Below are 121896 nucleotides of genomic sequence, written 5' to 3'. Positions count from 1 at the left end.
TTTATACCATAATGATCTCCACAGCCTCCTGAGAAATATGCGTAGTATATAGTTTTACAGTAAAAGTGAATTTGTACAGGATTTTTAACCCATTAGAGGAAGCAATTAACCTAACCTCTCTAGGACTGAATGTTTGAATTGATTTTGGCAAAAATGCATGTGTGTACTAAAAATAAAACAAGTTTGGATACAGATAATTACCAATTTTTCAGGACATTTTAGTTTTATTTGGTTGCTCTTACAATAATGTTGTTGCTTTTAATTTTGTTTAGTATATATTTAGAAGAAAAACAACAATCAAAAGCAATTAATTGTCAATATTCTATTACTTTCTTTGTTTATCTGTTTCAATAATTTTTCTTCAAAACAGCACAATGTTTTCTACATGGAAAACCAGTTTTTATTGGATCACTTAAGTATAAAGTATAATAACAAAGCAATCAAAATTCACTTATATTTTTTTCACTTTTTTGATGATTTATTACAAGCTCCTGAATTAGTTGTCTGGGAGATGAGATAAAACTCTTTGTTACATTCAATTGTAATTATTAAAATGATAATGAAAATAAACTATTTAGCCTACATTACATACAATGACCATTCATTTACTTTTTATAATTCACTCTTGTGCATTTGATACCTCAATATCACTATCGAAGTATTTGTCTACTTATGAAGTACGCAAATTGTCTTGTTCCATTAGTAGCGGAAGAACTAAAATCTCATTCAACAACTATAAACAGTTGAACACTAAACATTGAGAACACGATACGTAGAATGTAAATAGAACATTGAAGTGATGAAAATTGTGCATATGGCAAAATGTGAACAATAACAAAACAAGCTATTAGTTGTGGTTCCAGTGTGCAAATGTAACGAATCAAAACAGAATGATTGTTCATAAGGATGCAGGAGGGCACAAAACTGCGATCTAGTTGTAAACAAACAAATACATTATCGTTAGCATCTAGAAAGAGTACAAGTGATGCTCGGGCAAGTTTTCCAATGAGTTAAAACATTTAAAAATGACCTGACATATGAGGTAAGAATGTCCGCCAGTTCCAGGATTAAAGCAATAAGCAGAATGAAAAACATCAGGTAAATTATGAGTTACTTGTGGAGGAAAGTGTTTACTTTGCGAGTTGCCTTAAAGATATGGGAGTAAGTTAAAGGATGGATACTTTTCATCACGATGAAAAAAAATCATATGAAATCTTTTAAAAGATTAATTGACATTTCATAGACTATTAATAATTATTTTTAAGGGAAATGTAACACAACTCTAGATTTGTTTTTGTATTGAAACAGCTGCTTGAACATAGGACTGTCAAAAGAAATAATGGAATGTTTGTAATAAAAATAAAATCTGTGAATCAAAGTTCAATTAAACAAAATTTGCTGCTTCTCATCATTTTATGGCACAAATCATTAAGGGCTCTTGTTGGCCAAATAGGGAATTTTAATTAATTATACAGGGAAAGAAATGTTTAGGAGTGGAAAACAATGTCTGTTGCAGATCTCAGCTGTATTGTTATTCAAGATAAAGTATTTTAAATCGTATAAATATTCTAACTTAATAAAGAAGTTAAACTTAATATTGTTACTACACAGTTCAGTACAAATAACTGACAACTAAAAGAAGGCTTGTTTTGTGGAAGGTAACTTCAACAGGATGAACGAAATCTTGATCCTTCAGAAAAAAGCTATTAGAGAAATGGACATGTTGAGATCCATTGGAACACTATAAACCTCATTTTTAGACCTTGGTATTCGGACGTTATTTTAATGAGTATAGGACCTTTACACCTCCCTTACTTGTTATTTAAAATAACCTTCAAATCTGAGGCTACAAGAACCAATTAGATTATTTGTGGATTACTGTTCTCTAATGTCCTTTGGACTCAAGAGATAAGCTCTCAGATAAGTTTTACTGTCTATATTAAGCAGGATAGTTCAGCCATTGTGCTTTAATGACTCTTCTGCCTCTCCTCAGGGTCTGCATTCATCAGTCTTAAACCCCACCTTCATCAGATGTTTGCAAAGAGTACCATGTTCTGTTACCATCCCAAGTACTGGTCGTACAAGGTGTGGCTGGAAAGAAACAGGATTAATATTGTAACCACATAATGGATGCAATAAGACTAAATCGTATGGCTTCCGCACTCATTCTGCGTATATCGCTAATTGTAATAGGTTAATTTGTGCCTGCTTTGGAAAAATGCCTAGTATCCAGTAATCATCAAAATTCTTTAAAACTTGGAAAATCTACAAGTGAAACATTTTAAATGTTACAAGTGATGATCGTTTACCACAAACAAAAGTTTAAGTGGTTTAAATGATTTAAAGACGACCGAGAAGATAAGAGGAGTGATGTCATAGTGCGTACTGGAATTATTTAATAAAATCCCAAATTCTTTAAAAAGTCTCCTTGGGACAAAGTCATCAAGAAACTGCTTTTGGAACAATCCTACAGATTGTATGACATTGTGTGTGTGTGTGTATATATGTATAATTATTTTTTTAATGTAATTATGACAATTCACAAATTTGTGGTTGCTTTGTGGCATCTGTATACAGGTGTTATGTGCAAATAAATCATTTAAATTTGAATTTGGAAGACCATTGTCAGCAAACATTGAAAAAATGTTTAACCTGATTCAACAAGATGCATTTAACAGGAATGTCCAAGTTTAACAGGATTTAACAAGGAAAGTGTAAGGTAGATTTTTCATGAGTTTCAACTAGAACAAAGTAAAAAATGGTTCCAAAGTGTCTCACACCTGAATAGAAGGGGATGATTTGTTCTAACATCCTAGAAAACTTACTTGTGATAAATAGTGGTCGTTTACTTATGATCCCGAAATGAATCATCCATCGATGCATTAGAAACCACCTGGTTCTCCACAGTAAAAATATCAGAAATGACAAAATCAAAATTCATGGCAATGATCTTTTTTTATAACAGGGATTACGCACATTCATTAGAGGGGCTCACAGTGAATCAGTATTACTACATTAGCGTCCTGACTACCTCACGTTAGTGTTTACAGAGAAAACTGAATAATTTATTGAAAACAAGTGGTGTTCCCAATGTTTTGTCTGTAAAGAGGATTTTGGCCAAACAACATTCCCGACTTAAACCATCCACCCTACTTACCTGACTTGAACCCCATTATTACTTATTCCTTAAAGTCGTCAGCTTTTAAAGGAATAAGATTTGAGACTCTTGAATCAGTGGCGGAAGTCAATACAGGAAGTTATCTGCAAGCATTGCTACGCACATTGGAAAATTTGCATGAAGCACTGTACAGACTGAGGGGAGAACATTGAAGGAAATAATATCAAATTGCAAAATTTGTAACACCTTGTATATCCTCCTTGCTTAGATATAGGAGTCCAGACCAACCTGTAACATAAGGAGGGGCAAAACATTTTTTATTACCTGAAATCTTTCTTTAAGTCTTGAATTTATTTTCCCAGGCCTTTATTGAAAGAGAAGGCCTGAACCACAGCACAGATCTGGTTCTACAAAAAGGTGATCAGAACGTTATGTACATAATAAGGTCTTTTCCAAAAGTACCCAGATTGGTATCATATCTCCGCCGATTGCTGAACAATAAAACATGATAGAGTTGATTTTTTTACTCTACCTGGACAAGATTTGTATGTAAAACACAGGTTAGCTCTCTCAAAAATCCCCATAATAATGGACTGAATTTTGAGTTTGGTTCAAGAGTGGAATAATGGACTGTCAGATTGAACGTTCACATGACCTGGATTGGTATGTACTGTGCAACTTGATGTTGAGGCCTAAACCTTCCCAACCTGCCCTCTTACATCTGGATCTCGAAGTGAAATAAGAATATATCAAATTTAGCAAGTAGTTTGCAAACAACTGCGTAATTTCTTTCCACCACATAAATCAATATATTTCCTGCCACTTACTCAAGCAACCCAAGTAAAATTGTCTGCCTGCCCAACCTAAAACATAGGGACACACCAATGTTTTCATCCAAGGGTTGAAAAAGTAACACCCTTCTCCGTAAACATTGTGGTGAGTAAATAAAAGAGTGTGCTTTATAGAAAGAATGTTCATTACACTCTTTAAAGTTTGTAGGTTTTCTAATTTTGACCCCTTTCTAAAATGAAAGAAACAGCGTTTGGTTAAAAATTATATATTTGCAAATCAAATATATTCTTTCTTCTGGTTTAGAAACGACACATAATATTTTTATAAGTTTTTCCAATTGCTCCAAGAGTCTTCAATATTTATGTATATTGACTGTTATAAAAAAAATCCTAATACCTACCTGTTTACTGTTACATATGAATGTATAATAATGATAACATCCTAACTATTTACTTTTTTAATTTTAATTTTGTTTTTATATAATTTTACTTTGTCTCTTTCACAAAATGGACAGGTGGTGAACAACTCAAAATTTTAAAAAATCCTCACAACAGATTAAAACTGCTTAATGTTGTTTATTAGGTTTTTACACACATAAAATAGCATTGATTAAAAAAATTATTTTCCCTGTATTTTGTATTTTAAAATAAACTAGGAAGGTAAACATTATAATATAGTAAAAATTTAGTTTTGTGTGTATTGTTCAAATTATTCATTTAAAATGTTAATACTGGAAGAGGACTGTTTATAATTTCAATCAAAATATAACATCACAAGTTAACAATTATTAACTATATTAATTATTAACAATGGTATTTTTGTGAAGAAGCGAGAACTTTTACAATTTTTCACCACTAAAAAAATTAAAGACGGTACACTTTATGGCCACTCCATTTTTTTTGTAGTTTATAAGGAGCTAAAGCTTACAATGATTTTATTTTTCAAACACCTACTGTCATACTGAGACCAGAAAAAAATCTGTTAATTGTGTCACAAACAAATTGTTGAATGATGTGTATTGTGCCAAATCTCAAGAGATTAAAAGAGAAGTAGTTAATATATAGACAGCCAGTCACGTTCCATAACAGTCAAGAAATTTAGGGCTAATATTTTGCACATTCTGATGTTTAGATTCATTAGATTAGTTTTACTCCTGATTAATAATAGTAACTAGTTTTTTCAGGATTTACTAAATAAGGTAAGGTTACAATTCAAACAACTTGCGATCAAATGCAGCATTTTTATTGGCTAATGTTTGTAATTGGTTCACTAATAACAAACAACACTATCATGTAAAATTATACATTTTTGTACTGCATGTTTATGACACACTTAAAATGTTATCAACTTAAGATAGAATAAGTTTTCACAAAATGTTACATGATATACAATTGTAAATATTACAATTTTACCACTGTACAGGAAATTTTACTATATCACAGCATTATTACTAATAAATAGTAAAATGTACAAAATTATATGAGTAAGAATACTCAAAATGGTAAAAACAACGTAAAGACTTAATCAATAAAATATACAAGAAATCTGCATAAAAATGCTTCTAGTAATATAAGCAAGAAAAATTAATAAAATAATACATCTACGTAGTGTATAAAAACAACTCAAAATAAAAGATTAACATGACATATGTGACACGTTTAAATTTAAAAAAATAGTTATAAATATGCAAGAAAAATAAATACAATCATGAATTCTGTACAAACATTGATATTTTATGATTCTCCACCATCATCCTCTTCACCACCATCACTAGAAACATCAGAGTCACTACTTCGGACAATAGTAGGAGTCGACGCCTTTTCTTGCTGCTCTGCAGATCTCACAATTTGCTGTAAATTCATTTTCTTTTCAAGTTCCAACCAAGGATCTTCCAATGCATCTTTACACACATACGCGGAGATGGGCGAGTTGTTGGAGTTATTAAAACTACCTCTTCTCTGAAAAATTAGATTAAACAATTAATATTTTGTAGTAATGAGTACTTACAACATGTTGTAAATTTTACATTTTAATTGGTCATAAAGCAAGCGTAACATATCAAAAAGTTCATAATCAATCAACAAGGGATTCTATTGGGAAGTTTCATATGTTTCTATCTATTAAAAAATTACATACAAAGAACTTAGTCTGACGTTTGAAATTTATTATTTATTACGGCCTCAATACCAGGTTATTTCTCGAGCAAACCTTATTACAAATTAAAAAATCGCTATTAGGATTTTATATTGATACATGATTATAACACTTAAAGAACTATATTTTTATATTTAATTTGTCATTAATCAATAAGGAATTCTACTGAGATGTTTCACATGTTCTTTTCTATAAAAAAATTACATAAAAAGAGACTTGGTGTGATGTTTGAGATTTATTATATTAACCCTTAACCCTCTAACTGCCGTTCAACGGATATCCATTGTTCATTTTCATTCCTTACATGTCAATCAACGGATATCCGTTGATTTGGACCGAACCCTTAATTTCATTTGTTGATACGTAAACACTCAAGTATTAACGTAATTCATATACCGTTGGAAAAGTAAAGAGTTGCAGAATACAGCACTGGTTTTTTAATTGTTCTATGACAGTGGAATAAGTTTATAATGACGTTGCTGTTTTCTTCTAGGCACAAAAAAGTTTCACCCACTTTTTGTTTTATTTTTTATCTAATTTTAAACAAAATATTACTATGCTAAATTTGTGGGTTAATGTAAAATTTTACAAAACCCAAAAACGTTAAAATAACTGTTTTTATCACGTAATTCTCCATTTTATTGGAAATGCAAATTAAAAATTTTCATATCTACTAACCATAAAAATTATGGTTCATAAATATGAATTGTAATGAAAACCTTAGGTTTTATCACAATATTTATTAATATACTGTTCTCTAAGTTTATTTTAAATAAAGTTATACCAAATACAGTTAGGTTTACAGTATAACAATTTATAAACATTTGTACAAATCTGTGTTTTTGATCAAGAAAACCACGCTTCTTGTACTACTTTCAGTTTTTGCACTAAAACTAATTTATTTGTGACTTTAGGCTATCTTGGAGTTTGAAATTTATAAACTGAATTAATTACATTTTCCAGGCACACCCTCCCTCTCTTTTACAAAAAATAACATGTTTTAAAGCTTTTCAACATTTTTCAGATAATAATATTCAATGCAAACTAATTGATAGAGACAATATTATTCAAATCATCAGCAATCTGAAAAGTAGTTAGGAATTACTAACTAACCCACTGCTTCATACATAGTTAATTTAACTTTTCTTTCTAGACTTCTTCCTGAAAAATAAGAATAAATTGGCTATCTCAGATTCTAATATTTATAAAATATAACAAAAATTTGTTGATTTCTTAAAAAAAAATTGATTCAAAATTGTCAGCATGGGTTTCGAAAGGGAAAATCTGTTATCTTCACAGTAACAAAATTCATTGAATCTGTGATCAATTCTTTAGATGAAAAAAATAATGGGTATAATTATGGATCGTAAATGATAGTAAATATTTCAAAAACTTAAAACAGATCCTGTATGGAAACAATTAAATATGGGGTACCTCAAGGCTCGATTCTGGGTCAAATTTGCTTATATGCGGATGATACAAGTATAAATAATATAAATGCTCCTTCTAGGGTAGAAATTGAAATTAGACTAAATAATAATTTATACATCTCTGACAATATTTTACTCAAAATAATCTACTTATAAATTTAGACAAAACTATCTGTATGACTTTCATGCGAAAGATTGTAAGTATATAACAATTTTATTTTTTTTTTTAACTCAATATGTAGGAATTATATTTTATAACAAAATACCAAAAATTATCTAGGTTCAAAAATAGATTTAAACAATACTAAATATATAAAACGCTTTATTCATTCACTGATCTTTGAATACAAAAAATGCATGTACTGTTTATATAAAATCTTTGATTAATTTAATATTCCAATATTGGTATGAAAATAATGTATTAATTGAAGATTAAAATTGTGTTTTAGTTCTGTAATGTAGAGGCTTTTGTTATTTTAAGACTGGACACCATTCAATGTATTCTTGTAATACTGATGAATGAAGAATATTTTGATTGATTAATTAAATATTACCACACTTTACCGGAGGAAATTTTTATAGTTTATGCATAATGGTTTTATACCACAATTATGTCCAAATTTTCTTGTAAACAGCAATGTATTACACATATAGATTTGTTATAAAAATATAATTTTTCAAAACGTTCAAAGTGCGGATACAAAACACTAAAATATGGCCTGCCATCTGTGGAAAAATTACTGCCAGGCCAAAAAACTTGAAGTTGATACAGTAATTGTAAAAAATTATCTGCCCTTATTCAAACTATAACTCTTCCTGAATTTGGACACACTTTCTTCCTGTATTTTGACAAAAAAACATTAAAACTATTAGCAGAAAAGAGTGTTAATTAAAATCACTCACTTTGTCACCAGTAATGCATTCAGCCAACAATGTTAATATTGGAATTAAGGATCTTTTATTTTGTCTCTCAATGCCATCTACAAGAGACAATAGTATGCATCAAGATTCAAAATCAAACTGGCAATTGCATTAGATTAATTTTCTTACAAAATAGAAGTTTTCTAATCGTACATAATTTTTAAGTCGAATTGTAATGAAAAATAAAAAAAATTATCTTAACTAATTGAAGTCTGCTAAGGTGTTAACTTTTATTTATGTATCCTTTTTATGACTTAATTTGAGACTGACTATTTAGTAATCACAGGAAACAGTACATAATCTATATTAACGTAAATATTATATTTTGTTTATATTCAAATAATAAAAAACTTGTTATTATTTATACAAACTCATTTAAAAAGTAACAAACTTAGGTAATTACCTAATACCTTTAATTTTGTAATTATTTATTTTTATTTTTGGGTGCTTTTTAGATAAAACAAATACTGTTATCTTTGTTTTCCGCAAGCAATTGTACATGCAAATAAGTAAAAAATAAATGACCTTTTCTACAAGAGCCAAGCGTTTCATAGGCTATACCAAATACTATTAACCTATTTTGTTCATGAAGCTCATGAAAACTTAGCTAACTTCATGCCTATCTGAGGGTCTATCACATTAACTAAAAGCTTATAACAGCACCCTACTTTTAATTTTCGGCTTTACAAAAAAAAAAGTATATCTTTGGTAATTTTTATTTATTTTGTAAGTATTTTTTTCTTTCGAAAAAGAAAAAGCAACAGGCTGCAGTATAATAAGTGTCAAATACACCGATAATTGATAATATCAAATCATCGATATTCATGAGTAAAGAATCCTAGCTACAGCTACTTAAACCAAATTACGTTTATATTTTAATAACATTGTATTTCAAGTTACAGTATAAAAGTAATAATGTTATGGTGAATAAAAAAAACAGTCTGTATTTATAAAATATAACAAACAAAACAGTATAACATTTACTATTTTGAAGAATAAATGTGTCTGACAAAAATAAAACATGTCCATAACCACTGCTCTTGCTGCCATACACAGCTTTCTTCCAAAAAACATCTCCGTTACAATGCAATTGATCTGTTTACCAAACTCCCTATTATGCACCTTAAAACAGAGTCAAACCATAAAAAATTTACAAAAAGGCATAAGTTATTTCTCCTTGATAAATGTTTTTACAGCGTCCGTGAATTCCTGACTGACGGCTAATTGGACAACCTGGTAGTTTTATAATATCTTAAAGAGTTCAAGTCGTTTCAGTTATTTTATTGACGATTGTATTCTGTTGTAAGAAGTTATCCAATGAATGTAATTGTGTTACTTTGGTTGAACACACGAGTTATTGCCATTACAGAGATCTGCAATATTAGTGTCAGTAACAGGTAATTCGGTGGTAACCTATTACCGGGATACTGTTGTGTCAGCAACAGCTGGGTTGAATGATATGTTCGCATAGCAATTTTTTTGTTTTAGGTTAACTGACTGTAAAATAAAAAAATGTTTCACGCATGTACTATTCTCAATGAATACGTAAATAAAGATTATTGTCTATTGTATTGTCTATTGTCTACTTCGTAACCAGAGCAGCCCAGGCCATTTCGTGCAATCAATGAGGTATATATTAGCAATGGAAATATCTCTACACTATGCAATGTTATTATGTGATAAAATTTGGTTTAGATTAGGTTATCGTAATTATGTTACTAGTAGTACCTAAGTTAAAAATAACCTTTACAAATGCTTAACTTATATGATCTGAGCTTGAATTTGAGTAGCCTACTGTCTTGAGGGATGATTTTCTTATTTCACCAAAAGTACGGGGTGGCAGTGAAGCTATAGTTTTAAAGTATAAAGGAAATATATGAATTTTAGATTATAAAAAATAATACAACTTTCTTCATACGAAGTTTGGCCAGCTACAATTGCTTAACAGGTTAAACAAATATGTCTGACAACATTCAAACAGTTTTAACCCTCCAACTGTTAATCCACAAAATGTTGTTGGTCATTGCCGCTTCTGTAGTGTTCAGCTCAAATTTAATTGCTCAAACATTTCCTTGTATAATTACTTTTTACAATATACTCCGCCAACTTATCGATTTAATTCATGCAACTTTGGATTTGGGAAGAAAAATGCTAAGGAACAGATACGTTTTTTGGTATTAAAAGAGAGATAAGCTAATTTAGTAACACTGTGTATTTTATTGTAGATTTGCATTTTCTCTGACTGGTGCGCTTTATTACACCTAAATCATATTTCCCATTACTTATAAACCATAAATTTATAAATTTTATATAGTACAAGCTTTCAAACCCATTTTATATTTTGCTGAATGAAAATTAGCCTATTACAAAACTTTTTGAATAATGGTAAAATGTAACTTTTTTACGTTTCAAAAAATAATTTATGGAAATTATTTCATTGGTTCTGTACAGTTTATGTCAATCTGAGTAAGAAAATATGCAATATAAAATGTATTCATGGACAATTGTATTAGCAAAACTTGTTTTACCAAAGTCTCACGTATACAGCCGATTTTCAGAATTTATGCACATCGCTTTTTGTTGTATAGCTTTATGATGCTTTCATAAATATGTATAATGTTTATGTTTTTCTGAAACCAGATAAAATTTGACACAGAATGGCTATCTCACTTTTAAATATTTCTCACTATAACTTCATTTGCTAGGTATATTCCCCCCCCCCAAATTTAAGAAATATTTTTTGTGAATTGTATATTTGATTTAAAAAAGTTTTTAGTAAAGAATTTTGAATGGTCAATTTTACAATTTAATGTAATTCTATGTTTCATCCTTCACAAAAATGTATACTTATATATATATATATATATATATATATATATATATATATATATTGCTTTTATTTTATATTTTTAATAAATTTTTTTTAACCCTTGCGCGAAGCTCTAAAACAGCCCGACACTACAGGATGAAATGACTGCCAGTTCTAAGGTTAAATGATGGTTCAATATTATCGCTCACTTGAGTATTAGATGTTTATTATAATGCAGCCAAGTAAAAAATTAGCCTACACCAAGTGGCTAAAACAAATAATTACTTACAAAATAGAAAATTGTTAGGCTTAGTTAAGAGAGATGCCAAACTAGGCTTAGACTACAAACTCACCCTGAAATTTCCTCTGGAACCATGCTTGTTGTAGGGGCTGAAATTGAGACTGGAATTTGAGCTTGGAGGTGAGCTCCAACCAGAAAGACTAGAATTGTTGCTGTGATTTCTTTGATTCCAACTCTGTCTGGCTCTGTTGACAGGGCTACTGACACCCAAGGGTATAAAATCTGGACTTGCAGAATTGTTCCTAGGACTGGACATTCGGCCTCCTCGGGGAGTCATGTAGTTACAGTTTGGTTGTAAATATAATGGTTGTCTGGCCCCATAACTATGACTTCTTGTTGGTGTTCCACCTGAAAATCTTGCTCTCTGAAAGTTTGGCGACCCTCCGTTCATTCTGCTTTGTTTAGATACCAAAGCGTTTGTCCACAACAATCAAAGTTTGATATTTATAGTTCAATCTTGATCACAACTCATAACCTCAAAATGGTCAGGTTACAATAGTCTGCAGCTATACACAGTGTTATACGCACTAACAAATGAAAAAATAATGTAAGATTAGTTTTTAAACTAAACACTTAATTGGATTTTTGTTCAGTCACCTATAACACAAATACGTAAACTACGATAGGCCAAAAATCATTTACACTAAACTAAACAAAACAAGAGGAACTCACCAAATTACCAAACCAAAGGAGATACATGCTAAAAGTAAAAATTAAAAAACCTTTTGTTTTAGTTGAGATTGAGTCCCGCTGAAAACAGAGTTGCCAATACCAACTGCCAACACGTAAACTTAAAATTACCGTAAGATGCTACGGTGATATAACAATGCCCACCAATAACAACGTATATAAACAAATGTATAACAACAATGAATTATGATGATAAATATGTACAAATAAATAATAGTTAAATTGGTTGTATGTACGAAAAATATAAACAAAACATATTCCCAAAAATATATTATAATTTTTAAGTAAAACTCTTATACATATTTTAATTATTTTTTATTAAATTTATCTTTGTTATATTTACAGTTATATGCACATTATTAAAATCATAATTAATTGTTATTATACATCTTATTATTTATGAAATTTTTTATTGACTGACATTGGTATACCACGGTGATACATTACAGTAATTTTAAGTTCACGTATTGGCAACCCTGTTTTCGGCGGGACACTCAACTATTTAGCGTCGTTGGTCCCGCCATTGTTTAGTTTGGTACGTTCCTTGGTTGGGAGTAAGTGATCTTTGGTGTTTTGTAGTTTACGTATTTGTGTTATAAGTGACTACACAAAACTCAAATTATTAAGTGTTCAGTTGAAATATTAACCATACATTATTTATTCATTTCACAATGTATACACATAACCAGAACAGAATGACCGGAGGGTCGCCAAACTTTCAGAGATCAAGATTTTCAGGCGGAACACCAACAAGAAGTCATAGTCATGGGTCCAGACAGCCATTACATTTACAACAAAACTGTAACTACATGACACCCAGAGGAGGTCGAATGTTCAATCCAAGGAACAATTCTGCAAGTCCAGACTTTATACCGTTGGGTATCAGTAGCCCTATAAGAAGAGACAGGCAGAGCTGGGGCAAAAACAATCACAGCAACAATTCTAGTCTTTCTGGTTGGAGCTCACCTTCAAGTTCAAATTCCAGTCCCCGTTTCAGCCCCTACAATAACCATGGTTCCAGAGGAAATTTCAGGGTGAGTAAGAAGTCTAGGCCTAGTCTGGTATTTTCCCTAACACTTTTCTAATATTTTGTATGTAAATATTTATTTTGCTCGCTTGTTTTAGGCTATTTTTGTTTTTTCTTGTCCAATGAAAAAATTGCTTAAAGGTGAATTAAAAACAGCTAAATGTATTTAGCATTTGAAAAGCCCAAAATCAAAAAGTAGGCCTAATAGGTTTGATTACAAGGCCTACTTTGTATTTCTTTCTGATTTGTTGGAATGGAAGGTACTAGTAAGTGGTTAAAACATGACAATATAAATTTAATAAAAATGGATGAAAGGCTGAGAAAACTAAGAGAAAGCATTTTTGCTTGAATGGAATGGTAAACTTGGGTAGGGTATTGTCATAAACTTTCATTTAGGGTTCATAGACCTTCAGATAGACATGAATTTAGGTAGATTTTTGTTGAATAAAATAGGCTAACGGTATTAGGTGTAGCTTATGTTAAACACTTGGTCTGCACTATCTCGACAAAATTAAGAAGTTGAGCAGTTACTAGATAAACTTTCCGTCTATCAACAAGGTTTTTAACCTAAAACATTACAAGTTATTACTAATATGAGGTAGCCTACCGTAGAATAACCTGTTTACCCTATGGTCCTGAAAAACACGGAAATATTGTGACTTAAAAGGTAAAAGTTCAAAACTCGAAAACACTCTATTCTGTTTAAAAACTGGCATTCAAGTATGCTTGTATTTTAATTTGATAATTTCTTAGCGATTTTTTAATTTGTAATAAGGTTTGCTCGAGAAATAACCTGGTATTGGGGCCGTAATAAATAATAAATTCCAAACGTCACACTAAGTTCTTTGTACGTAATTTTTTAATAGATAGAAACATATGAAACTTCCCAATAGAATCCCTTGTTGATTGATTATGAACTTTTTGATATGTTACGCTTGCTTTATGACCAATTAAATGTAAAATTTACAACATGTTGTAAGTACTCATTACTACAAAATATTAATTGTTTAATCTAATTTTTCAGAGAAGAGGTAGTTTTAATAACTCCAACAACTCGCCCATCTCCGCGTATGTGTGTAAAGATGCATTGGAAGATCCTTGGTTGGAACTTGAAAAGAAAATGAACTTTACAGCAAATTTGTGAGATCTGCAGAGCAACAAGAAAAGGCGTCACCTCCTATTATTGTCCGAAGTAGTGACTCTGATGTTTCTAGTGATAATGGTGAAGATGATGATGGTGGAGAATCATAAAATATCAATGTTTGTACAGAATTCATTATTGTATATATTTTTCCTGCATATTTAAAATCTATTTAAAAAATGTAAACGTGTCACCTATGTACTGTTATTATTTTATTTTGACTTTTATATGCTTTCAGTTGTTTTATTTTATTAATTTCTCTGGTTTATATTAAAATTAGAAGCATTTTTATGCAGATTTCTTGTATATTCTATTGAATAAGTCTTTAAGTAGTTTTAACCATTTTGAGTATTCTTACTCATATAATTTTGTACAGTCTACTATTTATTAGTAATAATGCTGTGATGTAGTAAAATTTCCTGTACAGTTGTAAAATTGAAATATTTACATTTTATGCCATATGACATTTGTGAAAAACTTATTCTATCTTAAGTTGATAAAATTTTAATTTTGTAATAAATATGCAGTACAAAATTGTATAATTTTACATGATAGTGTTGTTTGTTATTAGAGAACCGATTTTAAACATTAGCCAATAAAAAAATGTTGCAATTTCATATTTAGTTGTTTTAATTATAGCATTACCTTATTAAGTGTATCCTGATAATGTTTTGTATCTTTATCTGTTGTTAAAGATATATTATTCCTTTGATTTATATTAAAATTAAAAGAATGTTTATGTTTATTTCTCGTATATTGTATTAAATGTCTTTAGATTGTTTTTACCGTTTTGAGTATTCTTACTCGTATAATTTTGTACAGTTATTATTAGTAGTATTGCTGTGATAATAAGATTTCTTGTACAATGGTTACATTGTAATATTTACAGTTATAAATTACATTACTTTTGTAAAATCTTATTGTATCTAAGTCGATAAACTTTTAAGTTTAAGTAATAAAAATGTATAATTTTACGTGATAACATTATTCGTTGTTGGAAAAGCAATAATTAAAAACAATGTCAATAAAATGTTGCATTCAAACAGTCGTTTTATTACCTTATTCTTATTCAGTTTACTTTGTATTATATATTTTTGGGAACACACACACATCATATATATTATGTGTGGGCCCGCACGTTGTGTTGATATATTCCCACACTGGTATTGGTCGATTTCGGTAGATAAAGAAATGGCCAAGATTTTGCTGAGTATTAATTTGGCATAACATTATTTATGAAATTAATAACACAATATTTATGAAATATTTGTAAATTAGAACGAGATTGATGTTGATCATCTTTCTTTATTCAATAATAATATGAATTACTATTGAATATGATTCCAAAGATAACCTCTCTTGTACTCTAAACTGTACATGGATTGCAGTTCGCGGGACTTGGGTGTCGCAAGGCCGTTTGTCCGCATTGTATTGCCTTTGTACGTTACGTCTATCATTGCGCCCTACGTTGTTGACAACTATTCAACGGATTATATTGTGAAATCGTCTAAGATAAATATAAAAAAACACTTCTGCCATTCTTCACTAAACAAAATAAAGACATAAGTGATCAAAGTGAAGTATCTGCTTTAGAGATGACTTCTACTCCCGTGCCTTGAAAGTGGTTCGCGGCAATAACAGTTAAGTTCAAATAATTCATCATCGCTAGTAATACCCGATACAGAAAATGTATCGAAATGGCCTTAGACCATATCTCAGGACAATATTTGAGCGCAAAAAAAAGAGGCGTTTTCGTGGTTAGATTTCAAGATGGTTTATTAGGTTGTACATGATGTAAATTTCTCATCTTAATACTTCCAAAAAAGGAACAATACTTCAATTTCTAAGTAATTGTGTGCCTTTATTGTTACCTGTAATGGGTCTAATAAGTCTGCCCAACTAACTTCTTTAAGAAAAAGAGAATTTTCTTCATATACAATTAGCAGGCTATTTGACAGCTGAGACCATATCTGCTAAGGCAGAGAAGGAAACCATCGAAAATTTATGTGATGAACTGAACGTATCAAACCTAGAATCTATCATTAAAATATTTAGATCAGCTTACTATTTGGAAAAAAAAAAAAATTATAGGCCTTTTTCTGACCACTGTGAACTGTTTGGAACTTGGAATGGTGTGGACATTGGTGTAGGGTTACACAGTAGATTTAGTGCTACTGAAGTCACTGATCACATCTTTGATGAGATGAAAACAGGAATTGTTCAACAGATTAAACGCATTTCCAGTAAAATTTCAATGTTTTATTGATTAATCTATAAGCCTAAGCGATAAATATACTTTTAATTGTTTATTTAAAATGTGAAACTAGCAAAGATCTTCCACCATGTTTTATTCTTGAACCTGATTGAATAGCCTAATCAAACTTCTGATTTTAGGCTCTTTTAGGGTTCTTTGAAAATGTATGAGTTTTATTACACTTATTTGAAAAAGAATTTAGTTATATTTGCCTGTGATGGTGCTAGTGAACGTCCAATGCTAGGAAAAAAATGTGGTGTCGTAGAAATGCTACAACAGCAATTTCCAAACATTATTCCTTGGCACTGCATGAATCATAAAATAGAGTTGGCTGTGAGTGATTCAATAAATGAAATAGGAGCTGTTAGCAACTCTCAAATTTTTTTTGGATAAGCTATACACGCTTTTATATATACACTCTTTATAGCAAAATAACTTAAAAACCCAAGAGAATTAGCAGAGTGTGCTAAACTTGATTTGTAGATAAATAAAATTAGTCGTATTTTGGGTACAAGTTAGGTATTCAGTTCCTTGAAAACAGTAGCGGCCTTTTGGTATGGCTATCAAGCATTGCATTCCCATTGGAACAGAACCACTACTAAAAACGAGTGATGTATAGAGGATAAATCCAACGCCTGACATCAACTCAATTTCTTTCAGATTTTGGCATTCATGTATGACATATTAGGACGTGTAGATAGTTATAGAATATCTTCAAAGAGGGCTACAGCTAGTCTATGCAGAAAAAAATCAAATGACGGGTAATTACGTTTTTTGGTTGTAAATATAATGGTTGTCTGGTCCCATAACTATGACTTCTTGTTGGTGTTCCACCTGAAAATCTTGCTCTCTGAAAGTTTGGCGACCCTCCGTTCATTCTGGTTTTTTTTAGATACCGAAGCGTTTGTCCACAACAATCAAAGTTTGATATTTATAGTTCAATCTTGATCACAACTCATAACCTCAAAATGGTCAGGTTACAATAGTCTGCAGCTATACACAGTGTTTATACGCACTAACAAATGAAAAAATAATGTAAGATTAGTTTTTAAACTAAACACTCAATTGGATTTTTGTTCAGTCACCTATAACACAAAATACGTAAACTACGATAGGCCAAAAATCATTTACACTAAACTAAACAAAACAAGAGGAACTCACCAAATTACCAAACCAAAGGAGATACATGCTAAAAAACCTTTTGTTTTAGTTGAGATTGAGTCCCGCTGAAAACAGAGTTGCCGATACCAACTGCCAACACGTAAACTTAAAATTACCGTAAGATGCTACGGTGATATAACAATGCCCACCAATAACAACGTATATAAACAAATGTATAACAACAATGAATTATGATGATAAATATGTACAAATAAATAATAGTTTAAATTGGTTGTATGTACGAAAAATATAAACAAAACATATTCCCAAAAATATATTATAATTTTTAAGTAAAACTCTTATACATATTTTATTTATTTTTTATTAAATTTATCTTTGTTATATTTACAGTTATATGCACAATATTAAAATCATAATTAATTGTTATTATACATCTTATTATTTATGAATTTTTTTATTGACTGACATTGGTATACCACGGTGATACATTACAGTAATTTTAAGTTCACGTATTGGCAACCCTGTTTTCGGCGGGACACTCAACTATTTAGCGTCGTTGGTCCCGCCATTGTTTAGTTTGGTACGTTCCTTGGTTGGGAGTAAGTGATCTTTGGTGTTTTGTAGTTTACGTATTTGTGTTATAAGTGACTACACAAAACTCAAATTATTAAGTGTTCAGTTGAAATATTAACCATACATTATTTATTCATTTCACAATGTATACACATACGCATAACCAGAACAGAATGACCGGAGGGTCGCCAAACTTTCAGAGATCAAGATTTTCAGGCGGAACACCAACAAGAAGTCATAGTCATGGGTCCAGACAGCCACTACATTTACAACAAAACTGTAACTACATGACACCCAGAGGAGGTCGAATGTTCAATCCAAGGAACAATTCTGCAAGTCCAGACTTTATACCGTTGGGTATCAGTAGCCCTATAAGAAGAGACAGGCAAAGCTGGGGCAAAAACAATCACAGCAACAATTCTAGTCTTTCTGGTTGGAGCTCACCTTCAAGTTCAAATTCCAGTCCCCGTTTCAGCCCCTACAATAACCATGGTTCCAGAGGAAATTTCAGGGTGAGTAAGAAGTCTAGGCCTAGTCTGGCATTTTCCCTAACACTTTTCTAATATTTTGTAAGTAAATATTTATTTTGCTCGCTTGTTTTAGGCTATTTTTGTTTTTTCTTGTCCAATGAAAAAATTGCTTAAAGGTGAATTAAAAACAGCTAAATGTATTTAGCATTTAAAAAGCCCAAAATCAAAAAGTAGGCCTAATAGGTTTGATTACAAGGCCTACTTTGTATTTTTTTCTGATTTGTTGTAATGGAAGGTACTAGTAAGTGATTAAGATGACAATATAAATTTAATAAAAATGAATGAAAGGCTGAGAAAACTAAGAGAAAGCATTTTTGCTTGAATGGAATGGTAAACTTGGGTAGGGTATTGTCATAAACTTTCATTTAGGGTTCATAGACCTTCAGATAGACATGAATTTAGGTAGATTTTTGTTGAATAAAATAGGCTAACAGTATTAGGTGTAGCTTATGTTAAACACTTGGTCTGCACTATCTCAACAAAATTAAGAAGTTGAGCAGTTACTAACTAGATAAACTTTCCGTCTATCAACAAGGTTTTTAACCTAAAAAATTACAAGTTATTACTAATATGAGGTAGCCTACCGTAGAATAACCTGTTTACCCTATGGTCCTGAAAAACACGGAAATATTGTGACTTAAAAGGTAAAAGTTCAAAACTCGAAAACACTCTATTCTGTTTAAAAACTGGCATTCAAGAATGCTTGTATTTTAATTTTATAATTTCTTAGCGATTTTTTAATTTGTAATAAGGTTTGCTCGAGAAATAACCTGGTATTGGGGCCGTAATAAATAATAAATTCCAAACGTCAGACTAAGTTCTTTGTACGTAATTTTTTAATAGATAGAAACATATGAAACTTCCCAATAGAATCCCTTGTTGATTGTTTATGAACTTTTTGATATGTTACGCTTGCTTTATGACCAATTATATATAAAAAAAATTACAACATGTTGTAAGTACTCATTACTACAAAATATTAATTGTTTAATCTAATTTTTCAGAGAAGAGGTAGTTTTAATAACTCCAACAACTCGCCCATCTCCGCGTATGTGTGTAAAGATGCATTGGAAGATCCTTGGTTGGAACTTGAAAAGAAAATGAATTTACAGCAAATTGTGAGATCTGCAGAGCAACAAGAAAAGGCGTCACCTCCTATTATTGTCCGAAGTAGTGACTCTGATGTTTCTAGTGATAATGGTGAAGAGGATGATGGTGGAGAATCATAAAATATCAATGTTTGTACAGAATTCATGATTGTATATATTTTCCCTGCATATTTAAAATCTATTTAAAAAATGTAAACGTGTCACCTATGTACTGTTATTATTTTATTTTGACTTTTATATGCTTTCAGTTGTTTAATTTTATTAATTTCTCTGGTTTATATTAAAATTAGAAGCATTTTTATGCAGATTTCTTGTATATTTTATTGAATAAGTCTTTAAGTAGTTTTAACCATTTTGAGTATTCTTACTCATATAATTTTGTACAGTCTACTATTTATTAGTAATAATGCTGTGATGTAGTAAAATTTCCTGTACAGTTGTAAAATTGAAATAGTTACATTTTATGCCATATGACGTTTGTGAAAAACTTATTCTATCTTAAGTTGATAAAATTTTAATTTTGTAATAAACATGCAGTACAAAAATGTATAATTTTACATGATAGTGTTGTTTGTTATTAGAGAACCGATTTTAAACATTAGCCAATAAAAAAATGTTGCAATTTCATAGCAAGTTGTTTGAATTATAGCATTACCTTATTTAGTGTATACTGATAATGTTTTGTATCTTTATCTGTTGTTAAAGATATATTATTCCTTGGATTTATATTAAAATTAAAAGAATGTTTATGTTTATTTCTTGTATATTGTATTAAATGTCTTTAGATTGTTTTTACCGTTTTGAGTATTCTTACTCGTATAATTTTGTACAGTTATTATTAGTAGTATTGCTGTGATAACAAGATTTCTTGTACAATGGTTACATTGTAATATTTACAGTTTTAAATTACATTACTTTTGTAAAATCTTATTGTATCTAAGTCGATAAACTTTTAAGTTTAAGTAATAAAAATGTATAATTTTACGTGATAACATTATTCGTTGTTGGAAAAGCAATAATTAAAAACAATGTCAATAAAATGTTGCATTCAAACAGTCGTTTTATTACCTTATTCAGTTTACTTAGTATTATATATTTTTGGGAACACACACACATCATATATATTATGTGTGGGCCCGCACGTTGTGTTGATATATTCCCACACTGGTATTGGTCGATTTCGGTAGATAAAGAAATGGCCAAGATTTTGCTGAGTATTAATTTGGCATAACATTATTTATGAAATTAATGACTCAATATTTATTAAATATTTGTAAATTAGAACGAGAATGATGTTGATCATCTTTCTTTATTCAAGAATAATATGAATTACTATTGAATACGATTCCAAAGATAACCTCTCTTGTACTCTAAACTGTACATGGATTACAGATCGCGGGACTTGGGTGTCGCAAGGCCGTTTGTCCGCATTGTATTGCCTTTGTACGTTACGTCTATCATTGCGCCCTACGTTGTTGACAACTATTCAACGGATTATATTGTGAAATCGTCTAAGATAAAATATAAAAAAACACTTCTGCCATTCTTCACTAAACAAAATAAAGACATAAGTGATCAAAGTGAAGTATCTGCTTTAGAGATGACTTCTACTCCCGTGCCTTGAAAGTGGTTCGCCGGCAATAACAGTAAGTTCAAATAATTCATCATCGCTAGTAATACCGATACAGAAAATGTATCGAAATGGCCTTAGACCATATCTCAGGACATATTTGAGCGCAAAAAAGAGGCGTTTTCGTGGTTTTAGATTTCAAGATGGTTTATTAGGTTGTACATGATGTAAATTTCTCATCTTAATACTTCCAAAAAAGGAACATACTTCAATTTCTAAAGTAATTGTGTGCCTTTATTGTTACCTGTAATGGGTCTAATAAAGTCTGCCCAACTAACTTCTTTAAGAAAAAGAGAATTTTCTTCATATACAATTAGCAGGCTATTTGACAGCTGAGACCATATCTGCTAAGGCAGAGAAGGAAAACCATCGAAAATTTATGTGATGAACTGAACGTATCAAACCTAGAATCTATCATTAAAATATTTAGATCAGCTTACTATTTGGAAAAAAAAAATTATAGGCCTTTTTCTGACCACTGTGAACTGTTGGAACTTGGAATGGTGTGGACATTGGTGTAGGGTTACACAGTAGATTTAGTGCTACTGAAGTCACTGATCACATCTTTGATGAGATGAAAACAGGAATTGTTCAACAGATTAAACGCATTTCCAGTAAAATTTCAATGTTTATTGATTAATCTATAAGCCTAAGCGATAAATATACTTTTAATTGTTTATTTAAAATGTGAAACTAGCAAAGATCTTCCACCATGTTTTATTCTTGAACCTGATTGAATAGCCTAATCAAACTTCTGATTTTAGGCTCTTTTAGGGTTCTTTGAAAATGTATGAGTTTTATTACACTTATTTGAAAAAGAATTTAGTTATATTTGCCTGTGATGGTGCTAGTGAACGTCATGCTAGGAAAAAAATGTGGTGTCGTAGAATGCTACAACAGCAATTTTCCAAACATTATTCCTTGGCACTGCATGAATCATAAAATAGAGTTGGCTGTGAGTGATTCAATAAATGAAATAGGAGCTGTTAGCAACTCTCAAATTTTTTTGGATAAGCTATACACGCTTTTATATATACACTCTTTATAGCAAATAACTTAAAAACCCAAGAGAATTAGCAGAGTGTGCTAAACTTGATTTGTAGATAAATAAAATTAGTCCGTATTTTGGGTACAAGTTAGGTATTCAGTTCCTTGAAAACAGTAGCGGCCTTTTGGTATGGCTATCAAGCATTGCATTCCCATTGGAACAGAACCACTACTAAAACGAGTGATGTATAGAGGATAAATCCAACGCCTGACATCAACTCAATTTCTTTCAGATTTTGGCATTCATGTATGACATATTAGGACGTGTAGATAGTTATAGAATATCTTCAAAGAGGGCTACAGCTAGTCTATGCAGAAAAAAATCAAATGACGGGTAATTACGTTTTTGGTTGTAAATATAATGGTTGTCTGGTCCCATAACTATGACTTCTTGTTGGTGTTCCACCTGAAAAATCTTGCTCTCTGAAAGTTTTGGCGACCCTCCGTTCATTCTGGTTTTTTTAGATACCGAAGCGTTTGTCCACAACAATCAAAGTTTGATATTTATAGTTCAATCTTGATCACAACTCATAACCTCAAAATGGTCAGGTTACAATAGTCTGCAGCTATACACAGTGTTATACGCACTAACAAATGAAAAAATAATGTAAGATTAGTTTTTAAACTAAACACTTAATTGGATTTTTGTTCAGTCACCTATAACACAAATACGTAAACTACGATAGGCCAAAAATCATTTACACTAAACTAAACAAAACAAGAGGAACTCACCAAATTACCAAACCAAAGGAGATACATGCTAAAAAACCTTTTGTTTTAGTTGAGATTGAGTCCCGCTGAAAACAGAGTTTGCCGATACCAACTGCCAACACGTAAACTTAAAATTACCGTAAGATGCTACGGTGATATAACAATGCCCACCAATAACAACGTATATAAACAAATGTATAAACAACAATGAATTATGATGATAAATATGTACAAATAAATAATAGTTAAATTGGTTGTATGTACGAAAAATATAAACAAAACATATTCCCAAAAATATATTATAATTTTTAAGTAAAACTCTTATACATATTTTATTTATTTTTTATTAAATTCATCCTTGTTATATTTACAGTTATATGCACAATATTAAAATCATAATTAATTGTTATTATACATCTTATTGTTTATGAATTTTGTTATTGACTGACATTGGTATACCACGGTGATACATTACAGTAATTTTAAGTTCACGTATTGGCAACCCTGTTTTCGGCGGGACACTCAATTATTTAGCGTCGTTGGTCCCGCCATTGTTTAGTTTGGTACGTTCCTTGGTTGGGAGTAAGTGATCTTTGGTGTTTTGTAGTTTACGTATTTGTGTTATAAGTGACTACACAAAACTCAAATTATTAAGTGTTCAGTTGAAATATTAACCATACATTATTTATTCATTTCACAATGTATACACATAACCAGAACAGAATGACCGGAGGGTCGCCAAACTTTCAGAGATCAAGATTTTCAGGCGGAACACCAACAAGAAGTCATAGTTATGGGTCCAGACAGCCATTACATTTACAACAAAACTGTAACTACATGACACCCAGAGGAGGTCGAATGTTCAATCCAAGGAACAATTCTGCAAGTCCAGACTTTATACCGTTGGGTATCAGTAGCCCTATAAGAAGAGACAGGCAAAGTTGGGGCAAAAACAATCACAGCAACAATTCTAGTCTTTCTGGTTGGAGCTCACCTTCAAGTTCAAATTCCAGTCCCCGTTTCAGCCCCTACAATAACCATGGTTCCAGAGGAAATTTCAGGGTGAGTAAGAAGTCTAGGCCTAGTCTGGCATTTTCCCTAACACTTTTCTAATATTTTGTATGTAAATATTTATTTTGCTCGCTTGTTTTAGGCTATTTTTGTTTTTTCTTGTCCAATGAAAAAATTGCTTAAAGGTGAATTAAAAACAGCTAAATGTATTTAGCATTTGAAAAGCCCAAAATCAAAAAGTAGGCCTAATAGGTTTGATTACAAGGCCTACTTTGTATTTTTTTCTGATTTGTTGGAATGGAAGGTACTAGTAAGTGATTAAAACATGACAATATAAATTTAATAAAAATGAATGAAAGGCTGAGAAAATTAAGAGAAAGCATTTTTGCTTGAATGGAATGGTAAACTTGGGTAGGGTATTGTCATAAACTTTCATTTAGGGTTCATAGACCTTCAGATAGACATGAATTTAGGTAGATTTTTGTTGAATAAAATAGGCTAACAGTATTAGGTGTAGCTTATGTTAAACACTTGGTCTGCACTATCTCAACAAAATTTAGAAGTTGAGCAGTTACTAACTAGATAAACTTTCCGTCTATCAACAAGGTTTTTAACCTAAAACATTACAAGTTATTACTAATATGAGGTAGCCTACCGTAGAATAACCTGTTTACCCTATGGTCCTGAAAAACACGGAAATATTGTGACTTAAAAGGTAAAAGTTCAAAACTCGAAAACACTCTATTCTGTTTAAAAACTGGCATTCAAGTATGCTTGTATTTTAATTTTATAATTTCTTAGCGATTTTTTAATTTGTAATAAGGTTTGCTCGAGAAATAACCTGGTATTGGGGCCGTAATAAATAATAAATTCCAAACGTCACACTAAGTTCTTTGTACGTAATTTTTCAATAGATAGAAACATATGAAACTTCCCAATAGAATCCCTTGTTGATTGTTTATGAACTTTTTGATATGTTACGCTTGCTTTATGACCAATTAAATATAAAATTTACAACATGTTGTAAGTACTCATTACTACAAAATATTAATTGTTTAATCTAATTTTTCAGAGAAGAGGTAGTTTTAATAACTCCAACAACTCGCCCATCTCCGCGTATGTGTGTAAAGATGCATTGGAAGATCCTTGGTTGGAACTTGAAAAGAAAATGAACTTACAGCAAATTGTGAGATCTGCAGAGCAACAAGAAAAGGCGTCGACTCCTACAACTATTGTCCGAAGTAGTGACTCTGATGTTTCTAGTGATAATGGTGAAGAGGATGATGGTGGAGAATCATAAAATATCAATGTTTGTACAGAATTCATTATTGTATATATTTTTCCTGCATATTTAAAATCTATTTAAAAAATGTAAACGTGTCACCTATGTACTGTTATTATTTTATTTTGACTTTTATATGCTTTCAGTTGTTTAATTTTATTAATTTCTCTGGTTTATATTAAAATTAGAAGCATTTTTATGCAGATTTCTTGTATATTTTATTGAATAAGTCTTTAAGTAGTTTTAACCATTTTGAGTATTCTTACTCATATAATTTTGTACAGTCTACTATTTATTAGTAATAATGCTGTGATATAGTAAAATTTCCTGTACAGTTGTAAAATTGAAATATTTACATTTTATGCCATATGACGTTTGTGAAAAACTTATTCTATCTTAAGTTGATAAAATTTTAATTTTGTAATAAATATGCAGTACAAAATTGTATAATTTTACATGATAGTGTTGTTTGTTATTAGAGAACCGATTTTAAACATTAGCCAATAAAAAATGTTGCAATTTCATAGCAAGTTGTTTTAATTATAGCATTACCTTATTAAGTGTATACTGATAATGTTTTGTATCTTTATCTGTTGTTAAAGATATATTATTCCTTTGATTTATATTAAAATTAAAAGAATGTTTATGTTTATTTCTTGTATATTGTATTAAATGTCTTTAGATTGTTTTTACCATTTTGAGTATTCTTACTCGTATAATTTTGTACAGTTATTATTAGTAGTATTGCTGTGATAATAAGATTTCTTGTACAATGGTTACATTGTAATATTTACAGTTATAAATTACATTACTTTTGTAAAATCTTATTGTATCTAAGTCGATAAACTTTTAAGTTTAAGTAATAAAAATGTATAATTTTACGTGATAACATTATTCGTTGTTGGAAAAGCAATAATTAAAAACAATGTCAATAAAATGTTGCATTCAAACAGTCGTTTTATTACCTTATTCAGTTTGCTTAGTATTTTATATTTTTGGGAACATGCACACACATCATATATATTATGTGTGGGCCCGCACGTTGTGTTGATATATTCCCACACTGGTATTGGTCGATTTCGGTAGATAAAGAAATGGCCAAGATTTTGCTGAGTATTAATTTGGCATAACATTATTTATGAAATTAATAACACAATATTTATGAAATATTTGTAATTTAGAACGAGATTGATGTTGATCATCTTTCTTTATTCAATAATAATATGAATTACTATTGAATACGATTCCAAAGATAACCTCTCTTGTACTCTAAACTGTACATGGATTGCAGTTCGCGGGACTTGGGTGTCGCAAGGCCGTTTGTCCGCATTGTATTGCCTTTGTACGTTTACGTCTATCATTGCGCCCTACGTTGTTGACAACTATTCAACGGATTATATTGTGAAATCGTCTAAGATAAATATAAAAAAACACTTCTGCCATTCTTCACTAAACAAAATAAAGACATAAGTGATCAAAGTGAAGTATCTGCTTTAGAGATGACTTCTACTCCCGTGCCTTGAAAGTGGTTCGCCGGCAATAACAGTAAGTTCAAATAATTCATCATCGCTAGTAATACCCGATACAGAAAATGTATCGAAATGGCCTTAGACCATATCTCAGGACATATTTGAGCGCAAAAAAGAGGCGTTTTCGTGGTTAGATTTCAAGATGGTTTTATTAGGTTGTACATGATGTAAATTTCTCATCTTAATACTTCCAAAAAAGGAACATACTTCAATTTCTAAGTAATTGTGTGCCTTTATTGTTACCTGTAATGGGTCTAATAAGTCTGCCCAACTAACTTCTTTAAGAAAAAGAGAATTTTCTTCATATACAATTAGCAGGCTATTTGACAGCTGAGACCATATCTGCTAAGGCAGAGAAGGAAACCATCGAAAAATTTATGTGATGAACTGAACGTATCAAACCTAGAATCTATCATTAAAATATTTAGATCAGCTTACTATTTGGAAAAAAAAAAATTATAGGCCTTTTTCTGACCACTGTGAACTGTTGGAACTTGGAATGGTGTGGACATTGGTGTAGGGTTTTACACAGTAGATTTAGTGCTACTGAAGTCACTGATCACATCTTTGATGAGATGAAAACAGGAATTGTTCAACAGATTAAACGCATTTCAGTAAAATTTCAATGTTTATTGATTAATCTATAAGCCTAAGCGATAAATATACTTTTAATTGTTTTATTTAAAATGTGAAACTAGCAAAGATCTTCCACAATGTTTTATTCTTGAACCTGATTGAATAGCCTAATCAAACTTCTGATTTTAGGCTCTTTTAGGGTTCTTTGAAAATGTAATGAGTTTTATTACACTTATTTGAAAAAGAATTTAGTTATATTTGCCTGTGATGGTGCTAGTGAAACGTCATGCTAGGAAAAAAATGTGGTGTCGTAGAAATTGCTACAACAGCAATTTCCAAACATTATTCCTTGGCACTGCATGAATCATAAAATAGAGTTGGCTGTGAGTGATTCAATAAATGAAATAGGAGCTGTTAGCAACTCTCAAATTTTTTTGGATAAGCTATATACACGCTTTTATATATACACTCTTTATAGCAAATAACTTAAAAAACCCAAGAGAATTAGCAGAGTGTGCTAAACTTGATTTGTAGATAAATAAAATTGTCGTATTTTGGGTACAAGTTAGGTATTCAGTTCCTTGAAAACAGTAGCGGGCCTTTTGGTATGGCTATCAAGCATTGCATTCCCATTGGAACAGAACCACTACTAAACGAGTGATGTATAGAGGATAAATCCAACGCCTGACATCAACTCAATTTCTTTCAGATTTTGGCATTCATGTATGACATATTAGGACGTGTAGATAAGTTATAGAATATCTTCAAAGAGGGCTACAGCTAGTCTATGCAGAAAAAAAATCAAATGACGGGTAATTACGTTTTTGGTTGTAAATATAATGGTTGTCTGGTCCCATAACTATGACTTCTTGTTGGTGTTCCACCTGAAAATCTTGCTCTCTGAAAGTTTGGCGACCCTCCGTTCATTCTGGTTTTTTTAGATACCGAAGCGTTTGTCCACAAAACAATCAAAGTTTGGATATTTATAGTTCAATCTTGATCACAACTCATAACCTCAAAATGGTCAGGTTACAATAGTCTGCAGCTATACACAGTGTTATACGCACTAACAAATGAAAAAATAATGTAAGATTAGTTTTTTAAACTCTAAACACTTAATTGGATTTTTTGTTCAGTCAACCTATAACACAAATACGTAAACTACGATAGGCCAAAAATCATTTACACTAAACTAAACAAAACAAGAGGAACTCACCAAATTACCAAACCAAAGGAGATACATGCTAAAAAAACCTTTTGTTTTAGTTGAGATTGAGTCCCGCTGAAAACAGAGTTGCCGATACCAACTGCCAACACGTAAACTTAAAATTACCATAAGATGCTACGGTGATATTACAATGCCCACCAATAACAACGTATATAAACAAATGTATAAAACAACAATGAATTATGATGATAAATATGTACAAATAAATAATAGTTAAATTGGTTGTATGTACGAAAAATATAAACAAAAACATATTCCCAAAAATATATTATAATTTTTAAGTAAAACTCTTATACATATTTTAATTATTTTTTATTAAATTTATCTTTGTTATATTTACAGTTATATGCACATTATTAAAATCATAATTAATTGTTATTATACATCTTATTATTTATGAATTTTGTTATTGACTGACATTGGTATACCACGGTGATACATTACAGTAATTTTAAGTTCACGTATTGGCAACCCTGTTTTCGGCGGGACACTCAACTATTTAGCGTCGTTGGTCCCGCCATTGTTTAGTTTGGTACGTTCCTTGGTTGGGAGTAAGTGATCTTTGGTGTTTTGTAGTTTACGTATTTGTGTTATAAGTGACTACACAAAACTCAAATTATTAAGTGTTCAGTTGAAATATTAACCATACATTATTTATTCATTTCACAATGTACTCGTATACACATAACCAGAACAGAATGACCGGAGGGTCGCCAAACTTTCAGAGATCAAGATTTTTCAGGCGGAACACCAACAAGAAGTCATAGTTATGGGTCCAGACAGCCATTACATTTACAACAAAACTGTAACTACATGACACCCAGAGGAGGTCGAATGTTCAATCCAAGGAACAATTCTGCAAGTCCAGACTTTATACCGTTGGGTATCAGTAGCCCTATAAGAAGAGACAGGCAGAGTTGGGGCAAAAACAATCACAGCAACAATTCTAGTCTTTCTGGTTGGAGCTCACCTTCAAGTTCAAATTCCAGTCCCCGTTTCAGCCCCTACAATAAGCATGGTTCCAGAGGAAATTTCAGGGTGAGTAAGAAGTCTAGGCCTAGTCTGGTATTTTCCCTAACACTTTTCTAATATTTTGTATGTAAATATTTATTTTGCTCGCTTGTTTTAGGCTATTTTTGTTTTTTCTTGTCCAATGAAAAAATTGCTTAAAGGTGAATTAAAAACAGCTAAATGTATTTAGCATTTAAAAAGCCCAAAATCAAAAAGTAGGCCTAATAGGTTTGATTACAAGGCCTACTTTGTATTTTTTTCTGATTTGTTGTAATGGAAGGTACTAGTAAGTGATTAAGATGACAATATAAATTTAATAAAAATGAATGAAAGGCTGAGAAAACTAAGAGAAAGCATTTTTGCTTGAATGGAATGGTAAACTTGGGTAGGGTATTGTCATAAACTTTCATTTAGGGTTCATAGACCTTCAGATAGACATGAATTTAGGTAGATTTTTGTTGAATAAAATAGGCTAACAGTATTAGGTGTAGCTTATGTTAAACACTTGGTCTGCACTATCTCAACAAAATTAAGAAGTTGAGCAGTTACTAACTAGATAAACTTTCCGTCTATCAACAAGGTTTTTAACCTACAAAATTACAAGTTATTACTAATATGAGGTAGCCTACCGTAGAATAACCTGTTTACCCTATGGTCCTGAAAAACACGGAAATATTGTGACTTAAAAGGTAAAAGTTCAAAACTCGAAAACACTCTATTCTGTTTAAAAACTGGCATTCAAGAATGCTTGTATTTTAATTTTATAATTTCTTAGCGATTTTTTAATTTGTAATAAGGTTTGCTCGAGAAATAACCTGGTATTGGGGCCGTAATAAATAATAAATTCCAAACGTCAGACTAAGTTCTTTGTACGTAATTTTTTAATAGATAGAAACATATGAAACTTCCCAATAGAATCCCTTTTTGATTGTTTATGAACTTTTTGATATGTTACGCTTGCTTTATGACCAATTATATATAAAAAAAATTACAACATGTTGTAAGTACTCATTACTACAAAATATTAATTGTTTAATCTAATTTTTCAGAGAAGAGGTAGTTTTAATAACTCCAACAACTCGCCCATCTCCGCGTATGTGTGTAAAGATGCATTGGAAGATCCTTGGTTGGAACTTGAAAAGAAAATGAATTTACAGCAAATTGTGAGATCTGCAGAGCAACAAGAAAAGGCGTCGACTCCTACTATTGTCCGAAGTAGTGACTCTGATGTTTCTAGTGATAATGGTGAAGAGGATGATGGTGGAGAATCATAAAATATCAATGTTTGTACAGAATTCATGATTGTATATATTTTTCCTGCATATTTAAAATCTATATAAAAAAATGTAAACGTGTCACCTATGTACTGTTATTCTTTTATTTTGACTTTTATACGCTTTTAGTTGTTTAATTTTATTAATTTCTCTGGTTTATATTAAAATTAGAAGCATTTTTATGCCGATTTCTTGTATATTTTATTGAATAAGTCTTTAAGTAGTTTTAACCATTTTGAGTATTCTTACTCATATAATTTTGTACAGTCTACTATTTATTAGTAATAATGCTGTGATATAGTAAAATTTCCTGTACAGTGATAAAATTTAAATATTTACATTTTATATCATATGACGTTTGTGAAAAACTTATTCTATCCTAAGTTGATAAAATTTTAAGTTTGTAATAAATATGCAGTACAAAATTGTATAATTTTACATGATAGTGTTGTTTGTTATTAGAGAACCGATTTTAAACATTAGCCAATAAAAAATGTTGCATTTCATAGCAAGTTGTTTTAATTATAGCATTGCCTTATTTAGTGTATACTGATAATGTTTTGTATCTTTATCTGTTGTTAAAGATACTTCATTCCTTGGATTTATATTAAAATTAAAAGAATGTTTATGTTTATTTCTCGTATATTGTATAGAATGTCTTTAGGTTGTTTTTACCATTTTGAGTATTCTTACTCGTATAATTTTGTACAGTTATTATTAGTAGTATTGCTGTGATAACAAGATTTCTTGTACAATGGTTACATTGTAATATTTACAGTTTTACATTACATTACTTTTGTAAAATCTTATTGTATCTAAGTCGATAAACTTTTAAGTTTAAGTAATAAAAATGTATAATTTTACGTGATAACATTATTCGTTGTTGGAAAAGCAATAATTAAAAACAATGTCAATAAAATGTTGCATTCAAACAGTCGTTTTATTACCTTATTCAGTTTACTTTGTATTTTATATTTTTGGGAACACACACACATCATATATATTATGTGTGGGCCCGCACGTTGTGTTGATATATTCCCACACTGGTATTGGTCGATTTCGGTAGATAAAGAAATGGCCAAGATTTTGCTGAGTATTAATTTGGCATAACATTATTTATGAAATTAATAACACAATATTTATGAAATATTTGTAAATTAGAACGAGATTGATGTTGATCATCTTTCTTTATTCAATAATAATATGAATTACTATTGAATATGATTCCAAAGATAACCTCTCTTGTACTCTAAACTGTACATGGATTGCAGTTCGCGGGACTTGGGTGTCGCAAGGCCGTTTGTCCGCATTGTATTGCCTTTGTACGTTACGTCTATCATTGCGCCCTACGTTGTTGACAACTATTCAACGGATTATATTGTGAAATCGTCTAAGATAAATATAAAAAAACACTTCTGCCATTCTTCACTAAACAAAATAAAGACATAAGTGATCAAAGTGAAGTATCTGCTTTAGAGATGACTTCTACTCCCGTGCCTTGAAAGTGGTTCGCCGGCAATAACAGTAAGTTCAAATAATTCATCATCGCTAGTAATACCCGATACAGAAAATGTATCGAAATGGCCTTAGACCATATCTCAGGACATATTTGAGCGCAAAAAAGAGGCGTTTTCGTGGTTAGATTTCAAGATGGTTTATTAGGTTGTACATGATGTAAATTTCTCATCTTAATACTTCCAAAAAAGGAACATACTTCAATTTCTAAGTAATTGTGTGCCTTTATTGTTACCTGTAATGGGTCTAATAAGTCTGCCCAACTAACTTCTTTAAGAAAAAGAGAATTTTCTTCATATACAATTAGCAGGCTATTTGACAGCTGAGACCATATCTGCTAAGGCAGAGAAGGAAACCATCGAAAATTTATGTGATGAACTGAACGTATCAAACCTAGAATCTATCATTAAAATATTTAGAATCAGCTTACTATTTGGAAAAAAAAAAATTATAGGCCTTTTTCTGACCACTGTGAACTGTTGGAACTTGGAATGGTGTGGGACATTGGTGTAGGGTTACACAGTAGATTTAGTGCTACTGAAGTCACTGATCACATCTTTGATGAGATGAAAACAGGAATTGTTCAACAGATTAAACGCATTTCCAGTAAAATTTCAATGTTTATTGATTAATCTATAAAGCCTAAGCGATAAATATACTTTTAATTTGTTTATTTTAAAATGTGATGAAACTAGCAAAGATCTTCCACCATGTTTTATTCTTGAACCTGATTGAATAGCCTAATCAAACTTCTGATTTTAGGCTCTTTTAGGGTTCTTTGAAAATGTATGAGTTTTATTACACTTATTTGAAAAAGAATTTAGTTATATTTGCCTGTGATGGTGCTAGTGAACGTCATGCTAGGAAAAAAATGTGGTGTCGTAGAAATGCTACAACAGCAATTTCCAAACATTATTCCTTGGCACTGCATGAATCATAAAATAGAGTTGGCTGTGAGTGATTCAATAAATGAAATAGGAGCTGTTAGCAACTCTCAAATTTTTTTATGGATAAGCTATACACGCTTTTATATATACACTCTTTATAGCAAATAACTTAAAAACCCAAGAGAATTAGCAGAGTGTGCTAAACTTGATTTGTAGATAAATAAAATTAGTCGTATTTTGGGTACAAGTTAGGTATTCAGTTCCTTGAAAACAGTAGCGGCCTTTTGGTATGGCTATCAAGCATTGCATTCCCATTGGAACAGAACCACTACTAAACGAGTGATGTATAGAGGATAAATCCAAACGCCTGACATCAACTCAATTTCTTTCAGATTTTGGCATTCATGTATGACATATTAGGACGTGTAGATAGTTATAGAATATCTTCAAAGAGGGCTACAGCTAGTCTATGCAGAAAAAAAATCAAATGACGGGTAATTACGTTTTTTGGTTGTAAATATAATGGTTGTCTGGTCCCATAACTATGACTTCTTGTTGGTGTTCCACCTGAAAATCTTGCTCTCTGAAAGTTTTGGCGACCCTCCGTTTCATTCTGGTTTTTTTAGATACCGAAGCGTTTGTCCACAAACAATCAAAGTTTGATATTTATAGTTCAATCTTGATCACAACTCATAACCTCAAAATGGTCAGGTTACAATAGTCTGCAGCTATACACAGTGGTTATACGCACTAACAAATGAAAAAATAATGTAAGATTAGTTTTTAAACTAAAACACTTAATTGGATTTTTGTTCAGTCACCTATAACACAAATACGTAAACTACGATAGGCCAAAAATCATTTACACTAAACTAAACAAAACAAGAGGAACTCACCAAATTTACCAAACCCAAAGGAGATACATGCTAAAAAACCTTTTGTTTTAGTTGAGATTGAGTCCCCGCTGAAAACAGAGTTGCCGATACCAACTGCCAACACGTAAACTTAAAATTACCATAAGATGCTACGGTGATATTACAATGCCCACCAATAACAACGTATATAAACAAATGTATAACAACAATGAATTATGATGATAAATATGTACAAATAAATAATAGTTAAATTGGTTGTATGTACGAAAAATATAAACAAAAACATATTCCCAAAAATATATTATAATTTTTAAGTAAAACTCTTATACATATTTTAATTATTTTTTATTAAATTTATCTTTGTTATATTTACAGTTATATGCACATTATTAAAATCATAATTAATTGTTATTATACATCTTATTATTTATGAAATTTTTTATTGACTGACATTGGTATACCACGGTGATACATTACAGTAATTTTAAGTTCACGTATTGGCAACCCTGTTTTCGGCGGGACACTCAACTATTTAGCGTCGTTGGTCCCGCCATTGTTTAGTTTGGTACGTTCCTTGGTTGGGAGTAAGTGATCTTTGGTGTTTTGTAGTTTACGTATTTGTGTTATAAGTGACTACACAAAACTCAAATTATTAAGTGTTCAGTTGAAATATTAACCATACATTATTTATTCATTTCACAATGTAGTATACGCATAACCAGAACAGAATGACCGGAGGGTCGCCAAACTTTCAGAGATCAAGATTTTCAGGCGGAACACCAACAAGAAGTCATAGTCATGGGTCCAGACAGCCATTACATGTACAACAAAACTGTAACTACATGACACCCAGAGGAGGTCGAATGTTCAATCCAAGGAACAATTCTGCAAGTCCAGACTTTATACCGTTGGGTATCAGTAGCCCTATAAGAAGAGACAGGCAGAGCTGGGGCAAAAACAATCACAGCAACAATTCTAGTCTTTCTGGTTGGAGCTCACCTTCAAGTTCAAATTCCAGTCCCCGTTTCAGCCCCTACAATAAGCATGGTTCCAGAGGAAATTTCAGGGTGAGTAAGAAGTCTAGGCCTAGTCTGGTATTTTCCCTAACACTTTTCTAATATTTTGTATGTAAATATTTATTTTGCTCGCTTGTTTTAGGCTATTTTTGTTTTTTCTTGTCCAATGAAAAAATTGCTTAAAGGTGAATTAAAAACAGCTAAATGTATTTAGCATTTAAAAAGCCCAAAATCAAAAAGTAGGCCTAATAGGTTTGATTACAAGGCCTACTTTGTATTTTTTTCTGATTTGTTGTAATGGAAGGTACTAGTAAGTGATTAAGATGACAATATAAATTTAATAAAAATGAATGAAAGGCTGAGAAAACTAAGAGAAAGCATTTTTGCTTGAATGGAATGGTAAACTTGGGTAGGGTATTGTCATAAACTTTCATTTAGGGTTCATAGACCTTCAGATAGACATGAATTTAGGTAGATTTTTGTTGAATAAAATAGGCTAACAGTATTAGGTGTAGCTTATGTTAAACACTTGGTCTGCACTATCTCAACAAAATTAAGAAGTTGAGCAGTTACTAACTAGATAAACTTTCCGTCTATCAACAAGGTTTTTAACCTACAAAATTACAAGTTATTACTAATATGAGGTAGCCTACCGTAGAATAACCTGTTTACCCTATGGTCCTGAAAAACACGGAAATATTGTGACTTAAAAGGTAAAAGTTCAAAACTCGAAAACACTCTATTCTGTTTAAAAACTGGCATTCAAGAATGCTTGTATTTTAATTTTATAATTTCTTAGCGATTTTTTAATTTGTAATAAGGTTTGCTCGAGAAATAACCTGGTATTGGGGCCGTAATAAATAATAAATTCCAAACGTCAGACTAAGTTCTTTGTACGTAATTTTTTAATAGATAGAAACATATGAAACTTCCCAATAGAATCCCTTTTTGATTGTTTATGAACTTTTTGATATGTTACGCTTGCTTTATGACCAATTATATATAAAATTTACAACATGTTGTAAGTACTCATTACTACAAAATATTAATTGTTTAATCTAATTTTTCAGAGAAGAGGTAGTTTTAATAACTCCAACAACTCGCCCATCTCCGCGTATGTGTGTAAAGATGCATTGGAAGATCCTTGGTTGGAACTTGAAAAGAAAATGAATTTACAGCAAATTGTGAGATCTGCAGAGCAACAAGAAAAGGCGTCGACTCCTACTATTGTCCGAAGTAGTGACTCTGATGTTTCTAGTGATAATGGTGAAGAGGATGATGGTGGAGAATCATAAAATATCAATGTTTGTACAGAATTCATGATTGTATATATTTTTCCTGCATATTTAAAATCTATTTAAAAAATGTAAACGTGTCACCTATGTACTGTTATTATTTTATTTTGACTTTTATACGCTTTCAGTTGTTTTATTTTATTAATTTCTCTGGTTTATATTAAAATTAGAAGCATTTTTATGCAGATTTCTTGTATATTTTATTGAATAAGTCTTTAAGTAGTTTTAACCATTTTGAGTATTCTTACTCATATAATTTTGTACAGTCTACTATTTATTAGTAATAATGCTGTGATATAGTAAAATTTCCTGTACAGTGATAAAATTTAAATATTTACATTTTATATCATATGACGTTTGTGAAAAACTTATTCTATCCTAAGTTGATAAAATTTTAATTTTGTAATAAACATGCAGTACAAAATTGTATAATTTTACATGATAGTGTTGTTTGTTATTAGAGAACCGATTTTAAACATTAGCCAATAAAAAAATGTTGCATTTCATAGCAAGTTGTTTTAATTATAGCATTGCCTTATTTAGTGTATACTGATAATGTTTTGTATCTTTATCTGTTGTTAAAGATACTTATTCCTTGGATTTATATTAAAATTAAAAGAATGTTTATGTTTATTTCTCGTATATTGTATTAAATGTCTTTAGGTTGTTTTTACCATTTTGAGTATTCTTACTCGTATAATTTTGTACAGTTATTATTAGTAGTATTGCTGTGATAACAAGATTTCTTGTACAATGGTTACATTGTAATATTTACAGTTTTACATTACATTACTTTTGTAAAATCTTATTGTATCTAAGTCGATAAACTTTTAAGTTTAAGTAATAAAAATGTATAATTTTACGTGATAACATTATTCGTTGTTGGAAAAGCAATAATTAAAAACAATGTCAATAAAATGTTGCATTCAAACAGTCGTTTTATTACCTTATTCTTATTCAGTTTACTTTGTATTTTATATTTTTGGGAACACACACACATCATATATATTATGTGTGGGCCCGCACGTTGTGTTGATATATTCCCACACTGGTATTGGTCGATTTCGGTAGATAAAGAAATGGCCAAGATTTTGCTGAGTATTAATTTGGCATAACATTATTTATGAAATTAATAACACAATATTTATGAAATATTTGTAAATTAGAACGAGATTGATGTTGATCATCTTTCTTTATTCAATAATAATATGAATTACTATTGAATATGATTCCAAAGATAACCTCTCTTGTACTCTAAACTGTACATGGATTGCAGTTCGCGGGACTTGGGTGTCGCAAGCCAGTAAAACTCTTATACATATTTTAATTATTTTTTATTAAATTTATCTTTGTTATATTTACAGTTATATGCACATTATTAAAATCATAATTAATTGTTATTATACATCTTATTATTTATGAATTTTTTTATTGACTGACATTGGTATACCACGGTGATACATTACAGTAATTTTAAGTTCACGTATTGGCAACCCTGTTTTCGGCGGGACACTCAACTATTTAGCGTCGTTGGTCCCGCCATTGTTTAGTTTGGTACGTTCCTTGGTTGGGAGTAAGTGATCTTTGGTGTTTTGTAGTTTACGTATTTGTGTTATAAGTGACTACACAAAACTCAAATTATTAAGTGTTCAGTTGAAATATTAACCATACATTATTTATTCATTTCACAATGTATACACATAACCAGAACCGAATGACCGGAGGGTCGCCAAACTTTCAGAGATCAAGATTTTCAGGCGGAACACCAACAAGAAGTCATAGTCATGGGTCCAGACAGCCATTACATTTACAACAAAACTGTAACTACATGACACCCAGAGGAGGTCGAATGTTCAATCCAAGGAACAATTCTGCAAGTCCAGACTTTATACCGTTGGGTATCAGTAGCCCTATAAGAAGAGACAGGCAGAGCTGGGGCAAAAACAATCACAGCAACAATTCTAGTCTTTCTGGTTGGAGCTCACCTTCAAGTTCAAATTCCAGTCCCCGTTTCAGCCCCTACAATAAGCATGGTTCCAGAGGAAATTTCAGGGTGAGTAAGAAGTCTAGGCCTAGTCTGGTATTTTCCCTAACACTTTTCTAATATTTTGTATGTAAATATTTATTTTGCTCGCTTGTTTTAGGCTATTTTTGTTTTTTCTTGTCCAATGAAAAAATTGCTTAAAGGTGAATTAAAAACAGCTAAATGTATTTAGCATTTAAAAAGCCCAAAATCAAAAAGTAGGCCTAATAGGTTTGATTACAAGGCCTACTTTGTATTTTTTTCTGATTTGTTGTAATGGAAGGTACTAGTAAGTGATTAAGATGACAATATAAATTTAATAAAAATGAATGAAAGGCTGAGAAAACTAAGAGAAAGCATTTTTGCTTGAATGGAATGGTAAACTTGGGTAGGGTATTGTCATAAACTTTCATTTAGGGTTCATAGACCTTCAGATAGACATGAATTTAGGTAGATTTTTGTTGAATAAAATAGGCTAACAGTATTAGGTGTAGCTTATGTTAAACACTTGGTCTGCACTATCTCAACAAAATTAAGAAGTTGAGCAGTTACTAACTAGATAAACTTTCCGTCTATCAACAAGGTTTTTAACCTACAAAATTACAAGTTATTACTAATATGAGGTAGCCTACCGTAGAATAACCTGTTTACCCTATGGTCCTGAAAAACACGGAAATATTGTGACTTAAAAGGTAAAAGTTCAAAACTCGAAAACACTCTATTCTGTTTAAAAACTGGCATTCAAGAATGCTTGTATTTTAATTTTATAATTTCTTAGCGATTTTTTTAATTTGTAATAAGGTTTGCTCGAGAAATAACCTGGTATTGGGGCCGTAATAAATAATAAATTCCAAACGTCAGACTAAGTTCTTTGTACGTAATTTTTTAATAGATAGAAACATATGAAACTTCCCAATAGAATCCCTTTTTGATTGTTTATGAACTTTTTGATATGTTACGCTTGCTTTATGACCAATTATATATAAAAAATTACAACATGTTGTAAGTACTCATTACTACAAAATATTAATTGTTTAATCTAATTTTTCAGAGAAGAGGTAGTTTTAATAACTCCAACAACTCGCCCATCTCCGCGTATGTGTGTAAAGATGCATTGGAAGATCCTTGGTTGGAACTTGAAAAGAAAATGAATTTACAGCAAATTGTGAGATCTGCAGAGCAACAAGAAAAGGCGTCGACTCCTATTATTGTCCGAAGTAGTGACTCTGATGTTTCTAGTGATAATGGTGAAGAGGATGATGGTGGAGAATCATAAAATATCAATGTTTGTACAGAATTCATGATTGTATATATTTTTCCTGCATATTTAAAATCTATTTAAAAAATGTAAACGTGTCACCTATGTACTGTTATTATTTTATTTTGACTTTTATACGCTTTCAGTTGTTTTATTTTATTAATTTCTCTGGTTTATATTAAAATTAGAAGCATTTTTATGCAGATTTCTTGTATATTTTATTGAATAAGTCTTTAAGTAGTTTTAACCATTTTGAGTATTCTTACTCATATAATTTTGTACAGTCTACTATTTATTAGTAATAATGCTGTGATATAGTAAAATTTCCTGTACAGTGATAAAATTTAAATATTTACATTTTATATCATATGACGTTTGTGAAAAACTTATTCTATCCTAAGTTGATAAAATTTTAAGTTTGTAATAAATATGCAGTACAAAAATGTATAATTTTACATGATAGTGTTGTTTGTTATTAGAGAACCGATTTTAAACATTAGCCAATAAAAAAATGTTGCAATTTCATATTTAGTTGTTTTAATTATAGCATTGCCTTATTTAGTGTATCCTGATAATGTTTTGTATCTTTATCTGTTGTTAAAGATATATTATTCCTTGGATTTATATTAAAATTAAAAGAATGTTTATGTTTATTTCTCGTATATTGTATTGAATGTCTTTAGGTTGTTTTTACCATTTTGAGTATTCTTACTCGTATAATTTTGTACAGTTATTATTAGTAGTATTGCTGTGATAACAAGATTTCTTGTACAATGGTTACATTGTAATATTTACAGTTTTACATTACATTACTTTTGTAAAATCTTATTGTATCTAAGTCGATAAACTTTTAAGTTTAAGTAATAAAAATGTATAATTTTACGTGATAACATTATTCGTTGTTGGAAAAGCAATAATTAAAAACAATGTCAATAAAATGTTGCATTCAAACAGTCGTTTTATTACCTTATTCTTATTCAGTTTACTTTGTATTTTATATTTTTGGGAACATGCACACACATCATATATATTATGTGTGGGCCCGCACGTTGTGTTGATATATTCCCACACTGGTATTGGTCGATTTCGGTAGATAAAGAAATGGCCAAGATTTTGCTGAGTATTAATTTGGCATAACATTATTTATGAAATTAATAACACAATATTTATGAAATATTTGTAAATTAGAACGAGATTGATGTTGATCATCTTTCTTTATTCAATAATAATATGAATAAAATTACTATTGAATATGATTCCAAAGATAACCTCTCTTGTACTCTAAACTGTACATGGATTGCAGTTCGCGGGACTTGGGTGTCGCAAGCCAGTCGCCAAGCGGTTTGTCCGCATTGTATTGCCTTTGTGCGTTACGTCTATCATTACGTTCTACGTTGTTGACAACTATTCAACGGATTATATTGTGAAATCGTCTAAGATAAATAAAAAAAAAAACACTTTTGCCATTCTTCACTAAACAAAATAAAGACATAAGTGATCAAAGTGAAGCATCTGCTTTAGAGATGACTTCTACTCCCGTGCCTTGAAAGTGGTTCGCCGGCAATAACAGTAAGTTCAAATAATTCATCATCGCTAGTAATACCCGATACAGAAAATGTATCGAAATGGCCTTAGACCATATGTCAGGACATATTTGAGCGCAAAAAAGAGGCGTTTTCGTGGTTAGATTTCAAGATGGTTTATTAGGTTGTACATGATGTAAATTTCTCACCTTAATACTTCAAAAAAGGAACGTACTTCAATTTCTAGGTAATTGTGTACCTTTATTGTTACATGTAATGGGTCTAATAAGTCTGCCCAACTAACTTCTTTAAGAAAATGAGAATTTTCTTAATATACAATCAGCAGGCTATTTGACAGCTGAGACCAAATCTGCTAAGGCAGAGAAGGAAACTATCGAAAATTTATGTGATGAACTGAACGTATCAAACCTAGAATCTATCATTAAAATATTTAGATCAGCTTACTATTTGCAAAAAAATTATGGGCCTTTTTCTGAACATTTGGAACTTGGAATGGTGTGGACATCAGTGTAGGGTTACACAGTAGATTTAGTGCTACTGAAATCACTGATCACATTTCTGATGAGCTGAAAACACGAATTGTTCAACAGATTAAAAGCATTTCCGGTAAAATTTCAATGTTTATTGGCGAATCTATAAGCTTAAGTGATAAATCTACGGTACTTTAATTGATTATTTAAAATGTGAAACCAGGAGATATCTTCCACCATGTTTTATTCTTGAACCTGATTGAATAGCCTAATCAAACTTCTGATTTTAGACTCTTTTACGGTTCTTTGAAAATATATGAGTTTTATTACAATTACTTGAAAAAGAATTTAGTTGTATTTGCCTGTGATGGTGCTAGTGAACGTCATGCTAGGAAAACAATGTGGTGTCGTAGAAATGCTACAACAGCAATTTCCAAACATTATTCCTTGGCACTGCAAGAATCATAAAATAGAGCTGGCTGTAAGTGATTCAATAAATGATGTAGGAGCTGTTGGCCACTTTCAAATTTGTATAGATAAGCTATACACTCTTCATAGCAAATAACCTAAAAAATCAAAGAGAATTAGCAGATTGGGCTAATGAACTTGATATACAGATATATAAAATTAGTCGTATTTTGGGTACAAGGTAGGTATCCACTTCCTTCAAAACAGTAACGGCCGTTTGTTATGGCTATCAAGCATTGCACTCCCATTTTAAGACGACAAGAACAGAACCACTACTGAACGAGTGATGTATAAAAGATAAATCCAGCACCTGACCAAATCAATTTCTTTCAGATTTGGAAATCATGTACGACATATTAGCAGAATTGTCAATGGTTTCTGAATGTTTTCAAAACAGGAACCGACTATCAATTTCTATGGAAATCAAAATATACGAAGGATAATTTTTCTGAATGTTTTCAAAAGGAGGAACCGACTATAGTCTATGCAGAAAAAATCATACGAAGGATAATTTTTTAATATCTTAAGGAGGAACCTGGTACTACATGCCTTGAGGCCAAAAGATATGCAATCGAAGGGTACTCCTTAACAATTAATAGCAAGATATCTGCTATTAGCAGTTATTATTTGTATTATTATGTAGCAGTTTATTATTAAGTATAATTAACAACCTTGACAGAAGGCTTTTCACCACTAAAAGCAGCAACGAACAATCTACAGAGACCGGCAATAACGAAAAAGAATACAATCCACTTAGTTTGGAATTACAAGTTCTTGTAAGCAAGAACTGGCCTCCTGAAAAATCCTTTAGATTCGGTGAAAAAGAATTAGAAAAGCTCTGTGCAAGATTCAAGCTGAATTCACAGAATCGCACGTCAGTTTCGTTTTGATATTTTAACCATAACAACTGACATCTCAGTACAAAACAGTAAATCTCAAGACTCGTGCATAGTAATACTTCAGAATGACAAATATGCGACCCGTAAGGGTTAGTAAACATAATTCAGCCACTATCTCTTCCACTCTTCGGGCGAGAGAGGCAGATGGTAATGGCACGGAACGCCTACCGGTCATCTCTCTGTGAACGGCCGAAAGGGCAATTTGTCTTAACATAGTTCTTTCGTATCGCTATCGTTGTTGGAACTAGTCGAGTACATCATTGACTTGTGTTAATAATGAAAACCGATAATGCTAGTAGTAACAGAAAAAGTACAGACCTTTTGTTTGCTAATTGTACTACCTATTTTAAAATATTTTATTTCTTACAAGTGATTAAATTTACTGTCCGTTAGTGTTACACTTCTCCAGCATGTTTCATCCAAAATTATTGTCTAAGGCATGAGCTATACAAAATTTGATGATTATTAGTGTGTTATAGTTGACCTACCCATAAAATAAAACAATGAACTTTCAACTCTTGGTGGTGAATTTCTAATAAGCCTATATCGGAAGTTATGCAATAACTGACAATTATTTTATAACGTATTTTAATCAAATGTTCACAAAACAACCAAAGTAAAGAAATAAATACTGTATAATGGCCTTTTTCAATAAAATTTTACTTGAAATTTGTATTTTTATAAGTTCTATTTTACACATTAGAATGTGGTTTCTACATCAATTCCAAAAATAAAATATAAATGAATAATAATAAAAATATGAATAGAAAGTAAATGTTGGGTTCATATTAAAATAAACTCGAGAACTTCATGCAAACAGTAAAATGCCTTTCTGATCCAGACAAGGTTTTCCTAATTTTGAGTAGGGCCAAAGTAAGGAGAGTTAAATAATTGAATGGAGCCAAAGTAAGGAAGAGTTAAATAATTGAGTAGGGCCAAAGTAAGGGATTGAATTTTGTTTAATAAATGTACTTTCATTTCTCAATTTTTAACTAATTTCCTCTCTATTGCTTAAATTATGCTTTGAAACTAATACAAAAATTAAAACGAAATTGACGCAATGATAAATTAAATAAAGAGAGGAGTAATAAGATGTTATTTGACTGAGAATGTTCTTGGAAAATTCTCGTGCAGAACAAACATTCTATTAAAACTCCGAAGATAACAAAATCTAGATTCAAATATTCCACATTAAACCATCCAGAGAGTCTCTTCGCTGACAATGTAAAAAACCTTAATTGAATCGAACAAAAACCAAGTTAATGAGCAAAAATGTAAATGTATCCATTGTGTGGCAAGATCTTTAACAAGTTTAATCGTAGACTTTAGGCTGACACAATTTGTCTTCTGTCTGCCGGAGGATGTAAAAATTTCTTTTTTGTATGATTACCTGTCATTCTATCTGTATATTGAAATGAGCCACAGACTTCAATTTTGCATTGACTCTCAGCAAAGCCTATTACGTGACACATGTTGTGGCATACTCCTACCTTGTATGTGTATTGTATTATTAACGTTCTTTCCTCTCAAACTCAGTCTGTAAAAAAATCAAGGTGTCACTTCCTTTAACATTGTATTGAATTTCGCTACCACTGGTAACAGTAACAGCCAAAACCACTGCTGTGTTGGTCACTTTCTCGCTTGGTATTCAAGGTCATCCAAAAAATTAGCAATCCTAAGTAATAATACCAGCTGTGTATGCTTAAGCATGACTTAAGCATTGTATGCACGACCTTGTGAAAGAATGAAGACTGACTAGAAAACAGAAACATGTTATTATAGAGAGGACAAAAGGAAAGAATACCAGAGGAGTCAAAAAGGAAAAATAGTAGATTTGGATTAAATAAGTAAATGCAAACTAAAGTATAGTTTTATATATATAAAACACCGCCCTTACAACAAGTGCGGCTTCTCTATATTACATTGGCTTTTTCTGTTATATACACTACAAATTATCTTCCTGATATTCCATTCAAACCAACCCATTGTTTTCTATTCCATTAAATTTTTAACTAATTACACATTCCAAAATAAAAATTACCACATTCAATGTCTTATCCATATTCCAGTAAGCACTACAGTGACAATCTACTTCTTCAAGAGATAACACAATCGTCTAGCAATGTACACTTGGATTATAAATGTTTTGAAGAGGAAAAAAAAGGTTCAATTCTGTACTTGAATTTTGCTTTGTGAAATTCCAATAGCACTTCAAGATGATTTGAACATGTGCAATGATGAATGATTTAATCCCAAAATTGTATCAAATTCAAGTATTTTAACCCACACACAAGCATTCAATACTTGATCTCACGGAACAGCAGCTTTGATTCTGATGAGATCAAAGTGAATTCCCAAAAACTGCAGTCTTTAGGCAATATTAGTTCTCAGTTTGAATGGACAAGAGCAGACATTTTAAAACGCAATGCAACTACTATTGACCTATACAACATCTACTTTTATGTCTAGTTGGAATTATTTTTTTACAATTGCTAGAAAGAATCGATAAAAAAGAACATTCAAATGTATTCTCTATTATTTGGGAATGTTAGTTAAAAACAAATATCGTATATAAGTTTTGTACTCTAGAAGTAGGAATCAGTACAAATTTCAAATGCTTGAGTTTTGGTGATACTGCAAAGTACAGTCACAGCAGGTCATTTATCCCATTAAAAACTTACTAACTTCTTACCATGGGTTTTTATAAAAAAATTCATTTCTAAAAAAGAAAAAAAAAATTCTACAGCAAAAACCTTTGGTCTTAAATCATTCATCCAAATACACACCGAAGTACGAGTTTATTAAAAATATGTGTCTTTCTCTCCTACCATTACAGTTTGTTCATAAATTTTTAATAAATTCACACACTGAAAAAATTAATATTTGTCACTAAAAAGCACCAATTTGTCAATTTTTAATCTTTTAACAACAATTTGGTGGTTAAGTCGTAAAAACCCTTGAAAATTGAACCAACACTTAACAATCAAGTATTATAGTATGACGAAGACATTCACTGGAAATGGTCAGATCAACTGTTAAATTGACTTAGATAATAAAAACTGATAAATCAAGTCATACACAAAACAAAGGTATATCAAAAGTACATTTTGTGTAGGTCTATCACAAAATACAATCTCTTCTATGGACAAAACTCAAACCACATGGAACCACAATTAATCAATCTGTTATCGAGTAGAAAAATAACTCAAGTACGAATACTTAAGTTCAAACTTCTGTACTTTGTTTAGTTTACTGTACCTTCTGTCTAATATGAATTATTAGCAATTGTTTATTGTTAGAAGCTTACTCACTATAATATTTCCTTTTGCTGTTGTTGACATTTATGGATGATACAAAAGTTACAATTTGAAAAAAACCACTTTAAATAACAGATTGTATCAATAAGTATTGGTATAGTATTAATACTAACAATGCAATATTATTAGGTTTTCTTCGGCTATTCACCAAAACTAACAAAGTTTTCAAAACAATTGTGTGTTTACGTTTAAAGCTATTGTTCCGCATGTACATATTACACTTTGATATAAAATGTATGGTAAACCAACATCCTACCGAAAGTTAAATAGTTTAATAACAAACACCTATGAGAACAACTTCTGATTTGATTCATTTAAAAAATAGCCTCGCTGTAATTTGATACACAATAAGGCTTCTCAAAGAGCATCAATTTATAAGAACTGAATTGATTTTATTTAATCTACAGGAACTTGCAGTTAGTAACTTTTCCAGCAATGCAATACTGCCGAAACTGTTAAATTTTTTAAGAAAGTTCAAAAATGACCATTGGAACAGAGCACACAGCAAGAGAGGACTTATGAAAATATTAGTTTTGACCAAGATTATTTAGAAGAGCATAAGTATAAGTTAATTCCAACGATACAGCAACATAGATTGACACTCAAACTTCTCACATTTATGAAATATAAAAATATGTACTGGCAAACAAAATTATCCAAATCAATAATTGTTCTACAACAAATCAACTTTGGTCTGATCTCTAGTTACTGAACTATCGTTAACAATAGTTTCGTCAGACATTAGAATCACCAATTGCATCGTGTTTTGTATAAAAAGAACTAACTGTAAAATAGAGTATCTACATCTCTACTACGGAAGGAATAAAACATATAAAATCTAATAAAACCATCATCAAACATTTAAGGAAACTAATTGGTTCTGATATAATTATAAAATGCATTTTACAAACTAGCCAAGATGTCGGATTTTCAATTGATCGGGTTAATACAAAATCTATGTAAACATGAATATACTAGTATGTAAAGGGCGTTTTAAACTAAAATACATATAAAATCCAAGGAACATGTGATTCTATTCGTAAAAAATGAAAATACAAATTAAAGCTGAAAAATTATTAATATATGACAAGCATCATTTTGTTCCTTAACCCTATTAATATATTATTCTTTATAAATTAGTTAAAAACAAACAATAAATAAAACATATCACATATAATATGAGACAATACACTGTACAGTTTATTAGTTTACTGGCGATAAATTTGTCAGATTAGAGAACAGTTTGTGTTTTTTACTGACTTCGACCAACGCACACAACACTAGAAAAGTTCAGGGTCTTCCACTAACGTACGCTCAATACGACTATCTGGGACTTACATAAAGTACAAAATGATTTTTAAGCCCATCACGGATCCTTCTGCCATATAGAGTGGTAAATCAATGATTTGCCACTTATAAGGTTTTATCATTTTCAAATAAAAGGAAAATGTCACTAAATTTGATACTCCATTGAATTACTGGGAGTTGCCGTAAGTAGTAGTAGAGTTTTCACTTGTTGACCATAAAAATTAACATGATTTGTCATCTAGTAGAAACTCGGTGTATGAATTTTAAGTTGATCTCACATTAACACAACAAGATTAATTCAGTTTTAATTGAAACTGTAGATTCACTCTGGCTACACAAAGTGGTAATTACCTCAAAAAATACTTCACTCGGATCTGATATACTAATTTTAGTGTTATTAATGACAAACACTAAAGGGTTACGAGTTTAGTTAAGGCCAAATTTTAACAACTCTTTAATGTTCCGATGAATCTTAACATTTTTATTAATTTAGCTTCTTATCAACATCACTCAATCATGCTAATGAGATGTTAAGTGGCAGAAAAGACTTAGTCCTATTTTCGAGTTTATAATAAATGTATTTTTCATTTATTTCAACCAGCTGATTGCAAGACCAAGAGAGACATCTACAGTCATCATAAACATCAAAATTAGATTTGAGGAGTCCAATAAGATATCAATAAGACGCACTTTATGTTAACTCAAGTGTTCTTAATCTGGCCTGATTACCATTTAGTACTTTACGTACGGTCCCATCATCATAATGAAACAAATTTTTCAAGGAATATTTTATCGACAGAACAGTTTAGACACTGTGTGCAGGTCGGAGGGCAGTGTAGAGCGCGATATGGCAAGTCTCTACTCCGAGTCCTCGCTGGGACCGTTGTCAAAACCTGCCAGATCGGGTGCGGGTATCAGTCCCTTACTCAGAGCGTACTCTATGAGAGCCATGTGGCAGAAGATGTACTGATCTGGCATCTGGATTGAGAAGGCACGCTGGGACCGGATCCGTTCCACTGTTCCCCTCACATCCACCGTTCCCGTCTCCTCCAGTCGTGAGATGGAGATGTCCAGTGTACAGAACGTTCCTGGTCAGACAGATTGAAACATATTGAAATCAACAACATACTCATCATGATTTTAAATTATACTCGCTACAATAAAAATATACTTTTGTACTGTTTCTTTATTTTTATGTATATTTGACACAACCCTTATCCTCATTACTGGCTATCAATATTTTTCCGAAGGTTTTGGAACGAAATTCTTGGTGAAATGATAACCTAAATAGCACATGTAGTAATAGCTTCTTTATTAAACTCGTATCTGACCATCTGCCAATAGCAAGAACCTCTCGCACTTTGTCTGTAAGTAAAATAAATATTTTTCGTATCATAAATTAGCCCTTTCACATGAGACTTCTATTTTAATGTATTATAATACATTATATTCATAGTATAATTGTACATAGTACATAAATTACCTATTATTTGCCAGATTTCAAAAAATTAAACTTGTGGTGTCCAAACGAGACCACGTTGTAGTAAACATAATTTGTCTCCACAAATGTCTAATCTGTCATGAATGTGTGTTAGATCCTTCTCACTTCGAGTTCACCACAATTCTTTTGGACTACAAACTGTTGAGATCTGATGTCTAAAATTAGTGTCGAGCCACTAGTCCACCAATTATGTGGTTCGTCAGTCAACATCTTCATTTAAGGAAAGTCAATTTTAGCATGACAATTAAGTTTCTTAACCCTCCGAGTGGTGAAAGACGCTGCAGCGTCTATTTATTTTCTATTACCAGTGGTAAAGACGCTGCAGCGTCTATTTACGTAAGCCTTTTTTGTTAAGCGGTTTATAAAAACATTCCGCGACGTATCCGCGCTGAAGTGGTATGGATAGAAAGAACAGATTCCAATGTTTAATTTCATATAGTATTTTATTGTACTGGCTATACGTTTTGTTTACTGTATGCCGATTTTAAACGCCCTTGGCCAGTCGCGGTAATAGAACAGTCGCGGCTGGATGCAAAGAAAGACTATGTGTTGTCCTCCTCGGTAGACTAATGGATATAGTCTCGGCTCTCTAACTGAGAGATTACGGGTTCAAATCCCGGGGAGGGCCCATCAGGAATAAACATAAAATAGCCAGTGTTCAATGAAGCCGTCATAGCTTAAAGCTGAGGCTTAAAAAAAAGAACAAAAAAGAAAAAAAGACTATGTGCTTTATGTGGACCCACAAAAAAAGAGGTAAAAGCCACTTTTGGTGTCCAGCCTGCAATTGTGGAGTTCACAGAGAGTGCTTTCCTTACTTGGAACATTATTGGAGGCCTCTAAGGCCTGGAAGAAAGAGGAGGAAAGAAGATGCCTCAGATACAGACTAAAATGTCAAAAAAACTGGTGTGCATAGTTGTTTTTATGTAATTAGTGTTAGTGTTTTTTTTTTTAGTTCATTCAAACTGTGTGTTTTTTAAATTGAAATTAAATTTAGAACAAAACTGCTATCATGAATAGTTTATTTTGCTATTTTTTAATTTAATAATTGAAGCCAAAAATAAAAATAAAAATTTTCAAAAAAATATTTTGGTTTTTCAACTCGTCTACTTTTCAACTAAACTAAGGTAAGTAAACCATTTTAACATTGATACATTGTGTGTTTTGTGCAGTTTAATTTGATATATAACATGTCATAATTATATAATTTTTAGAGCTAAAAATATGTATATATTGATACAATACAAAATGTGAGAAAAAGTCCCGCCACTTGGAGAAAAAGTAGTTGCCACTGGGAGGGTTAAGAAATATTTTAAACCATTTAATGTTCATTTTTTATTCTACTTTGGCAGCAAGGTGACAAGGTTATATTTTTATTAAGGCCAAGAAGTATTGCGTGTAAGTTTTCTTGTCACAATTAACTTGCATGTAAATATTGCTATTTTTAGTATTATTACTATGACTGCAGATATGTTTAGTCCATTCTGTACATTATGTGTAAAAGAACTTACAATGGAATTCCTCTACATATATATATCTAAAGCAAAAGTGATAGTTTTAAAACTTTTGTGACTTCAAATTTTTAACAATTTAATTTAATAATTTTTTTCAAATAATTCTGAGATTTGAAAATAGCATTCTCAAAAACATTACACCTGTACCTATTTTTTTTTATTTTTTTATAAAATTTGGTCTTAATTGATTCACTATAGTTTCTGTGTTATAAAGTTTCAAAATTGCAATTTGGTGGAATATTTTTTATTGCTTATTCTTTCAAAAATAGATTGTGACTTTGCAGCGGATACAACCCTGTGATAGATTTTTTTTTATTTTCTGTAATACTTAAGGTTTGTTTCAGAAGGATTTGTGAACTTTTTTGGGTAGTTTCTTTAATGTTTTATTTGATATTATAATACCAGGCATTATCCAAAATTTGTCTTTTAGAGAGTCAGGTCTATTGTTTTACTTTTGATAATAGACGAGAATTGTTAAAATATTACAAAAATACATTAAAAATGTAATGAATTTTTCTGTAAGAAAACTAAATGTGTTCAGAACTATATCTCCAGTCCTCTTTACATAAATAGTAGTTTTAAAAAAATCAGCATTTTTGTACTTGAATTTTTTTTGATTTGGTATAGTTCTGTGTCGACTGAGAAAGAGGTAGCAGTGTCCGCAACGATTATTCACTAAGCATAGTGGTCTGACATGCCGGTGCCGAATACTTCGCACGACACCCTGCTGGATGGCAGACTGGATGGAACACTAAGTCATTAAATTTGTGGTAGATTGTGGTAGTCATCCTAGTTGAAGAGTTTACTATCTCTGTCATATCATAACTTGCAAACAGATAAGATAACAACAAGAACATTTCATGATTACCCTCAAGCCAGTTCACATTCATACCTCCTAAAACTATGGTATTTCCCTAAGAACACTATATTTTTTCACAGCCTTTTAGGAAAGCGCTCAAATTTGAGTTTGGAGAACGATATGTACCAATAATGATAAACGTGCCCTTTTTTCCAGTGTTACTTTAATACTCTCTACTTTAAAATCCCTCTCAGCACTTAACCTTGAAATAAAAGTGGGACTGAATTTCTTGCCAATATTAAGACACAGTTGTTTCTAAAAGAATAGAATATATTTTTATTGCGTTGACAATATATATTACATTGTATTGCAATAGTCAATAATACCAATTTTTACAGTATTTATCTTAAAAACTAAATCCATTCACTCGACTTTCCATACAGTTTGCACGCAAGGCTCACATTCATACACATACAAAAAAAAAAAAAAACAAAATTCCTAATTCGTGGGATCAACCCCCAGGATTGCAACACCGCCGCGAATATCAATCCCAAGTGTGCTCCATGAACTCGCCAACTGAGTAAAAAGCACAAGACATCCAGGTAGTGTTTTAATTGGGTTTTTAATTTTTTTGGATTTGTTTCTAAACTTAGTATTTCAGGGAGATTATTAATGAATTTGATCCCAGCTTGAGAAGGGAGGCGTTCAAATGCTGCTGTTCTATGCTGTCAGGCTCGAAAGCGCCCCCGAGCTCTTGTCTCGTATTTGTGTATATCACTGCCCTGCGTCAATATACACTGAAATTGACAGTAAAATGAAGTCTCTAAAATATACAAGCTGGGCAGAGTTAGCAAGTTGAGCTCCCTGAAGGCACTTCGACATGACTCTCTGTTGTTCAATTTTGCGATGATTCGAACAGCTTTTTTTTTGCAGTCTGAATACTTTTTCCAAGTTTGATATGGCACAACTGCCCCACAGAGAAATTCCGTACGACAGGTATGGAAATATTAATCCATAGTAAGACATCAGACGTACAAAACTTTGATAAATTTCGAAGGACAAAAATTCCAGTTGCCAATTTAGCGCATACACTTTCAATGTGAACTTTCCAGGTCAACCCTTTATCTAGGTGTATTCCTAGAAATTTAGCAGAATCAGTTTCTTCCAGAACAATGTTATCCATCATTACTGTTGGGGTTTCATAAGTATTCAACCCACATACATAGAAGTTGATGTAATTTGTCTTTTCATGATTAGTTTTGAGATTATTTACCAGAAAATTTTGAATGCAAGAATTAAGATCAATGAAGGTTTGAATCTCCAAAGAAGTCAGAGAATCAGCCCGGAAACAGAGAGTCGTGTCATCTGCGTATTGAATGATTTTCCCATAAAAGATAGTCGGCAATTGTGTGAAGCAAACATATATCCCTGTATAATAAAAGAAACAATTTCGTAAGATTGTAGGCCATGTTCTGTCAACACTGTCATATCAGGGTTCTCCAAATGTGGTGCTGGACTTGAAGAGAACCATGATTTTTTTATATTTTTTAACAAAAAGATTCTTATTTTTCACAAAATTTCTTAGGTTACATTGTCTTTATTGAGAAGTCTTTCTAAAAAAAAGGCTGTTTGCCACTGATAACTTCCGTGATTCCATTTTTACTACCACCGCTCTGCTTTAACATGTTAACCACACCACCACGATCAGTCATCAGCATCTCTGTCGTCAACACCATATTGAGCGGAGTACCATCAAGGATGTCAGGGTTGTCATACGTTGAATTCAAGGAGATCGGAGATCTTGGCTTCTTGACTGGGCCCAGTTGTCCTTACTCCTGCGTCTTGCTCAGAACGGGCTTTCAACATCTTCCTCCCTTTAGACCGGTTGGTGTTTTGTTCTGAGTTGATCTATTTGCACTTTTTAGGTGCATTTGATTGCATTAACTTTTGCATACATGTGTTTAATTTGGTCCTAAATTGTTTTTATCTATTCTGGAGTGTACAATTGAGTTGATAAAGAATGGTGGTTACAATCTTCCTCTAACTAATTTTGTTATAGTGTAGTCCATATGGTTTGTAAAATCCCTTTGACGACGAAGTATTTTGTTAACATCCACGTGTTATGTTGAATTGTGTCTGCATATTGGACTAATGTGGAAATGTGCTTATTAATTTTTACTATAGCTTTATTTAATATCTCACTGTCAAAATGGAAAGGTACAGAAAACATGATAGCATTTGTTTTTTCTGCAATTGACTTTTTATTACTTCTGTTGAAGTACGCTCAAAAGAGTTATTCAAACTGTCTACGTCTGTTAGAATTTCAGGGTCATTATGTTTAAGGGAGATTCCCGTTACCGACATCCATTGTACGTTCACACTGCTATAATCTGTCTACCAGGTAAGACTGGGAATACTTCACTAATTCATCGTCTGTCTGTGTAGACTGATCGCGCATTGATGGATTGTGAAAGAGTAATGAGACTCCAGGTCAAAAGAGATTTGAGACATCACTGTCGGAATCCCAACACGAGACATATGAGTTAGCATTGTTTTCGGATGGTCTCCAGTATGCTTACTATTGATGACAGTTATCTCTGCTTTATCACTATTATCACATGCGAATAGATGACGTGCATGTTCTACCCAAGATACGTCTTCACCATTCAGCACCCATGACTCCATGGTTTGCCGGTTTTGGTTGCTTCAATATTAAAATTCATTATGTAAAATGAAATAATTTTTTGTACATTAAAATTGACAACTTTTCCTCTACATATAAGCAAATAAATCGGTCAAAGCACAACGCTGGTTAGACATCAAAGATCTCAATTAAAGATTAAGAACAGAACGATACATACTCCGTCATTAAGGATCTGTTGAAAATATATAATTGTGTACAAAAATGTTCATCTAACATTTGTAAGAGTTGCCTTTAAGTGTTCAACAGTAAGGATCTGCGTTATCAACTAATTTGTAATATCCGGAGTTATTGTAAAAATTTTAATGAACTTTTTAGTATATGCTGAATGATATTCCACACTTGGACATAGTTGTTCTGACTGAATGTTGGTTGAGAGAGGGTGAGGAGGGGGAGGTTTTGGAGGGGTTTGACATTGTACTGACGAACAAACAACGTAAACAGAAATGACGGTGTTATCATTTACTTCAACAAACGTTTATCAGCTACTACCTCACAAGTAACACTTGGGGACGTTTACGGCATTAACTTAGAATTTAATTACTGCAACAAAACCCTTTTACATACTTGCCCTATATCGTTACCTTTGACAGTGACCTTGGAATTTTTCTTATCTGAACTAGAAAATTATTGTAATCGCTTAGATAAGAGCAAGATTGGGAATAATTCTAGGTGACATCAACATCGATTTACTTAAAAATACTCCAACATGTGACAGATACTTAAACTGCTTACTGGGATCGGGATTTGTCCAATGTATAGATAAACCAACTAGAGTTACTAATAACTGCTCGTCATGTCTGGATCACATATTTTTACGTTACTATAACATGAACAATGTACAATCAGCTGTGCTCCAGACTGGCGTGAGTGACCACTACAGTACTGGCCTGACTATCACTGCCACTGCCACATCGCCTCACAATGACAACCCTACTGACGAATTCACTACACAATACTACACTGATAAGCATCTGCTCGGCCGTAATCTCGCTCACTTGAGCTGGGAACCTGTTTTGAGTTGCCAGGATATCACAACATGCGCTAAAAATTTGAAAATACAATATCTCATCTTATTAAAGCTTCGTCAAAACCTGTAATTAACTATTCCACACGCTCAAAAAAATTAAAACCTTGGATTACATCCGATTTGGTCAAATTAATTCGCATTAGAGACAAAGTAAGTAAAAAAAATTAAAAAAACAACCTTTTAATCATGATCTCTATCAATCTTTTCGTACATTAAGACACAATTTAAGCAAATCTCTCTAAACAATCTAAAAAAGCAATATTAACAGAACTAAACTTGAAAATTATCAAAACAATCCCAAAATGTTCTGGTCTATCGTAAATGAGCTCGCAGGTAAAATTAAGAAGAGAGATTCCTTTCCGATCCAAAAAATGTTACCAGATACTCCGTATATAGCTCACGGTTTGTGTAAAAAAGTAGCTAATGATTTTAATTTCCTTTTCTCCGCGGTTGGACACAGTCTGGCTAGTGCCATCGACTCGAGTGGGGACCCAGTTTTGAGTGATGCGGATTACAGACAGAACACCGTGTTCACATTGACCACTGTTACTGAACTTGATGTAATACGGCACGTGACTGGACTGCGTGGGGGATCCGCCCCCGGACGTGATGGTGTCTCGGCTGACGTGTTAAAGGACAATGTTTATGTCTTCTCTAAGCCCCTTCAGCATTTAATAAACCTAAGTATTTCTTTCCGGTATTTTCCCGGATATCTTTAAAATCGCTAAGGTCATTCCACTGCATAAAGGAGATAGCTTCTTAGATAAAAATAATTTCCGCCCCATCAGCCTTTTGAGTGTATTCTCCAAGATCCTTGAGCGTATAATTAAAGAACAATTAGTTGCCTATCTTTCTAACAACCAAATCTTGTGTGAGTGTCAGTATGGGTTCAGAAAGGATAGGAACATTTCTGATGCTTTTTTTGATGTCAACAGACAAATCAATGATGCTATATCTAAGAACCTGCGCATTTATTTTAATATTTTCTTGATTTGAGGAAGGCCTTTGATAGCATTGATAGAAATAGGTTTGCTCCTTAAATTGGAGGCCACTGGAGTTCGGTAATGCACTTTCATGGTTCTCGACCTACCTCACAAGTAGGCTGCAGACCGTGTCTGTCTGTGGGACCGAGAGTGACGCGCTTCCGGTGGACTACGGGGGGTGGTTCAGGGCAGTACGCTGGGCCCAATTCTGTTTTTGATTTATATTAACAATATCTCTAAAATTGAACTTAAAATGGCAATCTGTTTTATTTGCAGATGATAGCTTAATTTTAATAAAAGGTAGCGACTGGGTTGATGCCCGTTCTAAACGCTCTACATGACCTCATGGTCTTAAAAAAATGGTTTGACCAAAATATCCTTTCATTAAATACATCATCAAAGACTAAGTTTATGCCCATCTCTCTCCGGGAGACCACAGACTATGCCCCTCGGCGACCTCGTGGTACATAATTGTGGCAGTTACAACAATGAACTTTTGTTCTTGTGATACTATTGAAAATGTATCGTCTTATAAATATTTGGGTGTATTCTTTGATAAGCGCTTAAAATGGTCTGTACATGTTGAATATGTAAAAAAGAGAGCAAGGAAATATATATTTGCGTTTAAACAATTAAGTGAAAATTTTAAATGAAAAAGAAATTAAACTTGCTTATTTCGCCTATGCCCAATCGTTGTTCTCGTTTGGAATAATAGCCTGGGGTGGAGCGTAATAAAACTCTTTTGCAACCTCTGCAAGTGGTTCAGAAGGCAATCTATTAAAAGCCGGTTTCAAAAAATCTAGGAGATATCCTACTGACACTTTATATCAAGAAACTGCCATTCTATCAATTCGAATTCTCATAACACACGATACTCACGGAATATTGGTGTCTCATCTATGCAAATCAGTAAATCCTTCTCATCTACAAATTCTCTTTATATAATCCCATATTCTGTATAGAAATATCTGTAAATACTTTCCTGACAACCAAATATTCAACTCACCGTCGATATATACATGCAAGAAACGCTCGAATGAATGGCTGTATGCTATCAGCGCAGAAGAGGCCGAGGCAATTATCACGGCTGACTACAGACGGACCTGACTTTTGACCCTGCCTCCCTCCTCTCTTAAATGCCACTTCAACAGCACTGATGCCTCTATGGTTTTTTCCTATTTATATACATTTATTTTTTATTTCATAACATTTCGGCAAGAAATCTGCTAGTAATAGGTTAGGTTGTTCTGCGTGTTGACCCTTTTATCTTGAAAATACACCATTCCTTAATTGTTTTTCATCTCAGTAAATCTTTCCTTTAAACTATTGGTAGTAATGTACGCTGATAAATTTCAATACCGCAATACGGTAAATAACGGTTTTTTGGCGTGCGCGTGTGTGTGTGTGTGTGTGTGTGTGTGTGTGTGTGTGGGGTGTGTTGTGAGTGTGTGTTTTGTGTTGATGTTATATGATAATTAATCACCCGATTCAATTCGTCCACAATCTCCAGGAAAGCAACTCGAGCCTACGCACAAGGCTTTCTGCCCATGTAGGCTCATTTCCTAGGCCACTTTAATTTGAATGAGTGTAATATTTTCATGTTTAATGTTTTTTAAGTACACATTTAAATATTATAGTAACAAGATAATATAGATTTGATAGTAAATGTGCTAGCATGTAAATATTTTTGGGAAATAAATTATGATTTGATTTGATTTGATTTGATTTATCTACATGGTTGATAAGCCCCTGATAACAGCGCCTCTGGTAGCAGACAAATAGAACCAGTTAAAGTTGATTCTCCTAATTCCGTGGTTTATTGAGACAGTTGGCAATTACTTGCGCTAATATGTTGCGCAACGGAATAAGGAGTTGAATGAGGATTATTGACGATAACCTGTACTAGTGTTCTAACCTAAGTTATTGACAGCTAATTTTATTCCTTTTAGTTAAAAGAAACTCACATTTATCTTCCAGCAAACACTATTTTATAACAAAAGTTATATAATTTAGAATAAAGTTTAGTTAGGACTCAATAGATACACTGAACTGCAACAGAAGTATATAGATACATATAGCAATACAGCACTATTTTTTTTCTCGTTAAGCTCACACACACAAAATACCCATGACTTACACCAGCAGTCAGGTTAGCCATCCCTGATATATTTGTCAGTCTAAACATTACAACTTCTCTTTATTTAAATTACTCTTTTCAATATTTACACTGTAAGACTCACATTTAGAATCACTTGACTAAAACATTACTACTAATATATCTAATAGGAGGGGAATTACCAGTGCGTCCAATGCCAGCACTGCAGTGGACGACAATGGGTGGGCCCACGTGGATGACCCGCCCAGGTGTCGCCCAGTGCTGCCAACATGGCAGCCTGACTGAGCCGCACACGCTGGAGGAAGTCCAACATCGCCAAGGCAGACAGTGGCACACCGTAGTCTGGCCATGATGTGAACTGGTAGTGGCTTACCTCTCGGCTCTCATCCGTCTGTGATCACATACTCAGAAAATTAGACATAAGAAACTAAAGAGAAATTATACAACAACAAAAAAAGAGATAGGTAGTGGCACACCGTAGTCTGGCCATGTTGTAACTTGGTAGTAGTTTTCACTTGTAATTCACCTGGTAATAGCTTTTATTCACATTAAACTAGCTAAAAAGGTATTGGGATTAGAAATTCAAGAATTTTAAATTGAATTTTTTTAGTCATGAGAATTGTATTTAACAGTTGAAAAATATATCTTTTAGTTGAATTCCAGCACTTCTTACCGAAGCAATGGACACGTATAATAAGGTCTAAGTGGTATTTGGCATCTGAAGTCTATAAATATATCTAGTCTATTTTTGAAAGTTTTACCTCATATATTATATATTGAAGGTTTTATTATTAAATCTAATTTCAAACATTGATTACATATAACGTTGTGTTTAATAACATTTTCAGTTTTAAATGGAAATAATTAATAGGCTATAAATGTTGTAATTGAAAGTCTGACAAAAGAACAAAGTGCTATCGGTTAGAGCAGCACAGAACGTACCACAGTGTTGTGCAGAAGCAGCGAACTGATGACATAGTCAGGGTGTTGCTCAACCGCCTGTGTGGTGACAACAAACAGTCCGTGGGTTTGTGTGCCGCCTTCTGTCTCGGCCCAGTACTGTGCACATTTAACGCGGCCACGCTCCACCGCACGTGTCGTCATGACCACCACCAGCGTCTGCTGCTCCCACACCATACGCCAGAAATCACCTGTCGTCCTTGGCAGCGGCCCTGAACAAAAAAAAATCAAACCCATTCATAAAGATCTCAGAATACTGCAATGTCTAAAAGTAATTGTGAATAATTGGTCATTATTTATAATGTTTGGCTATTCTGCATAAGGACCAAATTCACAAGTCAAAGTTATAAATACTTTACTTTATCGGCCATTATAGATAATAGCTAACGCGATTTAGCTAAGTAATATTAAATAGTCCTAGGAAAATAATCACTTAACCAGACAAATTTGAAGATCAGGTAACTCAATTTGGTCAAAGTAACAATATCAGGACGGTAGGAGAAGTTATGTGACTAAAAGGCCATGTGAAGTGACCTAACCTAACTATGACTGAATAAAGGAAGAAATAAAGCATGATTAATCACTTTGACCAAAATCACTATCTATTATACATACTGACTGAATATTGATTATAATTACTGAATTAAATACTCTCACTGTAAAGTATATACTATTTTGGTTTTAGTACGCTTTAGGAATGAATTTGTGATTGTTAAATTTCTAATATGGAAAAGAACTTGAAAGATACAAGAACATTGTTGACTTAAATCTGTACTATTGAAAATCAAACAAAGTAATTCAAACTTACTGTATAAATATTGAAAATTACAATTTTGCAACATATTATTTTAGAAAATAAAAACTTTATGAATGCCCTAAAAAATTTTTTAAATTTATAAAGCCACAAAATAATCACCTTAATGATGTATTAAATGAAAAAATAAATGAAATAAAAATATTCTATTTGATAAAATTAAATCTCTCCATGGCGTAGAAAGTTTAGAATATATGACATAGCTTTTCAATGTCAAGTCAAGTGTTATCAAGTGCAACAGTGTAATGAATGCTGACAGCATTTTATTCAATGTCCATCAAGATAAACACAATACAATGTATGTGTATTTACCATTATTAGATCACCTGTATATTTTCAGACATGGATTAAAAACGTATCATCACTAAATTTGATCACCATTATAATAATACCATATCTCTATTAGATTACAAATGTAACTAAAAATAATAAATAAAACCCAACACATCAGTAAACATTAAAAAGTAATGAAATATGTTAGTAGTTCGGAAAGCAAGAATGATCCAATCGGGAGAATCGTTGAACTGATCACACATTTGTGGTTTGGGGCTATACCTTGCAATGGCAGTAAAACCGTGAAGTACCATGTCGGTTAAGTACGGTGACACGTAACAAACCACGTAAATAACTAATGGCACAGGAGCACATCTCAGTCATCAGTCAACACCCACAGGGTCCCCACCCGACCGTGAAAACCGTTGAAACCGGGAATAAGCCGTGAATTTTCGTTTCACCGTGAAAAAACCTTAAATAAGCCGTGAATTTTGTTTACATACCGTGAAAATCTCTACAACTTTTGAATAAATAAAATCAACACGGGTCGTCGTCAGACGATCATATGGGAAAGTTGACCTTCCGCTATTGCAAAGTAAAAAGTAGCACGCAATGTAGGGGATAGACCACGAAGTTTGACAGGTGCTGCTATCTGAGCGATTTTACTGATAATATGGTTTATAAACAAATGAGGAAAAGGAAGGGCCGGTGGGAGATGACGCTTCCGGCTCAAATCACGTGAGGCCCTGTCTTTGTCCTGTCGCCAGGTTCCGGGCCTTGGCTACGCTACGCGGCTGTAAACAAGGCATTCTCTGAATTGAACGCGAGATTAATAACACAATTTAATTACTTGATAGATTGTCGTTTAATGTAAACACTTTTCGTATTGGAGTTTTTATTGTATCAGATATAGTCTATTATTGTTTTCATAAAATAAAAAAAGTATACAAATCCTTTAATCTAATGTAAGGAATTTAAATTACATTTTAACTTAATTTCATTCTATTAAATCCCTTATTTTATTTAAATATTAATGAGGAAAAATGCTATTCAGTACGATATCTATATCGTTGTGGTGTAAATGACTGTTAACACAATGTAATAATTATAAAAAATTTTAATTTATGGTGGACAATAAATTGAATTAATTTAGGGTCTTTGCGTAAATAAATAGTAATAATAATGTGACGGAGCAGAACCTACACGACACATATCAATTAACGCAGCGAGACCATAACTTTATAGGCCTATATAACTGTTTTAATTACCAGTAAGGTCGTTTTGAGAAAACAATTTTATTTTTCATCTCTTTAGATTATTAAACGGTAGTGATATGCGTTTTCCTTATCAATAATATTTTTTATGATTCCTAAGGCTGCATGGATATTACGAGTGTACACGGTTTAAATCTTTTTCAATGGTGAATGTGTGTTTAAATTGTATAATGTATTAGTAAAATAATTACAAATGAAACGTCATGTTATAAAAACGTTAGAAAAAAAACCATTGCATTTTTTCTAACCAGGAAACAACAAACGTCAAGTAACTTTGTAGTGTTAAGCTTTACTACTACAAAACTACAAATCGAGGAAGTCGTCCAAGTATAATTTTGTCGGGTTCCATACGACTACGTTAACGCTATTAATCATTTCATGCAGATGAAAAATATATCGTACAAGGTTCATTTATTTGTAATGTGGTGCAGCGATGTTATGGTAAAAATAACATTTGTTGTCTACTGTCAATGAGAGTGGAAGGGGAGGGGTATATCGTGCACTCCCCCCATCCTCGGACAACAGCTGGTTTCATGTCTCAACATGAAAGATTTGTTTCCCCAGCTCGGCACTCCAATCTTATTCTTATTGTGAGAATTGAGTTAGATTTCATTTGGTGTGTCAGTTATTACGTCAAATATTTATTAGTTACGAACTGTATTGTGAAAATTTAATTTCTTCTGTCTTGTTGTTTGTTCTTTGTTTGTCCTTCAGAAGAAGCAGTAACCAGTACAACGAGGTAAGAAAATGTTCATTCATTTAGTTTGTAGCCTCCGGTAGCAGCATTAATAGACACTTCTTTTTCTTGCAAGATAATCAGTTTTATGATCGTGATCACTGATCAGTGGCGGATTGGCCGTTGGATACAAGGAGGTTTGCAAACTTTAACTATAAATAAAAGCTTTTATAATTATCAAAAAGGCGAGTTCTTGTAAATTTTCGGTAGCGTAATGTAATAATTAAATTTATTTTATTTTATATTATATAAAATCTATTTATTTTATATTATATAAAATCTATTTATTTTAAATTATAGAATCAACCATGTTTAAATTTTAAACCAGATTCTAACAATTTAGGAAAGGATTTTGAACTAAAGAAGCCGACGGCAGCATGGAGGGTTGTCAATGCCAGCCAGCTCCATTGAGAGAGTATTAATCGTAATGGTAGGACGACAGCGATGCAACGTTTCTTTTAAAATTTATTTATAATCAAACTTATAAAACTATAACATTTTTCATATCCATGTTATAAGAACATGTACTCTGTTAAAAAAAAATAATATATAAATCAAGCAATATTTTTTTAAAGTAGTTTTAATTATGACTAGATCACCTTTTTGGATTTCATCATATGCTGTGCCCCATTACCAATATTAAATAAAATTAATTATTTAAGCTGTAAGGATTCAGATTCACAGAACCATGGGGGGGGGGGCAGGAAACAGCCAAGGTATCAAATGATGCAATCCGAAACTGATCGTGATTCGTTCTCATTGCAGTAGGAATGAATAAGTATTAAATCTAACGTAATAAAATGAACACTTTAAAGTATGTAATGTTTTTTAAATATTGTAAAAATTTTATTGGGAAAAAAAAATGTTTATCTTTAACTAATACGCTTAATGTTGATATTTTTATATAATAGTAAATATCAATCCTGTAACACATATTTCCTCAACTTCCACAGATTTGTGGTACATATTCAATGTTTTATAATCATTTTATTTTTCCCCATGTATTCAATTTTCATTTTTTTATTTTGTGCAACACAGATTTATGATGTTCGTTGCAACAAAAAGTTGTGTAAATACTGTTGCCTACCTCTTAAAACGTAAATCTAAACACTCGCTGACAATCAGGCATAGGTTCCTGTTGCGGAGCCTGTCCCCCTCCCCCCCTCCTCTTTGTGGGGCTAATAAATAACTCAACCACTCGTAGATCATTCTTATCTATTGATAAACGTGGCAATACCTTCTCTTCCTCCTTTTATTTTAAACGAATCAATGATTTAGAAAAATCTTACAATAATCTCACATTCTTTTTTATTGGTGTTTTGGATATATATATTACTATAAAATATATATAAATATATATATAATATACTATATAGTATAGATTTATATATAATATAATATGGAGAAGATTTAATTTGTAAGTTAAATTATCCCTAGACTGACCTTTTGAATAAACCTTTTTTTACGTGTTCGATGTGTTCCAAGTTTCCTCTCCGGAAGACCTCATTTTGTGCAAACTCCGAATTATCATTGAACATTATTCTACATGTTGAATCAGATTATTTTTGAACGTCAGGAATGTGTATAAAATAAACTTAGGACAAGTGTACGTTTTGATATTCTTTATAATTTATTATGATTCCAATGTATGTGTGGGTTGTGCGATGCACAGGATTCTATTCTAGGATTGAGTCCATCAGTGCAAATAAAAATTATTCATACTTACGTTACTATTTACAAAAACCAGTATGATTTTTATTTTGTTTTATTCGTAAAATTGCTTTTGAAGAATAATGTCAAATATTGAATTTTTATAAACAATGTACATTCTTGGTAAGTATATTTAAACCAAAAATGTCAAGCAAATATTCTCCCATATAATTATAAAAAACGCTAGAAAATGAGAATGAATGGGGTAATATTCTTGAAAGTATAATTTTGATGAGATGAAAGGGTGTGTAATGTGTTAAAATTTTTTGTTTCAAGATGGTTTTTATTAGGGGCGATTTTTGTGTAAAATAAATATGCTCATAACTCCATTTAATAATTGTAATATGTTGTGATCTTGGAACAGAGAAAGCATTGTTTATTTCCGGTGCATTGTCTTGATTAAACGACGACTCTCTTCAATCAGTCCGTAGTCACTGGCTTTGTCCAGTGTCTTACACAGGATTAATGCAGTAGTCGTCGGGATTAGATTTTAGTAAAATGTCTAAAATTTCAAAATAAGAAAAAATATCTGCTGCGTTGTTTTTGACCCGTGAATTTTATATTAGAAATAAATAATTAAATCCACATATAAATATAATCCTCTTTGAATTTAAATAAATTGTTGACCGTATTATACAATTAATAATGTACAGTTATGAAACACTCTTAATTTGTCATTTATTTTTTTAAAATGTAAAAAACTTTAACACGAACCCAATAAGAGACTGTTTATGTTTTTGTTTATCAGAACAATTAAAAAAAATATTTCAAATAATTTAAAAACGTCTTAAAGAATAACTTATTGAAGATAAGAAGCAATATCTTCTTTGTCATTTCAATATTTACGTCCGTTTGTGGTAAATAAAATAGACGCGATGTGGGAGCTTTAGCCTTTGAATCGCCTGTCTCCTTATGTCAGTGTGTCCACTGCGGGACTTCGCAACTTAAAATGTAAAGTTAGGTCCCAGTTGTTTTCTCTTCATCATCACTTTTTGCGTTATTTTTTGTTGGTTAAAATTAGGTTATATTTTGTGCCAGATTAAAATTCCTTATCTTCTAAAAGTTCAAAATATCGATACAGCACTTAACTCGAACTAAAAAATTTCCAGTACTCGCACACTTGTACAATGTAAGTTTAACTGACTGTAAACGGGGTTTCCTTATTTTCAGGCCAAAATGCCACTTCATTCAAAACCGAGTCAACAAGTTTTCAACCATCGTACCTCCTTGAATTTCCTTGGGTCAGGAACACCCTTCTATTAAAACAATGGCAATTGTTCGTGGTTTGCAATAAAGGTATAAGCATCAGTGGGATGGTTAAAAACGGCTTTAAAAAGCCATTTAAGTCCGCCAAACACATTTTAAACGAGAAAAACAGACAGAAAAGCCTTCCATTAAATATGTTTTTAAAGACAATGTTGTGACAGCATTTCTCTATCAGGAGCCCTAGTAGCACCGAGATAAAGGGGGCTATTGGGATCCAATTAGCGCAGGCTTCTGGGACGGAAAACTCCTCAGACAGCCCAGTCACACAACTGTTTCGACATCACGTCCCCAATCCACAGTGAAGCAATATGTTATTTCTGAATCCGTGACAAGATCAGAAATTTTTCTGGTGTTTACAAATAGTTGTTAATCATATTCCCTTTGCAGTTGCAGCTCGCTGTGCTAAAAGTTTCAAGTTTCAATTTCCTGATAGTGAGATAGCATCAAAACTAAAGTTGGATTATACCAAAGTAGGATATTTGATCGTGTTTGGTTTGGCACCCCATTTCGAGAACAAATAGAAAAGAAACTCAAAGAATGTTTTTCATATTGTTCTCTGCTTTTGACGAATCTTTAGTCAACGGCCAACAAAAAGGACGTTCATATTCGTTGGTGGGATCCAGCCAACAATCATAATTTAAACAAGATATTTTACATCAATATTTTTAGGTCATACCAAAGCGGAAGATCTTCTCCGAGGAATCAAAAGCGCCATTTCGGGCCCGACACTTTAAATAAAACAGTTCAGGTTTTCTATGGACCCGGGCCTAACGTGAATAAAAAAAATGTTAAATGATTTCGAGCAAGAACTGCTAGATTCACCAAATGGCCATGCCATGTTAAATATTGGTTTGTTGTGGTCTCCACAACTCTTCATGGCGCCTTTAAAACTGGTATGAAAGCAAACAAAATGGGATGTTGTGGATTCCTTAGAGCATTGTATAACTTATTTAAAATTCACCAGCTCGTAGAGCAGATTTCCCCCTACTACAGCTGTCTGATACCCTTCCCTTTTTAAAATTTTGTGCTGTCAGATGGGTGGAGAGCGGCCGTGTGGCTCAAAGGGCCTTGTTGATACTGCCTTGCGGGTTTGGAAATATGTAGATGGTGTTGTTAAAAATAAAAAAGAGCCTGCATGTCGCAGTTTTGAAGTAGTCAAAGATAATTTAAATGATAAGCTTTTGGCAGCCAATTGGCATTTTGTATGTCAATTTTGTGGTCTATTTGAACCATTCCCTCAGAGAATTTCAAAATGATGCCCCAATGGCTCCTTTGCTAAATAATGAGATTAGCTCATTACTTTGAAATTTTCATCGAAAAGGTTGTAAAACAGGACCAACTGGATACGGTAAGAAATCAGATAGATAAAATGGACTTATCGCCCAACAATCTTATCCCAACCAAACATTTCGATTTGGGGGTTTTCCACTAAAGATGCTCTCAGGACATATGAACCAACATCAGATTTGGAAAAATTAAATCTTAAGAGAAACGCAAGGGAAGCTGTACTTGCTATGGTGAAAAAAATAATCGAAAAATCACCCATAAAGTACCCTTTGTCAAAAGCCAAACACCTGTCTACATCCGAATGTAATTAAAAATAATTCGGGGAGAAAAACATCTTACTTCAAGTTAGACAATTAGTTGCGAAAAAATGGATGACTGGGGATAAAGGCAGATAGTGTGAAACGACAGTACCTCAAATGTTCTCAAATGAGCACGTATTAAATCAGTGCAAAAGTATCAAAGACCTGAAAAACGACTTGATGATTTCTTTGTAGAAAATAAAAGTTGAAGGTGTGGAGGAGTATAAAGATTTAAAGCTTTTCATTCAACTCATTCTGACACTTTCTACGGAAATTCTTCTGTTGAAAGAGGCTTCTCTGTCAAAAACAGTGTTAGTTTGAAAACTTTAAGGGGGAGAGTTTAGTCGCGTTGAGAAAAGTTTTGTGACGGCGTAACAAACAGCAGGAGGATTGGAGGCAATGGAAATCACTAATGAATTAGTTCATGCTGCCCAAAATTCCCACGCCCACTACTTGGAGCACTTGGCAAAACACCCAGAAGAAATGAAAGACAAAATTAAAATTTTGATGGGGGTGGGGGGGGGGGGGGGTGGGGGGGGGGGGGGGTGGGGGGGGGGGGGGGTGGGGGGGGGGGGGGGTGGGGGGGGGGGGGGGTGGGGGGGGGGGGGGTTTAAATAATAATTGTTGTAATTGATATAGTAATTATAAACAGTGATTGTATTGATTAAAGTGGTGAATTTATTAATAGTTACAGTAACTTTTGATTTATCTGACATTCATTTATTTATTATATATTTATTTTTAATCAGTTTTCATTGATCTTTGTTATTTTTGTAACTCGACAAAATGACCTCGTTGGGATAGGATCTGTGAGTTTACTGCCTTATGTTAAACGGTCTACATTTATAGACAACTATGTTATTGACCTGGCCTCTAGGATATCATAACGAGCTTAGGTCCATCACAGCATTTTGGGGAAGACGGCAATTGAGAAAAACTTAGTCCCTCATGTAGTTACATGTTCAGCAAATTCCATATGCGGTCGTACGGAAAATGTATGATTCACACTAAACAAGTGGATGCTTGTGAGTGCGACCTGAATTTCTAGCCCGCGACAACGTCCGATGAACTAAACCCCAGTACATAAGGATAAGGCTTGTTCGCTTGAGATGAGAGCTGCAGGACCAGTGTGAGGAGGCGGTCCACTCGTCTTACCACGGCTTTTGAACGCATAGGCGTTGAAGAGAAACTTTTAGGTTGAAGGGTAATTTAAGTAAGCTTGAAAGTATGGACAAAAGCCAAGCTTCTAGCAGAGAGTGAAAAACAAGATAATGGGGTTAAAGGCCGAAAAAAAAAAATGTTCCTCTGAACTTCCATATTGCGGTACTGGAAGCTGCCTAGTTTGGGAGATGAGGGCCTGAGTGTGAAGACTCTGGATCGGAAGGCGGGACGGTGACAGTGTAAGGCGGGGACGCCGTTGTCCAATTTCCCAGACCCCAATCCGAGAACAGTTCTCTCAATTACTGATCTTGACATCACGGACAACGCTTTAAAACGAGCTGTTTTCCATTTGTTTAGGCATCTTCTGTAGACCCCTTAGTCACGAGACAGAACTCCTCTGCAGCACAAGTCTTTATAGACGACTTCAAAGACGGGGTGTAGATGCTGGGGTGACTCGTTTCATCGTCACACGAGCATGAACTGTGCTGAACAGGGGTGTAACAGTGGAGTGCTGTCCAGGGGGTAGGCAATTAGATACAAAGACAAAGATTTTTTAAACATATTTAGATGTAAGTTTACCCTTAATATATCAATTCATGATAGGACGACTAACAATTACCGGCTTTTGGGACATAGGGGGGGTCCTGGCTACCATGGGGGCCAGGGCAGAGCGTGAGGCTCTCCACGCAATGGCAGATGCTGTTCACTGCCAAGGAGAGGTATTTCCCTAATTCTAAGGTTGTTCCTCAACAGTGTTATATATTAGAGGTACTGAACATCATACAAAGCACTGTATTGACTTCGAGCAGTTGGAGTTGAATGTGTCTCACTTCCAATGGTTGAGTTTGTTTGAGGCAGAAATTTGATGAGTAGGCAGGAGGGTTCTTGACTTGCGCTGGGATTCCCTCTCCACAGGAGAGATGTTGGGTCGGGGGTTGGGGTTTACCTTGTATTTGAAGATGTGTAACAGCGGTAACTCTTCCGAGCAGTATTTGGACCAGGCTGCTGAGCCAATGTTAACCTCAGCTACATTTCCAGGAAATGAGATTGCAGTGTGAATAGTGATCCTGCTGAGAGTAGACGTCATCATTGAAATCACAAAAATCGGAAAACTACGGGGCTGACGGAGCGGGGGTTATAGGTAGTTAGAAAATAGCTCACTTAAAAACCATGCAGATCTAACTAAACACTGGGTTCTTTGAAATGTTAGTCGCTAGTTAAATAAACTTTGGTTTTGACATTTTTGGACGTAACGGAAACATGGCCGCACTCTCGGTACTCCTCTCAGACACTGTACATATATTACCAGGGTACACAATGCTTAGATTGACCGTTTACAGCCGGCTCAGAGGGAGGTGGTGATTTGCTGTGTATATCACGGATGGGGTTGAGTGTATACGAACAGGAACTTAACCTTGCGGAAACATGTTTGGACCTGGTATTGCTTACGTCTCTTTTTAGCTTGTAAGACCCAATAAGGGGACTGAAAATTGGGGATATGTTTTGGCTTATAGGGCCCCCTTCGCCTTACGATTACACTTGTCTCAACCCTCTCTTTTGTCGCTCGCTGTTTATAGATATAGCGATTGACGAATCACTAAAGGTTGTCATTTGATGGGGTTGATCTGACCATTGCATTATGTAACTCCAACGACAGGAATGACGCATACAGTATTTACGTCGGCTATACATGCAACTTACTGCTGTGCAATTAGTGAATGAGCTACTAGAATAACATCTAATTCAGCAACATTGGATTGATCACTTAATTGTGGTCTTAAGTTTTCCAGTCCGAAAATTGAGCGGTTTGGTGTTCTTGCAGCGTTCTCGCCTCTGAAAGCCCCAAGGGGAGATTGTTATAACTGATCATAACATTGGGTTTCTACTGTACCTTGAAGTTTTTTAGGAGAGACACATGGAGCAACCAAATTATAATGGTCTAAGAGATTTTTCTAAGGTTTGATTCAGGGAAAAAGGGACTTTTAACTTAAAATAGCTTGCAAAAAACTTTTTGGGAGGAGTAGCCTTCCAGATAGACAAGATGATAATTAGAGAGCGGTACCTGACAAACAATTTATGCAATTGTATTTTGACCAAAATGCACCCTGTGGTAATGTAAAACAGGTCAGTCAAGACAAACAAGCCCTTGGCGAAGAGGAAATTATAAAGCGTAATGACAAGAACAAAGAACCCAAGGATGCGGAAAAAGTACTGGAAAACAAGGCTTAAACTCAGACTGGGATCAATTAAAGGACCATATGAGAAACAGGTTTTAACTGTGTTGGTCTTGGCGCGAACACACAAGGATTACTTTTCTGAGAAGCTGGCTTATCAGATAACCCTAGAGACTTCTTGGTCTTGCGTTAAGCAAAGTGGAATCAGCAGGCCAAATTTCACTTAAGAACATTCCCCCCCCCCCCGGTTCTTAAGCCCAATGACAGATGTAAAGTTCTTTTCTGACATGGGTTCTGGAAATAACATCGACGATAGGACTTATCTTGACTAACTGAAACATATCCCGTCTATCTAACACAGACAGAATATAGTTTCAGACCAGTTACTGAGGTGGAAGTTGAAGGAAGTTATGAGTGAAGTGAAATCACGAGCATGCAGTGGAGACAATGATATATCAATAATGATGATAAAGCCGTCAGTCCGTATAGGGGCAATCGCCCATTTGGTGAAAACATCGCTGGCAAATGGGCTGTTTCGACGCGCATGGAAAACAAGCATTATGCTTCCACTTCCAACGTAGTTTCTGCATGCCACTGCCCAGCATTTCAGACCGATCTCTATTCTGCCAGCAATGTCAAAACTATTAGAAGAAACAGTCATCCGACAAATAAGCAAGTTTTTAGAACGACACCAAAATACTACCGCACTCCAGTCTGGTTTTCGACAAACACTATAGCACATGCACTGCACTTGTTAAGACTGTTCAGTGACGTGTAATTGATGCAAGAAGATGACGGTAAATGTAGTACAAATTGTGCTATATTGCTTACTCTCAAGCATTTGACTCGATCTCTCACGAACTTCTGGCCAGCGAAGCTAATTATTATGGATTTGATGACTTGGCTATAGATTGGATGAAGTCATTTCTCACAGGAAGAAAAACAGTCACAAGAATGGGGGAGTGAGACTTCGGATCCGCTCATTAAAAGAGCGAGGTGTGCCTCAAGGATAGCTGTTTGGGGGCCCCACTCTTGTTAAATTTATCTTATACAGTTATGACCTCCCCAATTATCTTCAAACACTGTTAAAGTCCATCTATAGCTAGATGACTGTCAGCTGCATCCTGTCTTACAAGCAGAGTTTGATGGAAGAAGCTGTTAACAATAAAAATTATGACCTGCACAACATATGTGCATGGGCTGAAAACAAACGGCCTGGAAAATTAATTTTGTAAAAAAGTGCAGTGTCCTACATACAGCTTCTCAGCACGTTGTACAACGGATACATGGTAGTGGGTTGTGTGTGATGCTCGAGATGAGGAGTTACCAGTATTGTGACAAGATAAACTACTCTCAGGGGTTGGGTCTAGCAACAACAATCTGACCTTTTTCTGACCATGTCACATTTACTTGTCAACGAGCACTGGACAGACTTAGAGGGACTTTACATGTTTAGAAGTTTTCCTCCCAGAGTCCGCAAACTTACGCTCATGCGGGTAACTTATCCTGTCTGTTTTCTACTATTGCTATCCTGATACGGAAATAGTATTCTCCAAGGGGACTGCGGTAGGATCCCACAAATTCAAAACACAGCATTAGGTTTCGTGTTTTGTTTGAAAAACTATGACCATGTGAAATGCTTACCGCGAGGCTGCCAAACTTGCCCCAATGCTGACCGTATGGAGGATAATGACGTGCTGTATGGTGCACAAGGCCCTTACACTTCGAGTGCTATTGGGTACCTTACGACGGCACCAGTGTCGAGGACGCGGTTTCCCTGCGCAGCACTCGCCAGCATGGAGTGCTTCACTTTCCCAAAAATTAAGTTTAGAATTGGGAAGAACAAGTTTTTCTTATTTTGGGCAAAAGATGTACAATGACCTCCGCCGAACCCATTAAAAAGTTATAAAGCCCTAGTTTCCAAGAAAAAAAATTTTTAAAATCTTTGGTATAGACAATGATGTTGTATATCTTATTTGTTATCTTACTTCTTGTATTTACTCATAGGCCTAGATAAGTTTGTGTCATTTTTGTATATTACTTTAGTTATTTAGACGACAGTACTTCTGAAAAGCAGTATTGTACTGAGAAGCGCTGGATTAATAAAGGCATTTTTATTTAATTTATTATTTATTCTAAAAAGTAGATTGTCTTCTGACCAGATATAGGTCAAAGCATGTTTTGTCCCACAGCCAATCAGAGTGAGCCATATAGTGCAACTGATTGGTTGGCTTAGGGTACATGACAGTACACCAGTTTTATTTGTGAAATTGGAAGTTAAATTTGCACTTTTGATATTGAGGGCATATTATTTTAGTGAAAGTTATCAAATTTTTTTATGACCCATGGCGAGAAGATCTCTCCAACTAACATGATATCTTATTTATTCATTCATATACGGTTAACACATTTTACAATATACAGTAATTTTATTGGCCGCCAACATCACGATGAACAACAAATATATTCAGTATAAAAGAATAATTTATGATAATTAAATACGGTAACTGTAACATAACATGCAAAGTATGAATCATAATTATAACAAATTCAAAAGATAAATATATAAATGTATGAGAACTTAACATATTCTGTTTCAACTTCCAACGTCAAGGACCAATCAATATACAACAATATTACAAATATAATTCAACAAAGACGACCCTAACCCAAAATCAGTTACAAAGGGTTCAAGCCAAAAAATGCCAACATCACTTCAAACGCAAACTACTACTTACAAGCTATGGGTCAAGCCAAACATGCAACTGGACTTTATATAAATTTATATATCTTATATTATAATTATAATATATCATATATATATATATAATATAATCTTATACATAAATAGCAAAAAATGAACCCAATATAATTTATAATAATGACTTTAGCAACAAGCCATAGAAATAGATAAATATACATGGCTTTGTAACAAATAAAGACAATGATCATAACACGAGGTACAGTAATATGTAATTACAACGAAATTAACACACAAAAGCTATACAACATACACCAAATGCATATCAGCGTTAACAAAAAAACTTAATTCATTAATAATGAGGACAGAAAAGTAAAACAGATACATGCTATTCAGATAATAATTACAGAAGATATACAAAATTTAGCGTACGAGCCGAAAATATGTAAAAAAAAAAATTTCAACAAACCAACAATTACTACATAAATAACTACAACTGCATAAGTGTACTGCAGCAGGACATGCCAGAGCACCCAAAGCACTGAGTTTCCTGAGTTTTTCCTAAAAGCATCAATCAGATATAGCGAAAAAATCAAAGTCAATAAAGGGAAAGGCTGTTCCAGACGGTGGAGACGTGTTATGGTACTGAAGAAAGAAGAACTTGGATGGACAGAATTTCATCTTTCAAAAACGTTGTCTGGTTCTAAGAGATGGTGGGCACGAATGTCGATTCTCCCCAAGCAGATCAGTTGAGTCCACAGTGGAGAGATGATCCCCTTTAGGAGCATTATGATCAAGGGACTTACGTCTGAAATCGTGATTGGAAAGTTCAAGATGGTGGCTTAGGTCATCCAAAGGGAAACATCCGCATACCTAACTCCCAAAGTTGTACACCAATGACCCGAAGAATTTTCTCTGAACAACCTCTCAAGGAAGATCACTGTGGCCTAGTTGATATGGTGACCAGACAGGAGAACAGTACTCCAGGATGGGGCGAACTAGATGAATATAAAGTGTCCTTAACGTCAGGAGAAAAACCATCTTGGACACGTCTGATAACATAAATCCAAGGCCGAACTTGCTCTTCCTACTATAACAGTCTAAATGAATGTCGGGACTCAATGTAGATGTCATTGTAACTCCAAAGTCCTTGACCACAGAAGATCTTGTAAGTGGCTCTTCTCCAAGAGAAAAATTGAAGATCAGAGTGTCAGTTCTTCGAGAGAAGGATAGTACTGCACATTTAGATACATTCAATTCCATTTTCATTCTCAGGAACACCACAATAGTACGTTATTTCAAATCATCCTGGAGCAATCCTGCAATCAAGTTCTGAGGCTACTTCATTATATTATTTTAGATCATCTGCAAAAAGTAATATTTTTGAGTGTTTGACAACATTAAGTAAATCGTTTTTATAAATATGGTAAACCAATACAGGGCCCAACAGAGAACCCTGAGGACTTCCAGAAGACAGAAGTGAGGGAAGCCCGAGAGGTTGCCCCATTATATCTGTACCTTCTGGTGACGACCACTAACATAGCTTTCAAACCACCGCAGCATGGGTCCAGCGACACCCATATTGCTAAGCTTAGCCAAGAGATGTGAAAACTTGGCTCATCCTGTCAAAAGCCTTAGCGAAGTCGATATATATACTGTCAACTTGATGACCTCTTGCAAAGGCTGATATAATATCATCCTGATAAAATTACCAGATTTTGTTAAAGCGGATCTACCACTAACAAAAGCCATGCTGGGCCTAGATATGTGACTCTTAAAGAAAAAAGATAGTCTATAGCAAGAACCAGAGATATTCAAAACACCTTTAGCCAATGTTGATTGTATAGAAATTGGCCTGAAATTTTTTATATCGGAGACAGCTCCACTCTTGAAAATGGGTGTAATAAAGCTTGGTTCTTCAGACATTGAGGAAAGATACCCAAAGTGCAAAAATCGGTTGAAGTATAAAGTTCAAGTGTGGGCGAGCAAGAATGCAACTGCAGTACCTTCAATATCGAGGGTGGGTATGTCATCAGGCCCCGGCCCCTTATTAACATCTAGAGAAGAGAGGATCTTTTCAACTTCGTCACAAGAGGCAGAGAACTCAGTGAAAGAACCGATAGTCAAGCAGTCCCTTAGGAAGGTCTCCTAGTGGGTGGCCTGAACACTGGAAAGAAAAGTGATCGGCAAAGAGTTCACAGATGTCCTGAGATCCTTCAGCAGTCTTACCAATGAAAACACATCCAAGCATTAAACCTAGCAGAGTCCTTAGTATGATTTATGTGAGCCCAGAAAGCCTTAACATTGGTCTCCATAGCTCCTTCCACCCGCTCAATATACAGCTGATAGCAGAGTGACGAAAGTTCCTTACACTGCCCTCTCACGCGACTAAATTTCCGTGTAAATATTCATATCAGAAGTAGCCTTATACTGACTATGAAGCTTCCTCTTTCACAGAAAACCAGTCTCCTCAATTCCGGGAGAACCAACAGGGAAAGGAAGATTTCCCTAAACCTTTCATTGGAGTCTGAGATTTAATTAGGGACACTCAGGCTAGTACAAAGGTGTGTAAAGGAATACTCAATATCTTTCCCACAATCGTTCCAAGATAGGGTACTGCCAGAGCTGCAAGTCTTTGAAAGACCGCTTCCATGTTGCATCTTTTGAAATCATACTTATTAACTGTATTTCTTGTTTTCATATTGCCATTGCACACAACTTCAATGTCCAAAGGGGGATGATGGGACTCGACAGGCATCAACGGATCCAAAGCCAGCTCAAACCGATACATTCTTCAATGAGGAGAATACAAGATCCAGCACAACTTCCCGTCATTCTTAAACCCCATTAAACTGTTGCAAGTGAAAGAGGTTAACAAAACCCAATACAGGCCGAAAGGAAAGAATCCGCCTCAGCAATCAATGGAACATGTCCAGTCCCTGTTAGGCAAATTGAAATCTCCAACTATAAGAATAGGCCCCTTTGTGCCTGCAGAAAGTAATGCCTCCTCACAGGCAACACAGAAGTCCACATACTGGCTGGCTGGCATGCTGGGTGGAAGATAAACAGCACTTAGAAACATAGAAAAACCAGTTAAATCTAACTGATGCAAAAACACACTCAACAGGGCAAGCACGATGCACTATCTCTTGGGAGACCCAATCTGTCCATGAATACCCACAATAACACCGCCACCGCTCATCTTGTTTGAGGTTTCATCTGAACGATCGCAACGATATATCTGATAATGTGTAAGGCCAAGTTCATCATCATCTATATCGGGTACAAGGTTTGTCTCTACGAGGATTATCCCCACATTATCCCCACTTCCAAAACCATTAGCTTCTTTGTTTTACCCACACTTTATTAACTCTAAAAAATACATGTTTGTACCGAATAACAACCAATAGAAATCCTTTCATAAACCAAGTAGAAAAAAATACAACCACAGAATAGAAAAAAAACCACAGGGAACGTCGCGGCTAAATGACATAGCCTAAACAAAAAAAATCAAGTTGTCGGTGTTGTGGTTTTAGAAGCTATGTTTCGCCACGTTGGTTTATAATCACAACATAATTCCAAATCGTTGCATCAGAATAACCTGCACCCACAGCATGTGGTCTTGTGGTGTATGTGGTAGTAGTGATGTGGTGCAGTAGAAGTTCAGAAGACGAAATTTAAACAGTTCAAGTAACTGTCATCCTACCGCTTTTATCTTCCTCTTGTAGAGTAACTACATAAAAGTGATTGGATATATTTACTTTGTATCTGTTACATGTAAGCAAACGTTATTAGTTGTTTTTCGTGTTTTATTACATTATTGTAATGTGTATTTACTGTATTGATATTCTGAAACATAGGTTACGAAAGAATGTGACTGGTTATATTCAAAAATAAACCAAGTGTTAATTTCTGATTATCCTACTGGTTTTTCGGTTTTGAAATTTTAAATTTTATTGTAGCCAAGTTTGTATTTTACAATATGCTTAAAATTCTTAACCATTTTTAGTGTCAAGCACTTATTGTGGGGGTGATTCAGTCAGTGCTATACATTTACAGTCCCTCATTTTGTATTTATGATATTTTTGTAGTGATCCTCACTTAAATTGGGATGATTTTTGTTTTATTATGTTGCTTTGGATGAGTAGACTATAGGCCTAACTTAACCCTTAAAGCGCTAATCTAAATTACTGTCAAACGCTAAGACATAAAAAATTTTTTTTTTTTTTTAATTTCCCCAATGCTAATTTTGGTATTTATTTACAATACCGTGACCATGAAAAATGGACTTTTTTTCATGGGTTGGGCATTTATAGCCAAGTATTATTATCACAGGTGCATATAAACTGGGGGGAAAGTATATCATTGTATTATATTGATGCCTTTCGGGCATTATTGCATTAAGGATGGAAAATAACCGACAAAATTTTGTCGAACAAACACTTGGAGGGTTAAGGATCAGGGGCATCACGTGATCTGGGATTTCGACTTTTGCAAGCTCGAGTTAATTTTTTTTCTAAAAGAGCAAGCAGTGCGCAGCGGGCAGGCATCGTTGACAGGATTAACGTCATCATTTCAGTAAAATTGCCAGAGGTACTGTCAAAAACAGAGTTTTCAGAGGATTTCAAAAAATCGTAACTCCTTTGATTTTCGTTGCCGACGAATTTTTTCTTCACTATTGTTTTTCAGGAAAAAATTGTAGTTTTCAAGAAAAAAAAATGAACATACCTTTCCTATGGTCACGTTATTGTAAATTGATACCCTAATTTTTGTTTCATATACCTTGGTATTACTTTAATAAGAAAAAATAATAAAACATGTAATATTACATATTTTTGAGAATTTTAACACACGACGAAAATATTTGAAATTTTCAATAAACTGCATTGCAGGATAATGTACATAGGAACACTATTTGACGGATTACATTACATTTATACAGGTTATTTATAATGAGTAAATTGTAACTGAAGTTCCTGTGTAATTAGTAGGCCTACATAAAATAAATAAGTTCAGTTTAAGATTTTGAAATGTAATAATGTGAAATTCAACACAAACTTATTTATATGATAGCCTACAAGAGAAATGAATCAAATATTGTACTTATAAACCTTATTTATTTAGAATAAATAAACTGGACTTGTATGGTGAAACTGGTATAAAATACAAACAAATAATTGAAAAAAAATATTACACATAATATACCAAAAATGCGCTCATTCGTCAAAACTTGGATCATCTGGATTAGCTATTATAACAAAAAATTATACTAAATGTTAGTAAAAACAAACTAAAACACTATAAGAATAACAACGGACTGATTCAAAACACTTTGTTTAACAATATAACCAACATACGACCAACACACACGTAGTTAAACAGCTGAATAAAACGAACGCGTCTGTAGGCGTATGCCGCATCACAGGCCATACAAAAAATGGCGGCGATTGCTTTCAACCCGAGTAGATACCGTTACGTCCACCAATGGTGACAGAGCGTTTTGTCTAGTCCCGACAGTCAAAAGGAACATCAATCTGCTCTCTTACGGAAGTTTTTAACAACTAATTCTTCGCCATTTCAAAATTAAAGCTTTTGCGTTTGTAGACGTATTCCGCGTTTAAAGCATCGGCAGTACCGCGTCTTTAGGCTTTAGCCGCGTTGGAAGGGTTAATAATATTTGAAAGGGTAGGGTACGATAAGCGGACCCGGTTTTTTATATCGAAATTGGCAAACGATATTATGTAATCACAACCATCGATATAATCAATCGATACTGATGAATTATTTTGAACAATTAACTTTATAAACCTATATCAACAGCTGTAAACACTTTCAAATAATACACGTACGGTAGTATTTCAATTTTACATGCAAGTAACATTTATTATTAAAAATGGCAGTCAATTTTAGAAAACTACACGACATTGCTTTGAAAGACGATATAAGACATGTTTTAGTGGCTTCAACATTTTGGACTCGTACTGAAAAACCCATGTTTATTTGAAATTTGTGGGAAAGAAACAACTGTAACTGTCAGAGAAGCAAATATGGTCGTCTTCAGTTTTTCATAATTTTGGTTATAATAATTTGTTTGATCACTGTAAACATTAAATTCATATTTAAATTTAAAAGATATGATTGTTATTGAGGACTATAGATACTTTTATATCGATTGGTAGTCTAGGATTTGAGATGCGAATATTAGGTATCGATGATTTCATTCTTTCGATATAAAAAACCGGGTCCGCTTATCGTACTCTACCCTAGGCCTATTTGAATTTAAAAAAAACTATTGGTAAATTGTGAACTTAACGGGCTGAAGTGACAAAATACTAGTTTCGCATTATTAACCTATTGCTATAGTCCTCCTGAATATACACTTTCAATGGGTGGAAATGACAAAATAGCAAAATTATAGAACATTAAAAGTGGAACTACTTTTGGCTGCAGTATAATAAGAGGCCACCACCACAATAGAATCATAGTATATCCTTGGAAACAGTAAAAAGTAACTAGATGTTAAACTATTTGGGTAGGGTTACGATAAGCAGACCCGGTTTTTTATATAGAAGAATGTAATCATCGATACTAATATTTCGCATCTGAAATCCTAGACTATCAATCTGTAGTCCTCAGTAACAATCATATGTTTTAAATTAAAATATGGATTTAATATTTACAGTTATGAAACAAATTATTATAAGCAAAATTAGGAAAACTGAAGACGACCATATTTCCTCCCCTCACAGTTACAGTTGTTTCTATCCCACAAATTTCACATAATGGATTTTTCGGTACGAGTTCAACATGTTGAAGCCACGTAAAACATGTCTTATCATCTTTTAAAGCCATGTCGTTTAGTTTTCTAAAATTGACTGCCATTTTTAATAATAAAATGTATTGTATATTTCAATTTTACATGTAGGTAACATTTCGCTTAGGTTAACCAAAACTAATTTCGTACATGGATTTATCACTTATTTGTAATGCAAGCCTAGTTTGTATTCATCAAGTTCCAACTCTTGCAAACTTTTGACAACTTTTCTGTACTCAAAGTTCATGAAATAAAGAGTTTTGTCTATTAATTGTCTTGTGTTTTTAGTCCAACATAAGCTTTCCATAGATCAGTAATGATTTTTATTCCATGTTTAGTATGTTTCACAACTAATGGGATTAGTGATTCGGCATCACGTTATTTTCGGAGTAAATCTCTAAATGGAATCTACCACGTCTTCTCTCCCTCTTATAAATGTCTACGTCAGACAAAAATTCTTTATTTGTAATCTTAAAGATCAGAATGGTGTCACATTACATGAAGATTTTCAATTTGTTTCAAAGTTAACAGATACATCTGGTCAATAAATAGTTCTTATATATAAGTTTAAATCTTCTATTTGGTGGGTTTTACAGTCAAGTAATTATAGTAATGTCAATTTTCTTCACTCATCCCAGTTTAAGAACTCATCCAGCAAGTAAAATGGTCGTTTTTTAAGCCATCGTGTCAAGGCTAATTTCAGTCCATCATGCCTATTACCCATGTACCTTCTAAAAGGTCATGTGGTAGGCAAAATGTCAACAGGCTTATTTGCTCTGAGACAACTGGCAAAGTACTGTAGCTTGGAAACATTAAAAAATAATATATTTTTTCTTTAGTTCACTCACATCTTGCTTATGGGATAAGCATATATATGGAGCAACAAAAAAGGGGAAATTTAGATAGTATTTTAATACATCAAAAGAAAATTTGCACATTAAGAATTATGTGCAAATTAAAAAGAGAAGACTCAGTCAAACATCTTTTTGCTAATCTAAAAATATTAAACTGTATATGGGCTCTATATTTGAGAAACTAATGACTTACGTGAAAAACAGATCTTTGGACCCGATTTTATATGTAAATAATCATATTCACAACACTCGATTAAATAGACAGAACACATCACACATCAATTAAACACATCATTTAGATTTTTTTTAAGAAAAAACTAAATATATAGGAACAAAGTTTTTGGTATATGCTACCAAGGCATATATTTTTACTGGAAAATAATTTATGTAAATTCAAATCTAAAGCGAAAAGGTTATTTAATAAATTTATCTCTTTATTCGCTAGATGAATATTTTCTCAGCTAGAAGTAAGCAATTCTGACCTAACTGTTATAAGGAATCTAGGAGGGGCCATTCTATGTTTGGTATATAACATAATATATTTTAATATAAATAAAAATCTATATTAAAGTCCTATCTAGTACTAAGTCTTGACCTTTTGTAATTTGACGCTATTTATTGTACCTTTGTACATAATATGAATAAAGAATTCTTGAATCTTGAAAGTCTTCCACGATTTTTCTTTTTCCAATCCTTGCTTCGTCGATTTCAACTACCACTCCTTCGCTACACAATAGTTCTTCTTTTTTCAGATTTGTATCCAACCAAACAAAACAACTGAAATCATATTTTTAAAAAAACGTTTCATTTCATTTCTGCATGTACTTATACCGTTTAAAACTACTCATTTACCAAAGTGTCTTAAGTAGTTCGTTTCCAACTAAAATAGTACATGATTTTTTATTATGCTAATTATATCAAACTTTAAATGTTTAAAAATTTTTCTCCATTGCGTTTTTAGACACATTGTGTTTGTTCTGACATTTCTTGCAGCGAAACAAATCCGTCTGATTCCTCACCTTTAATCCTGGTATTCATCTCCTCATTATAAACTCGACACCTCGGATTTAAAGGAACTAGCTCCTTTTCTTGAAACCATTGTTCAGTATTAATGAAAACTTTATGATGGCTAATACTTGCACATTCATACCCATCTTGTCGTCACTAGCCTTCTTCAACATAAACGAAATAACAACTGCTGGTAATGATGTCACTAGCATCAGCTGATAATGGTGTCACTAGTAACAGGTGATAATGATGTCACTAGTAACAGCTGGTAATGACTTCACCAGTCTAAATAAAGCTGGGAATAATAAATTATAAATATCTGTAGGTCAAATGTCGTACTCGATAGTATCGATATTTAAAATTGATAATCATCATCTGATTGCATTGGTGGCCGCTAATTGTACTGTAGCCATAACACATGAATACACAACGAACTTATATACCCACTTTGAAAAACAATGACCAATTAAATAAGAGTAAATTAGTTTTTTAATATTTTAAATGTTTACATAATCCACAATCAAATACATAAATATATTTCAAAAACTAATTAACTTTATTAGAGTTAACGCTTTGTGATTGAGTAATGGATTGTTATCAAAAAGGCAGTGAAGGGTACTGCAGGAGATGGCTGATGATGCTTAACTAAAATGTTCTGACCACTGAACACTTCGATAAGCTATCAAGACACTGATATGTTATCTGATAACACTGAAAGTCGTAGATAACAAGAAGCACAGTACACAAATTTACATTTTCATTTCAATTAGGCTATTAAAAATCCAGGTTATTTGTGATTTCCACCCCCCTAAAACCACATTTATTTTGTTCAGGAGGTTGAGCAGAATACATTAATAATGTTGAAATTTTTATTGGCTACTCTGGCTGTAATCCTCACTGATACCAATCTATTAAAATTTCGTAGATAGTAAAATATTTAATTTTGAAAATAAAAAACTTGTATGTAATTTTATGATTTTAACCCTTTGAGTGCCAAGAGCCAATTGGTTCGTCTGTACCATTATATGCAAGAAGTGCCAAGAACAATCTCATTGTACCGTATTAATCAATTATTAGCTATCGTAGATTTTTATGGTATGAAATTAAAAGTAAAGAACTGATTTTTTACTTTGATTACATAAAGTACTTCTAAAAATGTATAGAACGTATTACCCTCCCGTCCCTTGAATCAAGACACTTCACTCATTACATTCTGTTTATGCACAAGCTTGTAAACGAAATCCTTGATTGCTCCACCTCTTTAGACATGCACAATAAAGTTGTTTCCTATATATAGAGACTCAGATGAGTCAACAGTTACAGTTTTTTTATGGTTCTTTGAACTTGCAATTTGAAATGATGTGCAATATTTCTCTTTATAGGTAAAGACATGATCGAACTAGTGTTTCAAACGCAAACAAACCACGCTTATAAAACTGCAGAAGTTAACTTAATACGTTCTAGCTAATAGTTAAGTCAGCCTATTTTGCACAGATTTCTGACTAATAGTAGACTACTAAAATTTTTCATCCCTTCGCTATTGATAAAAATTAATTTTTGTACAAATCAACCCTAAAAATTAAAAATTGGTTTTTAACAGTTTTTACATTTTTATGATGGTTTTGATTATACACATTTTTTACAGGCCAAAACAAAAATATAAATATTGGCCAATACATAACAAAGTTATGTTGTTTTAAATCAGCGTACAAGAATAATTGTTTGAATTGGCTTACTATTATTACTAACGTTTTAAAAGTACTCTAGACTTTTTTTTACTAGAATCCAAACAAAAATTACTGGCACTGGAAGGGTTCATGAATGTTATTGTATGCTAGTTGGAATTATTTGTTTAAAGTGTAGGAAGTTGTAATTAAGTTTATTTGGCATTGTTTCCAAATTAGTCTATAGTTCCTTTTGTCCACGTGGGTAGGACTTTATGTTGCAAGGTTAGTGGGAAGTATAGTTAGCTTAAGTGAGGATAATTCTCGTATTAAATAATTGCAATCAATTAAGCTATGTCAGTGTTTTGTAACCAGTTACAATAGGTTCTTATTGAAAACTGTGGGCATTTATATTTGTAGAATACAGTACCAGCTTTCTAACTCACTATTACAAGGCTCTGAAACGGTTTTGATTGTTCCAGGCAATAACCAAGGTTTTACAAGATGCCAGATCTGGAGTCTATAAAATGGGTGATATATCATTAGGTAAGCGAGTATAGGCTACATTAAGTTGATTAATATTTAAGCGACTTGATTAGAAGTGTAGATTCAAATAATTTATCTTGAATTTTAATTAAGTGTTCAGTAAACATACTGTGGTTATATATCTTCTATATAAAATCACTTGTAAGTAGATAGATTATAGATCGTGTTTTTAATTTTTCTCATATACTCCCATATCATATGTACAATACAACCGTTTTTATTAAACAAGTAATTTTGACCCAATATGAATATTTTTTCCTCGCAGAATCCCTTAATGTAATAATTGTTCAAAACTAAATCTTTACTTTTGTTTTTAATCAAAATACTCATCTAAGAGTAAATATAAAATTGGATTTTTCTATATGATCAAGCCATTCTAATATTTATGTCTTATCAAAACACTGTCAGTTGTTAATTCGCCTTGCTTTCAGGTGAAATATATACATCCGAGAAGACTGGCTGCGATGGCACTGGAGATGGAACGGAAAATAAGCCTTTCAAGACCGTTTTGCAGGCAATGAGGCATGCTGGGAAGGAGCCATTCCCAACTATATATGTAGACGCAAAGGAGGAGGGAAAGGTTTGTACATTTTGCTTACTCTATTAGTTTCTTATTTTAGGCATCTTGATTTAGATTATTTTGATGTAACAGGTTTTTAGTCATTAGACCTATCTACTATTAATTAATTACAATGCTAATGAGGGGAGGGGGGTAATGGCCAAGTACTGCTAGTAAGAGTGGGTGGTAGATGGAATCTTCTCAGATGTAGTCTATGTTAAAGGTCATCCTTATCCTTTGAAATATCTAACAGAATGATCCTTCTGACGTAAAAGCATTTAATACCTTTCAGCCTAAATGTGCTTCAAATTATTCCAGAAATTCGAAGTGGTGGCAAAATCTCAGCTCAAGAAAGTCCAGAAGATATGGGTACGAGAGAGTTACAAGTCCGCAGACAAGGCCAAGAAAGAAGAAACAGATGCGGATAAACAGGTTGAAGAATCTTGAAGAAGCAAAGAAGATCAAAATAGAAGAGGACAAATCTTTACCAAAAGCGAAACTTATAAAAATCTTCAATGGTAAAGAACATAGAGGTAGCCGTGTGAAAATATATGGCTGGGTTCATCGGTTGAGAAAACAAGGTATGTCATAATTGTTTGGGGTTTCATATGAAAACCGAACAATTTTTCATAATTCTATGGGATTCTTTGTATAGAAACAAAAACCATTTCAATATTATCACCGATATTACTTGTACAATCTGCATAATCATTTAGAAGAATTTTAGTTTACAGTAAAATTTGATGGTAATATAAATATGTAATTTATCAAATTTATACCGTCAGGTTGGTAATATACAAGTGTCTCAACATGAATGCTCATGCCACGTTAAGCGGCTTCTGCGAACAAAAGTCAGCTTAAGACGTACTAAACTACATTGACATGAAATATCAATGTTTAGCCATAGTAGATTGTATATACTTATTTATCAGATATGATCATATAAAGACCAATTCAAATATATCAATATTTATGTTGAATATTGGTGTCAGAATCAAGAAGGAACCCTAGTAGCTTCTGGCTGCACATCTTTGGTTCCAATTTTAACATTTAAAGTGTAAAACAGCGTTATATATAAGAATTCATCTCAAATCCATACATTTTTCACTTCAGAAACTTAGATTTTTGTGCTTCAATGCCAATGAGTTCTTAAAAATACGATCATCTATAAAGTGTAATTGTTTAATTTTTATTCAGTATAGATTTTTGCATAAGACTTAGAGCCAAGATGAAGATTGATTCCAAGGCAGACGAGTACAAAATAAGAATTTACTATATATATTTATTTATTGATTTCATACAGGCCTACAGTAAATGAATATATATACATTAATAGAGGTTTTCAAGTCATATGTGCAGACTGATAATAAAGGACTGATTCCACTTTTTATGTCAGATCCCTTGATTTTGGTTCTCAGTTATCGTTCCGTCAAACTTGATCATTTTTAGGCACAGTCTTTTAAAAATATGATCATACCTAATATCTTGTGACTCAGCATTAAAAATAAAAACTGCTATAGTAAAGTGTCATCATTGAATACAATGTACAATAATACTATTTTCGAAGATGAACTGCTGGTTTTTGGAGTCAGGCGGCTTCCCCTTCCAGCGACAAGAATTACTAATCATTCGACAACATCAATAGACTGCATCTGTACCAACATACCTGAAGATGCAGTCGACTTTTCAGTGATCCAAGGTGGAATGTCGGATCACACTGGCCAAATCTGTTCCATTGCAGTGGAAAGAGAAGTCTTCCCTAAAAAAGAAGCTACACAAAAAAGAATTTTCTCAATAAAAAACCTTAATAGCTTAAAACAGGAATTCGAAATGGAAAAAAAGTGGGAACTGGTACACAATGCCCCTGATGTTGAAGAGGCATACAGAACATTTCAGACAACTGTGAGACAAATATTGGACCATATATGCCCTAGCAAAAAAGTAAAAGCAAAGCCGAGGGGCAGACTAAAAGTTCAGTATGACCAAGAGTCCAAAATACTAAAAGAAGATTTTCTAATTGCCTTACAAAGATATCAGCTCACCAGAAATGAACATGATAGAACATCCATGGCAGCAAAAAAGAAAGCCTACGATCTCAAGCTTAGGAGTCTCAAACAACATATGGCTGCTAACTACATCACTAACTCTGACAATAAGTCTAAAGCCGTTTGGGACATAATAAACTCAGAAAAGCAAAGTAAGCAACAGAAAGAAAATTCAACACTGAAGATGGAGATAGAAGAAAACATAATAGACAACCCCGCCGAAATAGCCGAACATTTTCAACCAATACTTTTCCCAAATAGCAGATTCCACAATAGGCGAAAATAGAGAACATCTGAAATACACAGCCATAACTCATCCGATTTTGCTTCCACAAAGAAATTGTCAATTACTAATTTTAACACCAACAACTGTTAAAGAAGTCTTGGGAGTGATAGCTTCCCTGAAAACTAAATTATCATGTGGAATTGATGAAATTCCTTCAAAATTAGTAAAAACACTGTGCCAAACAACTAGCACCACCACTGGTTACCATAATAAATCAATCGTTTTCCTCAGGCCAGTTTCCATCCCCCTTAAAAATATCAAAAATATACCCAAAGCACAAAAAAGGATCCATCACTAAACCCGAAAATTACCGTCCCATTTCACTAATACCAACTTTCTCAAAAATAATAGAAAAGGTAGCACTCTCAAGAATGTTACAACATCTGGACAGATATAATCTAATAACAAAGAACCAACATGGCTATCTCAAAGGACGATCCACCACCACAGCTGTCACTAATCTAATTGAATATGTCATAGATAAATTAGAAGACCACAAACACGTATCAGCTGTCCTATTAGACTACAGTAAGGCTTTCGATTGTCTAGATCATGATCTTATCTTGAAAAGATTTCAGCCCTAGGTTTTGAAGGCTTGGCGAAAGATTGGGTGACTAGCTACCTGAAAGGACGCAAGCAAATAGTTGAGATTCAACAAAATGTAAATGGGAGTAAATGCGTGTATAGATCAAGACAACTCACAGTAAGTAGAGGAGTGCCTCAAGGCTCAGTTTTAGGCCCCTTTTTGTTCATACTTTTTACAAACGATTTTCCAAGTTTTATCAATGACAATTCTGTAGAAACCATTATGTACGCAGACGACACAACTCTTTTGTTTACAAATAACACAGCACAAAATCTAATTTTGGATATTTCATTAGCAACAGAAAAATCACTCCAATACTGCCTTCAAAACGATCTGGTCATAAATCAATCCAAAACCACCCAGATAAATTTTAGCAGAAGACAAGAGCAGATTCCAAAAATACCTAATATTTTTATTAGTTGAAAAAAAGGCAAAACTGCTTGGCCTAACAATTAATGCTGACCTCTCCTGGACAGATCACATACGCGATCTGACCAAAAAAAACTTTCATCTGGCACTTATGTGGTAAAGCGAATGAAGTGGATAGGAGGTTTGGAGACGGCAAAGACAGCATACTATGCTGTAGTGGAGTCCCACCTCAGATTATGGCTTAATTTCATGGGGAGGAACATCTGAAACCAATCTCAACAAAATCCTGATACTCCAGAAAAAAGCTGTAAGGGCACTCTATAGCCTCAGCCCTAGGGAAAGCTGCAGAGAAGCTTTCAAATCCCTGCAGCTTCTTACTGTCATAGCACTATACATCCATGCAGTCGTCATCTACACCAGCCAGATGGACCTTCCTAGAAATGAAAATGCTCACTCATACCACACCAGACGAGCAACGGACTACATTCTCCCTGTACACCACACATCGCAATTCAGCAAAAAACCTTCTTACATTGGACGCAAAATCATTAATGCACTACCACCAAATCTCAAGAACATGAAAGGGAACGAACTGAAAAGACATTTTCGAGACTGGCTGATGGAACGACCTGTATATTCATTGAAGGAGTTCTTCGATCTTCTATAAATACCACATCAATATTTGTAAAGCAAGAAATATTAATCTAAGTTTTTGTTATTATCTACTATTGACGCAATTGTATTTCTTAAAGAAACAACAAATAAAGAATATTGTCTATTGTCTATTGTAATAGAGGGCAACAGTGCTCATAATGTGGATTCCTTAATACACACATGATCACAACTACTTATTAGTTTCACACCGTGCAATCTTGTCTTCAAACAAAAGTATGCTAAATTTGCTATTTGAATTGTCGTTTTCAAAAAATAGTGGCAGCTAAATTTTTTCTGGAAGTTGGAAATGGGAAATAGTTTTGTTGTTGTGCTTTTGACTTCTGTTTTGCAACCGACTTATGTGTATTAAACGGACATCTTCCTGGTCGACTAGCAATCTTTTAATGTAAACAACAACTGTCGTAATACAATTCCAAATTTACATGGAGTTGACATGAATCGAAAGTCCATCGCCATCAATCACCATTTCGGTCCTATATGTTGTATTCCATTTCAAATGATGAATCCATTAAATTAAATCTAAAAATAGTTTCAGAGATAGTAATATAATTTAATACAATCAGTTTACATTGCAACTTGAAACGTAGTAACACATTTAGTCTAATAAAATGAGCTATACAAATTTTGATTATGATTGAAAGTATTATGTTTATTCTAGAGTTTGTTCACCTTTAGTTAGTTATTTGCATACCATATTTATTTGGCAGGGAAGTCGCTGATGTTCATTACACTACGTGACGGCACGGGTTTCCTGCAGTGTGTGCTCAACGACGTGTTGGTGCAAACATACGAGGCTCTGGTGCTGTCCACAGAGTCTTCGGTGCTGCTGTACGGTGTGCTCAAGGAGGTTCCTGAAGGAAAGAGTGTAAGTGAAAAAAGTAATGCCATCCAAGTACTTGTTTGGAATACGTTGTGCAAGAGAAGAATGAATAGGCTGTGAAATTATGCATCGGACTGTAAGTCTTTGGACTCCATATTGAGCTGTAAATGATTGGATATTCTCAATTGCATCAAGAGAATGAATGGTCATAAACATTCTCAGTGAGATATTAACTTAGCTATTGTGTTTTCATTTGTCGTCAAATGTAACTCATCTTAAAATCGTCATTGTTTACTGAGGTAACAAAAAATTTTAGCCCAAAACAGAGGCAAAAAATAGCAATGAATCCAACACAAGTTTCAGTTAAAGGTATAAACTGTGTACATAAGAATCTCACATGATTCTTTCTGTGTTCCAGTTTACAAGCCTCTCACTGTCCTACTTGATTATTTATTTAGTTGAATGTTTGAGTAGTTTTAGTGGGAGCGAGCATGTTGTGACATCTAAAAAATTGTGTTATAATAGGATGTTAATAGCCCTGCAACGTAAAAGTGAATTTTTTACATCTGTGATACAATCAAACAACATAACGAGTATTACTGGTTTATTATTTAAATCAAACAGTCTCTTATACAATATTAAAGTTTGTATTCAATTCTCTTATTATCATTCCTACTTTGTAGAATGTAGATTCATCCATAGGACTTCTTTATCTTCCATTCCTAGGTTATCAGTCCTATACAATCATTTCCAAAAATACTGCTAACAAAATTGTTACTAACACTCACCAAACATATTTAAACATGACCAATATTTTGTTTAATACTTTTACATCACACATTGTAAAACATATAAATTTCAAATTACTTCTTGTAAGGGACAAAATTATCCACCATCGCACCGAGGCTTTCAATTTAAGAAGAAGGGGGCTTGGTTCGCTGGCTACATATATCATTCTTAGATCTCGCCATAAGTCTATTCTATATAAAATTGTGCTGTATAAATTTAACTATATAAGTTTTTGAAATTAATTAAATGTCACTGGATGAAGTATAAATAACTGAAGTACAGGGTCATCTTCCCCTCTTTGGTATCCTTCATTTTAGTCATTTTAGTTTCTTGGTCATTTTTTCAGCGGATTTGAATGAAAATAGGTATTTGGGAGTTTTCAGGTGGAGTAGCACGAATTTGACATCCAAATGGCGGGAAATGAGCCACATCCATACTAAAACGTGTTTTTGTAGTTCTTTATGTTAAAACAACTATTTCAATACATACTGTAACAAAATACAGTAGGGCGTATCTAAACTTAACTTATCAAAAATCTAAACTTATTGGGACTGGGTGGAATTTGTATTTTAGAACATAACCTAGAAATTCCAAGTTACATTAAAAATGGTACTAACTTTTCGTTAAAGTAAAGAGCCTTTTCACAGATCAAAGGTTCTTCTAAACTTCGCCTCTGAGATAAACTTATTTATCATCTTTCATGGTTCTTCTTGTTTTTCTGACTTTAGACCCATTGTCTGGTTCAGAATGCTGCATTTTTCCTTTTTAACGTCCAAGATGGTAGCTTTACCCACTTCATAATGTTTTGGCAAAGACAAGCCACTTTCAACTCTATTTAATATATCAAGTTTGGTTTCTATAGTTAGAAATTTATGTTTCCTCATCAGCATCCCACATGACGCCATGATACAACACCGTTTAAGGCACCCATAGTATATAATTAAAATACGAATTATGTACGCACTGCGAACCGCAACATGCAACTATGGACTACACTACTGAACAAGTGAAACAACTGGATTGGTGACAGTGACATTACGATGCCGATGCAGACAGGGTTAAAAATAGACTCACCCACTGAGGAAAGGGTGAGTGGATGGTTAAAAAAATCCTCTCAAAATGCCATGCTAAATACAATTCACATGTTTAATGCGGGCATTTGGATTTTTTTTATGTTTTGATTATTGATGCTGTACTGTTATGTAATTTTTAAATAATATTTTACTTGAAGTTCAAATTTTCAATGTCGGCATGTCTGCTAGTTTTATGCGTGGACGTCAGCTATTCAAAAATACACATATAGATACTTGGTTTTTCAAATTTTGGTATAGTAATTAATACAAATACATAAAAATACATTTTTACGTAAATGGAATTCATTCTAGAAATTCATTTTATAGTCTACCATTTCTATCATTTAAAAGTGGTAATGGAATATGACTTTTTTATGTATCCGTTTCCCAGAACCTATGTAAATGTCTTTGCAATAGCATGGTATTTTTAGGCTTGTTTTTCCCCAAAAGGATTAACAAAGTAGATTTCAAATATAAGTTTCTTTGGTTTATTTTTTGGTTGTACCAAACCGACTGTTGTACCGGCAAATTTGTGGTCTCATATCAAACGTTATGCACCACAGACCTCTGAACCTCATTGTGAGACTGCATTTCCAAATATAATGTAATTTCCAAACATTATAGAATGTAAAATTATTATGTATACACAATGTTATGTTGACACATTAAGACACATAGACAGAAACAAAGGAGCTGAAAAAAGTCGGGAGCGATGAATCAATACTGAATTTCTCACATATACCGCTAGTGATGAAATTTGCTAGGCTACTAGTGCTTAATGGCATTTCCTGCAAATACTGTTGGTGCCAAAAAAAAAACCATCACAACTGCACTTGACATAAGGGTTAAATACAGCTGGTCATATTTAGTGTAAAAAAATAGTTGATCGTATTTAGTGTGAAAATGTACTAGAGAACATTTTTGACCGGGAATTTGGAAAAAAGGTCCTGTATATAAGATTTTAATATTTGGGCAGTTAAATTTTAAAAATTTAATTGGCTTCCTGGATAAACATTAGTTACAAATCAGATGTAGATATTTTGAAAAATAACAACAAAAATAATGGAGTTAAATTATAAAAGACAGCATGTTCTCTTGGATGTTGCTAAGTGAGATGACTCAATTTTGCAGTATTGTCTTATAAATTATGAGTCAAACTTCTATTAAATGGTTTGTGATGGTTGGAGGTAATGTGACACTAATTGTTCAGGCGCCAGGTGGCCACGAGCTGCAGGTGGACTACTGGGAGCTGGTAGGACTGGCGCCTGCTGGAGGTGCGGACAGCATACTCAATGAGGACGCTCACCCTGATGTTCAGCTTGACAATAGGCACATCATGATCCGTGGCGAGAATGTGAGTTTGATTTACTACTCTCTTGTGAACAAAGTACAAAAAGAATTAGTGATTCATATCGTGTCCGAAGTCATACTACAAATTCTTGACCACATCTTCTGCCCATGAAGTCACAGCTGTTTGTGTTTCAGACGTCCAAAATACTGAAGATGAGATCAGTGATAATGCAAGCATTTAGAGATCACTACTTTAGCCGAGGCTATTGCGAGGTCACCCCTCCTACTCTGGTGCAAACGCAGGTGGAGGGTGGCTCGACACTCTTCAAGCTTGACTATTTCGGGTACGTACTAGAGCACCCTTCTCCTCAAGATTCAAGATATTTTATTGTCATTAAGCACAATACATATTATGCAATAGACAAAGTCAACATATTATATAGCCTACTTTAATCTAATTTTTAGTTTAGGCACAGTTATAGGACAAAATACAGTATTGCCAGCTAGAACTAAATAACAATAATATAAATGTGAATAAAAACAATAAAATTACAATTAAATCATTTAAAAATCTATACAATATGTGCTAACAATCCTAATCTTAAATTAACAATGGATTACAAACTTAATGAGCTAATATCACAGGCTAGGTAATATTCAACAGTGTAAAAAGCTTTATTTTTTCAGCCACTTTGCAATGGTAACTTTAAGATTATTAAGTGTAACATTCCATGCTTTCTCTGGTAATTTATTAAATAATTTTATACTGAAAAATATCTGGCTGTTTTTGGTATTTTCGAGTCTGACTGGGGGTAGATAGAGTAAATACTTTTTTCTTGTGCAGTGTGTATGAACATCTTGTCTATTTATGAAACTATTCAAATTTTCTTTTACATCAAGTAATGAGCAGTAGATGTATAAACTTGGCAAGGTCATAATTTGAAGTTCTTTCAAAAAAGGTGAACAAGATTCTTGTTTAGAAACATTTTTTTAAATCCTAATAGCTTTTTTTGCCATAAAAATATTTTTTTGGCACTGGAACTGTTTCCCCAAAGAGTCACACCATACCTCAAGTGTGAGTGGAAAAAATGCATAATAAGCAGTTATCAACATCTCCTGAGTAACAGTATTCCTTAGTTTACATAATAGGTATATAACTCTAGATAGTTTAGTGCATAAATAATTAACATGATGTTGCCAGCTTAATTTACTATCTAGGATAACACCCAATAACTTAACAGAATCATTACTGTATTACCTCATTACCACATGTTTACAAGTTTGTTATAAATATTTTTAACTCCAGCTCAGGCTAGTTGTAAATCAAAACCACCACGCTCAAGATGAGTATTTTGCAACACTTGATTTGTTAACAACCGCCACACGCGAGGTATCTCGTTTTCAAGTTATCATCTGTTTTGCTTTTGTGATACAAAGTAGAAGATTATGTCAGGTTGGTGCTGCAATCTTGTGAATATTTATCCAACTACTTGGATGTGACATGCGTCATGTTGCATTTTAGATGGGGAGAATTAATATTTCTGCTGTTGTTTTGTGTTTTATTCTACGATAATTAGTTGAGTAAACAAGGGAATTATTGAATTATACACATTTTATATTTGCAACCTCTTATTGGCATTGAAAATATTAATAAATCTTGTGAATAATTACAGCTTGTTCTAAAAAAAAATTAAATTTAAAAGTGTTAGTTGTCTTTCATTAGATATCTATTGTTTTTACTAATAAATGACAAACTTTATGTTTGATAACATACAATATGTAAACGTTAAGATTGGCAATACATTTTAGGTTCATATCTTTCTGAAAAATTAATAATTTCTTATATTTATTCTTAAGTGACGAACAAACTGTAGTAATCCATTTACTACACCCAAAAGATTAATACAAATGTTGTTGGTAATATTTAAATTAATCAAATTCGATGAGATATTTTTTACATTTAAAATTATGAATTATTTTGTAGTACAAAAATTGTCTGCTAATTTCATGCGCATATTTTGACACTTTCTATGTAGTTGTACTAATAATAAAGGCATAATATCTTTTCAGTTAGCGTTTTTGGAAAGTGATAACACTTTTAAGGTTTTTGGATAATCACAAATGAAACAAACCTTTTTATGAACTTAAATTGCATCCACACTGGACGAATATTTTGTGGTTTGTGTGTGGACGCCCTTGACAAACATTCTTAGAAGTGATGATATCACGCCACCATTTTTGTTCGGCCAAAATGTTTGTGGATATTAGTGAACTTCTGTTGAGTGCGATGATGGAGCCTTTTGTTACCGCAGCCGTTGCAGTCCATTTATTGTTGAGATTCTCAGTTTTTGGTGAAATTTTGTGTTATATATACACTGTAATACAGTAGTATATTTATAGTAATTTCAAATGTGTGATATGATGTTTCAGAGAGGAGGCGTTCTTGACCCAGAGCTCCCAGTTGTACTTGGAGACCTGTATCCCGGCTATGGGAGATGTGTTCTGTATCGCACAGAGTTACCGGGCCGAGCAGAGTCGTACTAGACGTCACCTGGCAGAGTGAGTACGCCTCACCATACTCTTTTACTATTTTCTACAAAAACAGAACCTGTATACTCATGTATAGATGAGCCGCTTTGAAAGCGACCTGCGCAGAAATTTCTGGCGCATAGGGAGTGTGAGGAGCAGAAGCTCGACCACACTTACTGCTACCCCTCTTTCACTGCTTGATCTATTTCCATTACGAGACACAAGTGGGAACCAAGTACTTTGCTTCCCTGTGTTTGTGTTTTGGAACATTACACTATGTTGTGTTATTTCCGTTGTTATGTAACAACAAATATTATTATTTATGTTAAGAATCATCTATTTAATGTAGTAGTATACTTAAGAAGTATTTTAACAAATGTTTATTGTTAACAGTTGTTGTTATTAATATTGTGTTTGTAAAACAGCTGTTATGTAACAAATACCGTACGAGTGGTAAAGTGGTGACTAAGGTGGTTGGTAAGGAATGTTGAGAGGGATGTGAGTCTGCGCTTCTTCTCCCTCTCCACATTTTTCTCTCTCACTCCCCCCTCCCTCCCCTCGCACTGTTCACTTAACAGGTCACTTTCAAAGCGGCTCAACTATAGTATCTACTGTCTATCTATAGCATTCTTACTGCTTGTTTTTTTACACTTCTAAAATTCAAGCTTTCTTTCCATTCTCCTGCGGAATGATGTCAATTAGCGATAAACAATTAATGCTGATTCGGCAGCACTCATACTAACGAAGCGGTTTACTGCCGATGCATCAGGAATTCAACATTTTTTATAAACAGCCAGCTAACAGCTGTGTTCACACTTGATGCATTTTGTACTCGGCTCCGGTAGAAATTGTCTGTTCGTCTGTTATTTCAGCAATCGAGTATTGTTGAATAATTGCAACAAAATAGAACTCCTCAAACTCCTCAATAGCTCTTCTGTAAATGAGCAATTTTTGCATAGTGCAATACTTTACAGCAGTGGTTCATAACGTTTTTGGTGCTGTTCCACCTAATATATTTCAAAACATTTATATATCACTGATTTATATACAAGAGTAAACCATGTATCTGTAAAAAATGTTATTTTGACATTGTTAATATTTAAGACTATTCTTAGGTAAAGAGTTGCTGTTTTTACCTTTACAATAAATAAAACAAACATTTATTTTAAAGATCACTTTGAAAACTTTTGTGTAGATTTTTACGTTTAATATAATAACTGAAATTTGTAATAAAATATTACTAATGTAAAAATTTAAAAACTAAATGTGTTGTTGACTAGCAACAGAAACAAATCAAAATCAGGATTATTTGGAAAATATTAACAAAAATAATAAACCTTTACCAGGATAATTTTATATTTTTCAAATGTAATTACAGTAATGCGAATACAAAACAATTTTATTTAACCCTAGAACTGGCAATCACCACATATGCGGTCCATTTGCACTGTTTTGTTTTCACGACTCGTGAAAGTGTTTAATTATTAACCAATCACGTTTTATCTCATACCAATGTAAGGAAGAAGAATCAATCTACATATCGATACCGGTTTTGTTGGTCTTTACTTTTATGTTACACTTGGCGGGACATACGATCGACATTTTTCGCAAGAGATGGTACTGCATCAATAGTTTTCAACACAATAACCTCGAATTGGTCTCGTTTTGAAGGGGAGGAGTCAAACTATGCAGCAATGTTGCAAACATGTCGAAAAAGTATTCCCTCCAGCTGTGAGAGTACCCGTACACTTACTTTCTGGACGTGCCTCGTAGAATAAAATACGGGTACGGATTTTTATATAAACTAGTATAAGTATAATTTTATGCATTTAACCCTTTGAGTGCCACGGGTATTTTCCGAAGGCATATGCATAAAGTGCCACGCTGTTTTTTGCATATTTGTAAGCTTTTGGGAAAAAGCTGTTGTAAAATAACTACCAAACAGATTTCCATCATTTTGTTGTTGTTTTTTTTTCTTATTATATGCAGAATATGATACGTATTGTTACAAATAAAATTTGATTTATAAAAATATAAAAAATTTCAGTATTTATAAAAAAAGTTTTTTACTTTTGTATAAAAAGTTAAGTTTCGACCTAATTTGTGTGTATACGGTATTTTTAAGATTTTTTTTCTTTATACCATGATAAAGGCCATATGATTCTAAATAAAACCCATGTGTAATATCTTATTCTAGAATTTTTAAAACATGGCATTATATGTATTAAAAATATGCTGCCCGGGTACCGACATTTTATAAACTGTACTTCATTTGTCAGAGTTTAGAAATTACTTAGAAATGATGTAGTTTTCCCAATAAATCTAATAAAACATTAATACAACACAAATAAATGTGATTAGTAAATTTAGAAGCAAATACTTGCTAACATATTTACATAAAAGTTTACATTTACTAAATAACAACCCTAATAATATTTACACTGAAAATTCACGTTTTTCGCTTGAACACAACTCAAATCATATATTACTTTTGTAAAGAAATACAGTAAAATACTGTATAAGTTACTATTTTATTTTGTATTTACTCAAATGCTTGGTTATCGGCACATAAACAACAAGAAAGGCCATTACACAACACAGTACTCATCCGCTACGTCGCGTGACTGGAAGACAGAATCATCGTACAGGTACTTATCACATCCCACTATTTTTGGACGTGTTTTCCTTATCAGAGATCAAAATAAACTTCATTATACGTTCCTTCTTCCATAATGAATCGAAAAATACTCGATGAGTCCTACTCTTTATCTCCAGATAGACACACGAATGACTTGACATTTTCGAATAATGAAACGTTGTTCTTATGGTTTTTGATTTAATTGATTGTCGTAATAACTTGTAAATTCCAAAATAGGTTAAATAAAGTCAGTTGCTTTTAATACTGTAATTTATTTTTTCCCCGATAAGGAAAACTCGTCCAAAAATAAGTTTCACAGATAAAATAGTGGAGAAACAACATAAAACTCGTATTTATTGATAGTTTGGAACCTATTGAATACAGCCGTCTGATTATTTGGCCAAAATAATCTTGTACTATATAAAATATTATTGAAATACGAAACGTAAAAATTGGCGACGCTGGCACTTTATGCACTTTTCGTACCGTCAAAATTAGCGACGCTGTGGCACTCAAAGGGTTAAAGTGCAACAAACTATATATTGCCGAAATCAGCATAAAGTTTGGAAGAAAATGTATATCTCAGATTTCTTTCTTTATACACAGAAACTTTGCTAGGCAACGGAATATTTTGGTAAAAAATTCCAAAAAATTTTGTGTGGTTTTTTTTTTATAATTTATTTAATTTCTTTAGGCATATTTAGATTCTGTAAATCTTTTCTGAAAATAATCATGTATAATATGTTACATTTGGAGTAAGTTAATTGGTATAAATACTTGTCTAAAAATCCATTACATATCAATCTAAAATTCTGTGGCATTTCAGGAACAACCATTGCCAGTTCTAGGGTTAACAAATGAATGAGATAGATGGGCTTGGATGTATCAACTCAAAATTGTAATGTCTGGTGAAATGGCAAGTCATTCTCAAAAGAGGCCAGTCTATTACTGTAATTGTTATTTAGATATATTAAGGATGAGAATCTAGCTTCACACAAGTACAAAGTTGTGAATGGTAGAAAAATTTCACTGCTCTCTCTGCGATCTCACAGTACTCTTGGCGTCTTTGGATCCAAAAATTGATAAGAGTAGTTTGGTTAAAAACTTCTTTCAGATCTGAATCACAGTTTAATTCAAACAATTGCTCTTTTTAAGTTGTTTAAAAAATTCAGTTATTACTATTTTTGCGATATCACAAAATGAATTTTTGACCCACATATCAACATCAAAGTTTTCTGGAAAGAATTTGCACAAATTTTCCTTTAACTCTTTGTAAAACATTGTTGTAACGTTTACTGATATCACGTAATAGTGTGTTACTAAGTGAAAGCTTATTTTTGTATACTAAGGTTCAAAAGTGAAGGGAACAGTGGAAAACCTGAATCGTCTCACATACTTGAAATGGAGTATTGTATGTTCCTTGAAGGCTCCTGTTAACATCATTGAGCTTAGAGAAAATATCTGCCAAGTAAGCCATCCTACAAAGCCATAATTCATCAGTGAATCAATATCCCATACCCTAATTCGATAACAGGAGTAAAAAATGTCCCTCAAAATGTTAAGACATGGCCCAAATTGAGGTTCTCAGTGATAGCCAAGAATACAAACACAGAATAAATGGCAGCTCTCAATATGGGCCATGTCTTGTCACAGTAAATCTATTCTAAATCAGATATTTATTATTCGATATAAATAATGTTGGTGTCATTAGATCTGTGATAAAATCCTGTAAAAAACTGTAATTCTTGAGAAAAATTGCAGGTTCTTAAGATATTCAAAGTTTTAATGGCCACCGTTTTGAAAATACTAAAGATAATTTCATTATACATTTTTCAGTAACTGGCCTTGTTATCATATATATTTTATAGGTTTATTATTGTTTGTTGCCAACTGTATTTATTAGTGTGGCAGAGGTTATTATAGTTGTTATGATCGCTTACACTGGTTAGTTTTCAAAGTGGTAATGTGCGGTGTAGTGTTTTAAAATTTTTATATTGAATATTGGGAAATTGTTAGACTCATACACCCTCAAACAAGGAAATACGCAAACAAGAAAATAATAAATATGATTTTTTAGTATAGGTTATATATAAATGAAAAGAGAAGACAAATTTTTATTGTATAAAACTATCTGTCCAGATACTCTCACGTTGAGGCAGAGTGTCCGTTTATCTCATTTGATGATCTGCTGGACCGGCTGGAAGACTTGGTCTGCGATGTAGTTCAGCGAGTTCTCGACTCCCCGTATGGTGAGATTGTCTACGAGCTCAACCCTGTAAGTACTTTACCATGATAAATATTCACAATGAAGAAGATTTTTCTCATGTATTGTTGCATTTCTATTTTATTTTGTTGTTTTTAGACATTTTATCTTATATTACCTTTAAATTCTAATTGCTTTCATATCTTGGCCATTATAAAGATCAATAATTGATACCTTGTTATTATCCGGAGGCCACTATTTTTCAAAGAGATTTTCTTACCAAGGACCTAAAAAGACTACATTATTATAGAGAAGCGACTTTATTTGAATTACCGTGTAAATTGCATGTCATTATGACGATCAGTTCTTGTTTTCTACCTTCCAAAAGGAAACAATGTTGGCGAGAAGGAGGCCACTCTGTCCCTATCCTTTTATTTGTTACTAGGCTATATAAGTAGGATATGTACGTACATACATACGTACAGTAGAGTCCCGCCGATCCGAACCCCGCCAATCCGAAAATCCACCTAATCCGAACACGGCTAGGAGAAAATATAAAATTGCTAAAAAGGCAGGAAAATAAATTAAAACCAGTTATTATAGTAAAACGTAAGTTTTATTTTCTCAAAGCATTTACTTACTGACATATAGAAACTGAAATTACATTTGAAACGTTAGATGATACATACATTGTACGGAATTTATACTGTTAATAAATGAAATATAGTACTGTACTGTACTGTATTTATAATGTACAAACCCCTACGCAAGGCTTAGCAAATAATTTGTACTTTAACTTGGACACAATAAGGGATAAAAACGTAAAACAAAACACTGCAAAACCCAACACTTTCTTGAGACCTAAAGTCAGGGCCCGATTAAGGTTTTTGGCGCCCGTTAGGCTATCTTGTACTTCGCGCCCCCCCCCAACGGTTTCCGGCCGGCTTCCCTCTGTCAATTTTCAATAATAAAAAGTGTTCTGCTGTATAGCGGCCATATTATATTTTTGTAATAAAATTTCAACTTACTTAAATTTAAAGACCATTACAGAGAGAGACCATTTAGAGTATTAAACTTTAGGAAAAGAACAACATTCAGCAACTAACTATAAACTTTAATTATTGTTCAAAGGTCTAATGATACATGTATGTATAAAACTGCTATGTAATATGTTCAAATTCAACGGTTAAAAGAACTATGCTGTTTGCTGTCATTTCCTAAAAACACACAAACAAACGAACAAAAACAGCAAAATTATAGAAAGTGCAAACTTGCAAAGGGAAAGGATGCTTACTGCTGAGCATTGATTTGTATCTTTAAAATGGAATATGGTCTATTGTTGTAGACTTGTAGGTAACATTCTTTAAAGAGAATCAAGGGTTCTTATTTACCACTGGTTTTGTAGGACATACAAAAATGTGTCCTAGCTACAGCCAAACCTTACATGAGTTTTTAATTCTTATACATTTTTTGTAGATTACTATCATTAAATAGTCACAAAATTCAAAGTTCAGCACTTTGTAATGTTACTTTCAAAAAATCTGTAGGCTTATTTTTTTCAAAATAAATTAAAATGCATACTGTAATTTTAAGGCTGTTAAAATTATGTGAATTTTATCTCTTACTTCAGTATAAATGCTGCCATAATAATGGAGATTTTATTGTTGTCCATTTTAATAAGAAAGCTTAGTAGCTACGTATAGCCTGTTTAATTAGCGTTTTAACTGTAAATCACTGAAAAGGATTTATAATAAATCAATGAACATGGTCAAATTGGTCATCAACTTTCTCTGGTTTATTCAAGTACATTATGTTACATAGAAATGACATTAGACTTTGGTATACAACTTGGTGACTTGAACATTTAATCACAATAACAAACAATGAGCTAGAACTATAAAATTATTAGGCCTACTGTTAACAAAAGAACTTTTTATTTTCTCATGACGATATATTCCCTGATTAAACAAAGTCTTTCTTCCGTGCTTTTGATGAGGCAAACGCATCGATCAAGTCATCAAACGGAACGAGCTGTACATAGTCACTTTCTATAAATAAGAGAGCGAGTGCCTGGAGTTTTTCTTGCCGTAGAGTCGACCTCACATAATTCTTGACTCGAGTAAGAGCAGAAAAGGATCTTTCTCCGCTGCAATTAGACACCGCCATGCTCAAGAAGATCCGCAATGCCACTTCCACGTTCGGAAAAAGAGATTCAAGTTTTAGGGTTTTTACATGTTTCAATAGCCTGTAGGCTTTAGTCCCGGTCGGTTTGACTTTCTTCTTTTCCTCCATTCTGTCTGACAGTACATTTTCCTCTTCATAGAATGTATTATCATCTTTTAAAAATTTTTGAAGATACAAACACTCATCTGGAAATGAATCATCTAGGTTTGTTGAATATTCATTCATTAGCTTTGTTGCCTTTTCCTTCAAGATTGAACTCTCAATTTTATTCAAATTCCATAAAAAGTTGAAGGAGTCTCGTAGTGTGACATAAATTGATTTTCTCCTTGTTAGTTGCCCTAGGAGTGTATCAATTGCTTTGTAGTAACAATTTATCAGGAATGATTTCCGCCCATCAAACTCAGTGTGCCCCTCTTTGCTTTCTACAAAAGGGATTTTTGGTTTCTTTTTCCTTGTATTGTCTTGTTTGTACTCTTGAGAATTGCACATAAGCTTTGCCTCACTTTCAAAGTTAGAAAATTGTTCCTCATTTCTTAATGAACTTAGAAAAGACTCTAGGAGCTCGTACGAAAGTGCTGTCTGATCTAAGTCTCCATCTTCAGATTGAAGTCGTACACTGATGTCATGAAACTTCATGAGTACTTTATTCCAAAAAACAAATCATCATGGTCATTTCCAAAGACTGGAGCTTCTCTATCAGTTGTTTGGCTTCAAGTCGTACATCTTTTTTATTTTCCTCGTTTGAAGTGATGTCTTGTAACGCTGCGATTATTTGTTTATATGACTTGTGCATGGCTTTACTGGCATCTGCTCTTGCACTCCAGCGAGTTTTCGAAAGGGTCTTGACTGTCAAACATTCTTTGTCATATTGCGACAAGAGAATTTCCCATCTGTGTGTAGATGAATGGAAAAAGTTGTACATTTGCTGTGCCAGGGCAAAATATTCAACAGAACTACTACTACTTTCTGCAGCGGTCGAACCTACTAGCTGTAACGAATGAGCTGCGCAAGGAACGTACTGAGCAAGAGGATTTTGCTCTTTGATTCGATTTTGAAGCCCCTTGTAACACCCAGACATGTTACTTGCATTGTCGTAACTCTGACCTCTACAGTCACTGATATTTAAGTTCAAACTTTCAAGAGTATTTATCACAGCCTTCTCCATATCTTCCCCTTTATGGCCACAATTTGGGATGAACGTTATGAACTGCTCATTAGGTGACCCGTCAGGTGCTACAAAACGAATGACAAAAGTCAATTGATCCACATTGGAAACATCTGGAGTAGAGTCGACAATAATCGAAAAATACTTAGAATTCTTGATATCTGACGCGATTTTGGATTTAACATTGTCAGCTAACAGAGTAATAAACTCGTTAACGATCCTGGAATCCTTTACCTTTATTTCCGAAACGAGCAACATGGTCAGCCATGAAAGGATCAAACTTGCACAAAAGCTCGATACAGCCAAGGAAATTACCATTACTGGTTGACCCCAAAATTTCATTTTCACCATAAAACGGAAGCCCTCGAGAAGTTAAATACTTAACTACTTCAACAACTCTTGACAATACATCTCTCCAATACTTCACTTCGACTTGATGCTGCTCAAGTAGTTTTGCATCAATTCTCTGAGGTGCATTCATCCGGGTCAAATATTTGTTCACACATTCTCTGTGCTCTAGACTATTATCATGTTCTTGAATTTTGTGTGAATTTTTCCAATCATTAAAGCCGCATGTAGCTAAGGCAGTCGTCCCCCCATAGAGCTTACAAGGAGCACAGTATACATAGCCAGTTGATTTGGAATAAACTAAATGAGTTCTTTTTACAATCTCTCCATTTACAAGTTTTTTGAAAAAACAAGCTTTGTTCAAATAACGGTTTTGGTCAGAATACTGCCGCTTTGATTGGGAAAAATCCCCACTGTCATTTTGATTGATGCTGTGCACTGCAAAGTATTCACGCAATGCCTCATTTACCAGCCATAAAGCGGGATCATCAAGATTTTTTGAATCGGTTACCTCTTTATTTGCTGGTACACAATCTTGCAACTGATGTCCCAAATCTGCTATTTGCTCAGTTGATGGTGGTGAAGGGACGTGTACAGGTGCAATTTCCGTTGTGGTGTCTGAGACATCGGTAGCAGTGGCACTGGCAGGCTGCTGAATCACTTCCACTTCCACTATAACACCGCTGTCCTCACTCACAACGTTTCGTTCAGTTCCCGTGACGACCGGCAATGTCTCAGCAGAACAACTGGGAGTTTCGGGTTTATTGAAAAAATCGTCTAGTCTATGAATTTTATTTAGAAGAGCACTTTCCCGTTCGTTACGCTCCCGGGCCCGTTTACGGTATTCGGAACCACTTGGTTTTTTACTCATAATGTAGCCTACATATGTAAAACAAGCAAACCACTGCTTCTTCTAATATTTCAGTATCAAACACTCTACTCGACTTACGAATAAATGTCAGTGTTTATAATAACGAGCAATGACACCAATTAATCACAACGAAAGTCCAAATAATTCATAGGCCATAGGCCTAAAACAAACAGTGCAGACGAGGAGACGACTGACTGCAGCTGCAGCTACACTCTGTCTCTATCTGTCAGAGAGCGTCAGTGTTGCAAACGGCGAAGGGCGGCGGCCGGCGGCGCCCCTCGCGCGAAGCAAAATTTCCCTTTTAGTTTCCCTACCGTTACGATAATTACTATGCGTTGTCACTAATCGCTATTAATTAATTTCTTTTTCTACTTAATAGTTATTTTTAAGTAAATGGAGTAAATCTAAGGTCTAGGTGGATGTGTAAATAATGTACAAAAATGTATAGTGAAGTTTTAGACCATACCATTTTATTTACTACATATAAAAAGCACTTCATCTTGAACTCCGAAGCGCCCCCCTAAAATCGTCACCGGTCTCGCGCGCCCTAGGCTGCAGCCTACTTAGCCTACTGGTTAATCGGGCCCTGCCTAAAGTCAGTGATCTTCTTTTGACGCAACACACTAAAACGACTGGACGATGCAATGTTTCGCCAACGCCGAATGAACATTACGTCATTGGGAGTAGCAGCGGCATGTTGCTCGACGTAGCGTAGAGCGAGGTCAAAGGCACTTGCAGCTGCGCTGTGTAGAACAATATCGGTAGTTTGGGCGTCTCCCTCATCCTCACTGCTACATGAGTCATCAGCTGGGACTCCTTGTACCTGTGCCACGATGTCTTCGTCTGTGTACTCCTCGAAGCCTTTGTCATCTACAGCCGTCCACTCATCAACACACTCCTTCTCTACATTTTCGCATCCCGGTATTTTTTTTTACAAGAGGAAGAAGTTCGCATTCATTTACCGGTGGAACAACCTCTTCAACAAACTGCAGATCAGGCCAAAGATTTTTCCAAGATTTCTGCAGAGCTCCTACGCTTGTGTTCTCCCAAGCCTCTGCCACCCAGAAAATTACATCTTTGATCGTGATTTTCTTAAGCTTTTGGTTTAATACGTACTTACTATTGTTTATTGCATTTGATTATTGTATGCATTTAATTGTTTTAAAACCACGTAAATTGCACTTGAAAGTTGATAAATGGTACTATTTAACAAAAATCCGCCTAGTCCGAATTTCCCGTCAATCCGAACAAGGTTCGGTCCCAATTAGTTCGGATTGGCGGGACTCTACTGTATTATAAATATAAAAATTTAATGACCGTTCACATGATCAGAGCTTGAATACAGAAATTTTTCTTTCATTGCTGAAGCGCACTGATGGCCACATGGGCATTTCAGATCGGTACGTTCCCAACCACGGGTCATGTGCCAAATCGGTCAACGTGATCTAACATGAGAAAAGTCGGACAATCTGGAGTGTGATCTAAGGTCGGGAAAATACTGATAAGAAACGCCGTGGCCATCACTCCACACTACTGACAAAAATAGAAAAACGAGATAGTACCCAAATTCAAGCTCAGATCACATGAACACTCGTAAAATTTATCTTTAACTTTGGTACTACTAACAACATACTATCTAATGCACTACTACTACCTAATTACTACTTTAACCTAATTTAAAGCTACTTATATCAGGGTGGCCACCCGACCACGAAAACTGGGAATCTTTCTGTAGAACTAAGAAAATCTCATAAACAATTTCTCCATCTTTAAGAACTTATGAAATCAAGATATAATTTAATTCTTCCTTGAATCAGGACCTGATTAATCTCATCTTATTTGTACGTGAAATTGTTCATAAAACTGTGAATAAAGATCGACATATATTCACAAGCCTCATCTGACACCTGTTGCATTCACTAGTGTAGTAAAGTTTATCTCCGTTGGTTCTACCCGTGCCACAGTAAGTCCCCAAACACGTAACAATCATTTGATCAATTAAAGTCGGCCCACCGATCGTCTCGGGCCTAAGCCACTATACAAGTGGTAGCTGTAAGCAGCAAAGGTGGCCAAGATACAAACAGTGTTTTTCTGTTTCAGTTTTATTCAGTCACCAAAATGATTCTCTGAACAAAGTTGTACAACTCTTATTCTTGAATAAGACCAGCGTTTTGAAAAGATGTTTGTTGATTGTGCAGGCCTAAATTGTACAGTGCTCGGCCTATAAATTGGCTTAGAGTTCGATTCTGTGAGTATTATTATCTTTTTGACAGTCTGATAAGAGATGCAACCTGGTTTTTTGAGTACACCAGAACATCAGTTGGATTTTTACCGGACCTGATAAGATACCTTTTTCGAGAAGAGAATGGTTTGTGACACTAAGTAAAGCTAAGAAGGAGGCGGTTGGGCCCAACACGATGCGCAGCAATAACAGAATGATCTGAGTTCTAAGCAGCAGGGAAAAAGGTGATGTCCGGAATTTGCAACAGATCAGCGGCATCATGTGGTATTACTATGCTGCTTACACATGTCGTGGCCAGAGTCAAGCGTTCTCCGAATATGTAATCTTTAGGTCGCCACTCTAACGCTTACCGCCCACCACTTCCCACCTGTACCGTGGCCGAGGTCTTGGTTGACCTATGAATGATTGCTCCTCACACACGTTCTGGTTGGACATCAGATTACATAGGTTAAAACAAAGAAAGTGATGTTGTGTTTTTATATCACGGTCATATCTAAACTTTGATTGAACTAGGTGTGTTTACACTAACAAAATGTTGCGCGAGTTTTGCGTCCGAGAGTAATAAATCACTAGCCTAAACGGGCCAGTGTCTGATAGTTGTGTGCAAGAACTGAAGAGCAGTGTCGGTCATTAAAATTTAAATCATTGAATTAAAAGACATTTGTCTCATTTAATCCTTTAAATCATTTTTAACTTCTTTTTCTAAGTCATAGGCTGATTTTAATTAAATTATCGTATAAAGCGTATAAAAAATATACAGTTAAATTCTAATTACGTATAGCAAAATTATAAATACGTAACTGATTACAGTTTTGTGTATGCATCATGTAGAAATTATTAAGTGAATTTTTTTAATCATACCATAATTTATTAATATGAAGTTTTTAATAGTTGGTTTGCAAATATACCGGTTAGGAATAAATCTCTTAAAGTACATATTTCTCTTGATTATGTTTGAGTTCTGGAATTATCTAAGAATCACAAAAATTGTTCATAAGTCAAAAGTCCATGATTGAAGTTTTTGGTAATTGCAGGTTACGTTCGAAAATCAGGTAAATCTCTATCTTTAAAGATTAAAATTCTCACCTTGCCTTGTGTATATATTTTGGAAAAGTTAAAAGTTTTATAAAAAACCTCAACAATTAGATCCATGTATGTTTAATTATATTTAATATGAAATTGTGTAATATTTAATATTATAAATATATTATTATACAATATGGAAATTGCCAAATCTACTTGTCTTTATAATAATATTCCACAATTATATTAAGACTTTAAATTTGATATAATTTATTTCTTTCTTCGGAGAAATTACTCTTATCGATTTCACGAAGAACTAGGTTTAGAGCTTATATAATTCAAATTGGCTCTTGGTTCCTATACTATATTTTAAAACAGTAAATGTCTTACTTAATAAAAGGACTTAAATTTGTTGTTTTAAATTTAAAAGTAGTAAATTATTATTGTTTGCGTATCCTAGTTATTGGAAACACATTTGTGCCATTCATAATAATTCACTAACTTTTATTGTGTGAATACATGACTGATCTATAAAACCTTTACAGCGTATGCAAAATACTTGGAAAGTTACACTTATGTTTACTGTTAATTTTATTAAATTAATTTTTCCAATTTAATAATACATGTTTCATTTCATTGCAGGAATTCAAGGTTCCCAAGAAGCCGTTCTTGCGTATGAACTATTCTGATGCCATAAAGTACCTGAAAGACAACAACATCACTAAAGAAGATGGTTCTTTTTATGAATTTGGAGAGGTGAGCAATACGTTTCTTTATGTGTGCAACTTTGTTCCTTCCAGTATAATTTATTTATTCTTTAATTACTTGTTTAATTTCACCTCTGTACTTCTTGTACAAATAAAGAAATTATTCATTAATTCATTCGTTGTGATATAGGCCTACATGTAAACATGTTTCTTCGTTATAGTACAAAAACTAACTTTTAGTCTCAAAGCTGAATGTATCCAGTAGTCATACAGACAGATTTGATTTGAGTATGTCCAATCTTGAGAGTATTCACTTTTTAAGTTGATTCTTGATTAAACTTCTTAATGAAATCCTTTGGTAGCAATGTCTATTTAAAGTTCTAATCATAATATTAGCAATGCTACTTCTGTTTAACTTTTCTACTAAATGCTTTAATTACACTTTTTAATAATCCATCAAAGTTCTTATAGAAGTTGTGATGGTACCCAGTTGAAATCGGTTCACTTAATACACCTCACTCTCGCAAATGTGATGGATGAATCTTCATACTGTGTAGCCTCTTGCCATCTTATTTGACCTAACTAACAATTTTTTTATATGTTCCGATTTTTATTAGTAACCATAATGATGGAGGTACTAGGCTCCTTTTTACTGAGAGTAGGAGATCAAAATAAAGTATTACAATTAAGTTATTTCAAGATTTTTTAGGGGTTATTTTGTAGGGAGTTAGATTTTCATAAGAAGCAATTGCACAGATTTTGTGGATTTAGTGCAGGCAATGCACAGACAGACCATGGACTTGGTCTACTACGTGGGCCCGAGGCAGATTAGGATCAGAACAGCTGGTTCTGGTGTTTGCACATTTTTGAAACGCTCTTTATCACTTGTACCTTTCTGCTGCCCCCTGGTCACATCCTACCCACCTTCCTCCTTCCTACATCCTCCATTTATAATTTCCTGTCGAGATCTGTTTAGTTGATAAAGATACGATCAAGTGAACAGAGGTTTCGTCTCTACAACCATACATCTGTTCTATCACCTTTGACTTCTTATTTAAGTGAAAATTTATATAGATGTTTTCGGTTTTTTATGATATTGTTAAGTTTTAACATTGAAATTTGCAGGACCTGATAAAACTGGTTCTGAATAAATTCCCTTTTTTACATTTAGATTAAGAGCTTCCATTGAGGAGTATGTAAATTAATTTACAAAGATTAAATGAGAGATCTAGAAAGTATTGACGTGTTGAAATGAATGTTAATGGTGAAAAGATTGAGTAAATGTTGAAGATTTTGAATTATTATTACTTATACGGAGATATTCACTTATGAATTGTGAATTCACTTAAAGTAGTCTTGGAGTATCATTATATGGACACTTTATGAAAGTGATTATATTATTTAGTATTTCTTTATTGTAAGAGAAGAACTTATAATACAATTTTAGTATTAACGTTAGTTCAGTGCATGAATAACGAATTTATTTCGAACAGAAAATGTCCATAGTAACTACTATTAAAGTTCAATATTTGTTTTATTAAGTTGAGAGTATTCTGAAATTTCAAGTTTTAACAGAAAAATTAAGGTTTACAGTTTATTTTCAAATTATTAAAAGTGTACGTAGAACCAGGTGTTTTTTTTTTTTTATTGGGTGGCTGAATTTTATTTAGACAATTAGTTTATAAACCTTTGTATGAGTTTTTGTTAAAAGATAATACACAATGTTTTTGTTAATAGATATCAAATGTCATTAATTATGAAAGTCCAATCTATTGAAACGATTGACTTTAATTTTTTACTTTAATTTAATTGCATGTACAATATAAGTACACCCTATTGCTTCCCAAAATAGCAAAACTCTGCATTAAATTATTATGACTGGCCAATATTCTCAACAGTTTTAACTTAAAAGACAAGGCTAGGACTCATTAACTTTTGACTGATTTGATTACATTTGTGAGTGTGGAAACATTGATTGCAAACTTCCATAGGCACTCTACTCGTGATCTGCAAGCCATTCAAAATTTACAGTGTGACTCTGATGTGGCCACGTAGGGTCTTGTGGAACAACTGCAATATAATTTGGCAACCAACCCACACTCGATATTTTTATTTCATCTCTGTATTCTTGTTACAAAGCTGGATTTGAATGTTTTGACAAAATCCTTGCATTTGCAACAATGTATCTTAATAAATTAAGTGGTTTATCTAATGAAGAATTGAAGGGTTATCATCTTTGATTGGCACAGGATATCCCCGAGATGCCGGAGAGAAAGATGACGGATGCCATCAATCAACCGATCATGCTGTGCCGCTTCCCTGCGGGTATCAAGGCCTTCTACATGGCGCGCTGTCCGGAGGATAACCAGCTCACCGAGTCTGTGGACGTCCTGTTGCCCAACGTCGGGGAGATCGTGGGAGGTTCCATGCGTCTGTGGGATCACGACTCTCTGATGGAGGGCTACAAGAGTGCTGGTATCGACCCCACACCCTATTACTGGTATACTGACCAGGTAATGGAGACAAATTGATAAATTGATTGTTTGTTCCTACATATACTTAACATTTACCCCACTGCAACTTTCTTACTCTCAACCTGATTGACCCTGTACCATGAGAACACATAATGGTGTGGATCTCTAGTACAAAAGGCATATCCAGAAACTGATGAGCAAGGAGGTTGTAGCCTCTTCCGTATGTCCACTGTAACTCCCTTGTTCTAATTGCCAAATACACGTCATAAAAAGTTATTAAAATTATATTTTGGAACTGGAAGTGAATATTAAAGGCACTAATATTTCAAATATGATGAAAATCAGTAATGGTTTGTAATTTATTTTTCTAATCTTATTTTTTGTATGTGTTGATTTGATTTAGTGTTAATTTTTTAAACTTAGTGTTTGTTTATTATTAGCCTATTTTACATTATTCTCTTTAGAATTAAATGTTCTTAAAGTTTTGGTTAAAAAGTTTACCTGTTTATTAACCATTTAATGAAGTTAATGTACTTAAAATATAAACATAGTATGTTTTTGCGAGACAGAATCTTGCATATTTTGTCTGATATCTGAGAAATGAGTGCTCTTTCAGGTCTGGGACCTATTTTATTCAATTTTTTCAGTTCATTTTACATAACATCCAATAAATTCATCAACTATCCTTACGCCATAAAAACATCAGTTTCGCTTTATTTTTTGCCCTTTCCTAGAAAATCAGGTGAAATCTTTCGCTAGCCGTAGCTCGCTAACAAAGCGTTTCCGGACATATTATGTTTATATGAACTTTTTAAATTATTTTGATGAGAGAAATCACCTGAGAATTTTGTCGGGTTACTCGTGGGACACCCTGTATACACATTTTATATATATATATATTTATAGGCCTATATGAAATACAGTATATATAAGTATATAGTATGTCACCTTAAACAAGTTTTAGTGAAACGTATAATTTTCATTATTTCGTAATACCTAGGTGAAGACATTTTATACTACATTGCCTACAGGAGTGGTTATTTTCATGATCATCGAAATAACAACAAACATCAGGTGTCTGCATTAAAAGAAAAGTAATATTTTCTGCAGTTATGCCGACTAAAAACAATAAATGTATAATGAATAAGATTAGGAAGAGTCACAACCTGTTCAGTGCTAATATCTAACAGACAACAGTACAACTATGTAGACAAAATTTCATGACGAGGCTCAGATGGTCTTGTCATAGCATGGTAATTAGTAGTTTAAAGATTTTCTATCCGTAATTGTAACATTTTTAGTATTAGAATTCATTGATTAAAGTTGTGTGAAGTACCAGTTATCTGACTGAACCATTATGTTTCAGAGGAAGTATGGAACTTGTCCTCATGGTGGTTACGGTCTGGGGCTGGAGCGATTCCTATGCTGGTTATTGAACCGTTACCACATCCGCGAGGTCTGCCTGTACCCACGGTTCCTGGAGAGCGTTGCCGTCCGTAGGACATCAGACCGTCAGCATTTACCCTTGTCTACTTAATACATTTTCATATGTTCCTTTGATACAACACAATCAATATCTTTTTTTCCACCTAAGTTCTTATTCTGGGCATAGTTGGTGTATTGAATTACGCAGACAGCTTTTATTGTATACTCCTGGAGCTAGGTAACAATGTATATAGCCTTTATCATAAAGAGTTTATGTTGGAAACGTTTTTAGATTTTGATACTTTTATTACGAATTTTTGTTTAAGCTGTATAACATTTACTTAATTTTAATTTGATATACTGGAACAATTAATTTATACTGGTTGATGAAAACATAAAAGTTAATTCATATATGGAACATAGTAGTATCATAAATTCTGACGACTTAGTTTTATTTTATAAGTTGAACTTTTATTCAAGCTTTCAGCTCTTAAGCTTATACTATAGTATCAATACACTTATTGATCTGTTGGGTTTTTATTTTATTTTACATTGTGAGATAAATTATTCAGGGTCAGTTGTTTGATTTATTTATTACTGTACAAAGAATATTGCATTAAAAATGGCATTAATAAAGAAGTGTCTGTTATTTTTCTATCGTCCTAACAAATAATTTTTTCAGCTGATCTTACAGTGAAAACAGTTTATTAGTTTTATAGTTCTGTCGTGCACCAAACAGTTTGATCTTGTGTGTGGTACAGTGAAAGGAGATTGACGATGATCTTTTTTTATTACCATCCAAAGTAATTTTAAGGGAATTTTAAGTTTCAACGGATTTGGAGAGTCAAATTGTCAATATTTTTGTTTATTTTGTTGGTATAATACAACCGCAAGTTGTATTCATTGTTTAATTTTTTAGTGGCAGCTGCTAAAGTTAGATATGTTTTATGATATCAGCAGTTTTCGTTTGTTAAAAAAACTGATCAAGTTTTGTGTAAATAATTAAGTGTACCAAATTGTGGGATATTTTATCAAGAGCGTATGGTGAGTCTGCTATGAGTAAAACAAGGCTTTACGAGTGTGATATAAATGTTTCAAAGATGGCCGTGAAGACATTGAAGATGATGAATACTCCGGACTCAGCTTCAGCACATCAACAATTGATGGAAAAGTTGAAGAAATGGTTATGGACAATCACCGTATTACAATCATAGAAGTCACTGATAATATTGGCATATCAATTGGCTCATGCTATAAAAATGTTTGAATTTTTCTGGAATGAAACATGTAGGAGCAAAATTTGTTCCAAACTTGTTGAATTTTGAACAAAAACAGCGGTGAATAGAAGTTGCTCAGGAGTCACTAAATGAAGTCAACAATGGTACAGAATTAGTGTTATAACAGGTGACGAAACGTGGGTTTACGGATATGACGTCAAAACTACGGCTCAATCATCCCAGTGGAGGCATTCTGGATCGCCAATACCGAAAAAGGTTCAACAAGTGTAGTCGAACGTGAAGGTTATGCTCAATTTTGTAATTGATCTTAATCTCCATACAACAATATGTAAACACGTTAAGGGTTAAATCTCAAGTGAGGGAATGTTGGTGAGAAATTTTCGACATAGAACAAAATTAGTTCTGGAAATAACCATTATAACATTAAAATGATTACTGTTAAATAAGAAAACAAAAACTGATTGGAAATTGATGGGCTGAAAGAATACCAATGTTTACTGAATTTAGTAACTACTTATTACTTAGTAAAACAGTAAATAAAATAAAACCAGTATAAGAAAAAATTTGGAGCCATTTATCAAATATACATTTTATTGATTACATATATATTTGGAACTACATAATGTAAGGTCGGATTTCTACACCATGGCTTGCGAAGAAATGAAATTCATATAATGATCAGAACCCATTGAGCTTTTAACGATGTGTACCTTAGCGATATAACACTTTTTGTTTCAGGTGCCTACATTTTCTCTACAGAAATTGTAAATACCATAATTATAATTCTTCATGTTGGACTAAGAGTGTTAACACACAAGTGTGGACAACTTAAAACAACATTATCGTAAGAACTGTTTTTTGTAGATGCTCCACATCTAGTAGACCTAAATCTTGCCCAATGCTACCTTCTTTTCTTCGAAACACCTTTGTCAGTGATGAAAGACTTGACAGACAATGATCAACATCCATAAAATATTTTTCACCAGTTCTCCATATTTTCATAACAAAGCAACTCAACTGAAGTGCATTTTCTCAATCAATTTGCCTCACACATCTTTTCTAATGCTGCTGCTAATGAATTTCATAACTAATCAAAAATATTAATGCCAAGGCAACTAAAAATTTGTTTTTCTTTAAGTTTAAAGCTAATCTTTATTATTACTATGCTCTAATAGGTAAAACATAAAAAAATATTAACCAGGGCATTTTAGTTCAAATTAGTGTATTTATTGATAAAAATAGAAAACTGTTAATATTATCTCAATTCAAATTTATTCTACAGTGTAATAAAACTATATAAACTACTAATTATTAGTATATTTTCTTATCATTTATTTCTAGCCCAACTAATATATGGGAGATGTATATTTTGGGCCTTTCTTTTCTGGCTTTATTATTTTCCAATCTAGATCACAGTATCATATGTCATGCATTAAAACAAACAATCAAAGGTAGCGTCACATGCAAATGTCTCAATAACTTAAATATCATGCTAATACAGGCCAAAACTAATACAAATTAAACACTAAATATACTAAATAGCTATAAAATGATTAACAATTAATAAATATAATCTATATATATACTTATTCTAACGGTAATTAATCTACCTAATTTCTATGGATCCTGATCACGGTCTTGTCCTTGAACTGGACTGTACTGGGGCACACCCGTCACATGTTGGACATAGAGGTCCCGGCTCCACTGGACAGCTGTGGAGACACAACGGCGGGAGAGGGCGACACTGTACTGCCGTGAGACACCCAAGCCAGGGTGTCCCAAGCCCTGTCCCAAATACCAACGCGCTCTGGCCTCGACTATAGCACGCCAACCGTCTTCATAGGGCACGGTGACATCGACGATCCGACCGGACGGAGGCGAACCAAGTCATCCGGAACCTCACGATTGACCATCAGGCGGTCCAGAGGGCCACGCTGATTCTGGAGCACTTCCACCCCCGGCGACGGACGGATCGCAGCGATGAGGTGATCAAGAACTGCGTCATGCCGCTTGGAGACCACGGACATGGTGGGCAAACAGTGACAAAGCCGTGGTCTCGTCATGGCGGCCACACCGGCGGACCACCGGCTTCCCACCGTCTGCAACCATTGAGGGGGAGTACATTAAGTCGCGCCCTGTGGATGAACCTCCAGTCAGCGAACCGCACATGGCGCCCCTCGTAGAGGAAGTGGTTGGAGGAGGGGCAACCAGCAGTAACACGAATGGCCCTGCCCTGGTCCGGTTTGTTGGAGAGAACGGACCGGAAAGTGGGATTGCAGGGAGGATCGCAGGACAGAAGAAAGCTTGGACCGGGAGCCGCCGTCCACAGTAATAGTCGACCTCTCCCCAGGGACGGACAGTTGGAAGGATCTCCTCTCCTCACACCACCCCCACCGGAGATCGGGGAGGCGGTTAAGTGCAGCCCGGGCCAAGGAAAACGTTGTCGCAACATTCGTGTTACCGCCAATTTCCCCATTCAGGTATGACATGAGGAACGCCATATAGACTCTGGCCGCAGTCCGCTGACCGGCGGAGACAGCGAGACCCTATAGTGGATAGGTGTGCAATCTTAGGATCGGGGTATGTCAAGAGGCGAAAGGCGTGAGCCACAGCCGAAAGATCCGTGAGGTCAGAGAGTGGCAGGAGGCCGGCTCCACACCGGGAAGGGGGGAGCGCGATCAGCTCCGCACTGGCACGCTGCGGGAGATTCATGACTCGCTTGCACCCCAACTTGATTGATCTATTAAGTTCGCGCAGGCTCGTCTTCCTGATTCTAGCAGTGTTAAGTTAAAGCTCAGCTGCGGGACCAGGAAGGTGCGCAAGGCATGTAACTTTTGCCAGGGGGCAAGCATACTCCCGAATATAAAAGCGGCCTCACCCTCGAGCCTCGTGGAGGTAGCCACCGGGGTTTGGTCCACCCTCATCCCGGTGGGTACCCCCAGATGTTGATAGGGCTCACCCTCGCCAAGTACCCTAAGATGAGCACCGTCAATAAGGAATTCTGTAGGCCTTACAGCCCGCCTGGCCACGTGAAGCGTGGCACACTTGGCGGGCTTGAACTCAAGGCAGCAGGGACAACTGTCTCGATCCGCGCCCTCAACGACGCTTCAGACCTCGCAACTAAGGCCAGATTATCAGCATACGCGAGGACGCTGATCCGCGTGCCTTGCTGGTCGGCTCCGTGCAGGTCCTCCAGCGCCACTAGCGGCCTGATGAGTGACTCCATCACCAGGTTAAACAGCAGCGGTGATAGGGGGCAACCCTGCCGGACACCAGCACCAAAGGGGATGTCCGGAGTCAACCCGCTACTGTGCCGGATGGAAGTCACGCTGCCCTCATAGAGATCCTCAATGAGCCGCAGTTGGTTGGCGGTAAGCCCGGCAGAGCGCAGTGCGGCAATGAGAGGGGAGTGGGGGACACTTCCAAATGCTTTGGCCAGGCCACGCAAAGCTCACTGCCGCGACGCCGAGCCTCATCAAGGAGCTCCTGAAGCAGGAAGTTGTGCTCGAGACAACCCTCAGCAGGCATGAAGCCCTTCTGGGATCCTGATAGAAGCCCATTGGCTGAGGCCCAACTCGAGAGACGAGCACACTCACGTCATTATCATTAGCAAACAAGCCAGCCAAAATTTGTATTCAGACATAGTAAGAATACTGTAATTGATGGAATGATACAAAACCATATCAAATATAAGGAGATGAATGCTCAATCAAGGAATCGTTTTGCTCGATGACAATGGGCATCGGTTCCAGATCTGGGTGATATTCAAGGCTAATTGTGAGAGAAGTTGATCATCTGCTGTTCAACCCTATCCTAGCAGTACCTGACATCACGGCTGCTTATCAAGTACAAGCTTGGTGGTATGTGCTTTGAAAGTGACACTGGAGTTATAGCTATCATCATAGGTAAGGTGTTTGTTTGAAAAAAATTCAGACAAGTCAGTCTTTTTTGCTATACTTTCATGTAAGTCTCAAGAGTTATATATTTATAATAGTTTTATTTTTTACTAATACTTTCCTGGCATTATTTTCTAATCATCAAAGCCCATTACAGTTTTTTAACTAAATCACAAACTTAAAGTTACGGTACCTTGAGATTTTGTGGTTTATTGTAGTTTCTCTTATACTATAACCACAATAATATTATTACGACAAGCAATAGTTTAAGTACTAGAATTATGTATGCTATATACCTGTACATTACTTTTATTTTACTAAAATCTTTTTCATAAAAGTGAAGATTAAGACTTTGATAGCTGGATAGAAATTTTATTAATTGGTATAAGAAAACTAAAAATTAAAGGTAAAATATATTGGCTATTTGGTAAATAGAAATAGAAAAATTATTTATTTCCAAGAACATATACAGTTGTAAATTATAAGTTACTATTAAAACAATACTTACGAAGCAGCGATTAACTAAAACAGTTTAAATTAATATTGGATAATAGTTGGATAATATTGATATCATTTAAATATGAGTTATTAAGACTGTATGTTACAGCTAAATATTATGTCTACAATGGAAATTAGCCTACATGGGCAAGCAGCCTGTGTGTAGGGTAGAGTTGTATTGAAAGTTTAATGTTATCTAAATGTTGAAAAAAGTGTTACTGTTACGTGTCAATATGTTTTTTAGGGCATAAAACTGATATAGAAATACTAGTTGTGTGGTGAAGGAATTAAGAGATAATATTGTATCAGACAAAACCATCGCTGGAAGTGAGACTACATACACAAGACCGTGATATGACGATCACGGGAGGAGGGGTCAAGGTCAGGTCGGTCCCCAGTCTGAGTAAATGAAAGTCTCACATCCTTGAACTCCAATTTGTAACAACAGCTCTGTGACATGATTTTTAAATTTGCAATCGTATCTGATTCAAATAAATTTAATTGTTGAAAATCGTTACATATGTTTCTAAATAGATGTGAAATATAGTAGGAATATAAAGGTAATGGTAACTAATAGTGTAGCGCATAATAAAAAATAAAGTCGTTAATTAAGCAATAGAGTAACAATACCATTTTACTAAACTACTATGACACTTCTGGTTTCAACGATCTCCTTTGAAAAGAAAGGAAAATTCCGTTTTTAACTGATGGTATAAACGAACGAACTTCGTACTGAAGAGGCAGTTGAGTTTTTGTCGCTGAGTTCCACTGTGTATTGAGACATGACTTTGGCCACACCAGCCTTCACCTCCATCACTGCAAATCTCATGGCTGTAACAAAGAATTAGTGTCATTGTTATTGTAGGGCTGTTGAAGATACTGTATTTTGTTTATTATCTGTCCACTGATAAGTTTGTACTATATTGTTAAGATGATTGACCTGTTGCCATACTACTTTTTTGTGATCATTCAACAACCAAGAATTAATTGGAAAAAACATAGTCAGGAAAATATTTGGGGGAGGGGGCCCAGACAACTCATATTTTCATATAGTGGAGAGAGAGTAAGGCCCCATTTCGTTCCTTAAAAAGTTCTTGACCTGTTTCTTTGTTGAGAACGATCTTTCAACAGTGCATGTTGGTAATACTAAAGTATTTAAATAATAATAATTGTTTACTACAAAAGTAATTTTTTAAATTGAAAATTTGGGAGTTCCGAACCCCTTGGATCCCTTGCTAGCTACATCCGGGAACAATTGCTATTTTTATGATTTGGGTGGTTTTACAAATTGCAATATCTTCAGTTCTATAGGAGTTATAAAACTTCACCCAATTATACTTTTAAGTGTTTTAAATTCACTATAGAAAGTAAAAATGTAAGTACTATTGAATAATATTTCCATGTAAAATATATAAAATGTACAAATGTAGTATATCATCTCTAAAAAGATTTTTTTTGTATTATTTGCATCAATCTAGATAAACAATATTTAGGTTCCACTGTGCAATCAAGTCGTTATACCAAACTAACAAGGGAACAAAATATAATATTTTTCCAAATATCTATGCATACTATTTTCTAAAAAGCTTTTGAGATTAATGGTGTGGATGATAAACCCAATTAAGGTTTGGAGAATTACTTTAACTGTACTCTGACACTAACAGCTGAGCAACCACATGTGTAATAATAACACAAGACAAAGAGTCATGAAGAGTACAGTGAGAGTGTAAACCAAGGTCATTTACTAATGGGACACCACCCACTCAACAGTACTGGCCAAATTGTACTTATTGTTGAACTACAATTACAATTATTGTTTGGTAAAAGCCGCTGAGTTTTACTCCAATATAATTTACCGATTTAACTTTTTTTAAGTATCAGAAATTCTTTGCTGAACACTTTACCGGACTGTTAATTATCAATTTAATGATTACAGGTATAGTATGAATTTGATAGAAAGAATACATAACAATATTCTAAACATAATAATATTGTGTAGCATTTCAGAAGTAAAAAAATATACCTTATATAGGAAATTGAAATAGTGGTTAAGTGTTTCGATACAAACCAATTTTGTTCTTACGTTTTTGATATTGCTTTTCAGATGGAGCATATATGAAGTAATCAAAATATTGTATTCCAAAATACTCTTATCAACCCAAACACAAATAAACCCAGTTAATCCAAAAAATATTTCATAAGTCGAATGGATTACCAGGTGCGGAAACCTAAATTGTTAATAGCCAAATTAGAATTAACTTGAAGTTTATTAATAAGTTTCATTTGTTGCAATTCAATTAAGAAGCTCAATGCCTCAAAATATTAATTAGGACTAACTTTAAGAATTAATTTTAATATGTTTTACCAATGCAAATCCTTGGTCCATCGCCAAAGGGTAAGAATGTAGAGCTGGGCTTGAAGTTGTTACCCTTGAATCTGTCTGGATTAAACTGGCAAGGCTCGGGGTAGTATTGAAGGTCCTTGTGTAGACCAGTAACAGGAATGAGAATCAGCGTTCCCTTCTCTATGATGAGATCCGAATCAGGTACCTTGTAGGGTCGGACACATTCTCGCATCAGCATGGGCAGAAGGTTGTTCATCCTTTGTGACTCTATTGGACAAGTATTGTATCAGTTGAAGAAAAACAAACACCAAATAATACAAGTGGTGAATAATTGGACTAACCTTGTACGACCTCGTCCAGATACGTCATTTCCTTGAGTGCGTCGTATGACCAGCCCCTGTGCCTGGACAAAACAGAGTCCACTTCCTGTTGAAGCTTCTGTTGAATATCTGGGTGCCTGGATATCTCAAACAGAGTATAGCCAATAGTACGGGCCACTGTCTCGGAACCAGCAGAGAGGAAGATGACAGTGTTTGAAGTGAGTGCTTCTTCTGAGAACACTGTTAGAACATAAAATATTAAACTTTTGCAACTACATAAAGTTTCTTCAACAATACAGAATATAAGTTTGTTTTATGTGTGTATGTGTGTGTGTACCGCAAAGTTCCACGTAACCAAAAGGACAGTTTTATTTAATTTATTTCCAACAATATAACCGCTATGTAATTGAAAAATAATACAATTAAAAAAGTAAATTAATATAGATAAACCGCTCGCAAAGAAACCTGCACAGAAGCAAATATCTGAGTAGCCACGTGCAGGAGGGGCCCACCTTTAGTGATGGGGAGTGGGACAAGCATCTCCTCAGCTCTGTTTTATCAGCTGTGTGGATTGTGTCTCACTCGCACCATTTTATTTACACTGCAGCTACTTACCTACTCTGTAACTATATTTTATTTTTGTGTGTAGGCCTATACAAGCGTAAAACATTAATTGAATGGACTAATGTAACCATAGACGTATCCAGGGAGCTTGCATTTTGGTTTGAAGTTAGCCACTAAGTGGCAGTGGCTAGGTTAGGGGATAGAGCAAGCGTGTGAGTGCCAAGCAGTGGTGGGGATACTGGGAGAGGGCAGCATCACAGCAGTGGAGGGGTATTTACCCCACCCTGCTTGAACTAAAATCGCCCAGTGTCTTTTTGTAAGTTGTTTACATATAGATTTGTATGTATGGCGTGAACATATAAACTTAGTGGGCTGTTATAAAAACAAGTATTAGATAAAAAACGTTAT

The 121896-nt window shown here is 33.6% G+C and overlaps 8 protein-coding genes and 1 pseudogene across 8 annotated transcripts in view; 6 read left to right on the top strand and 3 right to left on the bottom strand.

Moving 5' to 3' along the window:
• Positions 1 to 5135: 5135 nt before the first annotated feature.
• Positions 5136 to 12244, bottom strand: LOC124365729. Its single transcript, XM_046821713.1, has 2 exons — positions 11578 to 12244; positions 5136 to 5868 (listed from the first exon to the last, which is right to left on the bottom strand). Exons 1-2 carry the CDS (start codon positions 11914 to 11916, stop codon positions 5644 to 5646), a joined length of 564 nt encoding a protein of 187 aa, XP_046677669.1. The 5' UTR covers positions 11917 to 12244; the 3' UTR covers positions 5136 to 5643.
• A 6287-nt stretch (positions 12245 to 18531) lies between these two features.
• On the top strand, positions 18532 to 20091 carry LOC124366656. The gene is made up of 2 exons (XM_046823257.1): positions 18532 to 18844; positions 19867 to 20091. Exons 1-2 carry the CDS (start codon positions 18620 to 18622, stop codon positions 20089 to 20091), a joined length of 450 nt encoding a protein of 149 aa, XP_046679213.1. The 5' UTR covers positions 18532 to 18619.
• Positions 20092 to 23899: 3808 nt separating this feature from the next.
• Positions 23900 to 25670, top strand: LOC124366655 (basic-leucine zipper transcription factor A-like). Its single transcript, XM_046823256.1, has 2 exons — positions 23900 to 24421; positions 25443 to 25670. Exons 1-2 carry the CDS (start codon positions 24059 to 24061, stop codon positions 25668 to 25670), a joined length of 591 nt encoding a protein of 196 aa, XP_046679212.1. The 5' UTR covers positions 23900 to 24058.
• A 4128-nt stretch (positions 25671 to 29798) lies between these two features.
• On the top strand, positions 29799 to 31320 carry LOC124366654. The gene is made up of 2 exons (XM_046823255.1): positions 29799 to 30023; positions 31046 to 31320. The coding sequence occupies exons 1-2, from the start codon at positions 29799 to 29801 to the stop codon at positions 31268 to 31270; spliced, it is 450 nt and encodes a 149-aa protein (XP_046679211.1). The 3' UTR covers positions 31271 to 31320.
• Positions 31321 to 35305: 3985 nt separating this feature from the next.
• On the top strand, positions 35306 to 36908 carry LOC124366508. Its single transcript, XM_046823095.1, has 2 exons — positions 35306 to 35614; positions 36634 to 36908. Exons 1-2 carry the CDS (start codon positions 35390 to 35392, stop codon positions 36856 to 36858), a joined length of 450 nt encoding a protein of 149 aa, XP_046679051.1. The 5' UTR covers positions 35306 to 35389; the 3' UTR covers positions 36859 to 36908.
• A 1752-nt stretch (positions 36909 to 38660) lies between these two features.
• Positions 38661 to 40157, top strand: LOC124366653. The gene is made up of 2 exons (XM_046823254.1): positions 38661 to 38911; positions 39933 to 40157. Exons 1-2 carry the CDS (start codon positions 38687 to 38689, stop codon positions 40155 to 40157), a joined length of 450 nt encoding a protein of 149 aa, XP_046679210.1. The 5' UTR covers positions 38661 to 38686.
• A 5222-nt stretch (positions 40158 to 45379) lies between these two features.
• LOC124365728 (tyrosine-protein phosphatase non-receptor type 9-like) lies at positions 45380 to 59976 on the bottom strand. The gene is given in 4 exon segments (XM_046821712.1): positions 45380 to 49233; positions 58969 to 59014; positions 59016 to 59177; positions 59729 to 59976. Coding segments are annotated over 4 exon segments (633 nt in total). The 5' UTR covers positions 59924 to 59976; the 3' UTR covers positions 45380 to 49003.
• Positions 59977 to 84754: 24778 nt separating this feature from the next.
• Positions 84755 to 113267, top strand: LOC124365727 (annotated as a pseudogene).
• Positions 113268 to 118823: 5556 nt separating this feature from the next.
• The window catches only part of LOC124365726 (probable cytochrome P450 6d5), a 7133-nt gene continuing 4060 nt past the window's right edge, over positions 118824 to 121896 (bottom strand). The window contains exons 3-5 of the mRNA XM_046821711.1: positions 120946 to 121164; positions 120626 to 120871; positions 118824 to 119091 (exon numbers count right to left, since the gene is read on the bottom strand). Coding sequence (XP_046677667.1) covers positions 118961 to 119091; positions 120626 to 120871; positions 120946 to 121164 — 596 coding nt within the window. The 3' untranslated portion in view covers positions 118824 to 118960. The remainder of the gene's footprint in view (positions 119092 to 120625; positions 120872 to 120945; positions 121165 to 121896) is intronic.

The sequence above is a fragment of the Homalodisca vitripennis genome, chromosome 7 (genome assembly GCF_021130785.1).
Source record: "Homalodisca vitripennis isolate AUS2020 chromosome 7, UT_GWSS_2.1, whole genome shotgun sequence".
In the NCBI taxonomy this organism is placed as follows: domain Eukaryota; kingdom Metazoa; phylum Arthropoda; class Insecta; order Hemiptera; family Cicadellidae; genus Homalodisca; species Homalodisca vitripennis.
The sequence above is the reverse complement of the archived record's forward strand: the minus strand, read 5'-3'. Positions and strand labels throughout refer to the sequence as shown.

Excerpts from the sequence above, each read along its gene's own strand:
- LOC124365729 (XM_046821713.1), bottom strand. The coding sequence starts at position 11,916 with ATGAACGGAGGGTCGCCAAACTTTCAGAGAGCAAGATTTTCAGGTGGA. Across the intron at positions 5,869-11,577 it reads GTTCCAGAGGAAATTTCAGG|AGAAGAGGTAGTTTTAATAA; the intron begins GTGAGTTTGTAG and ends CTAATTTTTCAG.
- LOC124366656 (XM_046823257.1), top strand. The coding sequence starts at position 18,620 with ATGACACCCAGAGGAGGTCGAATGTTCAATCCAAGGAACAATTCTGCA. Across the intron at positions 18,845-19,866 it reads GTTCCAGAGGAAATTTCAGG|AGAAGAGGTAGTTTTAATAA; the intron begins GTGAGTAAGAAG and ends CTAATTTTTCAG.
- LOC124366655 (XM_046823256.1), top strand. The coding sequence starts at position 24,059 with ATGTATACACATAACCAGAACAGAATGACCGGAGGGTCGCCAAACTTT. Across the intron at positions 24,422-25,442 it reads GTTCCAGAGGAAATTTCAGG|AGAAGAGGTAGTTTTAATAA; the intron begins GTGAGTAAGAAG and ends CTAATTTTTCAG.
- LOC124366654 (XM_046823255.1), top strand. The coding sequence starts at position 29,799 with ATGACACCCAGAGGAGGTCGAATGTTCAATCCAAGGAACAATTCTGCA. Across the intron at positions 30,024-31,045 it reads GTTCCAGAGGAAATTTCAGG|AGAAGAGGTAGTTTTAATAA; the intron begins GTGAGTAAGAAG and ends CTAATTTTTCAG.
- LOC124366508 (XM_046823095.1), top strand. The coding sequence starts at position 35,390 with ATGACACCCAGAGGAGGTCGAATGTTCAATCCAAGGAACAATTCTGCA. Across the intron at positions 35,615-36,633 it reads GTTCCAGAGGAAATTTCAGG|AGAAGAGGTAGTTTTAATAA; the intron begins GTGAGTAAGAAG and ends CTAATTTTTCAG.
- LOC124366653 (XM_046823254.1), top strand. The coding sequence starts at position 38,687 with ATGACACCCAGAGGAGGTCGAATGTTCAATCCAAGGAACAATTCTGCA. Across the intron at positions 38,912-39,932 it reads GTTCCAGAGGAAATTTCAGG|AGAAGAGGTAGTTTTAATAA; the intron begins GTGAGTAAGAAG and ends CTAATTTTTCAG.